The 144,179-nt window shown below is 42.7% G+C and overlaps 1 protein-coding gene across 1 annotated transcript; it reads left to right on the top strand.

Annotated features, from left to right (window-relative positions):
- Positions 1-29,931: 29,931 nt before the first annotated feature.
- On the top strand, positions 29,932-111,908 carry LOC147705950 (BPI fold-containing family B member 4-like). Its single transcript, XM_086929006.1, has 16 exons — positions 29,932-30,067; positions 30,212-30,466; positions 30,518-30,833; positions 32,761-32,865; positions 43,946-44,089; positions 58,201-58,264; positions 63,851-63,911; positions 71,923-72,014; positions 75,573-75,758; positions 77,069-77,122; positions 78,462-78,632; positions 79,119-79,189; positions 99,563-99,605; positions 100,061-100,124; positions 101,421-101,497; positions 111,777-111,908. Exons 1-16 carry the CDS (start codon positions 29,932-29,934, stop codon positions 111,804-111,806), a joined length of 1,869 nt encoding a protein of 622 aa, XP_086785132.1. The 3' UTR covers positions 111,807-111,908.
- The last annotated feature ends 32,271 nt before the right edge of the window (positions 111,909-144,179 follow it).

Genomic DNA, 144,179 nt, shown 5'->3' with positions numbered 1-144,179 from the left:
CTTTCAATTTAGAGTGGGTACCTTGCCGCTAGGAGCTTTTACGAAGAGTTGGTCTGCTGAGGCTACCAACATCTGTCATTTATGACAGTCCCAGACTGTGAATGTTCTACATGTCTTTTTTATTTGCCCTGCTTATGCCTGTCCGCATAAATTTTGGCTGGCTTCCATCTGTATGTAAATATGTCATTGTAACCACTTAGACACTCTTCATATACTGAGGTTTGACTGCTTGTTAATATATATACTGTGGCACACTTTTTGAAAATAAATGTATCCAAAAGTAACATTTTAATTTTGAAAAGTTCTAAAAGTAGAAAATCTTATAATTTTAATTGGCAAATCGGTCCTGAAAGACTGGAGGTAGTAGATTTATACCTCTATTTAGGGAAACTTTTGACAAGCAAAGCAGCTTGAAAAATAATCCCCACATTTCACACTGCTCTAGTAAAGCTACTTTGCATGCCAACGGCTTGCGCATTTTTTACAGCGCTATGGGTAGGAGACATTTAGTTCATTTATTGACGGTTTTTAAAGCAAAAATCCCCTCAACCCTGCTTTATGCGATAGAATCAATCCCTGTTAAGGACTGGAGTGTTTTGGACAAGGTTGAAGGCCAGATACTACGAAAAATATGTAATTTTACCACCTTAGTTCCAACGGCAGCAATCAGTTTGGAATTTGGTTTGATAAGCTCCTATAATCAAGGCTTATCCAGGGTTCTACGTTGGTGTTATCAGCTAAAACATAGTGACCCTGATTCACTAAGAGGTGTCTTAAGCCATGAACTCTTTGACGTTAAGGCAGGTAATTACTCCTTTTACCGTGATTTCTCTTTGGCGTTAAAAGTCTTTAGTATACAAGAAGAATCAGTACTTACCCTTCCATCATTAGGATTTAAGTCTCTCCTAAAAGCTCTGAGTGGCAGAATTAGTTTCGATAGAGACATTCAATCCTGTAACTCTAAAGAAAGATTAAAACTAATAATTAGGACAAACTCTACGAGAACTGCACAAAAATATTTATTTTGGAACTTATAACACAGCATTCGTCGCTTACTTATTTTAGGTCGTATGAATCTTCTGCCCTTAAATGACCTTACAGCAAACTGGTCTCAAAATCCGAATAATGGGAACATTTGTAATTTGTGTATGCTGAGCAATCAGACTCTGGACCATGTTTTGTTTGTATGTCCAGCATTGGCATTGAGCCATTATCGTTGTCTCCGTCCGATGTTTTTACAAAACTCCGTTAAAAACGTAGCATAACCTTGTAATGATGTTTCTATAAGATTGTGTAAAAAATGTAGCACCAACCTGAGATTATCAACTTTGAACAGAAAACGAAGCAGTGGGATTAAAACGTTTTAATTTCTCTTGCTTTTTTAGTACACTTTTCAAACGGGTGGTTATCCCCTTAGCCAGCCTTTTAGCTAGCTCTCCATCTGTAGAAGTCTTTAGTTTTATTAATTTGTATTTTGCACATTGATAGGCAGCTATTAACTGCTACTTTCTCATAATTAGGGTTAGGTTGCTTTATGCTTCCCACTATGTTCTGTTGTTCATTCTAAAAACGTATATGCAGTGGAATTCAGGAGGTTTTTCTCTTGTGAGCTGGTTGCTACTGAATTGCCTTTTGCACAGGTCTGATTATGCCCATGTTTTATTCTGTCTCTAATTTTAAATTGATTCTCTAGTTGAAATGGAACTTTTGTTTTTTATTAAATGAACTGTCAGCATACATAATGTCCAATTTATCATCCTAGGAGTTATAATGTGGAAAATCTCAAGCACTGTATGATCAGGTTTTTTGATAATATTGTTTGTTTCTTCTTATCGAAATTTAGCTAATCGAAGACAAGCTCCTGATAAATTTCATGATGGTTTGTGATTATGCTTGTTATGTGTTTCTGTTTTATTTGTAATTCTACGAATGCATTTTATGTGGACCTCCTATGAGTTCCAAATCTTTAATAAATATATTGAATTGAATTGCTTGTTAATATATGTCATTCCACCATCTACATTCTAAGGTGCAATGTGAATTCTGCATAGGAAACGTTTTTACTCTGATTAAATAAGGATTATTATATCCCTCTAAATAATAAATCTGTACTTTTAATCGCTATTTTATTGAGAATTTTACATTATTTATTGGGGTAGCTATATGTGTCATTTTGTACCGTTTGAACCGTTTGAAAAGTATTTTTAACATTCTAACTAATGTTTTATTTTATTTATGATTAAGATATGTCCATGGTCCATAATTTTGACCTTCAAAAATCTGTTTGTTGCTCCTCCTGTTGCCTCATTAGATTCGATGGAGCTGCCTTTTAATACCCAGCCACTTTGGTTAGGAATGTTTTACTTCTTAATCTAGAGTTTGTGAAAGGTCACTTGTGTTTATAATTCGACTCAGTGATTATTGTGGTATATTTTGCATTGTTTTGCCTTGTCTGTCTTGCTAGTAATACTTTCATGAGAAACATTTTTGCTTCAGTAGTCAATGAGCGACGGGGAAACCGCGTGGCCAAAAATCTAGCTTCTGGTTGTTAACCCTGTAGCAAGGTCAAGCTATATCAAGTTATTCGACCCAGAATGGAGAATAAGACATGAGTTCAGGTACTTCATAAAAATGTACATTGAATTTTGTTTCAGGTGTATTTTATGGTATTAGGGCCTTATTTATGAAGGACTTGCGCCGCCGGTGCGTTACTTTTAACATGGGAAAAAGTGACGCACCGGCGGCGCAAGTCCTTCATAAATAAGGCCCTAAGTATGTTTCATTATGGCATGTTTTTTCAGTTCTGTTCTGTCATGTGACCTGAGTTTTATGAAGCATAGGCTCACTTATGAGAAACATTTGCTATGTCTCTAGGGGAGGCACCGTTCCACCTGATCAAAAAAACAATGTCTGCTCTGTGGAATTTTTCTAAGGAACATAGCTGGCCGCGTCCCTTCAAAGAACAGTCTTAGTGCACTGCTACCCCCTTACGGACGATTTGGGTAAAGCATCTCTTTTTTCATGTGTTAATTGTTCCCCAATACAATTCAGTACTGTTTCTCTATTAATATTGTTTTTGCAATAACTTTTGATTCTTCGATTCGGTTCTTACCATTGTCAAAAAGTTCGCTTAGTAGAATCTGGTCCTTTACCTAAATCTTCTCAGGACGTTTAAGGCCTTTGTGTTTAAATGTTTTGTTTATTTTCCTATTAAAAGCAACAAGTATGCATTTTTTTCTTGGACTTCACTTTTCACTCTAGCCATGCCTGAACAGAGGAGATAAAGCCCCTGGAAACGTGATCAGAAGAGCCACGTTCTAACGTGGGAGAACTGTCAAAAAAGGTGTTTGTGAGTGTAAGTGTGTATATTAATCACAGAAAGCCGCCAACGACGTACCCTCTAACCAGTATTTTCCTACTTTTTCAGCTAAATGAAAACGTGTGTTTTGACTACTTTTAGACAATGATCTCTCGCTTATCAATATCATTAGCACTTTGTTTTGAATCCATGGTTTCAATGTGTATCATGTTGTATTTTAGGGTTTAGCTACTTAATATGTTGGCATTGTTAATTGTCTAACCAGTTTGTTCACTCATGTGTGTGGGAGCTGGATTTCTCAGCCCATATTTTGTTAGAATGTCATTGAAATACATCTTTAATGCCTTCCAGATGACCTTTACACCTCTAGAAATTCTCCCCTATCTGAGAAAATGCATGTTCTTCAGGTATAAGATGCTCATCTAACCAGAAAACAAGCAGCTTTCAAATGTCCATCTTCCCTCTGCAGTTCTCAGAGTTTGACTTTGCATTGATTTATAGGAAACCCTTAACGTGTCCTAGTAACTGTGTGTTTGCATTATTTTGGAATCACTTTGTTTTTGTTGATAGTAAGACTCATTAAGAGAGGTAATCTTTTAGTGGTAGTGTGTGCCTCAATTATTTCCTATCCAATAGTAAGACGACTTATTGTACACATTTTGTGTGCCCATTAGCAGGGTGATGTCATGAACCAACCTAATGGAGTGGCAAAAAGATTAGTAGAAGAAAAATTAGAAAATCTCTAGAGTTGTATGTGGTCTCTATCTGGGGCTGAGCTGAATAGCTCTGTACATGTTTGCAGTTCTGAAGCAATGTTTAAGATCAAGGGGCCTCATTTATGAGCCCTTGCGTCACGTTTACGCCGCCGGTGCGTCACTTTGTGTGAGGCACCAGTGGCGTAAAAAATGCGCCTTGTTGAGCCATATTTACAAAGTGACGCATCTAGGTAGATGCATCACTTTGTAACCCCCTGCGCCACATTATACCTGCGCCAGGTATAATGTATGCAAGGGGGCGTATTGACGCAAGAAAGGTCGTAGAAGTGACTCAGTGAAATCTATGAGATTTCACTGCGTCACTTCTAGGACGCCATTGCGTTAAAATCTTGCGCCTGTCTCACAGCAGGCGTAAGACTGACGCAGGCCCTTTCACGTGGGGCTTGCCCCATGTCATAGGACGCATTGCTGAAGTTGCGTCACTTTTGTGACACACTCCAGCAATGCGTCACTTTTGATCTTACAGATAAGTCAGAAATACTGACGTATCTGTAAGTCCTTGCGCAATGATGCGTCATATTGTAAATATGACGCATCATTGAGAGCGCAAAGAGGGTGCAATGAAAAGTGACGCATTGCTGTTTTCTCGCAGCAATGCGTCACTTTTCATAAATGAGGCCCAAGGTTTAGAACATCTCAATTGGCCACTTATTAGCTGCTGTGCACACAAATCTTGTTTCTGTGTCTAACAAATAAACTCATTGTGACAGTGTACTGATCTCTATGTGAAGTCTTTATTTCAAAAAGTTCTTCCATGGTTCATCATAGCCACCTTTATATGCTGTGGTAAGATTCACTTTGACTTACACCCTGGATGATGGCCCGAGTGCCATCATGCCATGTCGTCATGTCAGTCAAGCTCTGACACAGTGCCACCTACCGTATCACATTTAGAGATACCCGTCTGCGTGGGGGAGATTTCCAAACCTTCACAGAAACCACTGCTATGGCAATTGCTTAGAAAGTTGAAGAGTATGCAGAATGAGTATCATGTTTGTTGTTGTGGCTCAGTAAAGTTTTTTTGTTCAAGAATAAACTTTCAAAGCAGGAGATTTCTTCTTGAAAAACAAAATAATCGATGGCCTGGCAAGATGAGAGTTTTTTCCCTGCAACTGGAAGGGGTGAGGGGATTCCCTTTATGGGGTCAGTATACTGTGTATCAAGATCTCGGTAATACAAATCTAATGACAGTCGACACACCCTGAATAGGACTTGTCAAGTCACTAACACCTGACGACTGTGTAGTGGATGAACTGCCACGTCAGCGGTTTCAAGTGGTGGAGCCAGAAGAGGCTCCTCTGTTGCAAGCACTGCATCTCTTCCGACACTAGGAGCCTCATTAATGAGGATTTGACATAGGTCAGCTCAGCAAGTCACTTTGCTACGTTGTCCTAGGTCAAAGTGAAAGAGGAGCAATGCATTGTATTTATCTAATACTTTCCTGTCCTTTGCCGTAGTGCTGGTGTAGTTTTGGCAGCCTAGCGCCATCCCAGGCACCCTTGCACCATGCTGCAAGGGTGCCTGCATTGTCGGTAGGAATCTTTTCATACAGGAAGGGGTAACTTCATGCACAAAAACAATCCTAAGAGGAATTTTCCTCTTTCTATGTGTGCTGCGCAATGCAGCGCACATGGAAAGAGTCACAATTGAGGAGAAATAAAGTTATTTCTCCGTGATACGCCTATCTTTGGGAGGTGTAAGTTTTTAGCACTTCTCCAGGTTTACATGATCATGCAAATCTACTGAATCATCAAATTCCATGGGTGTTGCTTGAGAAGACCCACTACAACACCCATGGAATGCCTTCCATGTGCAGAGTAAGGCACCTCAGCGATTTCTTCTACCTTGCCATAGTCAATGTCTATGAGGCCATTCAAAGCCATGCTGAGTGGCTTTGCATGACCTCATAGATATGATTTTGGGTTTGCTCTGCCGGAGCATCACAAAAAGTGAGGCTCCAGCAGTGCAAGGGGCTCATAAACATGCCCCATAATGGATCAAGGAGTGATGAGTTTGATTTAAGGGGAGAGGTGGCAATCCGGGAAATTCAGCCATACTGCCAAACTATAAATGATGCACCCAGTGTGGTCAACCCTGCATTGTATTACAAATTCTCCTTTTACGATGTTTCTATGGTAGGGTGTACTAGTTTACCCTATGTTCTACAATCACAGTTTTGTTCTTCAAATATCTGCATATGCATCGACTATATGTACTGTATCTGCACTGAACCACAATCTCCAATACCCTATCCAAGTACCGGTAGCAAATAAGTAGTAACTTTAGAGAGGCAGGAAAAGAGACACATTTTCTTTGTCAGTACCAGCATATTGTGATACCGTGATATATGTTCTCTTTTTCTATCTGCTATGGCAAAATATATGTCTTCTCCTTCATGATAACACAATTATCAGTTCAATTCTAGGCCATCTTAGCTAGCTGCTTTATTTTCCCCAGAGGACATCCTGATTTTCGTACGCCACACCTCAGCTGACATGAACATTTGCATTACGGATTTGTTTGTATCCCTTGTTCTAATGTCAGCAGTCTTGGTAAAATAATGAGATTTGATGTATAGTTCTGTCACATAAGGATATGTTCAAATCAGAGGTGACATGTCGTTAAATATAATATAAATTATATTTTACAACATAATATCTGTGCATTGTAACATTTACATTCTTGTAACAAAGTAAGGCCTTACAACTGACTATGTGCTGGGGAAAATACTCTATTTCTGTATCCTACCCATTAGTGCATAACTGCCTGCCACTTCCCTAAAAAATGAGGGTGAAGTCAGGAATTTAAGATGGTGATCTCACTAAGGGACATGAAGAATAAATGTGTTTTTTGAACGGTCATATACATTTGAAAAGTGGGTGGCCCCTTTAAAGTATGTGGTGGAATTTAGTTTTCGAGGCAAGTAAACAGAAGTAAAAAGAGGGTGATGGTTGTCAAATGCAGGTGACTTGGCATGTATTTTAGGGTAATGTGTTAAATGGGTTAATAAGGAGTAGGATGCCTTGATTTTGACAATAAGAACAGTGGTACTTTTCAGCAGGGTTGCTCTCTGCTTGTTTGGTTTGTGATAGAACCTTTCTGACAAATTTACTGTGAGGACCTGAAAGCTCTAACTTCTCTCAAGTGAGCAGGTGTTGATTGTGGATCTGAATGTCCAGAGGGATCAGGCACAGTAAGACTTAGGCTCTGAAGTTGTTGGAAAATACCAATATCCTGTGATAAGATATTGAATCAATGAAGTAAATATCCTATTATCTGAATTTTGGCTTTAGAAATTAGGTCTTGAAATACTAATTTCACAATTCCTGATGGCACCATAATCCACATTCTTCGCTTTTTTACCACTTTTAAAGAATAAGGGGCAGCCACTTACCCTGGGACATGGTGTTATAAACCATTTTAGGACACTATTGTAATTTTCCCGACTCCTGCCCTTATATAGGTATAACTCACCATATCCTTATATAGGCATAGAAATCATAACCATACTTTGTGGAGAAGTGTGGCTCAACGGTTAGAGGCGGCAGACCCGGAGGCAGAGGTCGGCCCGGGACCAGGGTTCAATTCCCGATGCGGCCGGGCGCAGGACCAATGTCAGCAGGCCCGATAAATCTCACCTCGGTGCCACTCTAACCATGGGGTCCCACACTGCAACTCTGGGCAATAGCTTGCTTAATCTCCACTCCGGCCCCATCACCGCCGGGGATGCCTGGCTGCACCTTGGCGATGCCCAGTAAAGGGACCATCTCACAGGGAAAGCCAGGACAGGTTCCCCAGTGGTACAGTGCTGGGACGCCTCTGGGTAACCACGTGCTCTATAAATCCAACATTCATTCATTTAGGCTTAGCTCATGCAGTCCAAATACGGCAGGGCTACTTCCACTAGTTCCGAAAATCTATAAATGATTTCTTGGAAAACTCGGCTTCAGCAGCTAAGGGACTTTCCCTTGCCCGAGAACTGACTTGTCCAAGAACTCATGGAGTTTTCAAAGAACTGAGGGGCATATTATCAAGGGGGTTTATCTCCACTTTTTTGGCTTTAAAAGCCAAGAAAGCGGATATAAACTTATCTCCCTATTACCTAGCTGTCGCTAACACCAGTTAGCGACAGCTAGTAGGAGATAGCGACCATCTTAGGCCCCACTTTGCATGTCAGTGATATTTATCACTAATGACATGCAAAGTGGGCGTGCCAAGATGTTAGCGACTGGAAACAGTCGCTAACATCGCTATCTCCTATTACCAACTTTTGGAGATATTCGCGCTAAGCGCGAATATCTCCAAAAGCTAACACCTGCCCTGAGCAGTTCTTAGCCATGTTATCCAATGGGAGGTGGATAACATGGCTAAGAGCATTAGCTCGGTAATGCATGAATATCGCTGACTTTTCAGCGATATTCATGCATTGCGGACGATTTTTATCGCATTTGCGATAAACCTTGGTAATACCAAGGTTTATCTGCGATAAAAATCGCCGCAGCTCAGCGGTAAATTTTTGTCTCTAACCAAGCAATAGCGATAATTATCGTTATTGCTTGGTAATATGCCCCTGAGAGTCTTTAATGACGTTATTATGTCCACCTTTACGTCAAACTCGGCAACTTCAAGGTATAAATATGCCCACACTTGCCCAAGCAAACACACGGTGGTTTGGAGCAGTTCGACTATCTACTTGCCCGACGCGCCCTGCTACCGCAAGTGCCAAAGGAAGCCGACCCTCCAGCAGATGCACTGAGAGTGACCTTGTCTTTTCTCCTGACGAGAAATCCAGCTCCAGGGTTTCCAAGCTACCCTTGTGGGTTGTTGGGAAATCGAGTCCCGAGACTGACCTTCTTCATTCTAAACTAAGGTACAGAGCTGGTTAGACCCTAAGAGAAACCTTGGACAGATTCTTGGCAAAAGAATACTACATTTATGCTACACCTCACTTACTTCTTCCCTCGTACTAAGCTTAGGTTAGGTACACCGGGGTAGGCGTATTTTAGATGCACCAGTTGAGTACTTTTAGCCTCTGTTATTTATGTATGTATTTATCTAGGGTTTAGGAACCATACAATGCTCTTACAGTATTATTTTATTCTACTATTTATAATGTATGCATTATATTTTACAACCATTTTCATGATTGTAGCAGTTCATTTCGTATGCTTGAGAAAGAAGACTGTTCAATAAATCCTTTTATTGAAAAGAGCTGTCTATCTATTTCTCTGCACCTCTGGTGAAACAAAGCATGCACAATTGACTGAGTGAAATATCTATCTATTGTTTCCACGCCTCTGAAGATTAGTTTTATCTTCGGGAAATAAAGTTGTCATGTTTATGCAGTTCTCAGAAACAAATCCCTTCTTGTGAATTCGAGAAAGTTTCTAGTGACCTCTGAGCTAGCTGGCACACACAATTAAGTCTAGCATATTCGATAGAGACCTAGTAGACATCAGTCCTACGTCACATCTATAGGATATACTATTACAATGCGCAGAGCCTATTGGGAATATAGGAACTACACTACAATGGGAAGGACAAATATTTAAGACACACATGGCCCCTATGGGGTAAGTGTAGCCCTTGACTTTCACGGCAATAGGTACAAAAACCTTCAATAGAAAGATTTAGACTCAGATTTACAAATGTATTTATTAATTCATGAAGAAATTATCTTATCTTAAACAAGAACTTAATTTTAGTTCGGAAAAATACTGTTTTATTATGTTTTGGCACTCCAAAGAGGACCGCATAAGTACATCCAAAAATGACTGTGCACAACCTATACAAAGCCACTAGCATTAAAATGGTACAAATTTGTAAAATATCAGGGTGGCACATGGGCTTGGTACCATGATCTCCAGTAAGTACTGAATGCAAATGTATGTATGTATGTATAAACCATTTTATAGCGCGCTCCGTTACTTGAGAGTATCCTGGCGCGGGTACAGGAGAGGCAGACAGCAAAACAAAAAGAAAGCATCTTAGCTTACACTCTTGAACAAATGTGTTTTCAGGTGTTTTTTTAATTCAGCCACTGAAGGCATAGAGCGCAGATGGAGAGGGAGGGCGTTCCAGGCCCGAGCCCCGATCACGGAGATCGATTGGCCACCGAGTCTTGCTCGTTTGAAACGGGGAAGGTACAATTTGAACAGAGTGGAAGATCTGAGGGTGCGTGCAGGGACATAGCTGGTAAATCTCTTTCTCAGATACAGGGGGCCTTGATCGTGAGTAGCACGAAACGCAAGCACCAGGGATTTAAACAAAATGCGTTGTGCAACAGGAAGCCAGTGGAGCGTGCGTATCTCTGCACGGACGCTCTTCCATCTAGGGATGTTAAATAATAGACGGACAGCCGCATTCTGGATAATTTGCAGGCGTTTCACCAGATAGGCCGGAATGCCACTGAACAGTGCATTCGCGTAGTCCAGCCTTGCCAGTATAAGTGCCCGAGCAACCGTCTCCTTAGCATCCCTAGGGAGCAAGGGGAAAAATTTGCGGAGCATTCTCAGAGTGGCAAAGCAGGTGCCTGTAAGTTTTTTAATATGGTCCTCGAATCTGAGATCCTCTGTGAACCAGATGCCAAGGTTTTTGGCAGGTCTCCCCATCTCTTTCGGGCTGGGAATGTTTGGAGGCCATAGTGTGTTTTTGAACGAGGGGGGGAAGGAACCATAGAAAAGCACTTCAGATTTTTCCTCGTTGCATTTCAACTGGGCCTGCGTTAGCCAGCAAAATACAGAGGACAAACACAGATGAACTGCCGACGTATCCAAATTATCGTCTGGCCAGGTGAACAGCAGTTGGGTATCATCTGCATACCCTATGATCTTAGCCCCAAACTGTTCTGCCAAATAAACCAGGGGGGTAATATAGACATTGAACAGTAAGGGGCTAACAGTGGACCCCTGCGGGACCCCTGTAAGCAATGGTTTAGGCTCAGAGGCGTGAGGAGGCATCCAGACCTGCTGGGTCCTGTCAGATAAAAAAGAGGACAGCCAGTCTAAAACAACCCCCCCAATGCCAATGGCCGACAGCCGGCGGAGGAGGAGCTCATAAGGGACGGTATCGAACGCGGCAGAGAGGTCCAATAAAATTAGGACCGCTCTGCCGCCTCCGTCTAGGCAGTCCCGAATCGCCTCGGTCATCTCCACCAGCGCCGTCTCAGTGCTGTATGCTGCCCTGAAGCCTGATTGAGCAGGGTGGAGGGCATTGGAGGCTTCAAGAAAGCTCTCAAGTTGTTGAAGAACTACCTTCTCACAAATTTTCGTAAGTGCCGGTAAAAGGGAAATGGGCCGGTAGTTTCCGGGAACCGACGCATCCAGTCCTGGTTTTTTCAGAAGCGGCAGCAGTTTGGCCTGTTTCCAAACTGAAGGCACCTCGCAAGTGCAAATGCAAAAGATTTCAATTCAGTAATACAGTGCAAAATTTAAACAGTACAAATAACCATGGGGCACATGCATCAAGGTATTTTGCGAACGCAAAAAGTGCGATTCGCACAAATCAGCTGTTTGTGATTGCAAAATGGCCATTTGGAATGCATAAACGTTTCTGGTATACGCAAGTTAAGTACTCGTAATTTCTTGAGATTACCTAAATTGCAAATGTAAATAGGGAATCACAATTTGCGATTCCCTAATGAATATGCAAGAAGTCTTTCCTAAATACAAACTGTGCATTTAGGAATCGCTAACTAGCATCAACTTCAAGTTGATGATAATGTGTGCATACTTTGAAAAATGCACAATAGTGCATTTATCAAAGCGCCATGTGTCACACACATGCCCCTAGGGCATGTTGTGTCTTACATGTGGACCTTTTTTTGTTGGGGGAGCCTCAGGGGAGCCTTAGGCCCCTGGACACAATTTCCTTTGATTTACCTAATTTGTGATTACCAATTAAGTAATTGAAATTTAGGCAATGCAAGACTATTCCCATCTATGGGCCTTGAGGGCTATAGGAAAGGATAGAGTCACAATAACAAATAGAAATTCCCTAATTGTGTTTAGCGGTCTTAAGGAATTGTAATTAGAGAATCGCTATTTGCTGCCAGTTTTGTTGCAATGTATTTTGTGCTTATCAAATAGCTATTTCTTAAAAATCGCTATTTGGTAATTGCAAAATGAAATTTGACGCATGTGCTCAAATGTATCCTAATACAGTATCAGAATAAATAACACAAAATAGGCAAATAAAATACTGTATAAATGAAAGAAAGATTCGGTTAGCATTATGAGGCAATGCTAATATAGTACTTCTATTACAGGATACATAATCATTAAAGTGCCCCAAAACTGTGCAAATTATTACAAAGTTGAAACAAGGTACAAAAAAAGCAATAGTGCACCCAACACTATTCATACCAATCAAGCATCAAGATTTATTCATTAACATATGAGTTACAGTTTCAAAAAATATTTTCAAAGAGCCTATGCTACACTCATCAAATTAACGCAAAACCAAAAACCTTTTAACACAAAATTGACAATATAAAAACTCATTTAAAAGATAGTTTAGAAGAGTTTAAAATTAAAAAAAGTTTGTACAATCAGTTTTAGTTCAAAGTGCAAATACGCATTGGTGAGCTTCTGCTGCTGAGGTTATATTATACTTTATGAACAATGGTTTTAACAACTGATGACGCAGTGAATGACGGAAGGAACATACAAATGTCACATGATTTAGATCTTGAAGTTAACTCATACAAAGATCACAGAGCCTCTCATCCCTGATTATACCTTCCTAAGATCCAGTAACAATTTGTAGTGGAAGCAAATATAATCTTAATATTAAAACTATTCTACGCACACCATGGGAAGGTTCCATAAAGCATACGGTTTGCGGTTGCGTTTTTTTTACAAATACTGCTCTTTACAACGATTTCATTTTGTGGTTGCTGAGCACAAAGTGGGCTATCCCTTTTCTGACTTACTTCATAGATTGATTTTTTTAATCAGGTTTTTTAAGAGAAGCTTGAGGAGAGGTGTCAACGCATTCTGACCAATTTCAAACATATCCAAGGCTTTTGAATAATTTGAAACAAGGGCATTTCTTTCCTTCAAGATGTAAAATATTTCATGTTTTAATGACACATATATGGAACCCGGGTCACTATTCAATAAGTTGTTCTCCCACTTCAGCACAGCTTCCATAGCAAACAAAGTTGTAGAAAGAAGTCCAAATTCAAGCCTTAGGCAATTAGGGACAGCCAGATGGTCCAAATTGCATTTGTGATAAATATGCCCTTCAATGTTCGAAAAAAGGACCAGTGCCTCTCTTCCGTTACGTCACACACATAACTAAGTGAGGGTAGAATTTTAATCTTATTTACTGTGAGAACATAGATAAAGTGACTTTGCCCATATATGAATAGCTGAGGCCTGGAACATTGCCTTACTTCCACACCAACTATTTTGATCTTTGTGTAGACATTTACTAGAAAAACCCCTACCAAGGTATGGATAAAACTTCATCACTACCAACTTATCATTCCTCAAAAACCACTAAAGACTTTTTCTAACTCTACGCCGAGACCTAAAAAACATAACTTTGCTCTTAGAAATGTTTAGTTTTAGGAAATGTTCATCATAATAAATTCCTAATGCAGTAAGACGCCTCTGTAATCCTATTGGGTTTAATCCAGAATGCCAATGTCATCAGCATAAAGTAGAGAACTTACATTCATTGATGCCAATTTAGGCTAATCCCCCTTTGTCTGTCCAACTCTACAAGGTAACTCATGAGTGTAAATAGAGAAAAGAAGGGGCACAAGTAAGCACTCTAGCTTCAAGCCATCATGTGTCTCCACTTTACTGGACAAACCCTGATTCCCTCCATCAGGACCTAAGTCCAAGAGAGCAGGGGAATAATTAACCAAGGGAGATGAGTCAGAATCGCTAGTGCAGACAATTTCCTCCACACCATCCCACTGTCAACCCTTTTGAACACTGTAGAGAAATTGATACAGGCACAGTATATAGGAATGCCTTACCCCAGAGTACTTTTCAATCAATTTTATAGAGCCTTGATATTAGCTAGGGGTCAGCAGTTCTTATGAAAGCAGCCTGCTCAGTGTGGATAACGTTATTACCAAAAGCCCATTCCTGGATATGAAGCAGAATACTTTTGGCAAACAATTTCCCAATCGCATCCCATAGGACGATCTACCTATAACCAGTGGGAGAGGTTTTAGGACCTTTTGGGTATAAGGGTACAATAGCACTTTCCTTCCAGGATGACAATATAAGCCCAGTCGATAAAAGTATTCAAACATAGGACACAAGATATGAGCCCATGTAAAGACTACTTGTTTGATAAGAGATATTGGAAGCTCATCATGGCCCATTACTCCTGAGGACTTTGCACTCTCAATAATACCCTCTATCTCCTTACAGGAGGGCGGGTCATATACAAGTAGTCAGCCTCAACATCAAGCTCCAACTGGATATTGCAGCTGGAATTAGAGGCATATCATTGCGAAACATATTGAGTCCACTCTTCATTAGAAATGGGAAAAGCCTTACTCTCAACTCTGGAATCACAGTACTGAGCTAATAAAGTCCAATATCTACGTGACTCACAAGAGTAGGCATCTTCTCTCAAATTAATCCATTTCATATCCTCCTCCTACCTACATTCAGACGCCTTCAGTCTAGTTCTTATGCACTCCAACTGGTTCATTTCCCTTTGCCTCGATAATGACGGCAACTTAAACTGTTACCTTACCAAGGAATTATTATCACGGTTTGCCTTTTTTACTACCTAAGAAAAATTCATGGGAGGGTTAGCCCCAATACTTTCAACTTTACTCGTAAAGGTCTAAAAGGGGACAGCTGCTTTTCAAACCAGGGGATAGGATTATATGAGGAAGTCTCAAACAAACCTAAACTCAATGTTTTCATACCAGAGGCTAAATCTCTATATATAAAAACGAAAGTATGTCTGTTTGTCCTTTATGCATTCCTTCACCATTCATCCAATCGCCATGAAACTTTGGGAAGTTGTTGAGCACACTCCTGCGAAGGTTTCTGGCCAAAAAAAAACAAATGAAAAATAAATAAATAAATAAAACAAATTGTTCAAAGTTGTTGGATACACTCCTGCGAAGGTTTCTGGCAAAAAAAAAAAAACAACGGTTAAATATCTGCCCCCCGGGCTCCCTAGGCCCTGATGAGCTTCCAATATTGAACATTTACAGTTTACGGTGTGACTCGCTTTTGCAATGACCATCAACAAGGACAATCGCTGCAAGTATGTCGACTACATTTGGAAAATCCGTGCTTCTCACATGGACAACTGTATGTGGCCAGCTCACGCGTCGGAAAACCTTCTGATTTATTCGTGTACGCACCAGACGGAAAAAAAAATACTGTGTATCCACAAGCACTCGAATAAATAAACAGAATTAAAACAACACTTTAAAATGTTTTCCTTATTAAAAAATGAATAGGTTTCAATAAAAATGACACAATGTAAATTGAATGTTATCATAACAAGTTTCCTTAAATTTCCTTTCTTCTGAGATCGCAGCAACGCACGACGAGTAGGCTAGTTCATTATATTATTACAAGAACAAAAAGTGTGCCCATTCGTTTTAGTATAAACTCCAGTACCTTTCCTGAAATTCCATGGGTTGAGCACATTGAACTCAAAATCAATGACTGCAAAAAGAATACCATCTCCTAGGTCCATCCTCATTACCTCAAATTGAGTACAGGCTCCAAACATTTGTTAATATATCACCATGTAATTAATTAATTATGTTTGCTCTTGAAAGGAGCAAAAATGAAAGAAGCCTGGGAATCCTCTGGAAATCTGCCATTTAAAGCATTGAGTTAATTTAATATCAAGCTGTCTAAAAAACATAGACCCCGCCTATCTTGTCTAACCTTTCCAGCCAAAATAGCCCCTGGGATACACCATACCTCTTCCAGCTCTGATTTTTCAAAGGTCACACAGGCAGAGTTCCGAATTTTAGCAATAACATCCCTCACAATGAAGATTAAAAAGCAATGTTCTGAAACATATTGTTTACGAAAGAGAGCATAGAAACAACTAGATCATCATAAAAATCTGCCATGGGGGATGTAGACATTTCACAACAGAAAAGTTGAATACAACTGTCCTCCACATTGGGACAGAGCTCATTTCAAGCAAAGACATAGTTATGAAGAATGAACAAATACCTTAGATTCCAATTTATGTCGCTTCTCAATAAAGTAGCGATGCCTCACCCGGGTCGTCTTTTACTGAAGGTTCTGCCAAGACTAAATAAACAAAATTCTCATACTCAAAATAGGCGCATATCCAAGTTTCCTGCAAGAAAACAATCAAAGGAAAGAGACACGCTATAGCATGTAATTTAGAGTTTGACTGTCCCAGGCCTGTAGTATTCCAAGAAGGGATGCCTCTGGAACATAGGACGTTTTTTACTACTTTTTGTAATATGCCTGATACCCAACCTATGGGTGTTAACTCTTCTCTCATCCCAGACTCCGCAGCACACAGGTCCTTATATCCCTCAATATTTATCACTCTTTTTCAGGTGTCCCTGCCAAGGGAGACTCTGATATCCTTTAAACTTACAGCCCACCTTCTGCTGTCTAACTCCTGAGTGACTTCCTGAGAGTTCAAACTTAGGCTATTCAACTTAGGATCAACAATATTCTTTAATGGAAAAACATTGATACTTCTTTTGCAAAAATGATTCACATTGACTAAGATCAACATTTCAACTATCCTAGAACTAAATCTAACTCTAGAGCTTGGGAGGGGAGCAAGGGAATCCTAATACACACGATCAATATCTCTACTTGTTACCAGGCTCAGTGACTCCATTTCCAATAAAAGCTGCAAGATAAAGCTTCTATTCAATGAGCCGAGTTTACTATCAAATAGGGAGACAAAATTCAAAGTATTCAAGCAATTACCAGAATCAAAAATCCACTCTTAATTAATATTACGATTTGATCCAGACCCCAAATAAGGCAGCGTCCCAATGGTAGAAAAGGGGATGCCTCACCATTAGGGTTCGAGTTGACTTGGAAGCGGCACTTGAAAACAGGTCCTCACAATGGTAATTGCCCCTCAGGGACCCTCCCACCCTCTTGTGCCCTTCTTCCTCAGTGTTTTAACATTCACAATCCCATACCCAATTTACTTTTTCCCATGATCCACTTTTGTGCCACTCTGATTTTTAAGAACAATTACCCCTATATGGAGAACTAATCCCTTCTCCTGCTATTGGCAATTTGATATTTATACTTCTGATATCAAGGTAAGGGGATGCATGCTGGTTATTTCAGGAAAATCAGGCTCCAGTCCTAAATGTGTGGAGACATTCTTCGATACTTCAACTATGAGAGGCTGATTGAAGGACGCAGACTCTTCCAAAACATTTGGAAACCAAAGTTTTTGGGACTTGCATTTCACAATATGCCGAGTTCTTCTCTTTTTGCCCTTCAAGCGTTTTCCTATAGTACCTCCTGAGGGAGCCCCCTTCACAGGAGAAACACTATTTGAAGGAACCCTCAGAGAGTCAACACTGGCACGATCATCTTGGGGTAAGGCAAAAATCAGATAATTGAGTAGAGGATTCTCAAAATCACATACATTGGTACTTTGGACATCTTAACACATCACTCTGACAAATGTTTAAAAGAGGGAGTTCTGAGAAGTTGGCCTGATATATAATGTTCACTATTCTAGTGAGCACTTTGTATCAGTCCAAACAACCCTTATGGTGATTGGTTGTAAGTCAACCTTATAGACCAGCTATCCTAGTAGCGTGGATACGAGCAGTCTTCGGGCTAAACTCTAGAGGGCGTGTTAAGCCAGCTGTTATACCATCACATATACCCCTTGAACACCAAGTGAAAGGACACCACACAAGTGTTATGAAAATAAACAGTGTATTTATTTAGATCACAACAGCCCTGTACTCTTTATGAGGACAGGGTACTAAGCACACAACAAAACTCTTACGAAAATACTTTAAGTTCCACAATTTACACAAATGCCCGAGGGGCACGAAAAACCATATACTATGGAAGTGGAATGCGAAATGACTAGCAGGTACGTACTGTACTAATAGGCTTTGGAATCGCTAGGACTACGTTACTGAACCTTCAGATTACTAGTAGGAGGCCCAGGGGACTCGGGTGCAGGACAAAGTCTATGGGAGCTAGTAAAAGCAAAGTTAGTGTTCTCGGGCGAACCCGATAAAGTAGGTCGAAAATGACAGTGGATCTGGACCCTTGGATAGTGAGGCTATGCCGGGGCACCGAAATGCCGAAGTTACCTAGCCCAGGGGCTGCAGCTGCATAGGTCTGAAAAGACGTCGGGAATCCTCGTTGATGAACCAGGAGCCTGAAGAAAGAAGTTGCTGGCAGGCGACCAGTGAAAATTGTTCGAGTGATCCAAGCTTGGATCGAAGATAGATGACACCTGAAAGCAGAGGGGACCAAGTTCTTAATCACTAGCCAGTGATTGTGTGGGCGCCAGGATGGCACCGGGCGTAGTCACCTCAACCAGGTGAGTGGGCGACGCTGGGCTCTGCAGTCTCACGGACCAGGAGGCGTTGTCGGCGACCAGGATGGAGGTGCGAGCTGTCCCATGATGGCTGGTGCTGTCGACGTCGCTGGACCCAGGATTGGGGCAACAAGTCTTGGCAAATTCAAGCCCACACGTCGGACCTAAAATGGCATCTGGAGTGGACCAGGAGGGTCCGGGGTGCTCCTCTTTTGGAAGAAAGCAAGGGCCAGTCTGGACCAACCAGATCAGCAGTGTTGTCGTCGTTGATCGTCGTCGGGAAGGCCAAAAGCCAGCGGGCCAGCGGGCTAGTAGCCAGACAACGCGGTAAGCAGCCAAAAAGCAGAAGGGCCCCACGCAGATCGTGGAGATGCTGGGGTGCTGGACTTCGGTGCTGGAGCTGCTCAGGGTCGGGGCTTCTCGGACCCCAAAGCACTCACCAGAGAATCCCTCGGCGGTCGTGCTGGATAGAAGTCGTGCAGTTCTGATGATGGCCGGTCCCTCGAGGTCTTGTTGCACCTACGGTTCTCAGCTTAGCTGTAGAGGTAGGTAGAGGTCAGAGGTGCCATGGAAGCCGGGTCTCGTCGTGCTGGGCGGTCAGATTCCTGAGGAAGGACGTGCAGCAAACCGCAGAGTTCTTAGATGGTGCCTGCGGATGCAGGGTGACTACTCCTTAGCCACAAGGGTGAAATCTTGAGAAGAGTCGAGAGTTCCTTTCGTAGAAAGTAGTTTCTTTTTTCAAAGATGATCTAATTTGGAAGGGTCCCCGCTCCTGCCTTTATCCTAAAGAAAGGGGTGGGTACGCGACTAGGTCCTGCCCTAGGGGTGGGACCAGGAAGGGGGGTGGTTACACCCCTCTCCCATGCCGGACTTTCTCCAGGCCAGGGGCTGGTGTGCCCCTGGAACTGGTTCTAGCCGCCAGATGCGTAGTGAGCACCGGGGTGCCACTTGCAGTCACCTTCCTGTAAAGCCCTGCCTACCCAGGATACACAAAACCCTGTCTGGGATGGTGGTAGCACCGCCCCTGACAGGAAACCCTTTGTCGAAGCTCTCCTCGCTGGAAGGACTCCCAGCAGCAGGAGGTCAGACTCGTGTCTGTGGTGGCAGCATCCATTTTGTGGAGCTGAGGCTTGAGTTAACTTTAACCGGGGTTCACAGTTACATACATGTTGTTTCCCTCTAGAAGGGTGGAATGCTAACCCCGTCGCCAGAATTGGCGAGGGATTAGTATTCCAATTCGTATGACACCTTACTCAACATGTTTTGATAAAGCAATAACAGAGATAGCATTTAACCGCGTGGATTATAATGCACTTAAGAGTATATGGTATGCGTTATCATGGAACAGCTATTAGGACTTGGGTCCGCAAGCGGCGAACGGGCTCAGCTCATGCCAGAGCACCACTTCACACGATTCCATGTCAAGGCCTGCCATAGGAGTGACTGATAGGAATCTGTGTGTCCATTTTTAGGGTTAGATATAGGTATACTATACCCATAGCAAAGGGTGATTACACCACCTTGCCCCAGCTGTCGTGCAGCCAGTTGTGTCAGTTTTAGATGGCCATCCAGGGGTGGCATAATACATGCTTCAGCCCCCGGTAGGCCCTGGGTACACCTATGCCCTGAGTTACAGGGTCTGATAAGGTGGCCCAGTACCAATTGGATAATGCACCTAAGGTACACATGTCAATTTAGTGAGAGAACAGCTAGGCTGTGGGTCTGATTGGCAGGCCCACAGCCAGAGAAAGTCGTAAACCAGTGAAACAAAAGCAAAAGATCTGGGTGATCATAGGATTGCAGACCCTACTCTCCTACAGGAGTGGCCTCACGTTTACCATTACATTGCTGAGGCCATAGCTTCACCAGGCTCATCCACCTGAATTCCATTTTCTATTATCCCACTTTTCTCCACAATGTTAGTTTGACAGACCTGAGACTTTAACTTTACACCTATTTCTTCCGCTCATGATTGAAGGCAAAAGGAGGCAAGGTGCTGCAGTCCGCTAAAATTGGGGATAGCACATCCAACAAATGTTCAGAGTTAGCAACTCATCTACCCAGTAAAGCCACAATTGAAGATAAAACCCCCTCTCAATACACAATAAAATATCTGAAGAAACCTTACCCCCTTCTGCCCCCTCCTCTTACAAACTTATTGACTGCACAGGTACATGGGCACCAGTGGACGCAAATAAATTGCAATTCTTAATATTCATAGTGTCCAATAACGAGGCCATCAAAGATGCATAGGTGGGCTCAGTCCATATCCAAACCCATGCCCAAAGCAATAGGTATACTCAAGTTGGCCTCCCTTATCCGGTTCTTCTTTGTGAGACCAGATTTTTTTGGCAAGGAATAGTCCTCCAGCATACCAAGGTCCCCTTCACACAGTACCATACAGGAACCCCCATGAGAATCTAAAAGAATTTTCCTTGTGTAGCTGATTTTAGGGTGCTGGGACCACGTCATGACCAACATCTTGACCTTAAGAGGGAGCCATGGGGCATTTGGGGCTCAACCATAGTGTCTGCAGTATTCAACATTGGTAAAACACCTGTATCATCTTCTAACCCTGACCCAGAAAAACAATTGGAGGAGATAGAAAGAACAGCCTTACATGACCTGCGAGCTGATCCAATAGTCTAGCATAAAAAAGCACGTCCTGAGGCAAAGCCATGTCCAAGGTCTCAGCAACTGCTTGCCTTAAACACGACAACAGCTCAGAATCCTTATTCCCTTCCCTGCTACCACTGTTTAAGAACAGAGACAAAGCGAAGGATGAGACTACAGGAGAGACAAATGAGACTGTGTCTTCTTATGCTAAATGTTTTTTTTAGAAGTTAAGGAGAACTGGGGGAGGTGACAACTGAACCAGAGCTCAGACATCTAGAAGGCATCTTATTGAGGCAAACTGTGATATGGATCAACTGCAGAGGGCCTGCCCAAACACGGCCCTAGAAACTAGGAAGGAGGAGAGAGTACTAAGCTCACAGATTGCATCCTAACTTAGCAGGATCATCTCTGTGAGATCGGGCTCAACACAAGGGGTTATACTAACGACCATCCTACTGCATCCCCTAATGTTGAATCTTTAGCACCACAAAACCAAGTCACCAAAGAACACAAAAAAAAGCACCAGAAAAAAACAGACAGCCAAACGTTCCTGTGCCAAACCACTTATTAGGGTGTTTTGAGGCAGTATAGTATAGAATAGCTGCTGTACTGCTAAACTGCTGTGTAGCTGTGAAATTGCTGTGATACTCCTGTGCTTCTATGGACTATAGGGGAGCTCAATCACCCAATCTCAGGTTATTAAGAGATGAGAGAAAAAAACGTATAGGAACTTGCGTTGGGGGGCGCTGGATAGTGGAATAGTTTAATTTACTATTCCAACTCCAGTCCCCGTGCATAGTAGGGAAGGTTTTGGATAGTAAATGAACTATTCCCTATTCTACAGCGCCCCCCAGCGCAAGTCGTTGTAACAACTTGCGTTGTAATACCTACGTGGTAAAGGTACTGCGTTGTAAAAGTTGCGTGGTAAAGGATGTTCCCCTTCAAATAGTGTGATGGTGCAGTGCAAGTGACAAAGTGAATATAAGGTATGCTAGTGCTATACAGAATGCAAATATATACATGTGACTGATAAAGATAAATGGATATATCAACCAACACTCTATATAACAGTGCTGAAATCCTAAATGAAAATAAAATACAGCCCACTGTAATAGTTGTCAAAGTTTCAACCCAAAATACAGTTTATATAAACAAGGGTCATCGTCTGGACGGAAGTATATATAGGAGAAACTAGAGAATTTTGGCAAGAAATCTGACAATTTAGAGATGTGCTTGGTGGTCTTAAAGAAACATCATCATGGCTTGCTTCTGAATTGGCAAGCAGCTAGGGTAAGAAATCAACACTGTCAGGAGAGCACTTTGATTAGATTTGTTTGTCTCAATAGTGGTGATCTGGTACGGCATGATGCTTCCACTATGGTTGATTCCAATGGGATATGTAATCCACATAGTTAATTAGCACTAGCAGTAATTATTACCATAAAAAACAGATTTTTACCTGTGATCTCCAAAAGCAAATTCAGTAACAAAAATAATGTATCTATAGACATAAAATTATCAAATATATATTCTTGGAAAAGAAAAAGTGGTTGACCAGAAGTAAAGCATAATGGTAGGGAACTCGTTGTAGAGGTCAATTTTGGTTAAATTGCTTTGCAACCTATCTATTATCCAGCTTTATGTAGGATGATCCTACGCTTTGAGTGTGTACCCGCCTATGGGAGTGCATGCCACAAGGCTATGCTCTCTGGGATAAATGTGTTGACCCTACTAAATGCATCTATTCCAAATATTGAAAGTGCATAGAGATTGGAGAAAATTGTTAAAATCTCAAAATGTTCTCTACATGGGTTAAATAATAATGATAACCAACGTGCCCCCACTTCCCTCGGGTACGCGCAAGCATTGGTCGACACTTAAAAACAAGGCTCTCCACTTAGTGAGCAAAAAAACAGGTATCAGACACCAACTGTTCGATGAATTTAAAATGGTGCGTCAAATCCACTGGATAGGTCACTCACACAAATCTATGGCTGGCGATTGTGTGGTTCTGAGCTTCAGGTCACCCTTCCTGGTCCAATATATTTTTGAGATGTCTGGACACTAGCCCCTTGTAGCCGAGGATATCAGAATACTTCCCCTAGGGTACTTTTACAATCCACGGAACATGCCTAGAAATAAAGAAGTGATGGCTTATAATGGTCGCTTTAATCCGGTTAACTACCAGGTACAAACTATCAATCGGTTTGAGCCACTATCAACCCTAGAAGATAATGACTGACTGAGAGGGAGGGATAACATACCACGGTTTGTAGGCAGTAAGGCTAAAAAAGCGGCTGATGGGAACCAGGCAAAATACCTTGGTAACTTGCTGGAAACTGAGAATGAACTCCCATGCGTTACGCCGTGAGGTGGCAAAAGGAGCGTCCGCATGGGTAACGATCTGCGGGACACTCCCACTAATTTTATTGCCCAACCCTCTGTAGGAACACCCAGTACAGGCCAGCCCCCATCAGTTAATGGGAATGCTGAGGAGGGTCAGACAAGCTATAGGATCAAAGGTCCCAGCCCCTTGAAGGCATGCCAGACCCTATCCTCCTGAAATGTAGCAGGATTAGAATCATAATAATGATACTAGTGCTCCTTATAATTTGTCGGAGAGTTCTGTGCTCAATAAGATCTTTCAGCTGCTTAGATGCCCATGTGCAAAACACGTGCACGTAACGTTGAGGAATCAGCTGCAAATCCGTATTATGTTTTCTAGATCAAACGGTTAAGAAAGTGCACTGTTTTTACATATAATAAGTCCTGTGATGTCTACGGACTGTGGCCCAAATGCATCAAGCATTTTTGGAGTCGCAATCGGTGCGATTCCTTAAAATCGTCCGTTTGCGATTCCAAAAATGCTTTTTGAGATGCATCATGCTTTTTTAGAAATCGCAACTTTTTTGCGATTTCTAAAATTGCGATAGCATTTCAGAAATCGCAATTTTGCGATTTCTAAAATGCTATGCATCATTTGATTTCAAATTGCGAAATTTGAAATTGCAAGTGCAAATTACCACGAAGTTGAACCTCGTGGTAATTTGCGAAATCGTTTAAAAAAGCACAAACATGCATTTTTTAAACTGTAAAGTTACAGACACACATGTCCTTAGGACATGTGTGTATGTAACTTATACTCAAAAGTACATTTCATGGGTGAAGGGGGGGGTCATTTGGACCCCCCTCTCCACCCTTGAAATGCATTGCTGTATTGCGATTTCAAATTGCGAATTCGCAATTCCCATTCATTCCTATGGGCAGTTTAGCCCATAAGAATGAATGGGAATTGCGAATTCACACTTTGCTAATCGCATAATATTTGAGAATCGGTAAAAATTGCGATTTTTACCGATTCTCAAATATTTTGCGAAAATGTACATGCATCCCATTTTGCATTTCCTAATTTGCGATTCCCTAAAAATCGCAAATTAGGAAGTGCAAAATGAAACAATGATGCATGTGGGCCTGTGTGTGTCTTAGAACCAGCAGATAGCTGTGGTACCCACGTGTATCAATAATGCATGCATTAATAAAATCTTCTCATGTATATATATAATTATGTGCCCAAGATCAAATTTCTCTGAGAGCGCACTCATGTTGGTTATGTTGCATCCTGTTAAGTGTGGATGATGCACCTGGTTATCCTGGAGGTGCGATTCAGACTTTTCTGAATCATATCCTGGAGGTGCGGCACATACACCACTGAAGCCACAAGGTTTAGCCTCCTCCTACCAAACAATATACGAATCTACCACAGTAGATGTATTTTACCATGACGGATCACCACAACTGGGAAGATTCATTTTAATTTTGCTGATCTTTTGAAAGTGTATGAGTTACACACCGGTAATATTGTTAGGTCACAAATACATTATTTTTGGTTAAAACCGTTTTAAAACACTTGTATCTTATTTTCAGCACTAGGAAACTTTTCCTTCTTCCTTTATAATGTTATTATAGACACTACTTCTTCACGGTGGAATAGATTCTTGGCTCACAAAGTCACAAGGTGATCTTTGTCTGGAAACGGAAACCACATTATTTAATCTTTTAAACAAGTAGCAAAAATACTTATGTTACAATACGATTCAATGTTCTTTGTTTTATCTTGCCTTGAAACAGCCATAGGCCTGCATCCCTCTACAGGGTGAGACATGTGTTAGCTTTAACTATTATAGCAAGGTTTTCTGGCGCAACAAAAAAAACACAGAACCAGGATCACTCTCTTGCTTCATTTAAATTGTATTTCATTCGTATATTCCATACTAGAATTGTCTTAACAACTTTTTGAACTACCTAATAAGAAATTATTGGCAGACACACTCGTCACCTTTCACATTTAATTCAAATGAGAGGTGTGGTTGGCCCTACTCTCACATGTGTGATCCTAGATCCTCCACACCAAAAAAGCAAGTGCACAAAACAGGCATTTTATTGTAGGGCCTTGAGTGTCAGTAGGAAGCACGATTCTAGAGAAAATCATGCCGGCAAAGTGGAGATATCAGTAACTAGCTAGGAAATGACACTACTAGATTTATAGTCACAAATCAAATCACTCATATCCATGCCTGCTTTCATCTAAAAGGGTCTGCATATGACACACTTTCTTTACTTTTATTACACCAACATTCTGAAAAAGAGTTCTTCTCATTATTCTCTGCAACTCCAAAAATACTAATTGTCAACGCCTTTAAAGCTTTACCTTGTTCATGCGCCAGAGCTAACTTTAGTCTAGAGCACTTGAGCACGATAGAGTTAACATCGACCACAATGTAGACTATTTTTCACACTAGTGTAATTTATGTTATGAGCTTGGAAACTACATTGGGACCTATTGTCGTAAAAAGTAAGCTTGGTCAACACATTCCCAAGTTAATACTTCCTGCTATGTTAATACCCCTAAACTGACATGCTTTTTCTTTTTTTGTTTGTTTTTCTAGGATGTACGCAAACTTTGTCTGGGAATTCTAAAGCTTGAAATTGTGAGAAAGCTTTCAATCAAAAATCTCAATTCTAATTGTTAGTAAATTACTGGAATTGGTATCAAGTGCTTTATTTTTTGGCTACTCAAATTAGTAATGTTGTAATGAGCATTGATTTTGCAAGGCTGATTGATCATTAAAATTGCTTAAGCCAAGTGTACCCATCCAGGGATTACATTCCCGTGAACCAGTATTAAGTCAGAGAACAGCACACCATTGGGGGTGTTGAGTAACAGCTCTATATCTCAGTTGAGTAAGAGCTCTATATCTCAATCTGCAGACTTAGCTGACACCCTATACACAGTGCACTATCATTTCGCCAAATATCTCATCCCAGCTTTTTATTGTGAGCTTTCAAAAACCACAAATTAATTTCTAAACCCGGACCTTGATCCCATCTTTTTATCTGCAGTATAGTTTCCTCTTTCATGACCCTGGTCTTTGTTATAAAAGGGCTCCAGCTTCAGATCTTCTTTAGAGAAGAGTGGTAGAAGCACGAGGGCAGTTTCTGACCTGACCTCTTCACATCAACAACGAAAGGAGGTAAGAATCCTAAATACCTTGATTATACTTTTGCCACAGCGAAGGCTAAGAGAGAAAGAGAGAGAGAGAGATAGAGAGAGAAACAAAAAGTTTCCAAAGATTGAGTATATAAGCTGTGACAAGAAAGAAAATACTTAAAACTCAGGCCAAGATGTGCTAAGCCATAATATTCTCACACTCAGTGCTTAATTTGAGCCGGTGCTTAGCACTGGCACCTAATTCTCAGCACGGGTGCTTAGAGCAACAGTTAAAGACACACTTATTTTGAAGTCACAGGATTGCACATGATTTTACCCAGATGTTTAGCCACACTGAGACTCAAAGCAGGTTCTCCAGCTCCAAAATCGGCAGCTCTACCCGTTAGGCCAAGTCCTTTCCAGGTTAATTAGTGCCGGGTCTCTAGCCAGGAGGCAGTTTGCAGCAGCACATTTCTCCTGTTAGCGCTGCCTCCCGAGGAGAGCCCCGGCACTTTTATTTTGCAAATTAACCACTGCTCACAATGCTAAATAGCACAGATTGGGGGAAAGCAGTGCAAACAGCAATGGCAATAAATGTACGTAACATAAAATATTTTGTGGCAAAAGATAATGTTGAATGCAAGGTGACGTAAGGACAACGCGAAGGCTCCAATATTATTTACAAAACCACACAAGGGGCGAGTTGTGCCACTACATGGCTTTGTAAAGAAATATAATGCAATGCAGCAGCTTTCACAGTGTTAGGTTACATTTCACGCTGGAATGTGTTCCATCTGTGGACTATGGGCATTCCCTTGCATTCACACATGGATTTGGTTCACTCCCAGATTAGCTAAAGGTAGTAAACCTGGTAATGTGTCAAACTGCAATGCTTTCCCAAGTGAGGCACAACAAGGAGACATATCTATTTATCCTTGTTATTTCCTTTTTCCACATGTGCTGCATTTTACAGCAGACATAGAAAGATGACCATGCCTCCTAAGATTGTTTCTCTGCAAGAAAGTTTCCCCTTCTGCGCAAAAACAAGTCTGCCTGTAATGTAGGCCCTTTGCATTGTGGTGCAACAGTGACTGTGTTGGCACTAGGGAGCACATAGTGCACTAGTGCAAGGAAAGCGCAGAAATGCTCCATATTTTGCTTGTTGACCTGTGTTGCATGAAAAATTAGTAAATATGCTTCCAGATCTCAAAAGCAACAAGGGCTTAAAGGAATGGGACTATGGAATTCACATCTTGAAATCTATACCAAGCCCGAACAACCAATTCACAGTTGATTGGACACGTTTTGTTAGGAATGCTAGCACCAATTGATAATATTCACAAGCAATGGGCTAAAGGAAAATCACACGACTTGCCATGAATATTCTTGTAATTTCTGCAAATTATATGTAATATACAATTAAAACTTGAGCAGTTGTCTGTGCTTAAGGATTTGCAATCTAGGGTATTCTCCAAGTACAAAGTTCACTGAAGACATTTTTTACTTGCTTCTGTCCCACAACCAGTATTACATCTTGTTCAGCTTCATTCTATCATGACACTTTTTTTGTGAGCATTACTGCTAACATTATCATCAAGTAACAAATAACAAATATAATGCAGTGCTATTTGTAGCCGTTCAAACAACACAACACTGTAGATTTCATCGCAATGCTTCATTGAGAGGTTTGTGATAAATCTTAGAAAGAATGTCCAACATAGATGGAAAACGACTGTCTTCCATTGCAGTGGGCATTCGGACTCACATTCATTTACCTGAATGTGATTGTTGTCTATCCCCACAGCTCTTTTAACATTCCAAGATTTTCAGGCCATCATTCTAACTCTTCTGCATCGTTATTTAGTTCATGCTGTCTCTCACTGTTTCTCTCTGCTTCTCTCTCACTCTCTCTCTCTCTCTCTCTCTCTCTCTCTCTCTCTCTATATATATATATATATATATATATATATATATATATATATATATATATATATATATATATATATATATATATATATATACATATTTATATATTTATATAGTTTCAAGTTTCAAGTTTTATTTTATTTGTTTTGGTACTCTACTGAGGACCACAAATTTTATACGATAAATTTCAGTTACATATACTTTTAGAATTTCTTATTAATACAAAGCTAAAAAAGGTTTTAAAAATGTATAAAAGTTATAACAAACTAGTTCATTAGGAGGAAATTTGCATACTGTGATCAAGTCCTTTACGGTGGTGATACAGCAGTTAATGTATATAGGATACAGGTGTTTTGTCCTGGCTGCCACTACTTTTGGGTTAGGGCATATAAATAAAAGATGTTCTACATCCTGCTCCCCTCCGTGGCAGAGGTTACATAATGGAGATCCATTTGGGTGACATCTTGATGTTGTGGTGAGCACTGGTTAAATGCCGAGCCGTAACAGGATGATTGTTCTCCTAGCTCCGTGCGAGAGATTAAAGTGTATGTATTGTTGCACTTGCTTAGGTGCGATTGTTTCCGTGAAACTTTTATACAGAGTCAATTTGGCACAGTGTGAGAAATCCAGATCATAACTGAGTCTGGGGGTGAAACATTTTAAAAAGAGTTTCAGTTGTGACGGAGTCCACGTGAGCAACAGGTTAACATTGGTCTCAGCTAGTTTAAATGCAGTGGACATGTTGCTGAAGAATACTTGTTTTCATGCGTCACAGTCAAAGGTCTCAGTTTTAAGTAGTGAACGGAGAGTTCCAGCCTTTGCGTGCAGCAGGTTATATGCCCACCTGATGACGTTTGCGATAGCTCTTGAGTAGGAGCTCGTTATAGAGAATTCGAGGCGAAGAGCTTGCACCGGGGTGGATTGTGATACCTTCAGCATTTTCCTCAGTATCTTCCCTTCTTTTTGGTCCAGAAATGACCACTGTTTTATTGGAATATATTCCAAAGCAAATGATAAAACTGGAGCTATCTTTGTACTATATACTTTATATTATATATGTTTATTTATTTTTATACATACATACACACACACACATTTTTTATTCTTTTTTTCGCCTCCTTCTTCGTTATCGTTTTTCTAATCCTGTGGCCATAATACATGTTCCTGTTCATAGCTTCCCCTTGTATGGTAGGCCTTGACCTTATGGACACATTGATTATTCTCTCCTCTCACACTTCTTTTCCTGTTTTGTCTTTTTACAGGTGTATACATTCAAGATGTTCAAGATTTGGCGTGTGGTGCTGCTCTGTACTTTGCTGGCTATGCCTCAGGGTGCAACTGGTGTCAAACTTAAGTCTGCTGCAGGTGCCCCAGGTGTAGTCCTCCGGGTGGGCCAGAAAGTATTGAACGGTGGTAAGATGCACCTCTACTCAAGTCAATTGTCAGTGAACTAGCTTGTTCATGTGAAAGAATGAGTGCAAACTGTTCAAAATGTATAATTTTAAAAACAAATATTAACTGGTATTAATGAATATTCAACCATGTCATATCTTTCAGCTGTTTCCGGTTCAATGAAAGGGGGTTCCCCTATGAGACCGCCTTCAGGGAGATCTCCAAGCAGTGCAGGAGCAATGGTTGGTGGTGCTCAAGGTGGTCGAGGTGGAGGAGGTGGAGGAGGTGGAGGGTTACTTGGAGGAGTTCTTGGTGGTGGTGGAGGTGGAGGGTTACTTGGAGGAGTTCTTGGTGGCGGTGGTGGTGGTGGTGGTGGTGGTGGTGGTGGTGGAGGTTTACTTGGAGGCGTCCTTGGTGGTGGTGGTGGTGGAGGAGGTGGAGGAGGTGGCTTGCTTGGGGGTGTTCTTGGAGGTGGAGGAGGTGGTGGTGGTCTGCTTGGTGGAGTCTTAGGTGGTGGTGGTGGCGGAGGGGGACTCCTAGGTGGTCTCCTTGGTGGTGGAGGTGGTGGATTGCTTGGTGGTGTTCTTGGTGGTGGTGGTGGTGGCAGCGGAGCTCGTGGTGGTGGTGGAGGAGGCGGAGCACCACCTGGCTATGATGAACCACACATTGACGGAGGCATTCTTGGAAGTGGTGGTCTTCTTGGAAATCTTTTTGGTGGAAATGGAGGTGGATTGCTTGGAATTCTCGGCAATGGGGGAATACTGAACACCGTCCAAGGACTCCTTGGGTAAGTCAAGCATTCTAGTATTGTATAATAAATTGGCATTTAAACAAAAACACATTTCACACTTTGCCCATATAAAGCCTAAGCTTTTTCATATATCTTCAGGTCTGCCAAAACAAAATATATTCTTCTTTTAATTATGTAATTTGAAGCTGTCCACCTTCTAGCCGTAAATAAAACTTCAAGCTAAAGGAAGTCTATTAGTTCATATTTTGTCATTAGTCTCATTTATGTGACTTGCAAATCAAAGCTAGCATTTAATGATTATTTCACAACTTAATTAAATGTTTTTTCAGAATTTACCTACACATGCACACACTGATGACGTTCAGTAAATGAAGTTTGGTACTGTAAGTTATTTCATCACCCTATGTAAGATGGTGCCTTGAATAACCCAGTCAAGTTGCCAGACACTTTTATAGCATGTGCATTAATCCATTCATCTGGAATATTCACTTGAAGAAAACAACTTAATGTGGTGTTTTCACATATCACTCTACATTTCTCTGTTTACATCTGTCCCCCATATTACGCTTAACTCCAATGTGGCCACATCTCAAAATCTACCCTCTAACTAAGTAGTTCTTGTAGCATTACCAGTGAGTGTATACATGAGGGGGCCTATTTATCAAAGGTTTTACGTCGCCCTTGCCTCAAACATGGGGGCTCAGGGCGTTGCAGAATCTTGAATGAGCTTTACCAAGCCACTCAATCCTACCTTGTGTGGCCCTGCGTGGCTTGGTAAATCTGGAGTAACTCAAGTCAAAGCAAGTGCTGCCTTGCGTTATTCTGCCTTGGAAGGCGTTTCATAGGTGGAACTTGGGTGTTCCCACGCATCAACCCATGGTTTCTGGTGCATTTCCAGATTTAACATGAGTGGTAGACCTGGGTATACATCAAAATGCTAATCTTTCCCAGCGGAGGTGTAACAGGGAAAATATCTTTGTTTCTCCTCATTTTCAACTCTTTCTACAAGTGCTGCATTTTCTGTAGCACAAGTAAAAAGAGGAAAAGTCTTAAAGGATTTTTTTAATGCATGAAGGTGTCCCTTCCTGTACAAAATCAATACTTCCTGTGAAGCAGGCACCCTTGCACTATAGTCAGTCCTAAGGTTTTTAACTAAAGTAATAGTCTGTTGATATTTTAGAACATATCAACGTTTTGATCACATTTTAGTAAATCATATTGATTTTTCAGTACTTGGGGCCATATGTATCAAGCACTAATGCATTCACAAACACCGAAATTCACAGAATTTCGGCGTTTGCGAACGCATTTTTGCTAAATGGTATGTATCAAAGAAATCTGCGTGCAAAATAGGGAATAGCAACATTTGCGATTCCTTATTTTGCAATTGTATTTAAGGAATCCCAAATGCAAGAAGCATAAAAAAATGCAAATTGGCCTTAAGGAAACACAAATTACCACCAACTTCAAGTTAGTGGTTATTTGCGATTTCCTTGAAAAATGCACTTTTTTGCATTTTTCAAAGTGCAATGTGAAGCACATACATGCCCTTAGGGCATGTATGTGCGCCACATGTGCACACATGCTTATTTCAGGGGTCCTGCACCCTTGAAATTGCATTCTCAATTTGCGATTCGCTAATTGCTAATCGCAATTTGAGAATGTCTTCCCATTCATTACTATGGGCCTCTAGGCCTATAGGAATGAATGGGGAGGTATTCCTTAATTGCGAATCGCAATTTGCGATTCGCAATTAAGGAATATGTAGGATTCGCAAAATGTATTGCAAATCCTACATACATTGATTCTCAAATAGCGATTCGCAAAAAATCGCTATTTGAGAATCGCAAAATGACTTCTTGATACATATGGCCCTATTTCTTTTAATTTCTGTGCATCAATATGTCTGTTTTATTTTTTCCAAGAAAGTGTAGCTAATAACGCTTCTGCCCATATTCTATAGGTTAAGAATTGTCGATCTAACGCTCCCAATAGTGTCACTCAAGCTCCTGCCTGGCATTGGAGTGTACCTGAATGTATATACCAGAGTAGCCATCAATGGCAAGAGGTAAGAATATTGAAAAAGGGCACCTATTTATCTTGCTATTCAATTTAATTTCCAGTCTGTTTCAATGAAATGAGAAGTGGGAAACCTTAAAGTGTTTTTTGCAAAGATATATGTGCCAACAGCTCAAAGGGATATCACTATAAAAAGGAGCAACTTATGGGTGTATGATACACAGGTTAAAAAGCTGCTATAAGTCAAAAAACACAAATTGTCTAACACATTCTTGAGAGTGGTTGTGTATATGTGTGTGTGGGCATGTGTTTGCCTGTGTGTGCCATTAGCCATCCTAAATTTCATCCTAAATTGCCACTGTGGACATCCCCAGAGGTATGGCAGGGAAGAGGGCAGGACTATTTCAAGTCAATGTGGCACACAGTGTCCATAAACAGGTATGCGGTCCCGAATGTAATTTTAATACATAACTTTTGAAGAAATTCTTAGATCTAGGGTATTGTGGTCAGGGATTTTTCCTAAAAGGGATGAAGGAAATATCCCTGATTACAACACCCTAGACCTGAGAACCTCTTCTAAACAGACCTTTTTCCAAAATTACTTTAAGGACCAGATAAATGTTTGTACTTACTAGTTAAAAGGAAAGTATATCTCAGTCCTTCTGTCCTCTGATTCCCACTTTATTGTGTATGAACGTGGCACCCACCTATTTACTTGTAGCCTTTCTGTTATTAACAAACATCTGCAAGTAAGTTTCCAACACTGTTCTGCACACAAGTTACAATGGGAACGTTCAGGCGAAATAGCTGTACAAGGTAAGAGAAGGAACAATCATCACCCCAGTTTTCACAAGAGTACAGTTGTAAAAGCAGCTATTAGGGGAGTTTTCGTGTCAATGAGAGAAGACATGACAGCTAAAGTTTACCCTGAACTGAAATGTTTTACACATATTCACGGAATAGGTACTTTTAAAGTTGTGTAAAGAAATGAGCCTGGGTAAAATTAAAATCCGCTGGCTTAATTCATGGAATTCTGGGGAATTTCTCCTACAATTGTTACGCAAAATTCCTGAATTTACGCAATTACACCAGTCCCGCAATTACTTCATCATTCGCAATAAAAGTATAGCATGCGAGCAAAGCAAATTACCAGAATGTGAATGGCTTTAGTTCACGGCAGTACTGCTTTTTGCCCTATTTTCTAGCACAAAATGCATCTTCGCATCATAAATTGACGCAAGGGCGCATTTCACTATAAAAAATATAGGGGCATATTTACATGTTCTGGCGCATCTATGCAAATCAGCAGGGATACGCCAGAACAGATGCGTCATGCAATCCCCTCCTTCCTCAACCACAGATGCACCACATTTACAATGCGGCGCACCATGGTGCAAGGAAGGGAAGATGCGTGACGCATCTTGTGGCGTATGGGCGGCGCATTGCTGGAGTCGCGTCGCAAGCGCGACGTAACTCCTGCAATGCACAGGGCCACCCATACTCAACGTGGTGCATCACTCTTTACGCCTGCTTCAAGCAGGCGTAAGGATTTGACGCAGCAGCGTCGTAAAACTGACTCAGTGAAATCTTGTAGATTTCACTGCGTCAGTTTTACTGGGCTTTCCTGCGAGAGGACGCCCACTCTGCGACAGAACGCCCACATGAAACCTGATGCAGGTTTCATGTGGTGCATGGCTTTACAACGTGACGCATCTGCCTAGATGGGTCACGCTGTAAATAAGTCGCAACGTGGCGCATTGTTTACGCCGCCGCTGTGTCACAAAAGTGACGCAACAGTGGCGTAAAAGTGTCGCAAGGGGCTTGTAAATCTGCCCCATAGTGCTAATTAACTTTGTTGCATTTAGCTCTTAAATTCACTTAATTTCCGCCAAGATGTCATTTACCGCAACCCTACTACTTTTTTAAATTGAAATCCATACACCTAAAACAGACATACATTAAGCTGCGTTGGGAGGAGAATATTATCATACACACCCAACAACTGTTGTGAAGTCGTAGTAACTTAAGAGATTCATAAGCAACGCCTATTTTCAACAATAAAGCCCAAACTGCATAGGTGAGAAATGTAGGATAACTGGGGGTGGAGGGTTCTTAATGTGTGACTTCAACATACAACATCAGTTGGTACCAGACGAAAGGCTTGTCTGAGGTAGTGCGTAAAATGACATCTCAGAAGTGAAGTACGTAACAAGCCACAGGGGAAGTGAGAAAATGTTACTCTGTAAACGTCCCGCAAAAGGGTGCAGGCATGGCAGGAGGAACATGTAGACTTTGCTCTCCAACAGAAGCCGGACAATAAAAAAATGGTTGCCGAACTAGTATTATGGGGACAATTCTGGAGTATTTTGTTCATTCAGAAGCAGGCTAATGTATCTGTCCTTCGCAACGGTGTGTTACACACAACCCAAACCTCGACGAATGACATTAATCCAATATCATAACATACACTGCCAAGTGATGAATACATTTAGCCAAAACAGAGAATAATGATCAAGGACATGGAATTATGCAGCAGAGGAGGACTAAAGTATACGGCAGGGTTGCCACATTTTGCGGCAAAAAAAAATAAATTTCTTCTGAGTAATGTAGACATTTTTGAACTTGATGACTCTATCTTGGAAAATATCCTACCTTATTAGTACCAATTCAACACCCAAACGTAGCAAGAGCAACCAGATTTATGATTTCTCGTAAATCTGGAAATGTGTCAAGTTGAATGGATATTGCGTGGGTACACCCACAGCAACACCCATGAAATGCCCCTTTCACGCAAAGTGCTGCTTGTAAAGGGGCCTTATTTACAAGAACAGGAAAAGCCATGCACAGTGGCTTTTCCTGTCCTTGTAAATATGGGGCACACAAATGCGCTGCTGGTGCATCACAAATAGTAACCCACTGGTGGCACTCGGGGCTTCTAAAAAAGCCCCAAAATCTTTTTTGCTAAATTCTGCAGTTTACACAACAGATGATGAATTATGTGGGAACGCATCAAATACATAATCATGTAAAAAAAATCAGTAGTAATAAAATCACATTATTTCAGCGGCTCTCATCATGATGTATAATTACAAATAATAATTAAAATAACAAAAAATACATCCTTAGACACTGAATTACTGTAATCAGGAGGATGGATCAGTGTGTTGAATGCCTGCCTGTTCGGGAGATCATGAGTTTCAGTACTGCCAAAGCAGTCTCTGATCCATACTAAGTGGCTTAATAGATCACAATGAATGATGCTACAGGGCTTTGAAGAGTCAGAATACCCCATTTTAAAACTATTTTAAAAAAAAGTTGCTGATATTGTTAGTCTCAATTAGATACATAAGTGTCTAATTCAGTGAGACGCAGGGAAACTACAATGCAGGTTTGCATAAGGCATTTTATAAGTAAATGATGCTATCTATGTACATACACTTAAAAAATAGGTCAAGGAAGAGGTAAAAGGGGGAGAAATGGTTTTCTGACTCCATACAGCAATTCAAAAACACACGAAGACACCAGCAGAGTGTGATACCCACTTCATAGCCCGAACATATGAAGGATTGGAGATGTTCCACAAATATGTCCATTATTTTATTTATGGTCCCTAGAATTTTTCAAAACCGTAAATGTTTTTTTGGGTGCTCCAGAAATCTTAAAATGTAAAGATTATTCTACCCACACATGTCTCTGGACAAAATTGCAGACAGGCTCAGTAATAAATGAGTGACTGGATTTGTCATAGGATAGCATTACCCTTGCACCTTGCAAGGTGACACAAGGGCAATGCAAAATGTACCAAGCCACGCAAGGCTACCTTGTGTGACCCTGCATGACTTGGTAAATCTGGAGGAATACAAGGCAGCGCAACTCACTGCCTTGCATCTCAATTCACACAAAAGGCATTATATGGGTGGAGTGTGGGTTTTCCCATGCATCCACACATGGATTTTGGCTCATTCCCAAATTTATCAGACTGGTACACCCAGGAATGCATCAAAATTATACACCTTCCTGATAAAGGTACAACAAGGAGAAATATCTTTATTTCTCCTCATTGTTTTCTCATCTAAGTTTTCTGCAATGTGGCCTGCAAAGCAGGCACACTTGAATCATGGTGTAAGGGTGCCTGATTGCCACCACGCAGCCAAAAGTGTGGCAGCTTAAGGATTGAGGAGGAATGTGCCACATATCGATGAATATGGTACATTCTTGCCCTCTTGTTTGACGCATCAAGTTGTCTTGATGCATTGCATTGCATCAAATTTTGATAAATCCGGGACCAAATATATAGCTTGCATTATTAAAAGAAAACCAAACATTCATAGATTTTTTTTATATTTTCATGACCCAAATAGTACCCGCTTAGTCTCATATTTCATAGGAAGACAAAAATATTGAAGTTAAAACTTAATTGATATGCTCCAGGACAATTCAAGAATAATATTCACTAGGACAATTCAAAGTAATATTTGTAGCAACAATGTACCCACTCTCTAAAGCTGTCACGTGTCATTTTCAGTACAAAAAATCCCCACAACTGAGTCATCATCATTGTTCTTTATTCGGTCCCATGATCAGCAATCCATAAAAGCACATTATAAATACCAAGATTAAATAGTGGGATACAAAATGTACACTCTCAGGAACAGGCCTGAGCAGGGTGCATCTAAAATACATGTTTAGCAAAAACAATAAAAAGCAGAAGCAATAATGCTTTACAATCATTACAATCAATGACCCATTCCACACAATGATGGCTCAACAAAGACATATGGCCCAGGGTCATTGTGGGAAGCAACCTGTCTAATCACAGTTTGCTCTAAGTTTCATGGCCGATTTAAAAAAACTTAAAACATGAAAAACAGTGTTGCCCGTCAGCATCTGTAATATTCTGAATGCAGGCCGCACTTGATCAAAGTTGGCCAGTTTCAAGATGGGGATTAGATAGGATTTCCTCAGAGTGTCATAAAATGGGCAAAACATGGTTAAATGAAGCATTTCCTGCAGATATGAACCATTGCAGCCGCAGGGAGGATGGACTTGCCCTCTGCTTACACCTCTAGGGTATGAGAGAAGTAAATGAAACATGCTTAGCCTGAACCTGGTCAAAAGGAATCTATTGTGAGGGTTCACTAGATCAAGTATGTATTGGTCTGCCTACTTGTTGGTGCTTAATATAACAAAGCGGCGGACACTTGGCTTCATTAGCTCCCTCTCTTGCCTTAAAGCAAGCTGGTGCATGCCAAAAGTCTTCTTCAAGGTGGATGGCTCTTTTTTACCAAATTCCTCATGGTTAGTGAAGAGGACTCCTCTGCCCAAGCCTGCTAGCTGATTTTTGATATATTTCAACCAAGGTATCCTTAGTGCTTGATACAAGGATAAACAGTCTAAAAGGATTGCCTTGTTTAACGAGTGCCCCTCCTTGCCCCATATTTTAAACCAGAGTGACAGCGGGCTAAAAGCTATCTGGTCTGTAATGTGTGGCATTCCCAACTCTTCATGAACAAAAAAAGAGGGAATACCCTGGGGTATGGACAACAGTCTTCTCCTGAATTTGTTTTCAAAGATTTGAATGTCCTTTACATCTACATATCCCCACATTTCACTGCCATAAAGTATTTTTGACAAGCACCTAGGGCCCCTACTGGTCTTTTACCTAACCTCACTGCAAAGTTAAAGATAGCAGCAACTTCGCTTTTGAGGTAATTTCTCTAACGGGTGAGTTGTGGAGCCCAGTTAAGTTTGTCGTCCAGAAGTACCCCCAAATAGGAAAAGACTGTAGTTTTAGGAATGGAGTCCTACCTTAAAGACAGTGGGCCCGATTCACAGAACTAACTTAAGACAAAATCCTAAACTTACTACTTTTGGTATTCACAGAAAGCATTTAGTAGTAGTAAAGTTAGGATTTTGTCTTAAGTTTGACTTAAGACAAACTTAAGACAGACTTAAGCAAACTTAAGACAGACTTAGGACAGACTTAAGACAGACTTAAGTTAGGATTTTGTCTTAAGTTTGTCTTAAGTCTGTCTTAAGTCTGTCTTAAGCCTGTCTTAAGTTTGTCTTAAGTCTCTCTTAAGTCTGTCTTTAGTTTGTCTTAAGTTTGCCTTAAATCAAACTTAAGACAAAATCATAACTTTACTACTACTAAATGCCTTTCTGTGAATACCAAAAGTAGTAAGTTTAGGATTTTGTCTTAAGTTAGTTATGTCAATCCGCCCCACATGGTCTTGAGGGGCGGGAATCTAGTTGCATGATGTATGATTTGGAATGATTGATTTTGAAGTTCAGATCTCCCATGAACTGGGCCAACAATGCTAAAAAGTTTTCTAAGCCCCTCTCTGTCCTTGCTATCTGGACGGCATCATCTGAGTAAAGCAGAACTGGGAGGCCACACCAACCAATCCGAGGGTAGTCAGCCATGGTCTCCAATAGTGTTTTCTCCAAATTGTTAAAATAGAGATTAAAAAGAAAAGGGCCAATATGCAGCCTTGACGGACCCAGCTCCTTACAGGGAATGAGCGTGATGCCTTCAATCTCTGCGGGTATCGCAATACCGCCTTGATATCCCGGTGAAGACCATAGAAAAAGGATACCAGCTCCCTGTCTACCCCTAAGGTTAACAGGATCTCCCATAACTTGGTCCTATTTATGCAATCGAAAGCAGATGACAGATCCATAAAAGCCAGGAAAATAGTGCCGCTGCGGGCAACTGTATATTTGCCGGAGATTAAGAAAAGATTCAGGAATTGTTGGCTCAAGGAACGGCCAGGGCGGAACTCATATTGGATGGCTGACATAATGTTATTGTCAGTACCTCAGGTCGCTAACCTATCCAACAAGATCCTGCCAACCACTTTTACCACTGAATCTATCAATGAGATTGGTCTGTAAAACACTGTGCTGTCCCGGTCTCCCTTTTTGAAGACTGGCACAATGATGGAGGTGGTCCAGGAGGTCGGAGTACCGACCCTAGCAATAGCATTAACTACAGAGGTGCGGACTAGAGCCCAGAGTGCCATGTCGAACAGGTGATGGCCAGGTGGAATACTGTCTGGACCCGGAGCCATGCTGCGAGTCAGACCGGTCATACCGTGCTTTACTTCCTCTTCCAGGATGACTAGTTTGCCATGAGTACCCCCAGAGTTGGGTACGGGGGAACAAGGCCAGATCTCCTTTGAACATAGCCTCAAAGTGACTGACCCACTAGTTTTCGGTGATGTGTGCTTCTAAAACATTGGCGGCCTCCTCACCCAAGATGGGACTGCTTATAATACACTGAAACAAATGGGTCGACATCTCACTCCATTTCCGGGCGCACTGCAATGATATATGCATACCAATAATGCGGCACGTTAATCCAGATTTCTTCAATATTCATTCAGTTTTACCTAATGTGTCACAAAAATCATAGTTAATCCATTAGTCACAAGAGAGGCCTTTTACGTTTGTCATTGAAACCTCAAAAGCTGCAGAAGTGCCAATCCAGGCCTTATTCAGTAGCTAGGAGTGTATGTAAATCATCCTCATTGGTTCATTCTGATCACCCAATGCATTTCAAGCCTTTTCTTGGCCCTTCATCAGGGGTACTCTACAATTTAAAAAAACAATAATGTAAACCAAGCATATACATTGATAATCCATGTTTGTTCATGTTAAAAAAACATTGCAACCCCTTGCCTTGTCAATTCATCTCAATACTAACGTTTTCCCACTAACCATAGTGAAAATACTACCACTAAATTAATGCCCAAGGTCAATCTCTACCAACCTCTCTCATCTCTCTTACAATCGATTTCACCTTATGTATCCACATGTAACTGTTCCCAAAACTGTGTGTACAAACCATTTCTTACTCTGGTTATTAACTGACAGCCACTGTTTATAATACTTCAGAACTTGACACTAGACTTATGGGTTATAGCTTCCATGAAGTTGTTCCAAGTTTCTTCCTTCAAGGCCCCGCTGCTCTTGCTAAGTGCCAGTTTGTACTATTTCCTATGGATCCTAACAGGCGCAGCATTCCTCGGGGAGGCGTGAAGGACTGATTTCAACCTTCGAGCTGCTAATGAGCAGTCCGAGTTAAACCATCTGAGCCCCCCTCTCTTGATACTGAGTAAAGGGACAGTCAGTAGGTCTGCAACAGAGCCAGACAATAGGCTAAAAGCACAGATAATGGCCTCGTCTGACAAATCAGGAATGCCTTCCGACGTGTCTCCGTTAGGGATCTGTACAATGATTCTGGGATGATCTGGCCCCATCTGAGTCGACTGCCACCGTCTGTTGCCTGTAAGCATTACCTCCTTCTGCCTCTGTTTTTAGATCAAAGGAGGGCCAGGAACCTTTGATACATAGGGGGTTGTGGTCTCTGTAGCAACTGGCTATTATTGTTAACTCTGAGATCAGATAATAGAGAGGGGTAGGAGTTAAGATAAAATCAATAAACAAAGGTTCCCGTCCCTGACCGTTGAAAGTTGGAATGAGGTATCATCTACTAGGAGTCAGTTTCCCTATAGTTAGTTGCAGGTCCAGGTCGCAGACCAAAGCGTTTAATTTCTCCCCCTGCCTACAGTGTTCAAAATGCAAGCTGTCTGCTAGAGGACAAGAGGGCTCCTCACTGGCTCCTGGCCCCCTCTTCCTTAAGGCTCCACATATATGAGTGTTGAAATCCCCTACCAGGACTATATTACCTGATATTCGTGACAAAACCATATTGTTCATTACGAAGGCACTTAAACGGGTGATGTTACACACCTTTGGAAGGAGAGAAGTAGCATTATAGAAATTCAAAAGTGTTAGGCTAAAAGACCCTGACAAAAAGGATAATGCCTGGAGACACAGGTTATCCGTATTTAGTACCACAAAGTCACAGCGTAGACCAAGAGAAATATAAACTGCAAGGCCCCCTTTAGCACATCCCGCCCTTGACGGGAATGCGGGAATACTAAAAAGCTTAAAACCCTCCAAGAAATGGGTGTTGTCAATGGACCATGTCTCTTAGAGACAGATGATATTATGTCTTTTATTAAAAGTTAACCACCTTATATCCAAAAACTTGCTAGCCAGACCGGCTATGTTCCAAGAGATGATATTAAAGGAGATGTGGTCCGTGGTAGGAGGGTGACAATTCACTCTATCCGGCTGGACCTTTGGGGTCATTTGGATGAGCACATTGGAATTCCTGGAGCCCTGGTCACCCAGTCAATCGCATCGATCCAATTGGCTCAGGGGCTCAAATGAGTTGTGTAGAGCGAGCATGGGTGGTTGTAGAAGCCGCTCCAGTAAGGTTGGGGTCACAGGTCTTCTCAGAAGTGACTTCATAGGTGACGAGGATAAAAATAGCCCAAGGGAAGTGCTCTTATGGAGGAGCGGGGGCCTGTTCTCTCGCCACACTTAGCAGCATGTAGGATCCTTTCTGTCAGATGTGGGCTGTTGAAGTTTATGATTATGCAGTCCCCGTCACAGTTCTTTTTCATGACCCCTATCCAAGCCACCCTCCTGACCATGAGGATGTCCCTTTCCACTCTAAAACCCAGGGAGGTGCGGATGTTAAGCCAATGAAGGACCATATTCTTAAGTTGAAAGAAGTCCTCTGAGGTGGCTGGCTTTAGGACTGGCAGGTTGACCAACACCACTACGTACTTCGTAGGTGGATTGACGATGGACCTTGGGGCCCTCTGACCTGGTTGATGGCAGAGAAAGTTAGAACATCCTCTTCTGCACCCATCACTAGTGAAACTAGTTCTCTCCAATAGTTGGCCTCTGGTCTGAAGGGTGGTGGATGGCAGGACCTGTCCTGTGGCCCACTAATGGAGAATGGCAAATGACTGGTGCTTGCTGGGGGGCCGGGAAGGGCAGTGGCCCTCACTGGATGGGGGGTTGAACACTAAAGGGCCTATATTAGTATGGCGGGGGCGATCTCCCCGCCATGCACGCATGAATGACACCTGCCATATTATTAGGGCTGGGTGGTTCGCGGCAGATGGGAAGACTGTCCGCCGCATCTCCACCCATCAATGGGTCGACCAGGTGGAAAAGGGATCTAACATGGTGGCAGTGTCTACAAGACACCACCATCCATATTAGAATGCTGGCGGAGATGTGCTTTTCCTTGGCGGTGTTGCCATCATTGAAAGGCATGTGGTCTCTGCCAACGGGGGCCCGTAGCAAGCCCCCCAGTTAGTTGGGGGGTGCACATGGGGGGTACTTATGGTACCCCTGCATTGGCATGGAAAAAGTGGCAGGCACCGCGCGGTGCCAGTCACCTTGTGCATGCCAATGCACAACTTGCATTCCCAGCATTGTGGTGGGCGCTGCTGTGAGCAGCGCCCACTAAAATGCTGAGAAACAGGGTATGCCACCGCCACAGTGGCATCCTGATTGCAAGTGCGGGACCGCCCCACCCAGTAGCTCAAAGTTGTACCTCTTCCAAATGTACAATAATAAGGGGCAGATTTGAAGGTTGGCACTATTACAACAGGGTAACTTGCCCCCCCCCCACACCTACAGTTTGCTGACCTCATTTAAAAGGGAACAGACCTTAAGTATTTCGTAGAAAGCGCCTCTGTTCACTCTGTTGACAGAATACTTCCTCTGACAGACTGAAAGAGTAGCAGACCTCAGAGAAAGTACATTACACCACCCAACCTATTAATGTAGATGGTTTAATGTCTTTTTGTCTATCCGTCAGAAAAAAATTCAGAAAACTCCCAGTGTTTGTTGATCATTATTATTTCTCTGTTTGGGTGTTAGTTTCTGAAAAATAAAAAAATAGAAAAACATTGGTGAACTGGATTAAAAATGACCTCCAAATATTTTGTATACTGAAAGGAACCACTGTGTCAATGGTTCCTTTCAATGTTCAGAGATGACTGCTGGAACAGCTGCACTCATCTTTAAATTTGTCAGATGGTAATCCATCAGGAAGACGGAGGTAGTGTTGTCCGCCACCCTGACAGATGGAGTTCTATCTAACATTCTCATAATCACACCCTATGTTTTCAAATAAGATGTCAAGAATGTAGGTTTCAATTCTAATTGTATTTTCCTTTCTTGATCAGTCCAGCAGCAACAGACAATCTGTCACTGGAACAGATAACTTTAATAAAGCTTATGTTTTTCTTCAGCCTTTTAGGATTTCTTGACATTGATGTTGAGGTGAATATAACTGCAAAGACTAGACTGACCCAGGAATCTTCTGGGGTCCCCAGACTTATCATTGAAGACTGTGAAATGCTTCTTGGAGGTATCCATATTGGACTCCTTAATGGGTAAGTGATACTTGTGCTTAACTAGTACCGAAGGTAATACATTGGATACAGCTTTTCTGTCCTTCCTTAAACTTTGTTGTCTTCTCTCCTCCTTCCTTCTGTGTTGCAAACCTATCAGTTTTTTTTCAAATACATTTTTTTTTAAATTTCATGGTTCATTGCCAATAAATGAATAAAAAAATGTGGCAACAGATAAAAAACAAAGCAAAAAAATTATGTTTTTTTACTGTTTTCAGCTTTCATACTTCTTCACTTTCAACAGTGGTCTGTATGAAGCATCATCATCAACCAGTAGGGAAAAACAATCAATGTACTGTAAAAAGAAAAATATACACAGTAGATCATAACAAATATGTCATACTGTGCATTCCTCTCACTAAAGTTTGTTAATACTGGTTCGCTGACAAGTTACTACCTTAATGAAAACTGTATATTAAAACTGTTTCTGATATTTTTATATCTGGTACAAAAATTTCCAACAATTATGAAGCAGTCTTAAGTTTTCAATATACTTTTCTAAACATTATCCCTGTTAGGCCAAATGGTGTTTAAAATGTTCTTGGTCCATGTACAAAATACATAACAAACAGTGCTATGTAGAAATTGTTGTAGCAGAAACAAAAGGGGGCATTTTTTTGTGGTTAAGATACTTCTCAGATGCAACTTAAGGCTACTGGTATTATAGTACCTCCATTGTGTTGATCTGTAGTAATAGAATGTCATTCTCAAATGTTTTGTAAATTTCTTTCCTCGAGTTAAAAATAGCCTTTCATTTATAACAGCTTACTGTAGAAAATACCCCTAATCAGACAAATAATGTCTCAGAAATACATAATCCATAGATATGCCAACACACTACCTCATTTTCTTATCCTGTATTCTCCTTAGAACTTTGGTTCTAGAAATAGCAGATACGAGTTTGACAACTTTTAGGTAGTCTCGATTTGAATGTTATTTCTATGTCATTGCACTATTTCAATCCTGTTTGAGATCTTAAATCTATTATATAGTGTCCAGAATTCATATTAACTCCTTAATGAAATATGCTTGTTATTGTTGTGAAAGTTCTTTTTGAAATGGAAATTTGTCCAGTTATAAAGTTTGTAATTTCAGTTTCTAATATACTACGATCGACTGTGGAACAGTATAGCCATACTATGACATATTTTCTATACCTTTGTATTAACAGTGTGAACCTAAGGGGCTCATTACGATGGCAGATGCATTTCCGTCTGTCCGCCATCTTTTCGGAATGGAGACCGACTGCCCATGAGGCAGCCTCCCCACAATCCAAATTATGATGCAACCACCACCATGGCGATCGCATCACCTATATTTTGCATTGTGGCAGAGATGCATTCAGCAGCCCCCGCCACAATGCAAAATGAAAGGCAATTGTATATCCCTGCACTACATGGAGGGCATGCACATGGTGCAGGGATATGTAAGGGGGCACCATAGGTGCCCCCAAGTGGGTGCCCCCCAGTGCCCCTGACCCAGTCACAGGGATCAAGGGGTGCCCACTACAGGTCCCCAAATCCATTTCCGCCTTTAGTTTTGCTGCAGTTTGGCCCCCGCAAAACGGATGGATGAAAGGGAAATCCTAATCCCTACAGCGGTGCCTGCAAGGCAACGTCGCAATGTTGGGCTATGTTACAGTTCCGACAGGCGATTGGAAAAGAATCACCTTTCAGAACCATGGCGGACGGTCTTTATGTCCGCCACGCATACCCAACTATTGATATGGCGGGGAAAAACAGCAGTACGATGGCGGAAGACCCGCCACCGACAGGCTGTTGGTGGCAGACCTTCAACCATCGTAATGAGCCCCTAAGTTCTTATCTGCAGTTTGGACAGGTCATATCTTGATGGGTGTTTTTTTATTACATTTTCAAAGATAACAGTTCTACAATCTGATGCTTCAAGTAGAGGAATTGTTATGAGTTGATTTCAGTGCAAGACGTGAATTCACAATCTTCACAGTTATGGATACATCTATAAGTTAAAAAAATAATTAATTAATAATAATAAGCGCCCTGAGACCTTTTTGGTGAATTGTTGCGCTATATAAAAGCTTTTGACATTTGACATTTGACATCCATCATCTCCCTCTAATAGTCCTAGCCTTACCATTAAAAATTCTAGAGCATCCTTCCAAAGATTTTGATAAAGCACTACTGATCCAGTACAGTCATCTGTAAGCTTTCTTATTCCAGTAGCAGAATGTATAATACTTCTGTCACTTCTTAATTCTTCAAGTAAACTTCATAGCTGTGAAGACATTCTTTTATCTACTTTTTCTTTATTAGAATTTGTAAAATGAGGCAAATGAAACAGTCCATTTAACTCTACATTTGCATAATAGTTCACTCAGATTTATTATCAAAGTGATAGCCTTCTATTTCCACATTGTGCTGTAGTTTTCTTTTCTTAGGCCATTTTTTCTTTTTGCTCATCTTTCTGTTCAGCTCTGATAGACTGCTTTGATATTTTTCACTTTGGACAAATTAGTTTTTCAAGCACAGCATATGAGTCCAAATTAGGAGCACTTTGACCTCTTAACCAATTATACTCTCTTACACAGTTCACATCAGCACCTACTTTCTTCTCATCAAAGTCAATCAGAAATAAACCAGAAAATGTTCTAATTCACAGCATTATGACATTCCTTCTTTGAATGCACAACTACCAATATTAACAAGAACTGTACCTACACTTAAACCTTTAGATTTGTGGATAGGTACTGTATATGCTAAAGACACTGGGAACTGCTTTCGCTGGGCATACATGTCTTTCACAAGGAGGAAATGTGCAATGCTTCTACCAATCTGCTTACCTTCACCAGCATCATCAAATTATGTCACTAAGTATTCCACGTAATTTTTGTTTGTATAATTAATAAATAATATAACTTAACCCACTATGCCATTCAGTAGCCCTTCTTCAAAACTTAAATTATGACGTAAGATCCATGACAATTTTTACAGACATGGAACTAACTTTTTCTAGTCCTGCAGTTTTGACACAGACTTTTCTAAATTATTACATTTTGTAACTCATCATTTACTCTAATGTTGATGATCTCTTCTTTTTCCAGTTACAATAATTGTTCATTAAATTTAGTACACTCCTCAAAAGTTGGCATCAAACAAATAGAGTTCTCTTCCTTGATAAAATTAAACATTACTTCGGCAGCTGAAACATTACTTATATCTCCATAATGCATATCTGATGCTTGGCGCATATTTTTGATATAACTCTTTGTTATGAAAGTTTTCCCAAATGTTTACATTTCCAATACTTCCTAGTGAATTCCTTGTTTCATTATGTAGTAGTTTCTTGAATGCAGGTTGTCCTTTTACTGGAGTTAGTGGTAGCAGGTCTCCAAAGACTATTAAGGGCCTGATTACGATGTCGGGTGGACTTCAGTTTGCCCAACATCGTCCTATTCTTCGAACCAAAATCCAAACGGCGGTCCTGAGTGGCTCATTACAATGCGACCAAACACTGTTCGGTCGCAAGCTCCCTTTTTGCAATGGGAGCTTGTGGTACGGCCACAACACAAGCTCCCATTGAGAAAAGGGAGGTGCAGTTCCTCACTGCACCCAGTGGCAGGCACTGCAAGGTGCCTGCCACGGGGTCCCGGGATCAACAGTGGGGCACCATAGGTGCACTTTCCGCCCCCAGCCAGAGGCTGCAAGCACAAAGGGGCCCTGCTGGGCCACTCAAGCATGCTTTCCGACATGGTTTCCATGTTGAACAAGCCGGCAATAAAACCATGCCTGAAACCGTGCATCGCAATCTCAAGGGTGGCAAGGACCCCCATTGAAATTGATGGGCAGCTTTCAACGGAACAACAGACTCCTAGAGCCCATCGGAAGTCAGCGGAATGACCCGCCGGTTTACTCTTCTGACCGCCTAGATCATAATTAGGTGGTGGGAAAGTAAACAGCAGCCCGATTATGATGTGGCCCTTAAGGCTCCAACAGTCGGTTGGAGCCAATTTTGGGCCACATCGTAATTGGACCCCAATTATTTTCCACCAAAAAGCAAGTTGTAGTCAGTTTTTATTATTTGCTGCATTCTTAAATGCATGAAAGCTATCATTAGGTTAGACACCATTCTGACATCATTAATGATTAGTAGCTTTAATTTCTTTAACACTCTTGCCGCTTCATGACAAATATCATCAGATAATTTCCTGTATTTTAATTTGTTGTCATGTTCAACAGGCAGCATTAATAATCAAATTGATGAAGGGTAACTCCTTTACTATTATGTGCAGCTAAGCCTGTTGGTGCAGTAACTACACAGTACAAATTGGAATCTGTTGTCCTCTGTGATTTACTTTTCGGCAAGTCAAGAAACATTTTCCAGTTCCACCTTGACCACTTGAAACTGGTTAATATGTAGAAAATGTTCACTTGTTTTTCTCATGCAGAAACCTATGTTTTACTTCACTTTTTACGTCTTCAAAATGTTCTTTCTGATCTGTATTCAGTTGCTGTATTAGTTGTTCTAGAGCTGCAGTTTTCTTGCGGTATTGCATTATCCATCTCATTCATGGCTATTGCACCTTCATTTTGAAGGATTGGTTTCCCATGAGGATCTTGACTTCCAGGTGCTGAACTTTGACTGCTCTGAGAACTCTCTCTTGTCATCCTAGCAGCAATTGTTTCTTCTTTTTCAATCTCAACTCTCAACCTTTTAAGATACACTGGAAACACAGAGCACTCATTGCTGCCTTTAACAGCATTAAATGAGTCTTCATAATAGTCAAGTTCTCCAAGGAGCTTGCTTTCAGTTCGCCATGTCATGAACAACTGTAACAAGGCTAAATAGAAAAACTGTCTTTTGTCTTGAGTTTGGCAACTTAGTTTTTGATGGTTGATTAACTGCTTTGATGCGGCGCACTGTGCGGGTGAATTCTACGCATGGGCAAATCAGACGCCCCCCAGGCGTCTGACGCACAAATTTCCATTATGTCTAACCAAACATCCGTTACATCCAACCACATAAAATTTTCCGTTTTCTATGTTTTCAATGACATTATTTCTGAATATATATTGTTAAAGGATTTCATAGAGACACATCCTTTCCAGATGAGGACTTCTTCTTCTTGGATAGTAAATAGACAGCATTTCACTCTTCAGAATATATGTACTGTATGATTCAAATTTTGCAAGATATTGGATTCCAGGGAAAGACTTCAGTACTCTGTTATGAATTTTAGCAAACCCTAAACTCACCCATAGAACTCCTCTAAATTAAAAAAATAAACTAGTAGAGCTTAACCGGTCTATGCATTCATAACAGCCTATCTCTCTGTGAGAAAGCATTTTCAAACTAAAACTCTACAATATCGTTGTAAGACACTTTTTCGCTGAAACTCCTCCCAAAGCTCCTTCATCTCAGTTTTCTCTGAATTTATTCTATAGGACTTAATGTACCGAGCAACAGCAATTGAGTTGTAATCAACAAGCTGTACATCAACTTTTTTATTTCAAGGCTTCAGAATCACAGGGTTGTAGTCCTCAATGTACTTAGGGGTCTCTGTTCTTCTTAGGTTGTAGGTATTTTTTGGCGATTTTCTTGTAGTATTTTCTGACATTATTTTCTGGATCTACGGTTTTAGAATCGTAGATCTTGATGTCTTAATATTTCATCACCACTCTATTTGGGATGGAGCAAGTTACATACTGCTCAATAAAATACAACCCAGACTCATCACTGTCTGCTCCAAACTTCTGGGCACCTTTTACTAACAACAGCATGTGAATATGGGGAGCATCTCTAGCTTGGTACTCTTTACTACAAAAAAAAATCTGTCAGTTCACCAAGAGGAGGTGTTATTTTGTTCAAGATGAAAGCCACCATTGCTTGCAATCTGTGATTAAAATATTGGCAAACATTTGCAGGGTCAAGTGAGCACAATTCTCCTGGCGTCTTCAGATGAATGTCTTTTATATTTGAATTGGTCTCCTGCAAGAATTCCTGGGGGTATCCCATGCATACTCAGCACAACTGAGCATCGGAAGCCAAGTAGGTGCTCCAAGGTTCCTCAACATGCACTTGAGTTCCCCATGACGCTGATACCATTATTCTGTAGTCTAACATTTACATGCCATTAGGATTATTTAATTGGATTCCAATAGATCATCTTTTTCTTGAACTTTCTTCAGAAATTCTCTTGCTGATATTTTCAGCAAAATAACTCCTGTTTATAAAATGTGATTCACAACATATGTGAGGCCAGACAAGTCACTCTCAAATAGTAGGTGAAATATATACGGAATACATTGACGGAATCCAGTCTCTTTTGAGAAAGGACCAGTAGATCCACATTCAGCAGCAGGTATTTGCAGACGCTGGTCATCATTGATCAATGACATAATATCAATTACATAAATATCCCCAATACATAAATATCTGTTCAAGAATATCGATATCCAAAATATTGACATTCTATCTTTAAAATGTGAAATCCAAGATGCTTTCCCGCATAATAAAAATGGTTGACTCTAAAATGTGAAATCAAAAAATATCCCCAAAAATAATATAGATGTTAAAAATATCGATGTACAAAATATCAATTATTTTATATATAAAAAATAATGTTAAATAAATAAAATAGTAACATTAACTTAAAAACATATTTAGATGTAATGTACATTTTAACAAATAAAGTAAATACATTTAATTAAAAAAATGTATACGTACACATATAACATGTAATATATAAATGTATATTCACTGTAAAGCAATTAATAAACTAAAAACTTTATTTCTTTTAAAATCTTATAAATATATAAAAATATATATATATATATAAACACCTATAACAATAAATCTAATAAAAAACATGTTATATAGATTAAATACTCCATTGAGTAGTGAAAGTGTTGAATAGCTTAGAGGTAAAAATGACTATTCCTACTCCAGTGAGTGCAACAGTAGGGAAAGTGTTGGATAGCGGAGAGCTAAAAATTTCTATTCCCACCCCAACTACTGCAACAGAAGGGAAAGTGTTGGATAGCAGAGGGGTAAAAATTACGATTCCCACTCCAGTGAGTGCAACAGTAGGAAAAGTGTTGGATTGGGGAGGGGTACACATTACTATTCCCACTCCAGTGACTGCAACAGTAGAGAAAGTGTTGGATAGTTGAAGGGAAAAAATTACTATTCCCACTCCAGTGAGTGCAACAGTATGGAAAGTGTTGGATAGCGGAGGGGTAAAAATTACTATTCCCTCTCAAGTGAGTACAATAGTAGGGAAAGTGTTGGATAGTGAAGGGTACAAATGTACTATTCCCACTCCAGTCAGTGCAACAGTAGGGAAAGTGGTGGATAGCAAAGGAAAAAAAAATTACTATTCCCACTCCAGTGCATTTAACAATATAGAAAGTTTTGGATAGGGGAGGGATACAAATTGCTTTTCCCACTCCAGTGAGTGCAACAGTAGGGAAAGTGTTGGATAGGGTAGGGGTAAAAGTTACTATTCCCACTGCAGTGAGTGCAACAATTCAGAAAGTTTTAGATAGGGGATGGGTAAAAACTACCATTTCCACGCCAGTGAGTGCAACAGTAGGGAAAGTATTGGATAATGGAGGGGTAAAAATTACTATTCCCACTCCAGTGATTGCAACAGTCGGGAAAGTGTTGGATAACAGAGAGGCAAAAATTACTATTCCCACTCCAGTGAGTGCAACAGTAGGGAACGTGTTAGATAGGGAAGGGGTACAAATTAGTATTGCCACTCTAGTGAGTGCAACAGTAGGGAAAGTGTTGGATAGCAGATGGGTGAAATTACTATTCCCACTCCAGTGAGTGCAACAGTAGGAAAAGTTTTGTATAGCAGAGGGTTAAAATTTATATTCTCAACAAAGTCCGTTCAAAATAAAAAGGAAACAAAATATCAACTACAATACAAAAATTGTTATTAACACAAAAATAGTAAAATAAAATAAATACCACGACAGGGACACTATCCTGAAACAAGCCCGAGCTAAAGAACCATTCCTGTTTATTAATTCATGCATCTTAATTTTCCCAGACTACACTAAATTGGTGCAGCAGCGGCGGCAGTCGTTCCTGGCCGCTAAGTCCCGCCTCCGTGAACTTAAGCTCCCTTATGCTATGCTCTTGCTCTGTCTGGCTTGGATGCGCGTAGTATACCGGTCCCGCACCCATGGACTGAAGGGGAGAGGGGGCAGACGCTTCAAGTCCAGACACCGCTCACAATCTGCGGGTCCTGCAGCTTGGGAGGGCTCTGTGTCTCGGTACACATCTCAGCAGACTGACACCAGGATGACCATATCGCTTTCAGACATTGAATACCTTATATAGGCCTATGGTGCATGTGTAGGTTCCAGTCTCTCTGTGGGGCTCCACGGTGGGAGGGGGTGCCTCTTCACCAGGGGCTTTGATTTGGGTTTTGTTGGTGGGTGAGGGGTGGGACCTCCTGTTTGGGTCAGCCTGCTCTGCCTGCCGTGACAGGTACTTCATTGTCTTGGAGGTACAGGGTGGGGGGAGGTGTTGTGGAGTTGTTTTTTTGGGCGGGGTTTGTGGGGTTGCTGCACTGTCTACATGTGTTCTGGCTCTTTTATGTCTTCTGGAAGATTCTTGCTGCTGTCCTGGTATTGTGTGGGATCTGCACAGAGAAGGAATGGCCGTTAGTTCACGGGAGGCCCCTTGTCCTATTAGGGTTCTTAGCTGGAATGTTAGGTGGGCACTAGACAAGATCAAACGGGGGCTATTTTGAAGTCAGCCAAGCGTACCCACGCATTTGTGTTATTGTTGCAAAAGAACCAGCTCATGGGGACTAAGGCAGTATGCTTACAGCGCTTTGGATTTATACAGGTCTTTCAATCCGGGTTTGTGAGGGGCTCCAGAGGGGTTGCTATCTTAATACATTGGAGGGTTGCATACACACATTTTAAAACCTGGGGGGATTTGTAGGGAGGTACCTGTTCATACAAGGCACGGTAGGGGGTGAGACCCTTGTATTAGGAAGAGTCTATGCACCTGCCTTTTTCCTGGGGGTTGGCAGTAAAGACTCTTACCCTGTGGACTGATTACACATTGTTTCCCCTCTTTGGAGCATCTGCGGGAGGCCTGTGAGGGTGATGTTGGCCAGTTAGAGGAGGAGGACTGTACAGAAGCTAAGGCTTCCCCTCGTGGGCGGCTATTGCGGTGCGCCTGCGACTTATCCAATTTAATTTAAATACCTTCACCGGGTTTACTTCACCAGGGTTATGCTTTGGAGGTCGGGCTTGGTGGCTTCCCTGGAGTGTCTCCGAGGCAGGCAAGAAGAGGGGACCCTGATACATACCATATGGCATTGCACAGTGCTGGCTCGCTTCTGGAGGGGGGTGCTAGCTTATCTCTCAGAGGTTCTGGGATGAGAGCTTCCACACTCACTGAAACTAGTTCTCCTCCATGTGATGGAAGGGCTTGGCGACAAGAGCTATAAGCAACATCTCCTGCTCCTCAGCTTCATGTTAACAAAGACAGATATACCTAGAGCTTGGAAGGCGGTGGTTGCCCCATAGGCCTCGTCCTGGAAAAATGGCCTAGACTTTAGTATGGGCCTCGAGCTCCCCATCTTTGAGGCTAGAGAGTGCCCTAGGAAGCACTATAAGATCTGGAGGCGCGGGACGATTATCGAGGTTTGGAACTGGAACCGCTGAGGGAGGACCGGGGTTGTGACCCAGAGTAGCCGGTTGACCTCTTGTGTTCCTTGCATTTACCCATGTGTGGCTCACGATTCATCAATTGATAATGGTATTGTGGCTGTTGAGCTTTTGTGTCGACTGATAACAGCCTGGGTCAGTTATATGTTGTTTCGGACTATGGAGATGGTGCACTGGGGGGTGGGAAGGGAGGTGAGTGGTTGGTTGATTAAAGGAATTGATTTTATTTGTATTGCCTTTCATATTTTCCTATTTTTTATTATGTAAAATGGTCAAAGTCATTGTTATTTGTGTCTTTCATGCGGCAGGTGTCTCTGGGATTCAGAGGTCTGAATCATATGTGCTATTTTGACAAATAAAATCAGTTTAAAAAAAAATAATTAAAACATATGAAAATTCTTTTACTCACAAACATTACCCTATAAAACCAAAGTCCACACACAAAATAAAAGTAAACAATTACCATAAAAATGTACCAGTTACTGAATGAATAATAATGAGCAAATAATTATTAATTAATAAAACTTAAAATACTTTCCACCCTCTAACCCAACAACCATAACACACATACAAATAATTACACAATTTCCATAAATAATTTTACATTATTATATCATTATCAATTAACAACTTAATATTTTATTAAAAATAATTTAGTTCCCACCCTTTACCATTATAAACCCCACAACTAACATCTCAAATTAATTACACAATTTCAATAATTAATTTTTAATTATTTATTTACGATTAAATAACAATTAGCTATTTTTAAATACATTATTTCACACCCTATTCCCCTATAAACCCACAACCCGCTCCTACAAAATATAAACAATTAACATAATTTCCAATTAATTAACAATAATTCTTAACCACTTAATAATTAATTATTCATAAATGAATTCCCACAATTAACATTATAAAATCCAAATAAATAAATACTGATAAATAAAAAAATCTTAATTTGTTTTTATAATTAAATTAATTCCCTCTCTACTCCCCTATAAACCCACAATCTGGCTCCTAAAAAAATAACATCATAATATAATCATCAATTAAATAATTATAAAAAATATATAAATAATTAATACAAATTAACTACCACAAATACCACTATAAAATCTAAATTAAATGAATACTAATAAATAAAAAATATTAATTAATTTATTCTAATTAAATTGCTTCGAAACCCTATTCCCCTATAAACCCATAACCTGCTACAGAACTAAAAAATACAACATTTAATTAACATAAAATTATTCACTAATAAAAATATAACACATATATTAAAAAACAATAGCAATACTTATGAAAAATATTAGATAACATACTTTTAAAATACATTCTAAAATACATAACACTAATATAAAAATGGATATTTTAAACAACACTATTTTTGCAAATTACATTACTGAATTCGATATTTTAAGAAACAATAGTCTTACCTTAAACTCGATATTCTGGACCACGATATTCTTGCTCTTGATGTTCTTGTATCAAGATATTTGCAACTTAATATTTTTGTATATCGATATTAAAAACTCGATATTCGGCCTGTGCACTGGTTATCATACCTGCCACTTACTCCAGCAGGAAAAAAGTGGGAAACACCAAACCTCTAAACATTTCTCCTTCATGCTTAATGCAGCTTGTTTTTCCTCCTTCATTTGAAACAGATAAATGGCATTACCATTAACCTCTTTAGTTGCAAAGGGAGGATACTATAATGTACATACATTTCTTCTGTTCTGGACTGATCGACCTTTTCAATCTGACCTGCTGATGAAAATGTCTCATCCTCCATATATGTGATTTCTTGCAGGCTATCTACATTTCTATAGTAACCATTATTTTGTACCAGATATAAAGTTGCTTTCTTAACTTTAGTAACATCTACTAAATCTTGCCATATCTTTGGGGCTGATTACGATGGCGGGCAGACTTGTAGCAGGGATTGGGACCGCCTGCCTGGGAGGCGGTGGTCCCGCACCCCTAATTATGATGCGACCGACGGTCGCATCCAGAAATTTTCCATTGCGGCGGGTGCTGCTTGCTGCAGCACCCGCTACACTGCTAATTGCCCTTGTTGTGCATTTCCCTGTACAATGTGGTTGGCACCACACGGTGCCTGCCAACTTATGCATGGAAATGTCATTGAAAAACCATAGCTACCCCCATTGCACAACTAGCTCCCCCCTAAAACAAGCGGGCCCCGCAATGGGCCCCCACAAATAATCCCCACCAGCCTTTCCATGGCGGTTACACCACCATGGAAAGGCTGGCTCTAGTCCACATTGTAATTTGGCAGACGGTGCCTGCTAGGCACCGCCTCCATTTTACACATTGTAGACTGTCCGCCAAGCAATAGGGCCGATTGCCTCTGGTGGAAGAGTAGCAAGCTATCTTTTTGCCCGACACAGTCGCAGGCTGATTTCCCCGCCATCCTGATTTGGCCTGGGGAAATCGCCGTCTGATGGCAGAGGGCCTACCACCGCATGGCTGGCAGTGGCGGGCCTTCTGCCATCATAATCGGACCCTTTGGGGCACATTAGGATGTCGGGCGGACAATCCTCGTGGAAAACGGGACCGCCCGCGACCTGAATACCTCCTTAACACCCTGCCCCTCCAATGCACTCTTAGCTGACTGTGTTTAGCAACCTAGTGGAATCAGTAGGTCACTAATACAAAGCACATTCTAGAAGGTACAATGAGATGCAGCAGGTGAGGTTGACTCCATAAATTCCAAAACATATTTATGTATGTATTACATTGCTTTTTAAAAAATAACAACCAATAACAGGACTTCTTGCTAATGCATCTACTGTACTATCTAATTTTATTCACTTTCATTCTGACAGCATCCAATGAAATGTATATATTTTAAAAAAATATAAAATCTCCATTTTAACTGCTTTTCATTTGGAAAACTACCTCTTTCACCTCTAGCCTTCTCCTAAGTGCTGTTGCTCCTTCACTTGAAAATGCTTAGAGTGTGGATTGTTGGGCACAGCTATGTCTAGTGACTAAAAGAGCATGCAAAAAGGAAGGTATTGACAAGGACTTGGGTTTGAAAAATGTTGAGATTACTTGGTTTGGCCAGAGAGGGTTAAAGTTTCATCATTTGCTGGCTTTGGTTAAAACCATTGTGGATTGCCAAGCTCCTCATCTCATAATTATGCACTGTGGTGGCAATGACCTGATCCATTCACATTAACTGGGGTAGGGCTGGAAATCCTAATGAAAGACACCTTTGCAAGACTGATGGCACTTTCTCCTGACACTGTCTTGGTTTACTCTAAAATATACTGTACCGTAGATAGACAGTCTAAGGGAAAAAGTTTCAAGACCTGCGTGGATAAATTCCTCACCACAATTATATCTCAAACAGACAATTTGCAGGTCTACTGAGCCTAAGACAGCTTGATTGGATCTCCTAAAATCCACTTGATGCGAAGCGTAAAGAATCTTTAGGGTGATGGTTGCAGTGCAAAAAATGATGTGAAAAGTGATTTAAAATGGACTGCCAAGAGATAAAAATAGTTTATTGTTTATATGTTAACTCTTGGTGTCAAGGTTAAAAACCAGTGCAAGTGCAGTCTAAGAAATGTTGACTGCACTGGTCCCAACAACAGGTCTACATCTTTCAGCCATGGTGATCAATATCTGATTGTGGCCTTCCTCAGGACCTAGATAGTAATTGCTACTGCAACAAATATGTGATAAACTTAACAGTGATGTGGTTAGAAAAGATACAACCTACAAAAACATGTAGTCTCATTTGTGAAGATCTCACAGGACTGTAGATGTATGGGTGAACACCTCACCTCACCTGGCAACAGCTTAGGACATGAGGCACCGCTCTCTTCGTTGGCACCCCGGACCTCACACAGGCTGCCACCGGTGGTAGCTTGTGTGAGGTCTGGGGTACCAACGGAACGCCCACCGCAACACCCACTGCTCTTAAAGCCAAGTTAAGTTAATGCTGCCTTGAGAAGAAGGCGCTGACCCTACCACCACAGGAACATCAGAAAAAGTGACATTCTGTGGTGCTAGGGGCTTAAGAATATGCCCCTTAGTGTACAGCATGATGCATTTAAATAATTATTCTTACCTGAACTGTTGGGTAGATATCCACTGTCTACTGTAGAAAATAAAAATACGAAGTGCTAATTGTTTTATATGGTAATGGCCAGGAATTGGAAAGAAGTCATGCTCGTAGTTTGGGTTAGATAGATAAACAATAATCTGCATTAGGAAAACAATAATTCGTCCAGTAGGGATTGGGGTGAGGAGAATGGGTACCAGTAATGCTGATAACACAAGATGGCTCACCTGCAGACATCGTTCAATTTTATGCCATTAGTAAATGTATTATTGTCCTTTTTGACAGCTAACCTGTTACATTTCCATGGTTTACAGCCTACTTTCTCCTATCCTGGATGGATTGGTGAACAATCTTCTACGTAATGTTTTGCCAGGCGTGGTGAGTCAGAAAACATTTGCTCTTGAAAGAATGTTATTGGAAAAGAAGTTTTTTTCACAATTCATCAATCTTTACCTTTGTTTTGAATTTTAAGAAAGCTGATTGTCAATATACATATTCTAGGCTGCTTACAACCTATTCCTTATATCCTGAAATATATTATACAGATTTATATTTCAGTTCTATTTCAGCATTATAAAACATAATAATAACTTGATAAGCAAGCAATTTCATAAGTTCAATATTGGTGTACAGTATTATGTATTATTTCCCCTAAAATACAACACCAATCCCAAATTCAAATAAAGAATGAGTAAATGGAGATGTTCCTGTAAACACTTTAGTTATATCAACTCGAACAACACTTCCTTTAATGCTAAGAAATGTATCCTTCATTACTCCACTGCCAGCTCTCAAAGTAAAAAGCCAAGTATATCTCTTGAAAATAATGGAGAGCGGTACATTGAAGAATCTCTTGAGGGAATATTTCTGTTTCTTTTTTAAAAAGTCCCAATACTCTCCTAAAATTTTAAAAAGTTTTCTACGTTCCAAATAAACAATTTTCAATATCCAATGGCATGTAAGTTTAAGATCGAATTAGAAATACTGGGTGCAAATCTTTAAAACAGTCTGTCTCCTGCAACCACAGGTTTCCCTCCTCCTATGTCTGCAGATTTCTAACTTCTGGGTATTCACAAAGCTTTGGAAATATGTTGGAAACAAAGCTTTTGGAAACATGTGCATGTAAAAGAGGAAGGCTCCTCCCCCCCGGTTCGGCTGAGAAAATATTTGATAAAACAGAGGCACTTTATTATCTAATGCTATATTTTTAATAATGATTGTCAAAGAGCATATTTCCTTTCAATATGTAACAGTTCTTAATAACCCTAAAGGTAAATAATTTAAATCAGGATTCATATTATATTATATCATTATTATATTCTGTTTCCAACAACATCACAGAAAATGTTTATCACAAAAGTGCAGCCATCACCATGAGCTACCGCAGGAATGAGTGCTCAAATCATAAAACATTAAAAGGAATTTAAAAGATATGGAACAAAAGCTGAACAGATTTAATCATGTTACAAAAACTCAGAGTGAAACCAATGTATCTTCACCCAGCTATTCTGATTTTTTGCTTCTGGCTGAAGGAGATCCAGGTTTGGTAAAGTTCAAATTTGCTACCTGGACAGACGTATATGTTCTGTTTCTACAAAATAAGCTAGTAGAGCACCATACTTTGACGTATGGTTAATGGTAAGGAGTTTCTGAGCTGTCCACTTAGAATGAAAAGTCAATTAAATTTCATGGGGATGAACGTAGGCTTTGACTATGAAACTATTAGGGGAAATGACTGTTTTGGTGTTGCTGAAGAAGATCTGTGAGATGAAATGCCCAAGCACTGTCCGTCCATCCTATTTAACTCAGTGTACGACTACATACGGAAGGCGCCCTCCAGCCACCCTGGATGTAGTTACTTCCAAAGCAGAACCCCATGAAGTCCCCATGCCTGATTATGTTGTTAATGCTGCCTCCCCTCCAGAAAATGATTAAATGACATAGCTCTGGAAGAAGTAGTGTCCAATTTCGAGTTGATATGCCAGATTTAACATCTGACAGTGTGTGCTGGATGCTGCTCCCCTTCTATATGAAATGAGCTAAATATGCAGCAGCAAAAGACGCCATCAATATCAGTAAGGGCTTTTTCACTGAAGTGGTGGCCTACACCATTTAGGAGCTAATTTGGAGGAACATGTAAGACAAAAATGTTAATATGACCATGACGTGAAATGGTTTCATTGTGGCCAACCCGTGGGTATTTGGAATGCAAATCCAAAGTAGAAGCACATTCTCACTATGCACATTTCATGTTCCCTGTGGATTTCCCTTGAACTTCTTATTTTGTAAAAGACTGTCATCATTTGCATTGTGGTCTTTCATAGTCTTGTGTATCAAATTCTTGGCACCAATATCTAAATTGCTGAAATATCATATTGGGTCCTCAGTCCACCATCACGTATGATGGCATCAACAATTCCGGTCATGGGCACATTAGTGGAAGTATACTCCCACTATATTACAGGTGTTAATATGCTTGACAAAAATATTGCATTCACTTACAGGGGTCTCCAACCTTTTCTGTACTGAGAGCTACTTACGTTCAATGAAACCCATTTAGAGCTACTAATATTATAATTTTATATAATTTAACTTTGTAATATGTGTAATAATTCAACCAAGCAGAAGCTTTCCAATTTATCAAGCTGGGCTGCACACAGGTGAGCCACTCAGAGGTAGATGGAGAGCTACAGTAGTTCATGAGCTACTGGTTGAAGACCCTTGCACTACATTAATCGACCTACTATATCGCAAAGTGAGTCTAGGGAAGTAGTGATGAAGAAATAACAGTAATCATATCCTTACCTTGATTATCTAATAGTAAGCGATGTTATAAAGATGATATCATTGCCTGCCCATATTTTCAAGCTTGATATAGTGTCATACAAGCATGGTGCAGGCAGAAAGAGTCCACCAGTTGGATGACTGCCCTGCACCGTCCTTAGTATTAGGCTTTGGAATGTAGATCTGCGGGAGTAAGTAGACACAGAATATACTATTTTTTTAGAGAAGTCACTATACTACTGTCTCTAAATAATGGCTTTCGTTTGTTTCTCTGAGAAGAGTCACATGGGGAAGCATTTTTATACTATGGAACTAATCATGGGGCTGTTTACCCCCACCCACCCCTCTAAGGAATCTTTAAAGGGTATAATTGAAGCCCTCCAGTTGACTATTTATGCCCATACCAAAGAGCTGTGAAAGTTATTTACTCTATGAATGTGCTGCAGTACCTAAAAGTCCCTCAGGTGGTCGTCCGGTATTTATCATAAATTAATGAGCAATGGAACTTCGAAGTAATTAGTGATTCTTTCTTTTATGAAATCCATGCACTTTCAATACACCCTGATAAAAGAACTGCGGGGCATATTACCAAGGGTGGCGATAGGCAATTATTGCTGGTTTAGTGGCCGTTTGCGGCCGCTAAGCGTCGATAATTCTATCACTCTATTAGCAAGCTGTTGCTAACTGATTTTAGCGACAGCTTTTAGGCGATAGCGAGCGGTTTGGGGCCCGCTTTGCATGTCATTGATATTTATCGCTAATGACATGCAAAGTGGGCGTACCCAACCTGTTAGCGACTGAAAGCAGCCGCTAACGTCGCTATCGCCTATTAGCAAGGCAGGCGTAGCGATGGAAATATTCCCGCTATCGCCAAAAACCAACGCCTGCTCAGACCAGTTCTTAGCCATGTTATCCAAAGGGAGGTGGATAACATGGCTAAGAGCATTTCGTCACTAATGCGTGAATATCGCTGTATTCTCAGCAATATTCACGCATTTCGCGGCTGTCACTGGATATTTTAGCACAATGGAAAAAAACGTTGCTATTAGCATGTCTTCTCCGCTAACATATCCAGCGATAGGTAGCGATATAAAGATCGTCGCCAAGCCTATTTAGCGATAATTATCGCGACTTGTTGGTAATATGCCTCTCCGTTCAATACCTCCGCGATGTGTGGGAAAAAAGTGCTGATATTTCTACCAATACTACGAGCCTGCCAGAAGCCAAACATTTCCGTACGACCATCTCCCATGAGAGTGCACTCTGAGCGCCATCCTGAGAGTAAATACCCATGTTTGATGCACGCTGGTAACAACCACTTTGAGTATCTCCACCAAATCCAGCATATTCTTCCCTGACAACCAGAGCTGCTCTCCAGCATATCGGCACAAAGATTCACTTGGCTCTATTCCATGTAAGCATATACATAGATAAACTGCAGTTTCATTCTTGGATAGACCACTCAAGTATGAAAAACCTCATGGTGGGCAACACAATTCAAATAAAGATAAAAGTGTGGGGTGTTTAACCCCTTGCATGCTTGTGACGGAACCGTTCCGTCACAAGCCTCGGGTGAGCTGTGCTTGTGACGGAACGGTTCTGTCACGGCCTGCTGGCCGCGCATGCGTGGCGCAAATTCCGCGCCTGCACTGACGATTTAATGGGCGGGCGGGTTCGTGACGGAACCGTTCCGTCACAAGCACAGCTCACCCGCGAGCCGGGAGCGGTTCCGTCACAAGCACGGAACCGCCGCGCAGCCGCCCCACCCCCTTAGCGCTGTGGCGGAATAGCCGCCGCAGCGAAGGGGTTAAGCAGTAGTAAGCGAATTGTGGTCTGCTTACTAAGGCACGTATGTCCTAAGACACCTTACTAGCATCTACACTTAGGTTCTGATACCAAGTGGTCCTGATGGTATTCAAGTATTTACAGCATTCGGTAAATGCAGCTACATTGGAGCAATGTAGTTACTGGGACAGCAAATGCTTGCCATTCTGAGTTTTTCTTGGAATTTACCATATGTTTTTCACATGGTAAAGTTCAGGAGGTTTGACCTCCCGAAAGTCAACTGGGAAACATTGCAGAGTTGCAGGTTTAACCACAGGACTTGGAATTCCGATCCCTAAATACACATGGGTTTGTGCAGGGAGAAAAATGGAACAGTCATCTTGGTATCGGGTCTAATAGGTAGATTGCTCACTCTCTTCACAGCCACAGGGACAATCTGCTGCTGCTGTGTGATTAAGGCATACTCACAATTACTACTCCTCACAAAAATGGTTGTAAAGCAGCCAGTTACATTTATGTACAACACGGGAGTAAACTTACAATCTCAACATAAACTGACATTTTTGGAGTTCTCTAAAAGTTATAATCAGTGCCTTCACTCTTATAGAAGTCCCTTTATAATTTCATCCTTGAGGGTAACATTATATTTTGCATATTTTAAAGGTCACCTCCATTGCAAGTGTACTCACACATTGAGACAGGTCCACATGAATAGCAACTGTTACCACGCATGCAACAACTATGCATGGCTTAACAACGCAGTCCATGCCACAACGGTGTTGTTACCTTGGGTTCCATTAAACCGAAAGTCATTACAATCACTTGCATTGGGGAAGCAGTGAGCTTTGTAATAGTTTAAATTACTATTCCAACTCCAGTTGTTGTCTCAGTAGGGAAAGTGTTGGACTTAAAATCCAACACCAGTCCAACACCGCATTCCCTAAAGCAAGTCGTTGTAATGACTTGCATTGTAATGGAACTAGGGCTTATGTCACAGTCGTGGTACTGACTGTGTTGTAAAGGCACTGTGATATAATGCCTGCGCTGTAATAAATGTTTCCCAGTTCATGCTCTTCAAGAGAGACCATCCTTCAGAGAGTCAATGAGATTACCATCTTGACATCCCTGTCTAATCCTTCCTAAATATCTTTGTTGACTTCGATGGCATAAACCTGCGGGAATTTCTTGTTATTCTTTGGAGAATCAGCAACCACAGAGATTCTGTATGCAAAATCGACATTCTGGCGCAGAGCAGCATGGGAGCTCATGACCTGGTCCAATCCCTTCCTGAGTCTTGTCCTGCCTCAGATTGAGGAGGGGCCCCAAAATGCAAAAAGAATCTGATGAAAATAAAACTAATAGTCACTGTTCTTCCTTGTGTTATTTTTGTTGCAGCTTTGCCCTGTTCTTACCGTCGTGTTGGACCTGGTGAATGGATTGCTGCTCACTGTGAATTGTGAGTCTTTGGTATATCAATCTTTATGTCCACAAATTCTGTTGTCATCGTAAAGTTATGACTTCTGATGTGCTTTCAATTGTCAAGCTCGTCTACCAGTAGTAACGTGGCTTGATATGTATGTTTCTAGGAGCCTCATTGAGTAAACAAAAAATGTTTGGAAGTTAGTCACACGCAGTTCACCAGCACTGTTTTGAGGTTGCTTGTATGTTTGTAGCCATATATTGCAGATGATTTAGTTGTTTCAGTACACTCTATGCATTCATAGATCATCACAGATTTCAAGAGAGGTAGGCATATCAAACTTTTATGGCTGAAACTGTACAGTTATTAACTGCGAATCCAGTCATTAGTGACAATTATTGGCTTGCTCTTGATTTAAAACAAGGTTAAATGGAATTAGGCAGCAGGGGAGGACCAAATAATACGGTATGGTTGACTAAATTATGTGGATCGAAAAGGTAAATTATGTAGCGCAATGTTGCACATTTTGTGAAACTATTAGTTCATTATTTTGTCATTTCTACACTTATTAACACTGTTTGGGCATAGGTTTCACCTCATTGGTACCACTTTAACAGAAATATAGCACTAAGTAACAGAAAAGTGATCAGTCAACACATGGGGAGAGGTTGTGCGTTACAGTCAGAGCTACCAACTTTCGCTAAAGCAGCGATAAGGGGCTTGATAATATGCCCGTGTTAAATCCAATAGAAGCCCAGGTTCTCACCTGAACCTGGGCTTCTATGGGAATTCACAAGGGCATATTATCAAGCCCCTTATCTCCGCTTTAGCAGCAGTTTCTTGCCGCTAAAGCGGCGATAATGTTATCGCCGTTCTTGATAATATGGCCCTTAATCTCCCCGTGCCTCCCAAAAAATGTATGTGATTCTGGGCAAATCACTAAATCTTCCTGTGCCTACCCCAACAAAATGAATGTGTCCTTGTGCAACGAAATTGATATTCATGTAAAGCGCTCCAATACCTTAGGGTTGAGTTTGCACTATATAAATCTGCAAATAAAAAAAACGCAAAATGTGTTGCTTCATTTTAAGTAACTCTTGACCTGTTAGAGATAGAAACAATTTGGTTGCTAAAACATGCAGATTAGGCTGCCGATGGATAATATGGTAAATGCGATGAATCCATAACTAAGTGGAAACATTTGCAGCCATAAAATCGGATAATCCCAGTGGCCCTGTCTAGGACCCGGACTCCCAAGCAAGGGCTTGCAATTTAACGAGGGGAGGTGATGTCACCTTCACGCTGTATATACAAAAACACAAAGGAAAAACGACTATTGTTCATTGACTGAGGCAATAATCAATCACATAATTACTGCATGAATGTGTAGAGAACCTACTCTGTCTCCACGCCCATCTTCCTAATGAAAGTTGTTCCCCTCTCTCTGCTCTCCAACGTAAGACGCAGAGCGTGATTGATTTCGTGTCCTTGATTTGTATCCACTGATTCAGGGAGGGAGCATGGTGAGAAAGTGAAAGAGGACAGGAGGAACACGCGACAGCTTAAAGGGGGGAACGTTGTAAGTGGAAATGGAGTTGTGATGGTGGAGCATGAGTAGAGAAAGGGGAGGATTATGCATAGGAGGGCTCACGATGAGCACAAAAGAGAATGCTGATCGTGGGATGGAGAGAGTTAGTCATTTTGGAATTAGGCCAATAAAGATGCTTCTTGACTGTGTTCTGATCAGTGTGTTGTTTGCAGCAATCCCAGTATATTTTCATTTACTGATGATTGAGGAGTGCTCAGGCAATACTTTCTGTACTGTGGACCCTGTATGTGTACATACAGGTCGCATAGATCAAAATGAAAGGGTATGTTGTTGTAAAATAATGGGGCATATTATCAAGGGGGTTTATCTCTGCTTTTGTGGCTTTAAAAGACAAGAAAGTGGAGATAAAATTATCTCCCTATTACCTAGCTGTCGCTCACACCAGTTAGCGACAGCTAGTAGGAGAAAGCGACCAACTTGGGCCCCGCTTTGCATGACAGTGATATTTATCACTAATGACATGCAAACTGGGTGTGCCAAGATGTTAGCGACTGGAAACAGTCGCTAACATCACTATCTCCTATAACCACCTTTTGGAGATATTCGCGCTAAGCGCGAATATCTCCAAAAGCTAACACCTGCCCCAGAGCAGTTCTTAGCCATGTTATCCAATGGTAGGTGGATAACATGGCTAAGAGCATTAGCATGGTAATGCATGAATATCGCTGACTTTTCAGCGATATTCATGCAATTCAGCCAATTTTTATCGCTTAGGAGATAAACCTTGATAATAGCAAGGTTCCTAAGCGATAATTATCGCTAGTTGTTGGTAATATGCCCCAATATTCTTCGGAAAGCCATTGCATCCCTCCACAAATCTGCAATGCAAGTTCACTGGAAAGTCACAGGACCTAAAGTGTACTAGAGTATGTGTTACAATTGATATTCACGGCCAAGCGTTCTAACCTCGCATGTGTAAATGTGTGCCTGCAACAGAAACCAAGTTAAGTATGGTTAACATATTAAACCTTTACTTTAGTTTGGTTTTACTATATCGGCACCTGCTGACCTCCTGCTGAAGATTACCTGTCACTTAAACACTTTTAGTATGTGTTTCGGGGGCACTTTCAGGCCCTTTTAGGAGTTGACTGATAATTACTGAAATATGTGTTAGTTCGTGTTACAGCACATATCAGGATTATGCACTTTTATCGCACCTTGGATCATATTTTCAAGGCTATACCGCCACAAGAGTGTCAATTTTAGCGACGTTCTGGTGGTGATATGCCCTTCTCCATATTTACGAAGCAGCGTTAAGCCACTTTTAGTGGCTTAATTCAGCCTTGTAAATATGGCCCCTTTACAAGCATCACATAGCGTGAAAGGAGCGTTAAATAGGTGTTGCTGTGGACGTTCAACCGCAAAAGCCATTGGGGCTTATTTGTGAGCCCCTGCGTCACTTTTGCGCCACCCGTGCGTCACTTTTTATGACGCATCAGTGGAGTAAAAAATGCACCATTTTACTCAATATTTACAAAGTGATGCATCTAGGTAGATGCGTCACTTCGTAAACCCCTGCACTACATTATACCTGCTTCAGGTATAATCTATGCAGGGTGGGCGTAACCTCGCAAGAAAGGGTCGTAGGACGCCAATGCTTCAAAACCCTATGCCTGACTCATGGCAGGCATAAAGGTGACGCAGGCCCTTTCACTTGAGGCTTTCCCCATGTGAAAGGAACATTGCTGGGGTTGCGTCAGGCTTCTGACACAACTCCAGCAATGCGCCACTTTTTGAGCTGGCAGATACGTCCGTTTTACTGACATTTCTGTCCTTCCTTGCGACAAGATGCGTCATATTATAAATATGACGCATCATTGGTGTCGCAAGGAGGGCGCACTGAGAAGTGGCGCATCGCTGCTTTCATGCAGCGTTGCTCCACTTCTCATAAATGAGGCCCATTGCTTTTAGACGCTGCCCCAGATTCTAAAGGATGTGTAAATCTGAGGCAGCAACAAAAACTAACACCATGCAGCAGGCATTAGAATGGTGAAACGAGGAGAAATACTTTTTTCCCCTCGTTTTAGCTTTTTCTATGGCTGCTGCATTTTACAGCAAACATAGAAAGAGCCAAACACCATTAATGATTGTTTATGTGCAGGAATGTGCCCCTTCAGTCACATAAACAATCAATAAATAATGAAGATTTGCTACTTGTTGAACCCAGCCCCTTTTGCAGGTTCACCCCGAAACTTTTTGCTTTTGCCTAGCCTGTTTCTGTAACCTGCTGTTGGTGATTTTAGGTCTCTGAGCACTTTTTCACTGGGGTCCAGTGTAAAGTGCATGCGCTCTGTGTGTGTGTGGTGAGAGAGACCTGCCCTCTATTAATAATGCATGGGGAATATGTGTGACCATGGTAGTTCCTGATGCGTGGGGAGTGCAGGGTCGAGTTTGGTATGTGCGAACTCGTGAGATTGAATGCTGCGCAATGATGTATGCGGCATGATTGTGTCTAGTGTGGAAGTGCCACTTCTAGAAGTTGGCATGTTAGTGTAATTTGTGTCTGGCATGTGATTGGCTGTAGCTGGCTGGTGAGCCTGGCTCCAGGAGTCAGGATGGGTCTCCCCCGGTGGTGAATGGAGAGATTAGCATGCTGATGTGAGGGAGGGATACACCTGGGACCTGAATAGGGCTGGTCCTTCCCTCCACAATGCTGGCACCACCCCTGTGGTGCGTCTGATGTCCGTAGCCTGGCCAGTGAAAGGGAGTTCCCCATAACCAGTTGTAGCTGGTTCTCACATTGCCTACACCCTGCTAGACAAAGGATTTTGCTGTATAAATGAGGGGCTGTGACCCCATGTCAGTGTTCTTGTTTTTCCTAACTTGAAACAACCAGGGGTGTGCTACTGCTGGGGCCCAGTAGAAGGCTTTCCTCCTTGGGCCCTGCCCAGCCCCTGGATACCCTGAATGCTGGAGGACTTTTTGTGGTTGGGAGCTGTTTTGCTCCATCATTATTCCTCCAGGACTGCTGGGACCTTTTCTGATTGCTGCTAATTTTAAGAGGACCTTTAGCAGCTTCTCTGCGCCTTATTTCAGGCAGACCTCGCTCTTTATTTAATTTCCCTAGAGAAGGGAGAGGCGGGATGCTGAGCATCACGATGCTGCAACCCTTATGGAGGGAAGACTCCTCCTTCTTGTGGGCTTATCGCGGGTGCCACTCTGCTTCCCTAATTATTTATACTTCGGGTGCCCACCCGGATTATGGCCACTTAGTTGTTTAGTAAGCAGGTGCCCACCCTGCGATGTGTTATGGCCTTACGAGGGACCCTACCCCTCCATTATGCCCGAGTTTAGTGCCCGCAGTCAAAGATTGCAGCCACGTGCACGGCCCGCCAGGTTGGGGGCGGGGCCTCTGGACGGAAGCGGAAGTGCGGGCATATGCGCGTGGAGCAGTGTCAGGAGGAGACGGGAGCCCACCCCGCCTCCTCGCATTGCCGTAGCAAGTCCCGGGGCCCAGGAGGGGGCCCGGGTGAGGAGGTAGGGCCGGTCCGTGGGGCTCTCGCGATGAAGAGAGAGCCCCAGTTTGTGAGGGCACCAGAGGAGAAGTGCCGCGCCGAAGGATGAGAACCGCCGCCACCCACGCAGGAAAGAGGAGCCCTGGAGCCTCCAGGCTCCACGGCGAAGTCCCGGTCCCAGGGGAGGGACCGGGCGAAGAGCGGAGAAGGTATGAGACAGTGAGTAGAAGCTGGCTGGGAGGGAGAGATGTTGAGGCCCCCTGCCGGTGCCTGTACCCAGAGCAGCCAGCTTCCACAGAGGGCTGCTCCAACATTTAGACCAAGTGCTTCCTCGGGCCCAGGGGGGCCCATACTATGTTGTTTAGGGGGGATTGGTGTTGGGCACGTTGTCGGTGCCCGCCCCCCCCCATGCGCCCATGACAGTGCAGGGCCATTTCTTTCAGAGCGGCCGATGGAAGCGTGCCTCTCCAACGTTGGGGCACATTTTTGTTTTAGAGCCCCATTCGGGGTCCCCATGGCCAGTGGTGCCGATGCCTGGTTGATATGGGGCATATTTCATTTGTGGTGCATTTAGGGCGGCCCTGGATAGCAGTGGGCCACCCCCAACGTTGTATAGAGCCTGTCGAGGCTCCCACGACCAGGGGCATTGTTGTGTCTAGAGCCCCGTGTGGCTCCAATGCTTCAGGGGGCATGTTGTGTAAAGAGCCGGTGTGGCTCTAGCCTGGCCTTATTTTCTCAAAGCACCAGCGCACTTCCTATTCTGCGCCTAGCTAGTTCAGGGGCCAAGGTCCCCAAGGCAATGTTTATTTACAGAGACCCGTGTGGCACCAACCTGCGCATATTTGTTTTCAGAGCCAGATGGCTCAGTTTGGCTCTGTTTTATTTCCAAAGGGCTAGTGAAGGCCCATAGCGCAGTTTTGTTTCCCAAGGGCTAATGAGAGCCCGTGCTCCAGCTTCTTATTTCCCAGCTGGCCAGCAAGTAGTGGGCAGCTGCACCGTTTAGGCACCAATGGGGAGCGTGTCCCTGAGAGGGACAGAAGTGGCACAGAGGCGTCTGGCCTTTCACAGCTGCGCAGCACTTAGTGCCGGTTGCAGCGTTTAGGCCCTATTGTTGTTCTCAGCTGCCCAGCAAGTAGTGGGCAGCTGCAACGTTTAGGTTTGCGCCGGTGGTGCACCCCTGACTGGCGCTGCATTGGCAGTGCGCCCTGACATTCTGGACATAGGGCATTTGAGCCCCTTCTTGGGATGGCCAGTTGGCCAGGGGGCTGGTATGTGGATAGGGCGCAAGGCCCTAATATGATTTTTGCGCAAGGTGATTACCTAATATGTTTGTGATGATAATTGCCTCAATCTGATTTATGCACTAATCTGATTTAAATGGGATATGTGCTTTAACACCTTGGCTGCTAGGCGTTTTCCCCCTCCTGTGCTGGAAAGTGTGACTTTGCTTCATTCATGACGAGCTCAGCTCGTCATCAGCACAGCTCAACTGTGCATCATCGAAAGGGTTAAATGTGGTGCTAGGAAATGTAATGCATTTAGTATGTTTTACGCACCCTGTGTTGATACCTCTAGAGATGGTTTTATTTATGGAGGTTGGTGTTAGTGAGATTTTACTTCACTGTGAGTTACGCCCCTAAATGTGAATTACTCTTAGGGGGTAGGGTCTAATGTGTTTAGACTAGTGAGGAGATTGCCTATTGTATTTTTACTGGTTAGCCTTAAATGTGATTTATGGGTAATGTGCAATGCCATTATGCCTGTGATACCTCTAGATGTGTTTTCATGCTTAGGAGGTTGATTTGCCTAGTATAAGTTTATACTAGAGAGGTTTATGTGTCCATGCGTGATCTATGCCTATGGTTATTAGTATTGCATAGGGTGTACCTACCAGTTACCAGTGGTCACTGGTTGTGGTCTATAATTGGTATTTGGTGTTACAGTTATTCTAAGTGCTAGTTCTACTAAGTGCTGATTATGAAAGTGGCCCACGTGGCCCTGTCCTGGTGTAAATAATCCCTTGTGAATATTGCCCATGCCAGTTGGCACAATGTATATTGTGTGATTACTATGTGATGTGTTTTTACAATACAAAAGTAATTTTTTATAACCTTGTGTGGAGTTCTTTTGTGGTGTGCCTAGGATGTTGTTGCTGTTGTGTGTGTGCAAAAATGCTTTACACATTGCCTCCGGGCTATGCCTGTCTGCTCGTGCCAAGCTAATAAGGGGGTGAGCAGAGGTTATCTTGGCGTGTGATTCCCTTGCCCTGACTAGAATGGTGGTTTCTGCCTGGCTTTGGCGTAAGCCTTAGCCAACCAGAAATCCCAGTTCTAACACTACTTCTATGTGTGCTGCAGAATGCAGCACACATAGAAGCAACAAATCATCATTAGTGATTGTTTATGTGCGGTAAGGGATACCTTCCTGCACATAAACAATCATTCCCTTCAACGCAGGCACCCTTGTACTATGGTGCAAGCAAGGGTGCCTGCTTTGGCGGTAGGCAGCGAAATTCAGTGCCAGCTTTATGGAAAACACAGGGGTGCACCGTATTCTTGTGAATACGGCGCATCCCTGAGTTTTGAAATTGACAGAGCACTGCCAATTTTGATGCAGCTCCGCACACTGATATTTTCTCGTAAATATGCTCCCTAGTATAGACTAGGAGCGAAAAAAGCCCTTCCCCCTTAAATTTAGGCGTCCTAAACCTGCAAGAATTTAAAGGAAGAAAAATGGCTGATAAGTTACCGAGACATACAGATTTTTGGTGTGGTAAGCACCTAATTTCACACGTAAAGCCTCATTTAGAGGATACATCTCAAAATAGGAGCTATTCATTGATTGTACCTGATAAATGAAGTACCCTGCTTTGTCTTTGTCAGCTGTGATAAATATTGCACCAAACACGCGCCACTCGAGAAGAAGGCCATAGGAAAAAAAAACATGCTGCTTTTTGATGCTTCTTCCTCCTGTTTCCATCCAGCACTGGTGCCACTTGGTCTACTTTCGAGTATCCAGTTCACTGTGTCAAGTCTGCCAATAGTCACTGGCCAGTTCATTGAGCTTGATCTAAATGTAAGTGCCGAATAATATCTGTAATTTGCTTTATTGATCTTTCCTGATTATCTGCTTTCAAAAGCGCTCTTTGCACTCATCAAAAGCTTTAACCCCTTTAGTGCTAAGGCAACTTCATTTGTCTCCTTTAATTTCCATTGAAATGAATGGGAAGTGCATGACTGGTTACCCTTGTCATTAGCATCCAAGAGGTTAAAGATGAGCCAGGTAAGAATCAACGACAAAAAGCAGATTCAAGACTCGGGCCCTCATTATTAGCTGCCTGGTCAATTGAGATATGTGCTGTAATTGCTGTTGTCACACATTTCCCAATTATGAGTTTTGTGATAAATATCGTGGGTCAACCCAGCTGGAACGTATTGTAGGGAAAAGGCCCTGTATTTACTAGAACAAGTGTAGGTTACTGTGCAAACACTAACATCCCCAAACCTTGTAATTGTATTTTTCACACTAGATACATTTTGACTTAGCTTAGTCAGATTTTATCAGGTGCCATAAATATCACACCAATTACCAGGCCACTTGCAATGAGGGCCCCGGAAGCATACAATGAGGACTGGCCGACATCAGATTAAGCTGTATTATTCACACTGCAGTGCTCGACAGGTCTGAGTCATTTACCCCATTTCTTTAATATCTTTCTACTGCGAATATAGCTTTTTTTAAAAATTGTCCCCTTGGAGATTTCACCAGGAAAAAAAACTGGTGAAATCTGAAAACAGAAAAGTAATTATAGAGAGTGAAAACCTGCAGTAATCAGGACTCAAACTGTGACAACTGCAATACTGCAGGTTATGCCTCAGACTGAATTAATTATCTCAGACTAGCACAGTAATCCTGACCTGGGAAAATAGCATACCCTGCAGTATTAGCAGGGCCGCACTGGCCGTAGTGGGCAACTGGCATTTCCCCAGTGGGCCGGAAGTGTCGAGCCGTTTTTGATTGGTGGGGGACTGTTTTTTGTTCCTGTGGGCCGGATTTGCAGCTGTGCCACTAAATCGGCCCATTGTAACAAAAGAGCACGCAGCAAAAGTGTCCCACAGTAATGCCCCCAGCCGCACCCCCCCCACCACCACCAACCTGTCCCGTCAAACCGAATTGCCAGGGTTTGTTGGTGATCCCAGTCCAGCCCTGTGCATTAGGATTTCTCCATAGTGTTATTCTCCTGCTATTATATCGAGACTCTTTTACATAGACCTGAGGGTAGGGTAGATGTACTAGGAATTTGTGCCAATGCCAAGTTTTTTAAGGGGTATTACTTTTCAGCGCAAAAGATAGTATGTGATGGTAAGGTGTCCTTTTTTAGTGCAAATTGTGAATTGTGCTTTATGAGTGCCCCTGTTTGCATTAGTGTTTGTAGGTATGTATTGTTATTATGTTTTTCCTGAAGACCTGAGGCTTTACAAAAGGTTAAAGTTGTCTCTAGGCCAGACCTTAACATAATCCCCACCAGGAGTGGATGGTTTTTGGTTCGCAGACAGATTTGTAGTGGATGTAGTCCTCTCACCCGTGGCCTAGTGAGTTACATCTGTGCCTGACACCAGTTTCTCTGTTTGGTAGTGGGCACAATAGACCAAATATATCTATAGTATTCACAGTTCACGATTTCCATATATGGTCCCTCTACAGATAGTTTTCTCTACTGTCCATCTCCTCAAAAATGTTTGTGGCCATACCTCCCTATTACGGGCTAGGTAGATAAGTGTATTTGTAGGACACTCAAAGTATGAGCTTAATTATCTGCAGAAACTACAGACCACTTTTGCTATCTGGTATCTGGTTACAAGTCCTTTATTTACTTATTTTCTTTCTTTCTTTCATTCTTTCTTTCTTTCTTTCTTTCTTTCTTTCTTTCTTTCTTTCTTTTCTCCTTTTGCCCACTTAGGCAGTTAAATGTAGTGTGATTAAATATCTAGTTAAGAAGATTATATTTGTTACCAATACTATTTCTTTGTTCGGTAAATCTCCCCTATGACTGTCAGTTGGTGGATCATTCCAATGGTTAGAACTAGGGAAATAATTGCAAACTCTCTGGCTTCTGGTAAGCAGAAGCGCATTTTAATCTATACATTCTATATAACCTGTATGTCACATTGGGCTCTGATTATGTTCCTCTCCATGTGTCCTAAATCATCATCATGATACGTTGTATGATGAAAGAATAATCCATATCATGATGTTGATTTAGAAGGTGTTGAAAGGTACTTTACAGTGCACATGTTTTTCCAACACACAACCTTTCATCTGATTTTTCTTGTTCCAAAAGCATATGTGTTCAATACATCTTTTGATACTAGCCCGCACTGCACATTCATTTTCCAGCTGAATATTGAGATAGGTGTCATCTGTGAACATCTAGAACTGAAATACTTCACTTTTACATACCTGGGAAAGTAGGTGTTGAAAAGTATTGGTGAGACTGAAAAGACCTCTGAAGGAATCCTCCATGTCGCCTACTTTGTTTTTCAATTTCTGTGACAGTGGTCCTTAAGGAAAAAGTATCTAGGACAGTTCTTGAATTTTACATCCAATCTTTCAGCCATTTCATCAGAATGCTATGGTGTAAATTTTCTTTCAAACCTTAGTTAAAGACCAATCTATGGGCCAGATGTAGGTGGCCAAATACCGAGCGGTAAAGCAGAAATTCGCAGAATTTCTGAGTTTCCAACCAGTATTTGGCTGAGAGCAATGTAGGTGAGTTTAAACCTACTTGCAAAATAAGTCCCTATTTTGCTCTTGCATTCAAGAAATCGGAAATTGAGATTCCTTACATGCAATGTAAGTAGCACAAAAAAAAGTGCACTCGAGCCATAATGAATCGCTAATTACCACCAACTTCAACTTGGTGGTAATTAGCGATTTCCTTTAAAAAAATACTTTTTTGCTCTTCTAAAAGTACCATGTGGCACACATCCATGCCCTTTGGGCATGTATGTATGTGCACCACATGTGCACACATGCACATTTCAGGGGTGCAACAGGGTGTCCTTTTGACACCCTTGAAATAGCTCCCGCTATTTGCGACTCTTTAATACTGAATCGTAAATAGTGAATATCTTCCCATTCATTCCTATGGGCCTCCTAGCCCATTTGAATGAATGGGTAGGTATTCCTTATTAACAAATCTCAATTAGTGATTTTTTATTAAGGAATATTGAGGAATCGCTAATATTTTAGCGATTCCTACCTACATTCAATTTTGCGAGTCCTTAATATCGAATCGGTAAAATTCGCTATTAAGGACTCGCAAATTTGAATTTACCTACATCTGGCCCTGTGCTACTTATAGCAGAAGTTGTATTCTGAATAAGATATATTTTACATATATTTAAAATAAATTGATTGGGGTCTAAATTATTTAAAGTTGTTTGTAAGTGTATAATCTAATGTTGAAATAAGATGTACCAAAGGATTATATGTTGCTCAATAAATGTATGCAATCTATTTTCCATTACCAATTTGTGCGCAATTCCAGAGTCACTTTGGGCCATATTCACTTTAAATGATAAGCAAAGAAAGTAATACAGTAAAAATGCACGCATTTCTTCTTATTTCTAGACGATTGTGAGCGGTGTGGGAGGAGGCCTTATTGACTATCCCTTGGGTCACAGAAAGCGAATTGTAATGCCACCAATGAAAGATGCGTCCACTTCACAGCTTGGCCTGTCTGCCAATTTCCTTGGCTGTGTATTGGCTGCCCTTCAAAAAGAGGGCCTTCTTGAAGTTGATCTTAAAGATGGAGACGTAAGTAACCAATAGAAAGCCTAACAAGATCTGGTTAAGAATTGTTTTACAAAGTAGTGCAAGATCATATGTGCAATGATTCCTACATGCTGGCAAGTCTGGCCAAATATATACACAAATGAAGTGACATATTGGTCAAAAATCCCCCAAATCTTTACTACTATTACAAAGAGAGAACTGTGTCCTTTGAGCCAGGTAAACTCGAAAAGTACACCACCAATCCAAACACCCAAGACATCTTTGAAAACCTCAGGACAAGCAGAAGGACATAGGCTATATAAAAATAAAAAATATACGTTCTTTAAAAAAAATTGGAATAAAAAAATGTAGTCCCTTGCAAGTAGCGCCGGCCGTGACGTGCGTGATGACATTGGGAGCGCGGGGAGGAGCGGCGTTCAGGAGCAAGAGGAAGAGTGGTGGACATGAGCGCAGGGAGGAGCTGCGGACAGGCGGGGAGGAAAGGCGAGCGGCGGACAAGCGGTGAGTAGCGGTGAGAAGCAGAGGAGCAGTGGAGCGGTAAACTCAGCAGCGCAGGGAGGAGCGGTGGCTGAGGTAAGTGAAGCAGCCGTAGGTGCGCACCGATGGCCGGAGGGACGGGCAGGGGCCATAAGTGCTCGCAAGCCTTTTACTCAAAGTCGGGACATCGGGAGAAGCAGCGAACAAGAGCCGCGGGTGCGCACCGAGGGACAAGCGGAGGGACGGGCGGAGGGACGGGCGGGGGCCATAACTGCTCAGAAGCCTTTTCCTCAAAGTCGGGGGAAACAGCGGACACGAGCGTGGGCAGAAGCGGCCAGGAACAACAAAACCGGAGCAAGGAAACACTGTAAGTACGCTCTGCTGCTCCCGGCCGCTCTGCTGCGCCTCTCCTGCTGCGATGCTGCCCCCAGCCACCTTCTGCCCCGGGCAACGCAGGGGCGGGCTGCTAGTCATTGATAAAGTGAGATAGAGAGACAAACTGGTTCCATAGCGGTTGATACATTTCAGTGCTTTACACAGGCATGGCAGAAGTCGAATTCATATTTTAACATCTTGCAAAGTTGTTAATATTAATAAGTATTTGAAAACAGTATAGTAAAAAAAAATCTTCTACATCCTCCAATGTAAAGACAGCAGAGTGTGTCACCATATTTCCATCCCCCTCTATTTCTGTGCCTCTAATACCGATGGGTCTCTGGCTTTTTGCACTCATTTTTGAGTATGTAAATGATATATTATATGGTGGCCATGGACAAGGGTTAATAGATTAACAAGGGAAATGGGATGGCTGATGTAATTGGATAGTTCCTAAGATGGGTTTTGTCGTCATATAGGTCGCAGAACTGCCACCTTTGACAACAGCTATCCTTGGAGGTCTAGTTCCAAAGGTAAGTGCACCCTCAAAAGGACCCATTTGAAACAGAGATGGGAGAATTATATATTATTTTTGCATTATACTTCCTTTTTGTGCCAGTGTTGATTTAATACCATTCTTCTTGCCTGCTACTTAATCCATAGGTATGCATGTGTGTTTCTATATTGAAGAAGTGAATCATAATCCAAGGGAAGGGTAAAATAATTTCATGAGCAAGTTTATTTAATCCTTTGGGCACAGTTTTTTTCTCATATTTTTATAAAGCATGAATTTGACTCGAAAGGATTAGGTATCAGATTGCTTTACATGAGCACCAGTTACGTTAGGCAAGGACACATTCATGTCTGTTAGGCACAGGGAGATTAATTGATTTGCCCAGAATCACAGGATGTTGAGCAGCATTGCAGAGACTCGAACCTGGTTCCATAGATTTAAGATCGACGGCCCTAGCCTTTCAGGCTATACCGGTCATTAAAGGCCTTCTCCAGCGTTAAATATCTGGGCCAAAAACGGGGTCCTTAAATAAGGGAACAGGACTTTAATGCCGGTATAGCCCAGCTACGGAGGGTTATCGGCTCTTAGAACATTCCGCCGCTAAAAGGCAAAATGTTCTAACAAATACAACAAAGTCCTCGGGGAGCCAGGGGGCATTGAAATCCCCTAGGGCTCAGTGATGCCTTTGTTCACAGCAACAGCTGTGAACGACAGCATTGGAATTTTGGGGCTCCTGGGTTCTACCCCAGCACGCTATTGCTTTCAATGGAGCTCCTAACATTTCAATGTTCTAATAAAAGAACCATTGTCTTCCATGCTGATCTGCATACTGACCCCACTTGTCAATGATTTTTTTTTGTCTGAGCACCTGATCCAGGGTCTTTTATTGACTGATGTTTTACCACACTACCCTGAAACTCTCACCTAATGCAGCAAGGACCTTCACGAACATACTAGCCCAGGGTCTACTGTAGTAAAGAAGGGTATAGTAACTATGTTAACAAATGTAATGATGGAGAAAGAGATTGTAACTCTAGTCTCTAATGGTTATAGTTGGTGTGAGCTTACATTAGTAAGGGCTTCAGAGTCTTACGTATCTGGTGAGGATAGGGGGTTATTGAATAAAGAAGGATGCAGTAGCAAGAGTTGTAGGAGAAAGAGAACTATTATGATAACACTGTCCACTAAAGGACATTTGTAATACAGTTGTAAATTAGAAGATTAGCGAGGAAATTGTAGATGCATTTAGGAAAGGATTCCTGTGTTTCCTGTTCCATAACTGCTTTTGGTCCTACAATGCATGAGGTCTTCTCGTGTCAATGGTGCTCTTGTCTGTATGTCTCTGCCCTGGGCTGCAGGTCGCTGAAATGTTTCCTGAGTCAAGGCCACTGATACTGAAGATGACAGTTCCCAAGGTTCCAAAGGTGACTTTGAAGAAGAATAAAGGGGCAGTATTAATAAATGCCAAAGCAGAGATTTTTGCATCTATGCCAGACTCCTCGCTCCGCTCCATCTGTTCCCTGAATGTGGTGAGTATAATGTATTTAATCTTTGTTAGTCCTCACCAACCTATCGTTTCTCTATCTTCTATGCCTCCATTTTCCTCTAAGCAGAGGTTTGCAATTCATTGCTCAATTTTTCGTTGTATAATGTTTCTTAATTTTCAGGCAACACTCCTACCCTCCATATGTGGCTTTAATGTTCCAAGTATTAGCTTTAATGTTTGTACACAGTGTAGTACATTCCCATTCAGTTTGATATTAGCTCATTTTATCTGTCCTGTCTGTTCACTATATCACAACATGTTGCCTTCTACACTAGTTTGTTTGCTTTTATTTGTCCCCACTTTGAACATATATAATGCTTTTTGTTAGAATCCTGAAGTTTGGAATGTTTTGGTTATTTTCTGAAGAGTAAACTCGTGGGCTTTTAATTTTACTATATAGTATGATGCTATGCAGTGACATTATTTTTTTAAACTGAACACTGACTTTCTTCATCATTTCTCCTTACAGATTGCCAATTTGATTGCTACATTTTCAGTTTTAGGTGGAGATAAATTGAAGATCGCCTTAAATCTAGACAGGTATCACATTTATTACATTTCTTCCTAATTCTTGTCGAAACTGGTTGAATTCAATCCTCATGATCTAGTTAGCAGTAATAGTTTTGTTCCGTAAATCACTTCTTTACAGGAAACGTTTGTATGTAGGATGTTCTAGACCTGTTTGAATTCCATGCAGTGATATTATGTAGTAAGTCTTGCAATAGATCTAGGGCCTCATTTATGAGGCTGTGCGTCACTTTTACGACGCCGGTGCGTTACTTTTTGTGGCGCACCAGTGGAGTAAAAAATGCGTCTTGTTGCGCCATATTTACAAAGTGACGCATCTAGGTAGATGCGTCACTTTGTAAACCCCTGCGCCACATTATACCTGCGCCAGGTATAATGTATGCAAGGGGGGCGTATTGACGCAAGGAAGGGTCGTAGAATGAACGCAGTGAAATCTATGAGATTTCACTGCGTCACTTTTAGGACGCTGTTGCGTCAAAATCTTGTGCCTGACTCACAGCGGGCTTAAGGCTGGCGCAGGCCCTTTCACATGGGGCTTGCCCCATATGAAAGGACGTATTGCTGGAGTTGCGTCACTTTTGTGACACACTCCAGCAATGCGTCACTTTTGCGCTTACAGATACGTCAGAAATACTGATGTATCTGTAACTCCTTGCAACATGATGCGTCATACATTAAATATGACGCAACAGGAATGTCGCAAGGAGTGCCCACTGAGAAGTGACACGTCGCTGCTTTCACTCAGCAATGCGTCATTTGTCATAAATGAGGCCCCAAGTTTCTAGTCTGAGAAGTCAGGCCAGTAGTCAGAAATATATTCTTTAACAGCAAGCTTAGGCAGTGGTAAATGGTTGGATAGACTATATCGGATCAAGATATTAACCCATAAACTTTGCATTCACTATTTCTTCAAGGTAAGCATTGCATGCACTATTACTAACTCCACATACGCATTCCTAAATGTAACTTGCGACTTGGTGGTAAGGTTAGTATACAATAAGAAATAAGATGAGAACACCACAGTAAATAGTAAACACAGTGTGTTGACAAACCCTGTTGTCAGGTACCTATTGTTAGATGTGTATCTTATTTCCATTAACACAGATATTGGCCATTTGTATCAGGAATATGGAAAATCACTGTGGTAAAGTTGTTTTGAAGTTGATGACAGAGGATGTACCCATAGCCTTTATGCTCAAAGAGAAAGACCTTTTTTGGGGAAGGCAAATGCCAACATACAGTGCAAAGTATTTAGAGGGATAATGTTCTTCTCATTCAATCAAAGGAGAAATATCAAGTTTTGCTTGGATAAAAAAATGGGATTGAAACCTGGAACGAATTTCTCTGACTCTGTTTAAAAATTATTATACCCAATAGGAACTACAATTTGAATAAAAGTGATTCAAACTGAATGCAAGAAGTATAACTTAACTCATCACGAGCATTAAGAGAAATACGCAGGTTTAGGAAGAGACCCTCATTAGTGAATTAGATAGATGATAAAGTGTCCCACGTTCTGCAAATTGGTGAAGTTTTGAACTTGGAATGACACGCTATACATGGGTTTCAAAGGTATGGAAGATTCCATAGATTTGTGCTGTTGCTGGCAATGTTTTTGAAATAACAGGGAAATCAATTGTATGAACTGGCCACTGGCACTGCCTGATGGTCCTATAGGCCAGTCCGACCCTGGCGATATAGCTAGAGTTAACAATAAATTATAATAGTTCCTGTGAACTAAGTGCATTTTGAAAATAAATATTTATGAAATAAGGTAGTTGGAATATATTTGACCTCATGATTTCATGTCAGGAAAATAGGAAATAGAAATAGGAAGTGAAGGCAGGGACGGATGATTCTAGAGGTGACACTTAGCAAGGTGACAGGGCAAGGCAAATACCAGGCTACTCAAATATACCTGTAGTCACAGAACCACATAGGATAGGAGATGTCTGTAAGCAGGGACAAGGAGAGAGAGAGGAAAGGGGCAAGTGGAAGAGTTGATTAAAGTAAGGGATATAATGGTATATGACAAGAGTTCTCTTAGAAGCTTAGAAAAAGTCCATTTGGATGGACACTTGCAGATGGCTGTTAACAACCTCCATACAGCAAAGTCATGGTTTGGGCCTTTTTATATAGGGAGTGTTGCACTCAGTGTTCTTGGACCGATACAGACAACAACTCTGAGACTCCAAAGGACCTGGCCGCAACAACAGAAGTCTTTCCCCGTACCTGGTCAGAATACCGATCAAGCCAGAGGTCACACTGTACACTGCCATATGCTGTAACAGCCAGTTGATCAAATTTGATATTAAACACACAATTAGATGTATAGAATAATCGGAATATAGGACAGCAAAAGCTCAAGAGGAGGAAAGCAGAAATAAGAAAGGACAAGCAATAGAGACTGAAGAGAGATACTCCACTAGCACTAGCTCAGGTAACAATAGAGGCAGCAAAAATACAGGGAGAACACCAAGACAAGGAATTATGAAGAGGTTTCAGAAATCAAGGACAGGAATAATTGAATCAATAACAGACTGTAACTAACAGAGACTGGGACAAGTAATGCCCTCTTGGTATAGGGAAACTCGAATTTGGAATTAGGAAAGGAACGCAAGAATGTCCCCAACATGCCCTTTTGGTACATGGGAATTCAAACTTGAATTCAGACAAAGAATTAAAGAATGTACCCAATAGGCACTGGAACAAGTACTCCCCTGCTGGTACATTGAATAAACACAGGATTTCAGACCGAGGTCAGAATAGTAGATAAGCACAAGAAAACCAAGCATGCCAATGCCAACATGTGAAATAGTAAAGATAGTGGCTTGCAAGAGTTGACAACCTAGGAAGAATTCATAAGGTCCTACTAAAACAAATAATGCCCTGTTGCAAATGGTTCTCACTGCTCTTGTAGTCTTAGATTTTTCATTATTTGCCTCAATCTATTAGCAATTTACTATACCGTACAAAAACACGAAAGCCCTCCAGGTTGCGGAGAACACCTTCACTAGATTCTTATTGGCAGTCCCAAAAAGAGTTTCCACCTTTGCCTGTCACGCAGAATTAGGATTGCCACATATTGAGGACCTGGCCAAAATTGAACCCGTACTTCTCTGGCACCGAATATGGGTGTCAACAAAAAACAGACATTGTTGCGGACTGTATGACTCTAGATCGTGCTGAAAAAATAGACTGGTTAAAATATGTAAAAAATCTTCTCACTGACTTAGGAATGGCTGATTACTATCACAACCCTGAAACGATCGCTGAAATCCCAAAAAAAGAGCTTAAGGCAAAGGCGCTGAGCCACTTTGAAGAGTTACGCATTACTATGGAGATTAAAAAAACATCTGTACAACACTCTCTGGCGGTTATGACTACTTTGGAAACGGAACCTTACTTAACTTATGTTGACTCGCAGTTTGAACGATTTTTATTTGCGAGATTCAGGCTGAACATCTTCCACAGGGTTGTAGCTTTTCCAAATAGAAATAGCTGGGAAGAAAACCTAATGGCCTGCCCATGCGATGAACTATCCGAACAGTCAACAATTCACACCGTACTGTTCTGCAAATACTACTCCGCACACCGCAAGCTTTGGCTAACCCCCCTGTTGAGAACTCTAGGCCTTAGAATGTGTCGTCCTGCCATGTTGTGGCTGCAATTTTTAAGTTCTGAATATGTATGCAAAGTTGTAAGCACCTTCTTAAAATGTATTTTTAAACATAGGCTAAATCTCCAAAATAATAATTGTTAATGATTTCTATCAAGTAACAGTGACATAAACTTGAAATGAATTGAATACGCATTAGTAATGTTAAAACGCATGTAAATGAAATGTATAAATGCTTTTATGGTTTTTCATGTAAAATTGATACCGAATAAAGATTTTACTACTACTACTACTATACCTGCAGTTCATGGTGCAGAGGGCCTGGCATCCTCACACTAGTTGGTGCTGTCAAGGACTGCTCCAGATTTTAGGGTTACCCTCGGTTCAGTTTCACAAGCGCCAGCATTTCCTTTTCCATTTATAGAATTGTGTGTGTACGTGGAATGCAGGCAGTTACTAAGCTGGACGTTATGTTTGGGTTATGAAGAGGAGAAAGAGGACAGATAATTTATGGAACTGAGGAGTGTTAATGGGCAAGATAAATGGTGGGACATTTAATGGATTTTCAAAAATCTTAGCTGAGAATGTTCCCTTCTTCTGCCTATGTGGAACTGTGCTTTTATTTCTGCTAATGTAAAATGACTAATTTAAATCCCTCTTTTTTCCCCGCCTATATTTTCCCTACGCCGAGTACACCTCATACAACTCTCTTCCACCTCTCACAATCCTTAACTACACTTTACAGCATTTGTTATGCCACATTCTGCTTTCCATTTTATCACACTACCTCCATGCACAGTAGTTTCCCACCTCTTTGACTGCTGGCAATATCCACTTTCTTTATCCTGATAAATTTCCCCAGGCAATATCATCTCATTTGTCTTTGAAAACAGTTAATTTTTCAAAAACACATCTATTACTATAAGGATCCAATGAGAATCTTGGTTTGAATGAAGCACTTACACGTCTAAATTTGATGAAATTAATTCATAAAGAGAGGTTCATGGGGGTCCACCTTTCTGTTTTCACAACAGATGCTTGCCTGGTCTACCAAGTTTCTGCTTTCTGGCTGAGAGAAGTGGCTCAGTTAAACTTAAACATTTTACTAGTCAAGGACCTCTATTTGATATGACTAAAACAGAACTGCAAGCACCATAATGCAAAGGCCAATCTGCAACTGAATGAGACAAGGCTGTGACCTTAGTTGCCCTTCATCCGGTCTGAGACATCTACAGGGTAATCAAAACCTCAATATTTATGTGCAGAAAGCAAGGGTCTCTAAGTTGTGAACCATTATAATGTCTTATAGAGCACTTCCACCTGGCCTTCAGTACACATTTGTGCATCACAGTGGAGATTTCCACACACAATTCTTACTGTGGACTTGTACTCTGCTATTCCAGGCACATTGGTTCTAGGGCATTCATAGTTGAAGGACTGGGTTCTTTAAGACCCAGCGGTGCCAGGGCACAACACCTGAAACCTTCGTGGGTAACCTGCTCCGGCGTACGAATGACAGAGACACGGGACACTTCCTTCGGCGTCAAAGATTCAAGGTTTATTTACTGCAGGGAACACAGAAGTCACGACAAGTACAACACGTGCAACTTGGGGAGACTGCTTCAAATTGGTTCTGTGGATCGCTCCTTTTATACTGTTTTTACCCATAGGACAACATGATACACAAAAGTTTACAACCCGGTTCCCACAATCATCCCCCAGAGGGGTCGTTTTGGTCACTTTGAAACACACAAGGTCCGGGACATAAGTGCGGAAACATTTGGCGGTTCTCAACTGTAAAAACCCATCTTCCCAACATTAGTGCATTCCGATCGGCAGTAAAACAGATCGAAATAGGAACAAAGACAGGTGCAGAGGAAGACGGAGACAGTGGGGAGATCGGAAAGGGTGTAAAAGGGGAGGTATCGGGAAACACGAGATACAGGCATCAAAGGGACGTGCCTAATGAGATGCACGGCTGAGACAATAAACCCGTGCGGCAAGATGAGCCTCGGGCGGCGCCATCTGCTTTACAGTAGCATCCCCCTCGTCATAAAGACACTTACAAAGAACATGTGTCTTCCGCAAATATCTTGGGAGTCCCAGGGTCGCGAAGCGGACATCGTCCGTTCGATGGCTACTTGAGGGCAAGAGACAAAATGGATGCCGTATCTAAGATGGAACCCGTGGGTACAGATGAAAAACCCACATAACAAACGAACGGTTTAAGTTAGCACAGCGAAACTGCGCACACTTACTAAACTCGTCATTTGCGGTTCATAGATACCAGACTCGACCATATTCGTGCGAGTCAAAAACACCACTTACAATCGTCACGGAACCTCAGACACTCCTTTTGCCCTCATGTAGGCAAGCACTAGTCGGAATCATATTCGATATTCATCAGACCATCGAGATGTTGCTGTAGCATAGCTCTGTCCAACCGAGTCCCCTTGGTAACAGGTGGCTGTCTCATACACGTTGTAGCACAGAGGCCACATAAGGCAGGACCGCACTGCACACAAAGGCAACACGTGAACAGGAACACCACAACAACTCCGATGATCATCAGAATCTTCCAACCCCAAGTCGACATCAGGCCCCAAAACCATCCAAGTAGCGTCCAATCCCCTACATCCACGTGTATGGATTCGGAGATCTTATGTAACTTCGAGATGGCTTGATAGACAGTCGGAGCGTTATCAGGAATGAAAATGCAGCAGCTCGAATGGATCACCTTACATACCCCACCTCGATCTGCTAAGATGACATCTAAAACCATACGGTTTTGTAACGTCATAAGCCTATCCGCCTGAAGTTCAGTGGTGATATTACCAAGGGCACTGGCAGTAATATTAGCTGTTGATTCTACCACTCGAGTCAACTGTCTCAGGTTCCTACTGTTAACCATAGGTCCCCAAAACGGGAGGAAACCCTTGAAAAAGTCTCCTGCCTCTTGACCGGCAGTATCCTCTTCACTAATTACGCCTCTCACAACTCTAGTCTTATGATAATCGGCATCTACAGTGAACGTCGGAGGCAACAGATTTGCAATAAAGCAGGAGCCCATGAAGTCAGCGGGCAACCATGCGTATGCACGATCATGACAGATAAAGTATGTACCCTTGGCAGCCAGGAACACAGGGGACGAGACCATCGGCAGAATGTAATTTTCAGTGCAAGCACTCGCTCCAAGTCGGGCTTGCGATCTTCGGCCACGACCTATGAGACAAAAATTACCAATGTGGGGTACGACCCATATTGGAGGTGAGCTTTTAAGCTGCTTTTCACTAGTGAACACACTATATTCGCCTCTACTTAGGACCCTATAGGCTTGTACCTCTTCTTCGGGAATAAGCGAGGGATCATAGATATCGCTATCTAGGTCCTCTATTGCTATCGACAAAGGTTTTTGATACGAGGTAGGACCAGAGTAGGGAGAACGTGGTTCTCGAATGGGGTGGAAACCCAGTGCGCTTCGAAACATTGTTTGAAATGCTCGAGCGGACCCTTGGGAACTATACGGTAACACCAGATATGGAATTCCCTTACCCGTAGTATGTGGCATCAACCCACACACCCAACAATTAGTAGTGTTAACCACTAACTGATGCTGATGGAGGAGCTGAATAAAGGAATTATTGCGGAATTCTGCACGTCTAGCCTGCTCGTGTTCAGGTAAGATATGGAAAGAATGAGGAGAAGCAGTGGAGGTAGGTTTAGGGTCAGGGGTAGGAGTAGGTGTAGCAGAAGGTAAGAAGTAAAACATCGTGTAATACACCCCACCCGCCAATAATGCAGAAACAGTCAAAAACAATACGAATATTTGGAATATAAAACATTTGGTACGACTGAGTTGCTGCAGCTTGAATCTATGCGCCTGAGCTTCTTCCAAGTTCATCAGCTTCGAGAATGCCATTCCCTATGACCGTCCGCAACGTTTCTTGACGCACTTCGTTCTGTGTAGCAATAGTCAATCCCTAGGAGTTCCCAGGAACCGACGGTCTTTAACCTAGCGTCAAGACCTACTAACCAGAAGGAAGTACGCGCGCGGCCCTACGGCCTTTATTTCACAAGTGTATATGCAAAAACAATGTCTCTCAGCTGTGGAAGCAAAAAGTGTAAGGAACGAAGCTCAATGAATATGTACAAAATAATTACAGTGATACGAATGTTCAAACTGATCGTGGAAAACGGGATAATGCAATTATCAAAAGACAGAACAGGATTTTTTATTAGGCTTTGGTGCTGGATCGCAAAAAGTATCGGGTTTTCCCAGGACGTGTCTGTTCGTCAAACAAAGGATCCGTTGAAGGGACAACGTCCTGTTGATCAGTTGAAGGTTTTGGTCTTGAGTCCTTTGCTGACAAATGTTCAACAGTGTCTTTCTGCTGCACTGAGGATTCTCCGACAGGTTGTGCGTCGCTAAAAGGTACAAACGCCGGCAATCCTTCGGTTTCAGTTGATGCAATGCCTTTCCTCACCCACGAGTCTGCTGGCAACGGGATGGGGACTTTCTTTGTGTGGGTGGCATGCACCCAATTCTTCCGCCCCTCAAGACGAACTGCAGTTCTCGTGGCAAGGAGGACCTGGTAGGGTCCGGTGAACCTCGGGTCCAAGTTGTTCTTGCGCGAAAAGTTCCGCGTTACCACCCAATCTCCGGGCTGGAGCTGGTGGCCTGGACCCTCCGTCCGCGTCGGCAATGCTTCGTGAACCTGTTGGTGAATTAACCTCAGTTTAGCAGTCAAGTCATGAAGGTAATCGATCAACATTGGGTACTCAAGATCATGAAAAATACCTGGCCTAGGAACCCCCCAAACATTCGCAGGACGACCGAACACTATTTCATAGGGACTAAGCCCTACTCGGGAGTGTACAGTCGCCCTAGTTGACAGTAATGCTAAGGGTAAAGCGTCAGGCCACGACAGACCAGTCGTAGCCTAAATCTTTGCTAACTTTAGTTTAAGGGTGCCGTTATACCCTTCAACCAAACCAGCTGACTGGGGATGATTGGCGCTATGGAATTTCTGATTAATTCCAAGGCCCTTACACACACTCTTCATCACACTCCCCACAAACTCACTTCCGTTATCTGACCACACGATTCTAGGCATTCCATACCGAGGAAAATATTCCTTCAGTAGGATTTTCGCAGTAGACAAAGCAGTATTGTCTTTGAGAGGATAAGCCTCGATCCATCGGGAGAATGCGCAAACCACGACTAAAACGTATTTCAGGTTATTGCATCGCTCCATATGGATGAAGTCCAATTGGATCACCTCAAAGGGACATGAAGGGGGAGCAAAACTGCCAGGAGGAGTTGGGGTTCCTTTGCCAGGATTGTACATCATACACACCATACAGTTCTTCACCAGACGTTCAGCACATTTCGTAATACCATCATTCTTCCATACAGGAGACAGCAACTTGCAAATACCTTTCGCGCTAATATGTGCTAACCCATGCGCCATTGTCACAACAGCCAGCACATACGCATCCGGTAACATCCATCTTTTCTGATCCGACAAATCAATCCAACAACCATTCGCATCCAACTTTCCCGTACTTTCTTTCCACTTCGTCTTTTCAGTCTCGGTAGCCTCATTCTGAATTGCTTTCACACTCTTGATAGTGTCCTCACACATACTCGATTCTATAGGCCACCTAACCGAACTCGTCACATACATTCGAGTGCTAAGGTTCCGGGCAGTCTCCTTAGCAGTCTCATCCGCAAACGCATTACCACGACCAACATCATCCGTCACCTTACGATGCGCACTACATTTGACAATCGCCACTTGCTTAGGCAACGTAAGTGCATCCAAAAGATCATTCACAAGCTGGCCATGCTGAATCTTCGTACCATGCGATGTTAAGAAACCTCTCTCTCTCCACAATCGTCCAAAACTATGGGCGACGCCAAATGCATATTGGCTGTCGGTAAACACATTCACGCGTTTCCCTTTCGCTAACACACACGCTCTAGTGAGAGCGATCAGCTCTGCAGCTTGGGCAGAATTCTGATTTAATCTTGCAGTCTCAACAACAGTATTCAACGTTACAACAGCATAAGCAGTAGTCACATCACCATTCGGCAATTTAAAACATGAACCATCCACATACAATGTACCATCTGGATCTTCCAATGGGGTGTTTTTAAGGTCCACTCGACCTTTTGTTTCTTCTTCAGTCCTCAAGTAACAATCATGTTCTGCTACTACATCTGACTCTGTGCTAATTGGTAACAAAGTTGCCGGGTTCAGAACATTACAACGTTTTATTTGAATGTGGCTTGCCAACAGCGTCAACTCGTAACCAGACAATCTCGCACTCGTCAAATGCTGAGTTTTCGTACGATTCAGAAGAGTATCGACTGCATGCGGAACCATCACCGTAAGCATATTATCCATGACCAATCCTGCTGATTGTCGGATGGAGACCGCAGCTGCCGCTGTTGCTCTCAAGCAACTCGGCAATGCTCTAGCTACCGGGTCCAAGGTCGAGGAAAAATATGCACATGGACGTTGCTTACCACCAAAAGGTTGCGTTAGGACACTCAACGCACAACCTTCTCTCTCGTGAACATACAATGTAAACGGCTTACTATAGTCAGGAGTACCTAACACAGGAGCCGAACATAATGAATCACGTAATTCAGAAAAACTTTTCTGACATTCTTCCGTCCATGGTAAAGGAGTCGAAACATCCTTGCACGTAAGAGCCACTAATGGTTTCGCTAGCAATGAAAAATTTGGAATCCATTGCCTGCAGTACGACGTGATACCTAGAAAGGCACGCACATCTCTTTGGGTTGTTGGCACAGCCATTCGCGCAATCGCTGCAATTCTCTCTGGGGTCAACCTCCTTCCCTCCTTTGACAATAAGTGACCTAGATAGGTTACTTCTTGACAACAATATTGGAGTTTAGAAGGTGACACCTTGTGATTTAACTCACAGAGATGTTGCAGCAACGACACCGTAGCAATTTTGCAAATGTCCTGAGTATCAGCAGCCACCAATAGGTCATCGACGTATTGGATCAAGGCCGCACCAGCCGGCAACCTAAATGCATCCAGTTGACCCTTCAAGGCTTGACTGTAAATCGACGGACTTTCACAGTAGCCCTGAGGAGCGCGTTTAAACCGGAAGCTGCGTCCACCAAGAGAGAAACCGAAAAGGTCTCTACTCTCTTCTGCAATCGGGATGCTGAAGAACGCATTCTTCAAGTCAATCACCGAAAACCACGATGCAGAAGCTGGAATCAGAGTCAGTAGCGCCGTGATGTCAGGCACAAGAGGGAATTGAGGAACCACAATTTTATTCACCTCCCGTAAATCGATAACAAAACGATAAACAGGCGGTTTTGAAGGATCAGTACGTTTTAGAATGGGCAGTACAGGGCTGTTGCACACGTTTCCCCGAGTCTCTTCAATAACATCTTTCTCGATCAAATCATAGATGATCGCTAACAGTGCTCGTTCACCATCAAGGGAGATACGATATTGCGGAATACGTGGCAGTCGCACATTAGATTTCAACTGAACAACATATGGTGAGATATCAAGTAGGCCCACATCGTTGGGACCTGTCGCCCACAAAGACGCAGGAAGAGAACTCAATTCCGGTGGGAGCTTATCGAGAGACAAGTACATGGGAGAGACAACCCTCTCTCCCAACGTAAGCTTTACACCCGCAGGAGAACAATACAAAGTCGCATACAATCGTTTAAGCAAATCCAGGCCCAAAAGATTTTCACCACAACCCGTGGTTAAAATTAACGGAGCTTCTAGCTCACGAGGCCCAATTTTAAGGGGCAAAGGGCGCGAAACTGGATTGCTAACGGGGGCGCCAGAGAATCCAACGGAAACATTGGTTAAGCCAGACAAAGGTGCGCCAGGGAGTTTCGAATGCTTAATGGAACTTTTCGCTGCACCAGTGTCCAACAGAAAAGGCTCAACGACGCCCGATGTAGCAACTGCGACGTAAGGCCCTCTCTGATCAACCGGAACTGATACCACTCCCTCTCCTTGTCTATGGCTGTCCTAGTAATTACTGTCGTCAGTTCCCTGATCGACGTAATAATTGTCTACATTGTACTGCACAGATCGCCCTTGCGACGATCCACGTTGATCAAAACAATTATCGGAATTTGATGAATTATCTGAGCGATCATTCTGAGCACCACGACCTCTACCACGTGGTGCCTGCTGCGAACCACCACGACCATCTCTAGATGAGTTACCACTATTACGTTCATTTAAAACAGGACAATTGAATTTAATGTGACCCTCTTGTCTACAATAAGCACATTGATTGTACCCCAACGAGGATCTTTGGGAAGGGGAGTCATTACGAGATTGCGATCGGTTCGATTGCGGCTGCGATCTATTTTGTTGCGAATTATTCTGATTCGAACGTGGAGGATACGCTTGCTGAAGCAGCACTTTAGTTTTCAGCTCTTTCGTCTTTTTATCAGCACGGTCGCTCTCTTCTTTCTCTCTATTTTCATAATATTGTGCCGTAGCCAATATCTGAGCTGAAGTAGAAACGGCCCATGCACTTTCTGAATTCTTTAATTTATTGCTCAGATCGGGCAGTAAGTTTGAAACAAATTTATCTACAAACAACCTCTGACCACCCTCAGTGCTCATATCCTGACCACTATGGTCGATGAATGCCTCCTCGAACCTCGTAAAGAAGTCGGAGACACTCTCGTCCTTCTTCTGCTTACAAGCTGACAATTTGTCCCAATTTACCCTCATAGCTGGCATAAGAGTTTTCATCAATGTTATAATTCTTTGAGGAAGATCAACAATCAGCTGGTCGGGTTTAGCGGCAGCCGTTTGTCCGGCATCTGCCGCTACAATGGCAGCCCAAGCACCACCTAATTCATTCGGATGGTTTTCATGACGAATCTTAGCCCATACCGGTTGCGGTACGACATTGCCGAACAACATATCGATATCGGCAAGATTCATTACCGTAGCATCTACGAGCTGCGATAATTCTTTGTAATACCCTGTAGGATTCTTGCGTGGGTCAGGCAAAGATTGCTTCACCTGTAATACTTCCGAGCGTTTCCATGGGAGATGTATCCATACTCTCTGGAAATGCGCCAATACCGGGGGTTGAGCATTTGGATCAGCTGGTATCCAAACCGGTGGAACTTCTCGCATAGGGAATTGACCAGACTCATCTGGCTGTCTTTCAATATCCTCAACAAACAAGGCTTGAGGTATAGGAGCGGGACGAAAGGATAGCAACCGTTCAACAGCACGTCGAACATTGGTATCCACTATCAATCCAGCCGAAAACTGAAGCTGCAAATCAGACAAAGCGGTCAGCACCTCGTCAGGTGCGTCGGCCGATATCTGATCACGAAGGACCTTACACATTTCTTCGAACACAAATCTCTGGGTTGGTATATTGAACTGACAAAACGTGTCGAGTACAATACGAGGTGGATTTCTAAGGGGGTGCGTCATCCAACCCATCGCCATATTATATAGCGAAGCGCGTTCCCTATTACCAGGAAGCTGACTACGTCTCTGAGGACCATCTGAACCAGCGGACCCAAGAACAGGTCCGAGCGAATGAAAGAAACTAGCCGCAAGAGGAGAATTACGACTACGAGTAGAGGGAGAAGTATAAGACACAGGACTAACAAGTGAAGGAGTAGAGACAGAAACAACAGCAGGGGTTAACAAAGCAGGAGCAGTAGCGGGAGCAGGAGTATGTGGAAGCGGAGGAGCAGTAGGAATAGAAACAGACGAAGGAGCAGGAACAGTCGGAAGAGCGGGTGCAGGTTGAGGAACAGGCAAAGGGAGAATAGGTGCAGGAACAGGTACAGGGGGAATCGCAGGGGCTGTGGTACCCTGTACGTACGGAGGTGGCGACTTCATTAGATAAGACATTAAAGGATCCTCAACTGACTCTTCCTTCTTTTCCGACTCCGTAGGCAAAGTAGGATAGCATTTATCTATAGTCATACGCTGTAGTCTGTCAAACACTTCCTTTTCCCTAACCTCCTTATCATGCTGAAACTGCTCTGCCTTCTTTACAATGGTACCAGCACTATCTCTCTGATTTCGCTTAGTCTGTCTGATTTCTTTCTGTCGGGCTTCTTTACGCCACAACCGAAAGGCATCAAACATGGCCGGCCTTGACTTTTTCGTGAACAATTTAACCTCTAGATTATCTAAGATCGGGGCCTCGAAGCTACCATGTGGTGGCCAGCGAAGGTCACCATCCTTCTTTGTATATTTGATCCAGTAATCATTAAAAGTAATCGGGCCTAGCCCATGTTTGCTGTACAGTTCATAAGTGGGAGTTCCAACCGGAGGTATCGGACACAAGTCCTCCAGTCGGGAATCCGTACCACAAGGTCTGAAACAACTGAACAAAGTACTGCGACCAGGCATCTTGCACACTAGCCGAGTTTCACAAACTTCAAGGGTTACGGGATTTACCAAGTCCCAGCAAAGAACAAAACCCTCGGTTTTTGGCGGCTGCAGTCGTCAAATAACACAACAAAGTAGGCTAGCAAAGTGTCACCGACAAAAACACTCACACAGCGTCAACAACAAAAACACTCGCAAAGGTGCATACGACAAAAGCACCAGTAAAGTGTCAACTACTAAGGACTCTGGGAGCGACCCACAAATACTTAACTCAAAGATCGATGGCGTCTCCAGGAAGGCCCGTCAATCGTCTCGCTATACCAAGGTCTACGCCAGACGCCAAAACAGGTCTACAGTCAGGGCAGCAGTCCGTCGCAGCCGTCAGGAGGCGGGAATCTTCGCGGGAAAAGTCTTCGGGCCACTTGTTTCGACAACAGGATCGATGAAGCGGAGTGCACCTTCCCTCGGAGATTTCACACGAAGTTCCTCACGATCGTCGGGCTTGGACCGGTACCACTGATGCAGCCCTACGTTGGGCGCCAACTGAAGGACTGGGTTCTTTAAGACCCAGCGGTGCCAGGGCACAACACCTGAAACCTTCGTGGGTAACCTGCTCCGGCGTACGAATGACAGAGACACGGGACACTTCCTTCGGCGTCAAAGATTCAAGGTTTATTTACTGCAGGGAACACAGAAGTCACGACAAGTACAACACGTGCAACTTGGGGAGACTGCTTCAAATTGGTTCTGTGGATCGCTCCTTTTATACTGTTTTTACCCATAGGACAACATGATACACAAAAGTTTACAACCCGGTTCCCACAATCATCCCCCAGAGGGGTCGTTTTGGTCACTTTGAAACACACAAGGTCCGGGACATAAGTGCGGAAACATTTGGCGGTTCTCAACTGTAAAAACCCATCTTCCCAACATTAGTGCATTCCGATCGGCAGTAAAACAGATCGAAATAGGAACAAAGACAGGTGCAGAGGAAGACGGAGACAGTGGGGAGATCGGAAAGGGTGTAAAAGGGGAGGTATCGGGAAACACGAGATACAGGCATCAAAGGGACGTGCCTAATGAGATGCACGGCTGAGACAATAAACCCGTGCGGCAAGATGAGCCTCGGGCGGCGCCATCTGCTTTACAGTAGCATCCCCCTCGTCATAAAGACACTTACAAAGAACATGTGTCTTCCGCAAATATCTTGGGAGTCCCAGGGTCGCGAAGCGGACATCGTCCGTTCGCTGGCTACTTGAGGGCAAGAGACAAAATGGATGCCGAATCTAAGATGGAACCCGTGGGTACAGATGAAAAACCCACATAACAAACGAACGGTTTAAGTTAGCACAGCGAAACTGCGCACACTTACTAAACTCGTCATTTGCGGTTCATAGATACCAGACTCGACCATATTCGTGCGAGTCAAAAACACCACTTACAATCGTCACGGAACCTCATAGTGCTCTTGCAAGGCTCATTTGTCATACCTCAAATCATGCTCTACTACAGCAGTGCACATTCCCTTGTTAAGGTCCCACTAAGATTTTCTGATCTTGCATGCAGTACATATAATCATTTCTGTTAAGACTCTATTGGGTTAAAAGGAATTACAGAGCTGTGGAGGTTAAAATGTCTTCTGCAGAGATTTGCTCTAGCTGCATCCTTTGCTATTTTTGTCTCACTAATTGGCTACCACTTAAGTTCAATAAAATCAGTGCATGGAATGTAGTAATACTAACACCTGCTATTATCTGTCTTAATCTAATTCACTTTCCAGCTATTGCAATATTGCTATAATCAGATTCTGTCTAAGCATCCAAAATAATATTTGTGTGAACAGTTAATTGCTGCTTTCGTTTCTAAGAGACAAACAAATTATTTATTTTCGACCTCACATTCTTGGCAGGTAATCGGGGGTATTTTCTACCCCAGCCAGGTAGTATCATCTCATTTACATCACCGACCCATTAACGGTGGAGCCTTCAACCTCCTCTGTTACTTGTTCAGTTGTGTGGATGTGCTATACCTTTGTGGCTTATTTAGAGGCGACCTCTGTGAACAGGTATTGAACCACTGCTATATTTTCTATGGGTTTTAGCGGCTTATATAATCTGTTTGTGAACAATTTATCTCTGCTTTTCATTTCTACTCACAAACAAGGCTATCATTACTTACTTTCATTGTTACTTTTGTAGCAGTTGTTCGGGTATCTTTTCTCCTGTGCCATATAGTATCTTTTCTATTTACATCACTGAGCCATTTTACATGAGGGATTTCACACTCCCCAGTGGGTGGGTCAGTAGCCTGGCTGTGCTACTGCTTTTTGGCTTATTTAAAGGAGTCTCTTGCACACAACTAGTATACCCCTACCGGAGTTGAAGAATTGCTATGAATGCCCTGGGTCTAGGTGGCTAGAGAATCATTGGTGGTAACATTTAGATATGTTTTCCTTTCATAACAGACACACAAGGACGCTAATTCTTCTCTATTATCCCACTGTCTCCGCAGTGGGTCAGTGTTGGACTTGGGCCTTTTGGCAGGTTCACCCCTAAACTTTTTGCTTTTAAAGGTGACCTGGTATTAGTTGTTTTAGGCTTCTGCGCACTTTAACGCTGTGGCCCAGTGTAAAGTGCATGTGCAGTCTGAGTGCGTGTGGTGAGACTGGCCTGCCCTCCCATAGGAATGCATGGGGATATGTGTGTCAATGGTAGTTCCTGATGTGTGGGGAGTGCAGGGGAAAGTTTGGTATGTGCGAACTCATGAGATTAAATGCTGCGCAACGGTGTGCGCAGATTTAATCTGTCTACTATAGAAGTGCCACTTCTAGAAGTTGGCATGTCTGTGTGCAGTTAATGTGGATTGCTTGTCTGGCTTGTGAGTGACAGGAGCTGACTGGTGTGCCTGGCTCCAGGAGTCAGGATGGGTCTGCCCAGTGATGAATGGGGAGATCTGCATGTTGATGGCAGGGAGAAGCTGCACCTGGGACCTGAATAGGGCTGTGCCTTCCCTCCACAATACTGGCTCTGCCCCCTGTGGTGAGTCTGATGTCCCAGCCTGTCATGTGAATAGGGAGAGGGGCTGAGCAAGACAAAGTGCTACAGAACCACCAGTTGCATCTGGTTCTCCCTCTGCCCTACAGCTTAGATAAAAGAAAATGTGTATAAAAAGGATCTGGGACCCAAGGTAAAATGTTCTCTGTATCCTGACTCGAGGGGAACCTGCTGATGCTGCTGGGTGCCAGGAGGAACCGCCACTAGGGACTGCCTCCCTGCTGGAGGGCCCTGTGAGCTGGCCCCTGGGCCCAGCCATTGCCCCCCCTCCTAAAGACTATTCACTGGACTTTGCCTGTAGCGCCTGTAAGCACTTTATTTCCACTTTCCTAAGGAGCGCTTTGTGGGGTTGCTGCAGCAGCACAAGGCTGCAATCCTCTTCGGTGGGGGGACCCCTGGCGTGGAGTTCCCCCCGCGATTGTGCTCATTTGCGGCACGGGTGCCCACCCTGCATTGCCTACCGCGTATTTGCTGATTTTAAATAGCCCTAGAGGGTGCCCACCCCGCCAGGTACCTTGTGCCACTGTTTATAGCCCTAGTGGGTGCCCACCCCGCCAGGGACTTTGGATTAAAACTGGTGCCTACCCTGTGCTGCAGCCAAGAGTTGCCTGGAACAGTGAGGGCCGCCGCACTGCACGCGGCGACCCAGAAGTGAAAGCAGTCAAACCGGAAGCCAACGGGAGCCCACTGCACGCTCCGGTACCAGGAAGCAGGAAGTGGACGGGAGCCCACCCTGCACTCCTGCAGACAGAACGAGTTTCGCCCGGCTCTGCTGCCGGACCCGGTGAAAGTGACCCTGAGCCTCGCTGGATCCCTAGCGAAGTCCCGGTCCCAAGAAGAGGGATCGTGTGAAGCGCCTTGCAGCAGCGCGGGCCTCCCCGTAGGACGGAGAACCCCTTGAGTGCCGCTGACCAGCAGGGTGGTGAAAGGGGGGGCCCAAGGTGCATTGTCGGCGCCTGCCACTGGGAGACCAAGGAGAGGATCAGAGCTGCCTCGGATGCCCCGGTGAGTGGAGCGCCACATGGGTGGTGGTTTGGCTGGCTCAGTGGGTTCCGAGTCCCAGAGCGGGATGCGAACGTTGAGGGCCTTTGTTTCTTAGAGTCCCCCGAGCGGGGCTCGCCAGTCCAGCCATGACCATTCTTCCTTTGGGCCCACACCAGGCGCGCAGTTGCGGGCCGCTGCAAAACAGGGCAAATTTCTTTATTCATAGAGCCTGGCGTGGCTCTATTGGGGGCATATTTCATTTTCGAGGGCCCATGGCTCCAGCGTTGGGGCACAGTTGTTTATTTGTAGAGCCTTGCGTGGCTCTATTGGGGGCACAGTGTTCATAGAAGTCCCACAGTACTTGGGGGCAAGGTCAGTTATTTCCCTAGTTGGGGCAGTTATCTCAGGAGCCAGCGTGCTCCCAGGCACATGTTGTTTTCAGAGCCTAGAGGGCTCCAACATTTGGTGCAATTTGTTTCAAGGGCACTGAGAGCCCTTACAGTATTTTTCCCTACCTCACAGCTGCCCAGCAAGTAGTGGGCAGCTGCACCGTTTAGGTTCTTCTTCATTTTAGGGGACATGTTTTTAATCTAGGAGTGAGACGCAGTCCTTTGCCCCATCTCTGCCTACCATGCTACCCAGCAAGTAGTGGGCAGCTGCTACATTTAGGCCCCTCGTGCGCACTCTTCTTTTGCTGTCTGCGCAGCCTGCCCTGACACTATTAGACTACGGGCATTTGAGCCCCATGGAAGGCCAGTTGGCCTGGGGTCAGTATCCAATGTGATTCTTGCCCAAGGTGATGGCCTACTGTGTTCATGCTGATAATTGCCTACTGTGATTTATGCATAATGTGCAATGCCTTTATGCCTGTGATAACTCTAACTGTGTTTTCATGCTTAGGAGGTTGTTTTCCTACTATAGTTTATGCTAGCGAGTTTATGTTTACCTGCGTGACCTATGCCTATGGTGATTAGTATTGCTTAGTGTGTTCCTACCTTTTACCAGTGGTTACTGGTTGTGTTCAACAATTGTTATTTTGTGCTTCAGTTATTACATGTGTTACATCTACTATTTCTACTAAGTGCTGATTTTGACAGTGGACCACGTGGCCCTATCATGTGTAAATAATTCCCTGTAAATACTGCCCAGTGCCAGTTGACACAGTGTACCTGTGTGATTATGATCTAATGTGATTATGATAATACAAAGGCTATTTATATATATAACCTTGGGTGGAGTTCCTTTTGTGGTGTGCCTAGTGTGTTGCTGCTGTATGTGTGTGTTGCGCAAACGCTTTACACATTGCCTCCGGCATAAGCCAAGCTACCAAGGGAGTGAGCAGGGTTTATCTTTGGCATGTATCTCCCTTGCTCGGACTAGACTGGTGGTTTCTGCCTGGCTTTGGCGCAAGCCTTAGCCAACCAGAAATCCCAATTCTAACATTGGTCAGGATCTTTTTTTCCCTGCTGAGAAGTATTTTTTCTACTAGCATCAGTCACCCATTTTGGGTGAGAACTTTCATAAACAGCAGGTGCAGAGACTTTCTGAGGAGACGGTAGGAGACTATGAGTACTGTTACAGACATAAGAAACTGGGCCAGAGTTAGAAATGTCATTTCCAGCTTACACCTGTAGAGCCATTTCCTCCTCAGAATTGGCGATCTCTTCATTGAGAGCCAAAACTGCTGACGACAGGAAACATAAAATACTGGACTTACCCCGTGTGTGCTTGGACACATCTGCATCTTTCAACAATGATAGCCAAGTAGGGGTATCTATCTTACATTTCCCCATTGGATCAAGTCGTTACTAATCGATGTTAGAGAGGTGACCCCATCCCTAGCTCACCCGAGCAGGAATGGGCACAAACAGGACTGCTCTTGGCCCCGTCTTCGCCCAGCTGGTCGTGAGAAGAATGGAATAGCACCAGCAACGGGGGTCAATTAGATCTCTCCGCCTCCTGGTTTGTAGGAGTCCGGAAGTTGGAGTTCTTGGATGTGGACTGATGCACCCTATGTAGTTAATAATGGAAGTTAGGCATCATATTCCTCTGATAATAATTTCATATCCACTAAATTTGCAGTCTATTTTATACGATTTATGGAGTATAATGACTGTTATTTGTATCTATACAAAGTAAAATGCTGTTATCATAATGGGAATATGTTACGTAAGGTGGTTTAAATTGTGCAAAATACACAATTGCAAATGGTATTGCAAATTCTATAAGGTGTTCATTGGCAATTCATTTAACTTAAGAAAGTAATTTCTTTTCAGATGTTTGCTCTTTCACTTTGTCTTCTTCACATTGTTTTTCACTTTTTCTTAAGCTCTAAAGTATCTATGGCATCTTCAGCCGTGGGACCAATTGAAGTGAGTACATAATTTGTTTAGATTATAAAAGATAATCTTAAATTATCGTTTTTTTCCACTTAACAAGATCAATATGCGTATTACCACAGGTATTGAATATTTCTCTGTAAATTACCTGAAGACTGGAATGTTTTTAGGCACGTGCAGTCTGCCTATCAATTTGTATGGATCTGGATAGGAGCAAAGTCAGAGTACTTAAAGAATATGATTGGGTTTAGTGATAAGCTACTGCCACAGACGTGAAAAGCTTTTGAAACCAGTCTATTTTGCTGTATAATTATGTCTTCAGAAGACTGATATGATGCCTAGTACAGTTTTAATATAACAGCATGTTCTCCCTGATACCAGTGTGTGAGAATGGTGGTGTCCAGAGGCAGGCTATTAAATCTGTGACTTGTTCTGACACTTAAAGGGGATTTATTAATTACTGTTTAATTTTCTTTCCTGCGATACAGGTTTCTCTATTGGATGGACTGGTTGGAACCTTATTCAGGACTGCTTTCTTGCCAACATTGAACAGTAAGGATGCTAATATATATTTGGTTTCAAATTTCTTCTCAGTATTTTAACATTCTGAAAAGTACATTTAATTAGGATTGCTTCACAACCTATGAACATTCCCAGAATAAAATCTTCAATATCTCTAATTAAAACCTGCCACAATTTTTTTTCCTGTCTGAAGCAAACGCATATTGCATCTTGTAGCCAAATTGAGCAATCGTGTTTAACCCGTTTAGAGCGTCGAACTTTCAGCGCCCAGTGCTGAACGTTCGAATAACGGGTGGGGCCTCGTCGGCCAACGGACGTGCGCAGCACTATCAAGGTAGTGCACGCGACGACCGTTGGCCGACGGCAGCGCTTAAGGGGTTAAAAGAAACTATACTTTCTGATTTAGGGGAAGCCATTTAATGGTTGCAATGACCGATTCACTAAATCACCGTGCTTACAACCGCTAAATGGCTTTTTTAAGTGTTCTAAACCCGTTTTGTAATTTGGTAAGTGCTTACCAAATCTCATAACGGGTTTAGAAATGTCTAGCAACTCACAATTTGGAAGGGGTCTGTTTAATGCATCTGTTCCAAATTGCGACTCTCAGTGCTATGTATCAATGATTTTCGACTTCAATTCCAATTGCAAATCTTTGATAAGTTATAGACGCCTCAAAGCAGATGCTAACACATTCGCAGAAGAGGAGTCCCCTAAAACCTCTTCTCCCTCGTGAATGTAAAAAAAAACAAGTTTGTTTGGAGATGGGCAGTATTCCACTGGATCAGTACCAACTCTTAAACAAACTTAGAAAAAAATAATATTTTCTTAAATGCAGACCTTTTAGGGAAACTTGCTGTATTAAAAAAATGCTTACTTAATGCGCTCACAGACATTGGTGTGTTGCTGATCCCAATATCCAATCAGAGTTAGCTGTAAATTGTGACCTACCTCATCGATATTGATAAGGTAGGTCAAATTGTAACTCACTTCGAATGGTTATTTTGAGAACCAGTCTATTAGTACATGGGTCAGATCATAAAATCTCATTGGAGTCACATAAATTTGGTGCACAATATGTGACCTGACCACTTTTTGTGAATCCAGTTTTTGTACATCTGGTTCATGGGTCTGAATCCAACGATAGGTTGAGTTTTCAATGAAGTATCACATTGATTAAAGGAAGATCAGGGGTAATTTCAATGTCTAAAAAGAAATGTAATGTTGGTGTTGGAGCAAGTTTGTTTACAGAACTGCTAACTAAAAAATATCTCTTTCTACTGCTGTGTAACACTGTCCTGAAATAAGTTTTTTGTTTGTTTGCTTTAGCGGTGCTAGGAAACGGCATTTCCCTCCCCAGGCTGATGAACATTGATTTCAACAATGCTGATATCAACATCCTTGATGTAAGATTCTCATATGCTTCCGAGACTTCCATGTTTTCGAGCTATTGCTAGTTGTTTTTTAATATATACTACACCCTGTGTAAATTAGATAGCGATGCAAGCCGTTTCTTGCAATTGGATAGCGATGCATACCTTTTAGATTTCCTTTGCCACTCTGCAGTTGCTATTTTATATATTTTGCCACATGATTTTTTTCTTGAAGTGTGCGGCCATGCATCACTACTTTCACATTTTGTCAACATAGGAGTTGGTGAAATACAGGGCCATATCATCAAGGGACGGCGATAAATAACGCAAACCACGCTTAGCGCTTTTTTATTTGTCGCCGTCTATCTCTGAAATGTATCGCCCTAATAGCGCGTTATTGACAACGTGTTTCTCCAGGGCGATAAAAATCCCAGCGATAGCGGGGAAATCGCCGTTTTACAGGGAACATCGCTGCTTTTCCAGCGGCGTTCCCTGCAAAACGGTGATAACCTTGCTTATACAACCTTGTGGTCATATCAGCATAATCCACCCCCAATGTTAGGGATAGGTAAGTCTGCATTTTAGCAGACGTTAGTTTTTGGCGAAAACAGTGGTTTTCTCCAAAAACTAACGTCTGCTTAAATGCTGAGGCAGCCTTGGAATTATCGCGATGTGCACATCAGCAATATTTGCAAGGTTGTACTGCCCAGTGACGCCCCCTTTGCATCTCATTAGAGATGCAAAGGGAGGCGTCGGGTAATAGGGTGCTAACATGCGCTAATGCATGTTAGCACCCACTTGTAAATAGGGCGAAAAGATTATCTCCACTTTTTTGGCTTTTAAGGCCAAAAAAGTGGAGATATTGCCCTTGTTAATATGCCCCACAATCTGCAGGTTTAGTTGGTGAAAAGTGGAAAGTTTAACCTGAAAGGTTTCTCAATTATCCCTGAACCAGCATGACTCATCTGTCATTACAATTTCCTGTTCTATCACATCCTGCCTAGGGACATTCTGATGTAAGAAGACCAGTCGAGGCTGGATTGGGCAGCTAGACAGTGCAAGGAGCGAGGCAGAAGTGCAAGAGTGGAAAATGGCTGACATGCAGGTTGCCAGTGGGCCAGGACAGACCTAGAAATACTACATTGTCATGCGGGCCATGGTCGGGAAACCTTTGTCAGCTGGTTGACGTGTCCGATTCTAATTTTTTGCTTGAAATGAGCCGTTCTCAGAGCCAGCCAAGAATTGGACAAATGCTTTGGAATGCCACTAGTGCCCCATTTCCTGAGCAACCCTTCTCTTTGTTTTAACTACGGTTACTGTGTAACACCAGGGTGTTAAAACAAGGTCAGGCAGAATAGCAAGCTGTGAAGCTCTGTAACGTAGCCCACCCTTACTCCTAAAAGTGTGTATGCCCACAACAATACATACCTTCTGCTTGATGCGGGTATCCTATTTTCCTTAACTTTGGTTGGACCTTACAGTAACCATATGCTCCAGAAGTCTACATTTCTCACTCACTTAACTAGGAATGAAAGGAGTCAAAAATATATGAACTCCTATTTTTTAATTTCTGTTAGTTTTTTACAGTTTTAGGGGCTTAGTTACAAGCCCAGTGCGCTGCTGGAACACCATTTTTTTTTACATCATAACATCGTAGATAGGGTGTAAAACAACACAGCAAAAGTCACTGTGCTGCCACACACTGTTTCGGGGAGGCATCCCACAGGCGTTGCGGTGGTTGTTCCCATCCAATTCCAATGGTTTCTGACACATTCCCAGATTTATAAAACAGCATAAATATGGGAATGCATCAAAACTGTTTGCCCCCCAGGGTAGGCGAAACAGTTGCTTTTGTGCAGGAAGCAGTGCCGGCTCCTCCGCTAAGGTAGGGGAGCGTCGCCCCTCTGGTCTTTGAACAGTGCAAAAAAATATAAAGATAACAACAAGACGTTATTATCATTTTACTTTTCTGTGCTGAACTTAAAACCAGGGTGGGGCGGGACTGGCCTGAGCAAGGGGAGGAGTGGTTTGCACTCTCAAAGTGGACATGATGGCTTGGCCAACCCTCTTGAGCCGGCTAAACTGTCTTGCGCACTAAGCATGCTCTTCACCTGTCTGTGTTGCACAGCCAGGTGGGAAACATGAATAGTTTCTCAGGCACTACCTGAGCAGCCAAACAGGCCACTCAGACCTATTGTGACGCTGCTGATGCAGCGTTGTTATTGGCTGGGAGAGCCTCGGAGCGTGGGTGCAGCCAGTGGTGACAGCGTCGAGTGAGGACAGAGGAGAGGAAGTGGAGGCAGAGTTTGAAGGTAAGTTTATTTTATTTATTTTTTCATTCCCACCCGCCGCACCACCCTCTTCCAAGGCAGGCAATACCGGCAGGAAGGTCTCCCTTCATGCACAAAAACAACTCAATTTTCACGCAAGATTTCTGTATTGGTGCAAGACTTACTGAATGGCGTCAGTACAAAGGAAAGGACAGGGATTTGTCGTATTGCCACAAATATTACACATCCCTGCACTTTCCTTATGGCGTGGTGGTACAAGATGGCTTGCAGCACTTTGTATTATCATTTTCTTGTAAATGAGACCCTGAGTTTTTAAAGCATTACTAATCCATACAAACATAGAAGAAAGCACAGCTTTCTAAACAATTTTTGAAAAGAAAGGTCACCTAACCTGTTAAAACAAATGAGATTAACGGTCCATTTTGGCTTTAGGTGATAAGAAGACTCTATTGACTTTTGATCCTTTACGAATACATTTTGAAAAATAGAAAGACACAGAAAGAGGTACATTTATAGAACTATATAAACTTCTTCATGTCAGTTAAAGTCACTGCTAGCAAGATATCTAGGGACATATTTACAAGAATCTGGCAGTGCACAATCTTAAGCAAAAACTGGTAATGCAGGGCTCCAACAGTTTCAAAATGCAGAGATGAGCAGAATTCACAAGGATGTGGCGCAGCCCTGCATTACCCCTGGCTCTGGTGCCTAAAAAACTGCCTTGTGCCAGCGCAGGCACCCTAAGACAATTTTGTTAGGGTGCCTGCGCTGCAGTGTCATTTGTTTATGTGCAGGAAGGGACACCTTCCTACACATATACAATCTTTACAGGCAATTTGTTCTATCTATGTGTGCTGCAAAATACAAAGAGACATAAAACATTTCCCCTGGTATCACCTGCAGAAGACCAGGAATTCCCTGGCTGTATTTTTGGTGCTGCCCATACCTTGTAAATATGGGGCAGTGTCAAAAAGCAATCGATGCAGAGGCGGAAAGTCCACTGCAACATCTGTTGCATGCCCCTTTCACACTAAGGTCCCGATTCCACTTCTCGCTTGGAAGGGCACTGAACGTGTTTTTCGCCTGACTCGTACAGCGGTACAAGCGAGCAATTATGATGCGAGCAACGTGAAATTAACCGACCGAATCGTTTCCGGGTCCGAACCGCTCCATACGTCTGGTCCATAAGCAAACCGCTCCATGCAATGGATGCGATTTACGACCGAGCCAGTACGTTGCACGCGTCGGACAGCCGGTTCGAGACGAAGTTTCTGACTCATAAAACGTCCAGGACATTGCCTTTGGGGGTCCGCGTCGGACCCCCTGTCACCCGCAGCCTTATGACTCGGACACAGGGGAGACCCAAGGGTCTCCCCAGCACAGGCATGTACAGTGCGGATGGCACCAACGTGTACCCACTGTAGGGGCATCTTTGTGCGAGATGTACCCATTCAGTCAATGGGATCCCATGTACGCATCATACGACTGGCTTCCATTGACTTCTATGGGAGTACAACCGAACCGAGTCCGGCAGCATGCGGCTGCATCATACTTGCACAGTCTGACTGCAGGAGTCCAGCTCGGTTGGAAAACACTCTGGATCCGGCTCCGTCAGAGGGCTTACCGACCCAGATCAGAAAGCCCTCTGACATTTACATGGTGGCGTTAAGCCACTTTTCCCCTTACAAGTAAGGTCAAGAAGTTAACACCACCATAACGTTGGAAAAAGTGATGTTCTAGTCATGTTAACTCCTCATAATATGCCCCCTAGAATCATATTATTCAGACTGTTGTCCTAGTGGGTTACAAACATGTACATTGTATTTTTGTCATGCCAATCTGATCTGAAAGCAGGGCACAAACAATGCCCCCCTAAGTCCTAAAATCAGTTCTCCTGGTGCCAAACAAGATGCATTCTCAATTTGGAAACACTGTCTCTAAGTGTTAACTAATGTAATCAAGAGTTGCTAAACCTATTTATCCCATTTTAGGACATCTCTTTGTTCATGTCCAAACCTGAAGGTTGGCATTGCTAGGGCTGAAGATTGCCTCTCACAGTTGTTTTGATTATTTGATGTTATGAAAGTGCTTGATAAATCCCTTTCAGGAACTTTCAGGTCCTAATGGGCAGTCCCCTTTGCCAATACACCCTCCTACAGAAGGGTTTTGCCCACTAAAATTGATTATTTCCAACAGGAGCAGATTCCTCAGAAATCAATGTCTGATCGTTATTATTTTGTCTTTCAGTATCAAACCCCAATAATTTGTGTGCTTTTATGACACAAAATACAAAGGCCTTCAAATGGAGGGAATAATTGGAGATTGTGCCTGCTTTGGGCCACCATGCCTGAGAAGTTGGTGCCAAACAAGGAAATATAGCATCTGAGACCGATCCTATAAATGTGCACTTCAAAGGGGACGGTCCTACAGTAGATTAAATTCTGGCAGTCATCGGTCATCAGCAGTGCTGGTGAATGATCCACTGGCCATATAGTAGTAGTTTCCCATTTGTAAATGAGGCGGAGAACCTCAAATTTGACCCTTTTTGTGATTTCCTTTACTTCTTCCTTCGAAGTTCGGATGACATATTACTCAGTGTGTTACTGCATAACACATGTTTTGTCAAAGCAACCCTATATTGTTCAGCCACTTAACTCTCTTTTGTCTTCTGGAGGTTAATCAATCAATCATAATTCTTTATTGGATCTCGTATAAAATAGATCATAAAAGTCACTGCATAACACAATATAAATTCCTAAAAAGTAAAAACCAGAGCAACCAAATACGTATAAAAAATATAAAACTCACAGGCACAATATAACAGCTTGCTTCATGAGGTTAAAAAAGACTGTAAAACTACATCATCAAAACATCATTGTATGACATAATTGCAGTCCAAAAAGGAGCCTACTTCCTGGCATACGATAGGACAGTCAAATTGCTGCAGAAATGTCAAAGCAAAGGCAATAGAAACTGTTTAGGGAGTGGGAGATAACATTTTCCAAAAAAGGCAAGATGTAGCAGGGTCTAGCAGGATGTCTCAACACCCAGGCATATACAGATTTCAGGGGGGTAAACTGTCCTTGGGGACAACACAACAGCCACCTAATAGACCCCATCCTAGGATGGGTCAACAACATCTGCTCCTATACACCCAAAACCATGTATAAATAAGGAATCCATTCCCTGCGTAGTCTGTAAAAAGCTGTATTCTGAACAGTAGGTTTCATTAGTTCCCTACCCTCCCTCTGTGTCCTTCTATGGGACCGGAAACATTCCCTAATCCACCCTTTTTCCTTGTTTCAGATAACTGCTGGTTTCTCGAAAATATGTGAACTGCCTGCCTAGAGCACAGGTTGTCCTTATACTGTAATTAAGCCAGGGGATTCTGGACCCATATGAGAGGGAGTGACAATCTGAGATAATTGCATGATTTAAACTATCCTCCTCCTTCTGCCAAATCGAACAACACAACAGTAAATTGGTGAGCTCAATCCGATCTTCAACATACATCCTGCCCAGTTACTGATGGGCAGAAAAATGCATTGTGGTAAATGGGACTGCCAATGCATGCCGGCACACTCTCTTTTCCTCAGTTTGAATAACGCCAACATCCCTTTAACCCTATATCCATGAGTCATAGGTCAGAGTTGGGAGGCAATTTCTCCTATAGATCTCTAGTATGGGGCTATTGGCTTTTTCTTTATCGATGAGACTAGAGGGAAGATTGAGCCAAAGGCATGTAAAAAACAGTTTCTCCTGTTCCCAACACAAGGAATAGAGATGCAAGCACTATCAAACATCCTCCCAAGGTAAAGGAATTTGCTTGCTTTCTCAATTACTCTTCCCCGATACTCTTACAGCATGTTTTAGTGTTTTTGGACCACAAACCATAAAAGGTTTTTTCAGAAATTGGTTTTCATTTTTTGCAACAAAATAGAAATTAATATCTTTAAACCATTGGCCGTCCTAGCAAGTCACACAACATATAGAAGTGCTGGTACAGGTTTTTTATTAACCAACAGAATACACCCTGATATTCACTAATAAAGTTTCAAGGCCTTTTAAATATAACAAAAAAAAAATAGGTGCCAACACTCGCCCTTCGTGAACTACTCAATACACTCAGAAGGAAGATGCGCACTTTCCACCATCCCCATACCGAACTGATGCAGATAAATACCAATACTGATTTCACAGAAAGGCCACAAAGTCCACCTCAAGTCCCAGGAAAATTAAAATATCGCAGAGCTTGGACCTACTTACGCAGTCAAAGACACTAGTTAAATACATGAATGCCAACTGAAAAGAGCTACTCTTGGTGAAATTTTATTTGGACACAATGAGGTGAAGGCTTAAACATTGCTCTACAGTGCCAACACCCTTTAACTAAGCCATACTGGACTGTAAAGAGAATATTCTTCTCCGCAGACCAAAGAAGCAAATGGTCCAGTATGGTTCTCCTAATTATCTTGGTAATAGAGCCAAGTAATTAAATTAGGCGGTAGAACTTGTGGTCATGTGCATTCCCCTTGTTGGAAACGGGCACAATTGTAGACCTGCGCCACGAGGATGGGATACCAACCTTAACAGCAGCGTTTATTCCATTAGTGAGTAGAGGAGACCAAAACCCTGGGTTCTCTTTAAAATGTCCATAGGAATCCCATCAGTCCGGTGTGCCTTTTTAGAAGGACTTTTGAGAATGGCCTCCAGGACTGAATCTGATGAAAATTGAATGTTCAAAGGTAACACAGAATCGGTCAATCCGCTCTCTTTATTAGGGATATTAGAACAATACATTCTACTAAAGTGGTCTATCCAATTATAGGGGTCAATATTAGTACTCACTTCATCAGGTAACAAACCTGGAGCACGGCCAACATATGCTGCCTTTCAGAAAGTCTAGGGGCCTAACAAGCAGATAATAAGGTTTCTCACTTTTCATCCTTCAAGTCAGCCTTTCTCTTCTATAATGCTAAGGTGTGAGTCTTCCTACAGACACCAAATTCTTCCCGTTCCCTAGGCGAGCGCTTCAATTCCCCCCTTAGTCTAATATTTGTGATTATGCAAGGCTTATTGAACCAAGATCTATTATGTCTTATTCTACTGCCTATGAGTCTTGTGTGCATATCTCACATACAAGAAGTTAGTTCTGTAAAACTTCTCAATGCTACGTTGGGTCCAGGTTCCTATGATGTACAGGAATTAATAAACCCCTCACACCCTTTGGCAATTTAACACATTATGGACTTCATATTTACAGAATTCCAAAAATAATCTGTGCCCTGCATCTTTTGTAGCTATTGATTGCTTAATTTTAACATTACACTTGGGCTATGTGTGGGGACTTTTATAGAGAGTGGTAAAGGGTTATGTTCACTATATATAGTGGGTAAAACATTCCCTTCTGAGGAAAGAGAGTGCATACTTCTAGAGATAAAGAAGTAGTCAATGGCTGAGCCTAGCCCCCTCTCCATACAAGTCAGGATAGTAGATGTCGCAAAATTAGTGGCAGCTCTCTCTAGGTCGTAGGATGTCCAGTCAGTATATAGCAGATACCTTCTAGTGTTCATATTATCCTCCCAATGAAATTCAGAAATATCTAGGGAGAAAGTCAAAGAATCCAAGGCAGACACAGTGACCAATTTTGCATTTAAATCACCAGCTAATATTAAATTAAATGGTACACAAAAATATCTGCTAGTTTTTCAAAGAAAGAAGATAGCTCATGAAAGTTGTGATTGTCCGTAGCATAACAATTGTTATAGAATTCAACCATAACAAATGGTGGAACCTCACCTCAAGTCAAAAGCTTGCATATTTTCTCTCTGCGTTTGTATCTTCATTATTTTGCAGCCAATTTCAACTTTAAACCAGGTTGCCAGACCCACCCCTTTGCCCGACTGAGTGTGATGCGGAAGCTCGAAGATTAAAATATTTATACCTGTCAATAACTACTTCATCCAGCGCCCAAGATACCTGTAGGTGTACAATATTATACCTGTTAATGAGAGCACATCAGTCCTCAATCAGCAACTTAAAAGCTAGGCCAGCAATATTCCAGCATACCAGTCTCAACTTTACATTGAAATGATTAGGATATTTAATCACCTGATCCATACCGCAAGACGCAGAGAAGGGGGAAATTGCAATCAAAGGTCTGGTTTTCCCCTTCTGTTGAACATAGTACAGACGTACACTGGTGAGGCTCAGTATTCAAATTTTGGTGACTGTTAAGCATGCCTAGACTACCCAACTTTTCCATTGGGGGAGGGAGCAATAATACAACAAGGATACATGCTGTCCGTTATCACATAGACTAAAGATCCCATGCGATTAGTACAATTCCCCCCACCACTGTGTCAGTCAGTATCTTCTAATCCAGATAATACAATAATTCAAAGATAAAGGCTTGTCCACATAATGTGATTATTGGATGGAAGTATGTTTAGCAGCATGCAAAGGAATGGTAGGGGCCAAATGCTTGTAAAAGAAGCCCAATTTTAAGATCTTTATTGAGCTGGACCTTACTGAAAGTGACCTAGCTTGCGCAAAGATGTCTCCAACAGCCATAGGCCAGCAGAAATGTACAATTATACAATCTACTCATGCAGGTTCAAATTACTTCTTACATTTATGTTGAACCAATGATTCACCTTGTGTTTCAGTTCAAAGGTAGATTATGTTGTTTCAGGTCTCAAACTAGGTGCATTTGCCAATATGAGCATGTATGGACATGAGGCTGGTGAGACGTTCATCACAGGGAGGGGTACTGAGCAGGTCTGATCCCTAGTGGGAGCTGAATGTATACATTATTGGGGTAGAATCATGATATGACTCCCCGCCCTGTGTGCTAGAAATTGAAGATGGACCAGAAGGCTCAGAAAATCTCTGCTCATTTTGACCTGCATGAGCTTTCACTAGACCGCAGTGCTGTGTGAGTTTGAGTTTGATTTGAAGTTGCTACACTATGTAGCTGCCTTCTTGATTCTACCCTGCATCCCTTGCCCTTTTTAGTCAGGCATTTCTCAATTGCAGAGAGACGATCATACAAGGTGCTCAGCTTTGTATCAAGCAATTTATTAAGCTTACCACTTATGCTATCCCAAATACATTTCTGGAGGTGATTCGCTAGACTCACCTCTGACCACCCACAAATGAGCTTTGCCTACAACCAAGTTACTTCCATATTGACTTATATTTATTACGTCCTCTCATAGTCCATCACTCAATATGTTGTACTCTTCTAAATGCACGTATATTAGCCAAATATATGATCACACCGACTTTCCTTCCCATATGATATTTTACACGTTTCTTCACCTGACAAAACTGGTGTCATATCATGCAAACTGGTCTAGCAGTGCAGTATCTTCATAAGAGAGAAGTCAGAGGAAACAGCTTAATGCACTGAGCCTCCGGTTTCATATTATTACTTAGAAGTTCAGCAATTGTGCAGAATTCCCACCTGAATATTCCTATTATGAAGCTTGTTAAAGGCCTCTTTAGAAGCTTTAAAATTTACATCACGTCTGAGGTAGTGAACATTTTGTCCCAGGGGCAGGAAAGGTCCAAGCACATTACACATGGCACCACTTGGCTCCCTGACACTCGGCGGAGCTAGGATGGGGGCAGAGCCAATAAACAACTCAACTAGTTCTGTGCTAGTGACACCTACACACACCTACAAAAGCAAACCTGTAGTCCTTACCAGGGTGACTGCGATCGTAGAATTGCAGTTATCCTCCCGGGTACCTTTATATACCTGGCAAAGTGTTTGCATATTCTGCCAGAGAGGTACACTAGAGGGCTAAGGTGTGCAGGTATACACGACAAACCATGTGCATACATGGGCATTATCCAAGGGCTCTGTGTGTTAACTGAAACTAGCTGCTGTACAGTGATAAATGAAAAAAGGTGTTTTGTTTCCTTTGCTGAATTATTATATATTTATTCTCCACCACCTTTATCTTCTGATGCTCCCAAATGAGTTTAATAACTGTATTGTTTCTTGTTCACAGGATCTGGTTGTGCTGCAAACCCCATCCTAAACCTACAGCAAGATACCCTCTGGATGCACCGTCAGTGCAACAGCAGTTTCATGCAAAGGTCTCTGCGGAGACACACACAACGAGACTTGCGCCCTCTGCAACCTTTAATTTTGCAGATTGCCCTTGGACTGAAGAAAAGGCTCAATTACCACTTCAACATTATGGAATACAAAAGGTTACTTATTCACTTGCGCTGCCAATGCATGGATGGCACAGGGCACTCCACTGGTAGAAGGGCAGTGGCATTCTGCATCCTTTTCTCAAATAAACCAGTGCACTTAACCCATGTTCGTGTGTTTCGTCCCTATGTTTGTAAAAGTAACAGCTAATAAGTTAAGTAGTTTGTATTTTGTCCTTTAGTGAACCAAACTAAATGCAAATGCACGTTGTTTCATGAGATAAACAACTTCAACATTTTAACATATAAAGGAAATCACTCAATATTAGAATTGGAAATCTAAAGTCTTAGGTCTGGGATCCAAGTATTTAAGGAAATCTAGAGAAGATTTCGCCTGGTAAGAACAACTGACACCAGCTGAATTCCCTGAAGGGGATTTGTGTATTATGAATTTAACCCAAGCAACATTGAATAGCTATGATACACCGTGTTTTTTTAAGGCAGTATTCCACACTGAATCCTAATTCTATAGGTTTGACTTTGATGTAGCAGAAGCATGTGGGTAATAATTTACATTTTCAGCACTTACTAACCACACCAAACTCTATACCAACTACAATAACATATTCATAATGTCAGGCTCATAAGACATTATTCCACAAGTAACTAACAAAGGTCCTCCGATGGATCTTTGGTAGAGCTAAAAGGCCCTGTGTATTTTGGAACCACGGTTATGCTATTTCCCCATGAGGACCTTAGAATTAAGAAAATACACTAACAACATAATTCATAACATTAGGCAAATATTTATCTATCTCATGAATAAGGACAAACACCCTTTTTCATTATTTCTTGGTTATTAGAATAATGAATGGTCCATCATGAAGTCTGAATAGAATGTCATTTTGGCACACAAATGTTACAGATTATCGCAACATTGCAAAACACATTCAAACCACAATATCAGATGAATCGAGAATAGAGGGGAGAGAACAAAATAAGAAAACAGCAGCAGTGAAAATTCAAAGAAAACAGCAGCAGTGAAAATTCTTCACCGATGAAAGGAAAATGTAATGTTCCGTGAACATTAGACTGAAAACTCTTCCCAGGGCCGTTAGGAATGGCAAAAGCAGAACCAGCAGCCGATGATGTGCAAAGTCTCAGGTAAATTCAGCAGGTTTGGGAGCCAGAATATCAGGAGTCAGCACGGCATGCAGCTCACACCACAAACGCAGGACGAGTCCCCAGAAGTCTTGAGAACAAGCAGAAGTATACCTTCCCACATAGGTCTTTCTACACTGCAGCTTCCTTTTCTTGGTTAACATTGTATCACATTTCCCTCTCCAAATACATTTTCATTGTCGAAACATGATGGTGTGGCATACTTTCGACTATGACCTAACCATTATAATAAATCCACATTTGTAAAGCGCACAATCACCCGCAAGGGTCCCTAGGTGCTGGGGGCTGTCGGGATGATTAAGCAAGCTATTGCCCAGAGTCACATGGTGCTGGGCTAATCTGCCGCCGGTGACGGGTTTTGAACCCTGATCCCCAGATTCCGGAGTCAGTCGCCCTAGCGCGGCGCCACACCATTCTCCTCTAAACACTCTTTGTCTAAAACATTATACAGTTTCTGTTGGACCTGGCCCTTCTGGCAGGTTCACCCCTGAACTTTTTGCTTTTTAAGGTGAATTGATGGTAGTGATTTTTGGTTTCTGCACACTTTACCACTGTGTCCCACGGTAAGGTGCGTGCGTGTTGTGAGGCTGGCCTGCCCTCCCATAGGAATGCATGGGGAATGTGTGTGACCATGTTAGTTCCTGATGTGTGGGGAGTACAGGCTCGAGTTTGGTATGTGCGGACTCGTGAGATTGAATGCTGCACAATGATGTGTGCGGCGTGAATGTGTCTAGTGTGGAAGTGCCACTTCTAGACATGGGTGTGCGTGTGCAGTGAGTGTGCTGGCACGTGATTGGCTGAAGCTGGCTGGTGAGCCTGGCTCCAGGAGTCTGGATGGGTCTGCCCTGGTGGTGAGTGGAGGGATTAGCATGCTGATGTGAGGGAGGGGTGCACCTTGGAGCTGAATAGGGCTGGGCTTTCCCCACACAATGCTGGCTCCGCACTCTGTGGTGTGTCTAATGACCCTAGCCTAACCAGTGAATAGGAAGGGTGGCTGAGCGCATCAAGAGTGCTCCAAAACCAGCTACGACTGGTTTCTCCCCCACCCTGCACACAGAGAAAGGATTTTACTGTATAAAAAGGGGCTGTGTCCCCTTACAAAATATTCTTCCTGATTCAAGCTGAGGGGGGGCTGCTGCTGCTGCTGGGCGCCAGGAGGACCGCCACTGGAGATTGCCTCCCTGCCTAGGAGGACCCTGTGAGGTGGATCCTGGGCCCAGCCTTGCCCCACCCCCTGAAGGACTTTGTGCTGGACTTTAGGGGCACTAGCGCCAGAGAAGCGCTTTACTTTTACTTTTATGGAGCCTACAGCGCCTGGGAGCGCTGGACTAGCCCCTAGCGCTCAGAGCGCTTCATTTCCACTTTTGCGGCTTGCCCACGCCGCATGTTGCCGGGTTCTTGCTGTTAATTTGACCCCTGAGGGGTGCCCACCCCGCCAGGGACATTGCCGGCATTTAGTGTTACTTGATTGAGGGAGCCCACCCCTCGTCTTGGCCCATGAGATCACAGCAGCACCGGGGCAGAGGAGAAGCCGAGGGAGCAGCCGCTGATGTCACCCGGGAGCCGCGCTGCCATTGGCTGAGGCTGCGGGAGGCTCACCGGGCGACCTGAGCGGTGATTGGCTGCTCACAGCGCGAGAAGAAGCAGGAAGCGGCGGGAGCCTACCCCGCACTCCTGCATTGCCTGAGTGAATGCCGCCGCCCCCCCTCTCCGGGGTTCCCAAGAGCGAGGGAGAGCCCCGGAGAGTGAGAGGAGACCGCTACGTCAGAGAGCCCCAAGGAACGGGAGCACTCCAGCCCCAGCCGCCGCGAGACCCAGTGAGTGACTGTGGAAGGAGAGGGGGGCGTCGGGGCACATTGCCGGTGCCCGCCCCTCTCATCCAGTGCGAGGGCCTGAGCGTTGAGAGCCCGGGAGGCCCGTGGGGCCTTACCTTGATTTCGAGTCCCCCGGGGAGGGACTCCAACAGGTGGCATAATTTGTTCTGGAGTCCCCCAGAGGGGGGCTCCCTCCAGGTGGCCCATTTGTTGATGAGCCCTCAGAGGCATTGCTTTGTGTTTGAGCCCTGAGAGGCTCCGAGCGGCACATTTGTTTAGCGAGCCCTGAGAGGCTCTTGGTTGCCCATTTGTTCTTGAGTTCCTCGAGAGGGACTCCAACACCTAAGGGGGCATTGTTCGTGCGTGGTAGAGCGGCCCGGGAAGGCAACGGGCCTCTCCCACTTGCCCCACAGTTTGTTCTCGAGCCACGAGGCTCACAGGGACATGAGTGTTTTGGCCCGAGCCTGTGAGGCTCCATCGTGTTGGCCATATCATTTCCACAGCTGCCCAGCACAAAGTGGGCAGCTGCTCCGTTTAGGCCCCCTGACATTTTGGAACACAGGGCGTTTCAGCCCCAGGGAGGCCAGTTGACCTGGGGACAGTTCTGGGGTTTATGCCTTATGTGATATCGGCGCAATTGTTTTTTGCTGCACCTCTGAATGGGTTTTTATGCGTCATGTGCTTTTCCCTACATTGCTGAATGTATGTTTATGCATCATGTGTTTTCTTTTCCCTACACCTCTGAATGTTGTGATGCATCTTGTGTAATGTTCTCATGCCTATACCCCTAAATGTATAGTGATACTTAGGTGGTTCTTCTTTCTAGTACAGGTATTGCTAGTGAGGTCCTCCAGTGCGAGGGCCTGAGCAATGAGAGCCCGGGAGGCCTGTGGGGCCTTACCTTGATTTCGAGTCCCCCGGGGAGGGACTCCAACGGGTGGCATAATTTGTTCTGGAGTCCCCCAGAGGGGGGCTCCACCCAGGCGGCCCATTTGTTGATGAGCCTAGAGAGACTCTGAGGCATTGCTTTGTGTTTGAGCCCTGAGAGGCTCCGAGTGGCACATTTGTTTAGCAAGCCCTGAGAGGCTCTTGGTTGCCCATTTGTTCTCGAGTTCCTCGAGAGGGACTCCAACACCTAAGGGGGCATTGTTCTTGCGTGTTAGAGCGGCCCCGGAAGGCAACGGGCCGCTCCCACTTGCCCCACAGTTTGTTCTCAAGGCACGAGGCTCACAGGGACATGAGTGTTTTGGCCCGAGCCTGTGAGGCTCCATCGTGTTGGCCATATCATTTCCACAGCTGCCCAGCACTTAGTGGGCAGCTGCTCCATTTAGGCCCCCTGACATTTTGGAACACAGGGCGTTTCAGCCCCAGGGAGGCCAGTTGGCCTGGGGACAGTTCTGGGGTTTATGCCTTATGTGATTTCGGCACAATTGTTCTTTGCTGCACCTCTGAATGGGTTTCTATGCGTCATGTGCTTTTCCCTACACCGCTGAATGCATGTTTATGCATCATGTGTTTTCTTTTCCCTACACCTCGGAATGTTGTGATGCATCTTGTGTAATGTTCTCATGCCTATACCCCTAAATGTATAGTGATACTTAGGTGGTTGTTCTTTCTAGTACAGGTGTTGCTAGTGAGGTCCTGGTTCCCTGCATAATATTCTCCTAAGGTGTTTAGGGTTGCATAGGTGGTACTTACCTTTCACCAGTGGTTACTGGTTGTGTGTCCTACATGTTCTATTTTTGTGCTACAGTGATTATATTCTATGTTCCAAGTGCTAATTCTAACAAGTATCCTAGTTCTAAAAGTGCCTATTCCTGACAGTGGTCCATGTGGCCCTGTCCTGTACATAAATCCCCTGTAAATTCTGCCCGTGCCTGTTGGCACATTGTAAAGTGTGTGTTTTTATCTAATGTGTTTACTATAATACAAAGGCTATTTTTATGTATAACCTTGTGTGGAGTTTCCTTTGTGGTGGGCCTTGGGTGTTGTTGCTGGGTGCGTGCGCAAACACTTAACCTACATTGCCTCCGGGATAAGCCTTCCTGCTCGCGCCACGTTGCCTAGAGGGTGAGCAGGGGTTATCTTTGGCGTGTAACTCCCTTGCCCTGACTAGAGGTGGTGGTTTCTGCCTGGCTTTGGCCAAGCTTCAGCCAACTGGATATTCCATTTCTAACAGTTTCCAAAGAAGGAAGTGGAAGTAACCTAGCTACAAATGTTTTTTATAAATGAAACAGTAAATTCTTAACATCCAACTACTCTCGCTCAGTCAAGAAAGAAGATAATAATTTCAGACAAATTTAGGTTAATATCTACACTCTAGGAAGCAACTGGTAACAGGTGAAGGCCTAAGCTAAGGAAAACATTTGTCTTACAACTATAACAAGGACAGGAGTACATGAACGCATCTCCAAATATTCTAAGGCCTACATTTATTTTTGCAAAGAAATAAATATTTCTAAAAATCCTACACTATACTTTCACAAAGAATTATATTTTTCTTTGTTGTTTTAATTTTCTGCAGCTTAGGAGACAGAATAACACATATTAGAAAAATGCATATATACTATATTTATTTCATTTAATCCTCATTGTTTTTCACTTCATTTCACTAAGCAGGACAATCATCGTGCTTTTGCACATTTCTCATGTTGTACACTATTTGGGTTAACGTTAGTAATTTTATCACCCGAACGTTAATAATTTAGTCTCTGTGACAGATAGATTTCATTGAGCAGATTATGTTACGGAAAATGATGCTCCAGCAACTTCTAGTAAAGAAATTCCATGCTCTGAACAGGGCTAAATGTATGTACGGGCTGCCCTGCTGGGTAGCCCCTGCTCCTGTTTTCCATTAGTAGAAGACCTTTCATCTACTACAAATGAAAAGGTTATTCAAAGATCTGATTGCATCTTCGCAACATGTGGTGTACATCCATTTTTATATCGGACAAAGGCCTACCTTTTAGTAGCTGAAAATTCAAAGACTTTCTAAATCATCTCAATAGAAAGCATAAAAACCCCTACTCTTTGGCCCCAGGCCAATGGCCTGGTAGAAAGGTGCATGAGTAATCTAAAGAAAGCTGTTCAGCATGCTGCATTGGAGACATTCGACTTCAAAGTTGTTTGAAACACTACTCTTTGACTCCACACTCAATGACAGGGGAAAGCCACATGGCTCTCATGTTTGAAACAGCATGACGTCCAAGCTGCTCCAATGTACCAAAGGCAGATCCAAGAATCAGGCAGGCATTCATACTACAGACTTTGGTGGTCGCACACAGAAAATTTTAATATATGCTAAAAGACAATGTCATGTGAAGGATATCCCTTTACAAGAGTAGATTAAGTGCTTGTCCAACATCCCAGGAAAAAGAACGTTTGATCCTCCTTTTGAGGCTGAATCATTTACCATCACTAAGACCAAATGACACATAGTGACTGTCCAGTGCCCTGGGATGTCCCATATGATAAATTCCTCTAATTTTGTACATGTGGCCCATCACTCACCAAACATCGATTTAAATGTAGAGACTGTATCCCAACAGACTGTTGCTGACTCTTTGTCTGCTGATAAGTCCACCTCACCTGTGCAGATCACTTACACATCGCCAGCCAGTTCCCAGTTTCCAGGCGCCATGATGATTAATTGAAGAATGATAATTGCTTGTATATCTGTGATCATCTGTGTGTCTATTCATGTGTTTATTTATCTATTTTGAAAAATGTGTAACTTTTTATTTAACAAAGCAGGAGATATTGTGTCTTGTAAATAAAAGAACACTGAACCTCTTGGTTCCCACTGTACACTGTAGGCCTGTGATGTAAGAGTTGGAGACATGAGTTGAAGGCAGGCTAAGAATGTTGAGTTCTGACTTACACCCAGTGAAATATAGATGTGTAAAACTACTCTTCTTGGTGACATGGTTATTGGTGAGTACCTGGGTGGTAGGATACTACACTACAAGGCTTTGGCTGCATCAGCGAAAATCCTCTTTCCCTGTTGTACTTTGGTTCTGCCAGAGTAACTATACAGTCCTTCCGCTTCTTTCCCCTACTACCACACAGAGACCACAGGATACATTACAACCTGTTTAGCTCTCTGATAATATATAACCATACTACTCTACTCAGAATGAAACCCACACCCAATCCATTATGAATGGACAACCATCCAGACAAGAAGAAGGACACTATAACCTACAACCAGTTGCATTCTAACATGGAAAATTTTGCAGTGCCGAAGTCACTAAAATTGTTGCCAAGCCTACTCTCAAGGAGATGTTTCACATCTACACCACTGAACACTGAACACTTGGTAGACAAGAGAGTTTTCAGACTCTAGTTTTTTGATTAGGTACATTACAGTTATCATATTTTCCCATACAAATCTAATAATACGTTAGAGTGTACTTTTTTCACATCACTATCATTATGTCATTGAAGAGCCTCACATTTCTTGCCTTTGCCATCATCACTAATCAAAAAGTCTGTAAGCGGTCAGTACATGGATAATATAGTATTCACTGCCTCTAGGACTGAGACCCACTGGCTAAATTACACAATTGGGATGCCCATAATAGACTGCAAATTCAATTGCATTCTTCATTAACTATGAATATGGTAAAGATGCTTTCAGCATACCATCTAGCAAGTGGCAGGGAGGCACTTCAGCTCGGGTATTGATTTTTGACAGTTCATCACACATCACAATCACTGCAAATACAAACACTATACCTCCAATCTTTGTTGGACTTGGTATAAACTATTTGCAGAAGCATTCCAAGTGATACTGTGCTCCATGTTTTCCAAATGTCTGATGTCATGTTTACACAACTATCCCAGATGCGGGTTGCCAGCACTCTTTTCACATATACCTGTCACTACACCTTGCTGTCGTATTACAAAAATAATGTATAGAGCTATACCTACCAATAGCCCCCAATTATTGTCTTCAGTCAGTTGGCAGTGAAGAAAAGTCAATTGTTTATTAGACAAACAATGCTCTATGGAGGAGCCTCTCTGACGTCACCCAGCCAGTGCGCAGAGAAGACTGATGATTCACACTCAATACATTGCAAAAAACACAGTTGATGGACAGAATGCAGAACAATGTCTTACATTCCCCCCTGTACAAAGATCTGGGCCTAAATCCATCGTTTCTTTGCACTCCACACCACCCTAGGTCAGACAATGGCTATATGCAAATGAGCCTTGACCCTGTGCCTCATGGGAACAGACCAGCCCGAACTACCAAGCCATGTCTTTCCTAGACTGGAATCAAGCATCCAAGGACCGGTTTCTGGCTATCAGCCTTCTTCAGCCTGGATAGCTTGACTCCAGTGATGTGGAGAGCATGGGACTCACGTCTGAGCATACCCAGCCCACTCAGGGTGAAAATTGCAAAAAACACAGTTGATGGACAGAATGCAGAACAATGTCTTACATTCACCCCAGTACAAAGATCTGGGCCTAAATCCATCGTTTTTTTGCACTCCACACCACCCTAGGTCAGACAATGGCTATATGCAAATCAGCCTTGACCCTATGCCTCATGGGAACAGTCCAGCCCGAACTACCAAGCCATGTCTTTCCTAGACCGGAATCAAGCATCCATGGACCGGTTTCTGGCTATCAGCCTTCTTCAGCCTGGATAGCTTGACTCCAGTGATGTGGAGAGCCTGGGACTCACGTCTGAGCATACCCAGCCCACTCGGGTGAAAATTGCAAAAAACACAGTTGATGGACAGAATGCAGAACAATGTCTTACATTTGTAGTGTAGTTCCTATTTTCCCAATAGGCCCTGCGCATTGGAATAACATAAACAGTAGTATGGACGTAGAAGTGCGGATCTTCCAGATCTCCACTGACTATGCTAAACTTAATTGGGTTTTTTACCAACTAGCTCAGAGGTCACTGGAAACTTTCTTGACTGAATAGGAAGTGATCAGCTTCCCTAGTACAGACAAGAAGGGATTCAGTTTTCCAACAACCGCATAAACTTGACAACTTTGCTCCTTAGAATAAGAGACAATCTCTAGAGTCGTGTGAAACAATAGACAGTTATTTTACCCAGTCAGTTTTTTGCAGATTACTTTCACCAATATGCAGAGAATAGAGAGACGGGCGTGTTCAATAAAAAGGTATTATTTATTGAACAGTCTTTCTTCTCATGCAAGAGAAATGAATTGCCACAATTGCAAGACTTGTTATCATAAAAAGTGCGTACAGTAAAATGAGGATTGCGAAATAATACTGTAAAAGCATTGATATGGTTTCTTAGACATACAATGGTTTAAAATGAATAAAACATATATACATTCATATATACATTTGGCTAACGTACTCAACTGGTGCTTCTAACTACGCCTACCCCAGTGTACCTTACCTAAGCCTAATACTTGGGAGGGAGTAAGTAAGTAGCAGTTTTAGCTAAGTTGGTTTTGCCAAGGTTTGCTTCAAGAATTCTCTCTAAGGGTTTAGTCAACACCATACCTTTGGAATAGAATGTTGGAGGTCTAGTATCTCCTTCCAGGATTCGATATCCCAGTCACTCGCAAGAGTAGGCTGGAAACGCCAGAGCTGGATTTCTCGGCAGGAGAAAAGACAGCCTCTCTCTCAGCGCATCGAGGAAGAGGAGGGGCAGCTTCCGTGGGCAGCTTGCATATGCTGAGCTCTGAAGGGGACAGCTGTTCTGCTCCTATGTTCACCACACCATCGCTATCATCAATGTCGTTGAGACAGCAGTAGCGGCTGTAGTAACATCAGCGTTTGATTAAGGCAACGTTGGTAATATTTATACCTTAAAGGTGGCTGGTTTGACGTAAGTTTTTGGACATAAGACGTCAATAAAGATGTCACTAGGAAGTGATCGTCTCTTAGTGCTCATTAGAGTTCTATTACTAATCAAAACATAGCAAGCGGGGTTTTCCCAGGTTGCTGAGTTTTATCTTGTTAAAGAACGCAGAGTGTAATCTAGGAATCTTAGATAGTGGCTTCTGCTGTGTCATTTGCTCTAATGAGCTGCAGAGGAAGCTGCAGAGGAAGAGATTCTGAAATGTGGCTCTGAACGTGTTAGGCCAGAGACGAGTTTCTGAAATATCATTCTTGATCGGTTATGCATTTATAGGGGAATAAATGGATTATAGCCGTATAGGGGCATAAGGACACAGTATTGATCAGGGTCCTAGATTAGAACACAACACATTCACCCCAGTACGAAGATCTGTGCCTAAATCCATCGTTTTTTGCACTCCACACCACCCTAGGTCAGACAATGGCTATATGCAAATCCGCCTTGACCCTGTGCCTCATGCAAACAGTCCAGCCCGAACTACCAAGCCATGTCTTTCTTAGACCGGAATCAAGCATCCAAGGACCGGTTTCTGGCTATCAGCCTTCTTCAGCCTGGATAGCTTGACTCCAGTGATGTGGAGAGCCTGGGACTCACGTCTGAGCATACCCAGCCCTCTTGGGTGAAAATTGCAAAAAACACAGTTGATGGACAGAATTCAGAACAATGTCTTACATTCACCCCAGTACAAAGATCTGGGCCTAAATCCATCGTTTTTTGCACTCCACACCACCCTAGGTCAGACAATGGCTATATGCAAATCAGCCTTGACCCTGTGCCTCATGGGAACAGTCCAGCCCGAACTACCAAGCCATGTCTTTCCTAGACCGGAATCAAGCCTCCAAGGACCGGTTTCTGGGTATCAGCCTTCTTCAGCCTGGATAGCTTGACTCCAGTGATGTGGTGAGCCTGGGACTCATGTCTGAGAATACCCAGCCCACTCGGGGAAAAAATTGCAAAAAACACAGTTGATGGAGAGAATGCAGAACAATGTCTTACATTCACCCCAGTACAAAGATCTGGGCCTAAATCCATCGTTTTTTTGCACTCCACACCACCCTAGGTCAGACAATGGCTATATGCAAATCAGCCTTGACCCTGTGCCTCATGGGAACCGTCCGGCCCGAACTACCAAGCCATGTCATTCCTAGACCGGAATCAAGCATCCAAGGACGGGTTTCTGGCTATCAGCCTTATTCAGCCTGGATAGCTTGACTCCAGTGATGTGGAGAGCCTGGGACTCACGTCTGAGCATACCCAGCCCACTCTGGGTGAAAATTGCAAAAAACACAGTTGATGGACAGAATGCAGAACAATGTTTTACATTCACCCCAGTACAAAGATCTGGACCGAAATCCATCGTCTTTTTTGCACTCCACGCCACCCTAGGTCAGACAATGGCTATATGCAAATCAGCCTTGGCCCTGTGCCTCATGGGAACAGTCCAGCCCGAACTACCAAGCCATGTCTTTCCTAGACCGGAATCAAGCATCCAAGGACCGGTTTCTGGGTATCAGCCTTCTTCAGCCTGGATAGCTTGACTCCAGTGATGTGGTGAGCCTGGGACTCATGTCTGAGAATACCCAGCCCACTCGGGGAAAAAATTGCAAAATACACAGTTGATGGACAGAATGCAGAACAATGTCTTACATTCACCCCAGTACAAAGATCTGGGCCTAAATCCATCGTTTTTTTGCACTCCACACCACCCTAGGTCAGACAATGGCTATATGCAAATCAGCCTTGACCCTATGCCTCATGGGAACAGTCCAGCCCGAACTACCAAGCCATGTCTTTCCTAGACCGGAATCAAGCATCCATGGACCGGTTTCTGGCTATCAGCCTTCTTCAGCCTGGATAGCTTGACTCCAGTGATGTGGAGAGCCTGGGACTCACGTTTGAGCATACCCAGCCCACTCGGGTGAAAATTGCAAAAAACACAGTTGATGGACAGAATGCAGAACAATGTCTTACATTTGTAGTGTAGTTCCTATTTTCCCAATAGGCCCTGCGCATTGGAATAACATAAACAGTAGTATGGACGTAGAAGTGCGGATCTTCCAGGTCTCCACTGACTATGCTAAACTTAATTGGGTTTTTTACCAACTAGCTCAGAGGTCACTGGAAACTTTCTTGACTGAATAGGAAGTGATCAGCTTCCCTAGTACAGACAAGAAGGGATTCAGTTTTCCAACAACCGCATAAACATGACAACTTTGCTCCTTAGAATAAGAGACAATCTCTAGAGTCGTGTGAAACAATAGACAGTTATTTTACCCAGTCAGTTTTTTGCAGATTACTTTCACCAATATGCAGAGAATAGAGAGACGGGCGTGTTCAATAAAAAGGTATTATTTATTGAACAGTCTTTCTTCTCATGCAAGAGAAATGAATTGCCACAATAGCAAGACTTGTTATCATAAAAAGTGCGTACAGTAAAATGAGGATTGCGAAATAATACTGTAAAAGCATTGATATGGTTTCTTAGACATACAATGGTTTAAAATGAATAAAACATATATACATTCATATATACATTTGGCTAACGTACTCAACTGGTGCTTCTAACTACGCCTACCCCAGTGTACCTTACCTAAGCCTAATACTTGGGAGGGAGTAAGTAAGTAGCAGTTTTAGCTAAGTTGGTTTTGCCAAGGTTTGCTTCAAGAATTCTCTCTAAGGGTTTAGTCAACACCATACCTTTGGAATAGAATGTTGGAGGTCTAGTATCTCCTTCCAGGATTCGATATCCCAGTCACTCGCAAGAGTAGGCTGGAAACGCCAGAGCTGGATTTCTCGGCAGGAGAAAAGACAGCCTCTCTCTCAGCGCGTTGAGGAAGAGGAGGGACAGCTTCCGTGGGCAGCTTGCATATGCTGGGCTCTGAAGGGGACAGCTGTTCTGCTCCTATGTTCACCACACCATCGCTATCATCGATGTCGTTGAGACAGCAGTAGCGGCTGTAGTAACATCAGCGTTTGCTTAAGGCAACGTTGGTAATATTTATACCTTAAAGGTGGCTGGTTTGACGTAAGTTTTTGGACATAAGACGTCAATAAAGATGTCACTAGGAAGTGATCGTCTCTTAGTGCTCATTAGAGTTCTATTACTAATCAAAACATAGCAAGCGGGGTTTTCCCAGGTTGCTGAGTTTTATCTTGTTAAAGAACGCAGAGTGTAATCTAGGAATCTTAGATAGTGGATTCTGCTGTGTCATTTGCTCTAATGAGCTGCAGAGGAAGCTGAAGAGGAAGAGATTCTGAAATGTGGCTCTGGACGTGTTAGGCCAGAGACGAGTTTCTGAAATATCATTCTTGATCGGTTATGCATTTATAGGGGAATAAATGGATTATAGCCGTATAGGGGCATAAGGACACAGTATTGATCAGGGTCCTAGATTAGAACACAACACATTCACCCCAGTACGAAGATCTGTGCCTAAATCCATCATTTTTTGCACTCCACACCACCCTAGGTCAGACAATGGCTATATGCAAATCCGCCTTGACCCTGTGCCTCATGCAAACAGTTCAGCCCGAACTACCAAGCCATGTCTTTCCTAGACCGGAATCAAGCCTCCAAGGACCGGTTTCTGGGTATCAGCCTTCTTCAGCCTGGATAGCTTGACTCCAGTGATGTGGAGAGCCTGGGACTCACGTCTGAGCATACCCAGCCCTCTTGGGTGAAAATTGCAAAAAACACAGTTGATGGACAGAATTCAGAACAATGTCTTACATTCACCCCAGTACAAAGATCTGGGCCTAAATCCATCGTTTTTTGCACTCCACACCACCCTAGGTCAGACAATGGCTATATGCAAATCAGCCTTGACCCTGTGCCTCATGGGAACAGTCCAGCCCGAACTACCAAGCCATGTCTTTCCTAGACCGGAATCAAGCCTCCAAGGACCGGTTTCTGGGTATCAGCCTTCTTCAGCCTGGATAGCTTGACTCCAGTGATGTGGTGAGCCTGGGACTCATGTCTGAGAATACCCAGCCCACTCGGGGAAAAAATTGCAAAAAACACAGTTGATGGAGAGAATGCAGAACAATGTCTTACATTCACCCCAGTACAAAGATCTGGGCCTAAATCCATCGTTTTTTTGCACTCCACACCACCCTAGGTCAGACAATGGCTATATGCAAATCAGCCTTGACCCTGTGCCTCATGGGAACCGTCCGGCCCGAACTACCAAGCCATGTCATTCCTAGACCGGAATCAAGCAACCAAGGACGGGTTTCTGGCTATCAGCCTTATTCAGCCTGGATAGCTTGACTCCAGTGATGTGGAGAGCCTGGGACTCACGTCTGAGCATACCCAGCCCACTCTGGGTGAAAATTGCAAAAAACACAGTTGATGGACAGAATGCAGAACAATGTTTTACATTCACCCCAGTACAAAGATCTGGACCGAAATCCATCGTCTTTTTTGCACTCCACGCCACCCTAGGTCAGACAATGGCTATATGCAAATCAGCCTTGGCCCTGTGCCTCATGGGAACAGTCCAGCCCGAACTACCAAGCCATGTCTTTCCTAGACCGGAATCAAGCATCCAAGGACCGGTTTCTGGGTATCAGCCTTCTTCAGCCTGGATAGCTTGACTCCAGTGATGTGGTGAGCCTGGGACTCATGTCTGAGAATACCCAGCCCACTCGGGGAAAAAATTGCAAAATACACAGTTGATGGACAGAATGCAGAACAATGTCTTACATTCACCCCAGTACAAAGATCTGGGCCTAAATCCATCGTTTTTTTGCACTCCACACCACCCTAGGTCAGACAATGGCTATATGCAAATCAGCCTTGACCCTATGCCTCATGGGAACAGTCCAGCCCGAACTACCAAGCCATGTCTTTCCTAGACCGGAATCAAGCATCCATGGACCGGTTTCTGGCTATCAGCCTTCTTCAGCCTGGATAGCTTGACTCCAGTGATGTGGAGAGCCTGGGACTCACGTTTGAGCATACCCAGCCCACTCGGGTGAAAATTGCAAAAAACACAGTTGATGGACAGAATGCAGAACAATGTCTTACATTTGTAGTGTAGTTCCTATTTTCCCAATAGGCCCTGCGCATTGGAATAACATAAACAGTAGTATGGACGTAGAAGTGCGGATCTTCCAGGTCTCCACTGACTATGCTAAACTTAATTGGGTTTTTTACCAACTAGCTCAGAGGTCACTGGAAACTTTCTTGACTGAATAGGAAGTGATCAGCTTCCCTAGTACAGACAAGAAGGGATTCAGTTTTCCAACAACCGCATAAACATGACAACTTTGCTCCTTAGAATAAGAGACAATCTCTAGAGTCGTGTGAAACAATAGACAGTTATTTTACCCAGTCAGTTTTTTGCAGATTACTTTCACCAATATGCAGAGAATAGAGAGACGGGCGTGTTCAATAAAAAGGTATTATTTATTGAACAGTCTTTCTTCTCATGCAAGAGAAATGAATTGCCACAATTGCAAGACTTGTTATCATAAAAAGTGTGTACAGTAAAATGAGGATTGCGAAATAATACTGTAAAAGCATTGATATGGTTTCTTAGACATACAATGGTTTAAAATGAATAAAACATATATACATTCATATATACATTTGGCTAACGTACTCAACTGGTGCTTCTAACTACGCCTACCCCAGTGTACCTTACCTAAGCCTAATACTTGGGAGGGAGTAAGTAAGTAGGAGTTTTAGCTAAGTTGGTTTTGCCAAGGTTTGCTTCAAGAATTCTCTCTAAGGGTTTAGTCAACACCATACCTTTGGAATAGAATGTTGGAGGTCTAGTATCTCCTTCCAGGATTCGATATCCCAGTCACTCGCAAGAGTAGGCTGGAAACGCCAGAGCTGGATTTCTCGGCAGGAGAAAAGACAGCCTCTCTCTCAGCGCGTCGAGGAAGAGGAGGGGCAGCTTCCGTGGGCAGCTTGCATATGCTGGGCTCTGAAGGGGACAGCTGTTCTGCTCCTATGTTCACCACACCATCGCTATCATCGATGTCGTTGAGACAGCAGTAGCGGCTGTAGTAACATCAGCGTTTGCTTAAGGCAACGTGGTAATATTTATACCTTAAAGGTGGCTGGTTTGACGTAGGTTTTTGGACATAAGACGTCAATAAAGATGTCACTAGGAAGTGATCGTCTCTTAGTGCTCATTAGAGTTCTATTACTAATCAAAACATAGCAAGCGGGGTTTTCCCAGGTTGCTGAGTTTTATCTTGTTAAAGAACGCAGAGTGTAATCTAGGAATCTTAGATAGTGGATTCTGCTGTGTCATTTGCTCTAATGAGCTGCAGAGGAAGCTGAAGAGGAAGAGATTCTGAAATGTGGCTCTGAACGTGTTAGGCCAGAGACGAGTTTCTGAAATATCATTCTTGATCGGTTATGCATTTATAGGGGAATAAATGGATTATAGCCGTATAGGGGCATAAGGACACAGTATTGCTCAGGGTCCTAGATTAGAACACGACACATTCACCCCAGTACGAAGATCTGTGCCTAAATCCATCGTTTTTTGCACTCCACACCACCCTAGGTCAGACAATGGCTATATGCAAATCCGCCTTGACCCTGTGCCTCATGCAAACAGTCCAGCCCGAACTACCAAGCCATGTCTTTCCTAGACCGGAATCAAGCCTCCAAGGACCGGTTTTTGGGTATCAGCCTTCTTCAGCCTGGATAGCTTGACTCCAGTGATGTGGAGAGCCTGGGACTCACGTCTGAGCATACCCAGCCCTCTTGGGTGAAAATTGCAAAAAACACAGTTGATGGACAGAATTCAGAACAATGTCTTACATTCACCCCAGTACAAAGATCTGGGCCTAAATCCATCGTTTTTTGCACTCCACACCACCCTAGGTCAGACAATGGCTATATGCAAATCAGCCTTGACCCTGTGCCTCATGGGAACAGTCCAGCCCGAACTACCAAGCCATGTCTTTCCTAGACCGGAATCAAGCCTCCAAGGACCGGTTTCTGGGTATCAGCCTTCTTCAGCCTGGATAGCTTGACTCCAGTGATGTGGTGAGCCTGGGACTCATGTCTGAGAATACCCAGCCCACTCGGGGAAAAAATTGCAAAAAACACAGTTGATGGAGAGAATGCAGAACAATGTCTTACATTCACCCCAGTACAAAGATCTGGGCCTAAATCCATCGTTTTTTTGCACTCCACACCACCCTAGGTCAGACAATGGCTATATGCAAATCAGCCTTGACCCTGTGCCTCATGGGAACCGTCCAGCCCGAACTACCAAGCCATGTCTTTCCTAGACCGGAATCAAGCATCCAAGGACCGGTTTCTGGGTATCAGCCTTCTTCAGCCTGGATAGCTTGACTCCAGTGATGTGGTGAGCCTGGGACTCATGTCTGAGAATGCCCAGCCCACTCGGGGAAAAAATTGCAAAATACACAGTTGATGGACAGAATGCAGAACAATGTCTTACATTCACCCCAGTACAAAGATCTGGGCCTAAATACATCGTTTTTTGCACTCCACACCACCCTAGGTCAGACAATGGCTATATGCAAATCAGCCTTGACCCTGTGCCTCATGGGAACAGTCCAGCCCGAACTACCAAGCCATGTCTTTCCTAGACCGGAATCAAGCCTCCAAGGACCGGTTTCTGGGTATCAGCCTTCTTCAGCCTGGATAGCTTGACTCCAGTGATGTGGTGAGCCTGGGACTCATGTCTGAGAATACCCAGCCCACTCGGGGAAAAAATTGCAAAAAACACAGTTGATGGAGAGAATGCAGAACAATGTCTTACATTCACCCCAGTACAAAGATCTGGGCCTAAATCCATCGTTTTTTTGCACTCCACACCACCCTAGGTCAGACAATGGCTATATGCAAATCAGCCTTGACCCTGTGCCTCATGGGAACCGTCCAGCCCGAACTACCAAGCCATGTCTTTCCTAGACCGGAATCAAGCCTCCAAGGACCGGTTTCTGGGTATCAGCCTTCTTCAGCCTGGATAGCTTGACTCCAGTGATGTGGTGAGCCTGGGACTCATGTCTGAGAATACCCAGCCCACTCGGGGAAAAAATTGCAAAAAACACAGTTGATGGAGAGAATGCAGAACAATGTCTTACATTCACCCCAGTACAAAGATCTGGGCCTAAATCCATCGTTTTTTTGCACTCCACACCACCCTAGGTCAGACAATGGCTATATGCAAATCAGCCTTGACCCTGTGCCTCATGGGAACCGTCCAGCCCGAACTACCAAGCCATGTCTTTCCTAGACCGGAATCAAGCATCCAAGGACCGGTTTCTGGGTATCAGCCTTCTTCAGCCTGGATAGCTTGACTCCAGTGATGTGGTGAGCCTGGGACTCATGTCTGAGAATGCCCAGCCCACTCGGGGAAAAAATTGCAAAATACACAGTTGATGGACAGAATGCAGAACAATGTCTTACATTCACCCCAGTACAAAGATCTGGGCCTAAATACATCGTTTTTTTTGCACTCCACACCACCCTAGGTCAGACAATGGCTATATGCAAATCAGCCTTGACCCTGTGCCTCATGGGAACAGTCCAGCCCGAACTACCAAGCCATGTCTTTCCTAGACCGGAATCAAGCATCCAAGGACCGGTTTCTGGCTGTCAGCCTTCTTCAGCCTGGATAGCTTGACTCCAGTGATGTGGAGAGCCTGGGACTCACGTCTGAGCATACCCAGCCCACTCGGGGTGAAAATTGCAAAAAACACAGTTGATGGACAGAATGCAGAACAATGTTTTACATTCACCCCAGTACAAAGATCTGGACCAAAATTCATAGTTTTTTTTGCACTCCACACCACCCTAGGTCAGACAATGGCTATATGCAAATCAGCCTTAACCCTGTGCCTCATGGAAACAGTCCAGCCCGAACTACCAAGCCATATCTTTCCTAGACCGGAATCAAGCATCCAAGGAACGGTTTCTGGCTATCAGCCTTCTTCAGCCTGAATAGCTTGACTCCAGTGATGTGGAGAGCCTGGGACTCACGTCTGAGCATACCCAGCCCACTCGGGGTGAAAATTGCAAAAAACACAGTTGATGGACAGAATGCAGAACAATGTCTTACATTCACCCCAGTACAAAGATCTGGGTCTAAATCCATCGTTTTTTTGCACTCCACACCACCCTAGGTCAGACAATGGCTGTATGCAAATAAGCCATGACCCTGTGCCTCATGGGAACTGTCCAGTCCGAACTACCAAGCCATGTCTTTCCTAGACCGGAATCAAGCATCCAAGTAAGAGAGGGTCCGGATTTTCATAGGCCGGGACAGTGAAGATTCTTAGTCCTCTCGGGACTCTTTTTACTTCAATGTATCCTTGTAGGGAAGTGCCTTCCCACCATTTTCATAACTCCCTCTCGTATAATTTCTCCAGCTTTTGAAATTGGGTCATAAGTGTACTTGCGACTTCCACGATCTTTTTCGTTGGTGGTAAAGAAACGTCTGGATTCTTGTTTTTGAAAATTCCACCCGCCGCATCTCTGCGCTCTGCCATGTTGAACATCTTGTGATTTCAAAGTGGGTCAGATGTGGTGTCCCGGTCCCGGAATGCCACCCCTCCTTAGTCTGTTGAAATATTATCGCCGCCCCTCGCCTAACCGCTCACTGGTACAGGTACTCAACGAAGGATGATACATGCAGACTCACCATGTGTTTGTTGCGATGAGCTGCTCGTCCTCATTCCCTGCTTGTAGTCATTCCTGCAAATCGATTGCTTCAGTTGTTTGTTTTCCGTTACGGAGAAATTTTTCAATGGCGGCGGTGCACTCGCTCAATTTATCAAAGCTCCAGAGTCCACCAATACAGCGAGTCACTCTGATGGCGGGTGCTGCCACGCGTAGGTGTACCGCGTGTAAAATGATAGCTCCAAAACTTTCTACCCAAATCCTTAGGTCAAAGAAAGACGGCAGCACTCACGGGTTCTTTTGGCGATTTTCAACAAGCTTTTAATTCAAGATAGACAAACGCGTTTCGGGAAGCGTCCCTTCCTCAGTGTCATGGGTAAACGCGATGCGAGCGCCATTTTTAAAACAATCCAAAACAGTGTCATGACTATCAACAAAGGACAACACTCTTGCGCAACTATAGGCGCCATCTTGGAGTGTGTGTTAGTTACAATATTTACATTGTTTGTATTGAATTGAATACCATACATTTCCGTAACAAAAATGCGCGTTATACTTTTAAGCACACATTTTTCAAAGCCATCCCTGCAGACTAATTACCAGCATCCCCTATGGGGAATTTTTACGTCTGAAGAGAAATAGCACACTTGATGATGACTTTGAAATATCTGTACAGGGCAGTATGGAAAGGTTCTTACAGAGGGGCTACAATTCACAGCTGTTACATGATGTTCTGAATCGTGTGAGAAAAATACCGAAACAAGATCTATTTAAACAGAAATCTGATCCAACTCTTGACGATGGTAAATTTAGATTAATAACGCCATATTCTGTGGATGCGCACAGACTAAGATCAATTATGATCAAACACTGGCACATTCTCAAAACCGATTCCATCGTCGGACCAGACATTCCTCCCACACCACTCATTACCTTTAGAAAGGCCAGGTCGTTAAGGGACCATCTGGTACAAAGCCATTTAAACCCCTTGATTAAACAACCTGGAACACTAAAAGATGCAAAAGGGTTCTTCCCTTGTGTAAGATGTAAGGCCTGCGTGTCTAGTAAACGGGTCCTTTCATATGACATCAGAGGACATAATGGGGGGAGGAAGATTAATAAGTTTATGTCTTGCCACACCAGCCACGCAGTATATTGCCTCAGCTGCCCATGTAATCTTAAATACATAGGCAGTACCATTAACCCGGTTAAATTAAGAATTCTCGAACATATGCAAGCAATTGTAAACAAAGACTTTACCTATCCTGTCGCTCGCCATTTTGCCATCAAACACAACAGTGATAGAAGTCTTCTAAAATATTTCTGTATAGATCATGTCCCCGAAAACATCAGAGGGGGCAATAAATTGCAGAGATTGAGGAGACTAGAATCGAGATATATAGTAGATCTCGAAACAAGGACACCGGGGGGTTAAATACGGGGGAAGAGATGGCCTCACATCTGGGATAGCAGCTATAAAACATATAATGCACTGTATGAATAAGACCATCTCTGTATGATTAATTGAACTTCTGACTTTATTTTGATTACCCTTCTGTTCTAAGGTGTTTGACAGCTCTCCCATGAAATTGTAATAACCTGAATGTTTTTGAATAATTCTCATAGAATTCTAATTGGCATGATGAAAGATGTGTATCATTGGTCCGTTTTTCCATCATAGTCTCACTGATATACATGTAGAGGGGATATGCAGCCATAGGCTGCAATTGCCGATCCACGGCAAAACTCGCAATGACCGTAAGCACTGCATGTGCAACATTGAAATGTGTCCTTACTAGCCTTAGTGTCATATATTAATCCTTATTTGACACTGGATCCTCACATATCAGGAGCATGACGGAGAGATGCACCGAATGCACATATTTTCAAGTCTGCCAAAAAAACAGTCATTGCATGACTATTTCTTCATTGGTGAAGTCTCCCCAATGCGGAGACACCAATGCCGATACCCGGCAATATGTTTTGAAAAATGTGTGCTTAAAAGTATAACGCGCATTTTTGTTGCGGAAATGTATGGTATTCAATTCAATACAAACAATATAAATATTGTAACTAACACACACTCCAAGATGGCGCCTATAGTTGCGCAAGAGTGTTGTCCTTTGTTGATAGTCATGACACTGTTTTGGATTGTTTTAAAAATGGCGCTCGCATCGCGTTTACCCATGACACTGAGGAAGGGACGCTTCCCGAAACGCGTTTGTCTATCTTTAATTAAAAGCTTGTTGAAAATCGCCAAAAGAACCCGTGAGTGCTGCCGTCTTTCTTTGACCTAAGGATTTGGGTAGAAAGTTTTGGAGCTATCATTTTACACGCGGTACACCAACACGTGGCAGCACCCGCCATCAGCGTGACTCGCTGTATTGGTGGACTCTGGATATTTGATATATGTATATATATTCACTGAAAAAACCATAGGTTATAGACCATATATAGTTAGGAATTAGCATTTACAAAACCTTGAAAATTCACTGAAAAAACCATAGGTTATAGACCATATATAGTTAGGAATTCGCATTTACAAAACCTTATTTTACTCGCACAAAACCATTGAAATTCACATATATAGTTAGTTGCACTAACTATATATCGCGCACCCGCAATCCACTGCTGATGATGTCACATATTACATCATTCATGACATGGTCAGTGACATCACTGATGACATCACTGATGACAACATCCAGTGACTGTATGTTTCTGTACAGCTAAAATATGTCTTACATATTGAAGAATGAGTGGATGTATAAGTGTCTGGATGAAGGATTTAGTAGGTGCATGACTGACTGTATGAGAGAGTGATTAAATGTGTCTCACTGAGAGCATGGGTTAGTGACTAAACTGTCTTAATTTGTGCATCATTATATCTGTTGTTCTGTAAACTGCTGCATGTGTTGATCAGTAGCTATATGATTAACTATATGGGTTATTGATTGGTTGCCCAAGTATTTGTATGGGAGAGTGAGTGTGTGTGTGGGTGGCTGGGTGGTGTGTGACTCTGTGCATAGATGTGTGAACAGTTGATTCACTAGATGTATGGGTTCAAAACTGCATGTGGAAACAGCTGTATGGGTGGTTGACTGTGTACATGAGTGTATTGGTGAGTGAATGGATATCTCAGTGCTACATGTCAAAGTAAGTACATATGTAAAACACAGTACATGTAAGAGTTGACATATATAAATTACTGTGTATAAGAGCCAGTGAATGTGTGAGTGGCTGCATGGATCACTGAAAACTTGTATCAATGATTGTATAAGAGAGTAAATATGTGTTAGAATATGTTTGAATAAGTAAGTTGTGTATAACTGTATAGTTGAGGAAATGGAGGTGTGATTGATTCTTTGCATGACTGACTAGGTGTATGAGTAACTCCATGGATGAGTGACAATCTGTGAGTGTCTGTTTACACTGAGTGTATCTAAGGTTATATTAGAGTCTGAAGAGGTTCATCGTATTATCACATGAATGATGTCATCAGTGATCTTGTCAGTGATGTCATTTGAGTTGTCATCAGTGATGTCATCAGTGATGTCACTGACCATGTCATGAATGATGTAATATGTGACATCATCAGCAGTGGATTGCGGGTGCGGGATATATAGTTAGTGCAACTAACTATATATGCGAATTTCAATGGTTTTGTGCGAGTAAAATAAGGTTTTGTAAATGCTAATCCCTAACTATATATGGTCTATAACCTATGATTTTTTCAGTGAATTTCAATGGTTTTTTAATAGCAAATATCAAAAGCTGTAAAATGTATTCTTATTCTAACGCAAAAATATATTTTATAATTTTGTAATATAATTTGTTTATTTATATATTTTTTAATTATTTTTTTTGTTTCGCTACCGCTGACTTCCTTATTTTCTCAATAAAATATACTACTCTCTATCTAAATTAAAATGATTTTTTTCTTACCTTAGCAAATGCTTTTTGAATTTCAAAACAGTCTCAGAAACACACCAATTTTTCTTCACCAGAGCAAAAGGTATGCACTCCAGAAGCTGCAACCAACAAAGGCACTGAAATGCTGAAATTCATCACACATATCTCTCATGTGACCCAATCAAAATTCTTCCCTCACTTTTTTCAAATCAACACCCTTCCCCCCTCTGCCCTTTCTGGACTTTTTCCATAGCAACTACCTCCTGCCAGACCTCTCATGTTTACAAGTTCACATAACAATGTTTCAAATGAACTCTGAACTCTCAGTACACCTGCTAATCCACGGCAATGTTTCTTAAAATCATGTTTTCTTAACCATTCAAATTACATGTTTCAAAGAACACATCCATGCACCCTAACTTTCTGTTTTCAGCAATGGAAATCCACCAATCACTGCTACTGAATCATTAGCACTGAAACTCCACAGTTTTTCTTCTTTACAAACTCCTACTGTTTCAACTGCCATTTCATTCCCACACTTCATCTGACTGCAGCAGAACCTCCTCTCACCATGTTTTCTGTCTGGATTCTTGGACATAGCTACATCCACTGGGCTCACAGGTATGCTGAAAACAGAAATTTACACAACCTCAATTTACAAAATGTGGAAATCAAATGGATTGGCCAAAGAGGATTGAGATGTCACCAATTGATACCATTGGTGAAAACCTTTTTACATTTGCCAAATCCTGAACTCATAATAGTGCACTGTGGAGGAAATTATTTGGGCACTTTGACTGGGGTAGGTCTGGAAATGCTCTTAAAGGACACCTTTGAGCAATTAATGGCAATTTTCCCTCAAACTGCCTTGGTATATTCCAATATATGCCAAAGACAGAAATGGAGGTGGTCCAATCAAATTTGTCCACAAATTGAGAAAGCGAGGAAGCATGTAAATAAGTCTGTTTCAGCTTATATGAGAGACCATGGAATGGGCGCCATCTACAACAATAACTTACGTTATTACATGCAAGATATCTACAGAGGAGATGGTGTGCACTTCTCAGATGAGGGAAACAGAGTTTTCATACAAAATTTAAGACTGTGTATTGGTACCTACTTATAAGTACCTAGAACTTACACAGAACCCAAAAGCTCTTTTCAGAGCTACCTTAACTGTAATGACTTTTTTAAAATGTCAAATGTACCTTTTTTCACTAATTTTCACTTATGTTCGCGTCCCGGTTCGCTACCCGGGTCGCGTACCGGTAGCTAACCGCGCAAAAAAATCTAATTTATTTTTTCTTACGACATATATGAGCCTCCTCAGCTACCCTTAGAAAACATAGGGGGTCAAGATACTTCTCCGTGCCCCCTTACACCCATTTCCCACATTGTTATTCCTCCATCTTGTGATAAAATTTGTCCAAAACACAAAATGGCGAACTCCCGTTACGCTACCGGTAAGCTTCCTGGTTCGCGTACCGGGATGCGCCTCTACTACGAAAAATCGCACACTTTTATTTTTTTATTTTTTGCCCCACGGGGCACTTTAATATCCCCCTCATCAATCCTAGGGGGTCAGGAGGAGTCTACCTTGCCCCCTTTCCTTCTTTTCCCCCTTCGTTTTTCACCACATCTTGTCTCTCGATCCTACCGAGACACAAGATGGAGGCTGGCCCGGACTGTTTAGAATGTTGACAGACAACAGAGAGCCAATCAGCTTCGCTTCGTGAAATTCCGTTACGCGTCAGGTACGCGAACCGGAGCTCTGTTACAAATATATCTGTTTTTTAAAACGTTAATTTCTCAAAATCCACTGGAGCACATATATTGAGACATAGCAAAGGCACGTCGGGCAAACCATATCTACAATTCTGCCAAGTTTCCTGTAAATCCATTCAGCCGTTCGAGCTAAAAGTGATTCCAACCGCCCTATGGAAAAATGAATGGGAAAAATGCGTTTTGGGACCCCCCTTTTTTCTCGGGCCCCCCCTTGACGAAACCCCCCCAAATTTTCAGGGGCTGCTCAGAGACAAAATGTGCCGTTTTCCTGAACATTTCAGCCAATTCCGTCCACAAACGCCAAAGTTATTCGACATAGAATTTTCAGAAATCCCATAGGAAAAAAATCCTAACTATATATACCTACTGGCGACCGCCAGAAGGTAATACATATATATATATATATATATTTATATATATATATGTATATATATATATATATATTCACTGAAAAAAACCATAAGTTTCACACCAGTTATAGTTAGGAATTAGCATTTAAAAAACCTATTAAATTCACTGAAAAAACTATAGGTTTCACACCAGTTATAGTTAGCTGGAAATTTTACTGACATAAAACCATTGAAATTCCACGTTATAGTTAGTTGGACTCACTATAACTTGCGCGTGTAATGCACTGCTGATGACGTCACATATTACATCACTCATGACATGGTCAGTGACATCACTCATGACATCACTGATGACACCATCCAGAAGAATAAAAAAACAGTTCTTTTCAGAACTACCTTCCATTTATACAAAATTGCTAAAATTTTACACCCTGTCTTTCTTTTTTTCTCTTTGGTGCGCTTCCCTGAGCGCTGCCCGGTTCGCGTACCGGGCGCTAATCCCGCGAAAATTAATTATTATTTTTTTTTTTTGCTTTATATTGGCCTTTTTAGCCACCCACTTCAAATCTAGGGGGTCAGGGGGTGTCTACCCTGCCCCCTTTTATTAAATTCCCCTTTCGTTATTGCCACCTCTTGTCTCTCGATCTTACCGAGAGACAAGATGGCGGCCGCTCCGGACTGTTTCGAATGTTTACAGACACCCAAGAACCAATCAGCCTTCTGCGCGCAAGTCGCGTGGCGCACCCAGAGTGCTCCCCGCAGCGCGTACCGGGGCGCTGCCATAGATATATATATTTTTTTGAACTTAAATTACTCAAAATCCACTGAAGCACATATCTTGAGACATAGCAAAGGCACATCGGGCTACCAGTCCCTACAATTTTGCCAAGTTTGGTGAAAATCCATTCAGCCGTTCGGGCTAAAAGTGAGGTCGACCGCCCTATGGAAATTAACATGGGGAAAACACGTTTTGGGACCCCTTTTTATCTCGCCCCCCGCTTGACGCATCCCCCCCAAACTTTCAGGGAAGGACCGGAGCTCGACGAGGCCATTTTGAGGAAATTTTCAGGCAGATTCATAAATTGGCGCCAAAGTTATTCCAAATAGAATTTTGAGAATTAACATTAAAAAAATCCTAACTATAACTACCTACTGGCGACCGCCAGTAGGTAATATATATATATATATATATATATATATATATATATATTGCCGTTTTCCGCGTTTCACTGGCAGCCTCTCGCCTGATCGCAGCGCTGCACAGAAACCTCGGACACAGACCAGTTAGGTGCAACTCTTTTTTAATGATACAGAGACTGCCGCATGACGTTTCGGCTCCTTGGAGCCTTGCTCACATGACATGATATATATATTCACTGAAAAACCATAGGTTTCAGGCCTTATATAGTTAGGAATTAGCATTTAAAAACCCTTTAAAATTCACTCAAAAAACTATAAGTTTTAGGGGTGTTAGAGTTAGCTGGACATGTCACTCATACAAAACCATTGAAATTGCTCCTATACAGTTAGTTGTACTAACTATATTTCGCGCACCCGCAATCCACTGCTGGTGATGTCACATATTATGTAAGTATGATCCATTGTTTGCATAAGTGAGTAGGATGACTTCATATGTGAATAGGATGTGTGCTGGTGCGTAATGTCGATTTAGGTGTATAAGTATTTTTGATAGTGTTCTATTGTTCATTGATTGCTGCTTCACACTTTGCAGTTGCACTTCATTGCCTGTATCGACAGCTCTAACCATTGCCGAAAGGGTACCGCCATCTTGAGCGAATACCAGGGCATCGCTCTAGTTGTTAGTAGTCCCCTACACCTCTCTACTATCATAAAATGAACACCTGGGTCGACGGCGCAGCGGGCGTGCTGAAGGCGCGCCAAAGGCAAGCCTGTCTGCGCCCGTCCTCGCCACGACCATGACAGGGGCAGGACATGATGGACATGTCCTCCCCATTCGCAAGTATAGCAGCATCGAACTGTTAGCACATCAGCCCAAGGCAAATAGTGTATGTGCATGCTGCTACCCCATGGAACAGCCATTGGGCCCATTCTCCTGCTTACACTGTAAATGGTCCTTCTCCTGGCCATACTCTGACTCTGACTCTGATTTGTCAGTAAATACAGTCTCTCTAAGGTCAAGCTGTTCCAATTTTAAGGGTGGGTTAGTAAATGCCCGTTCCATGTGCTGCCATAGTCAGGATATCCGTGACCTGATTCTAGATTCAGATCTTTATTTTTCTCTTTGTGACAGAAACCTGGCTCAACGACTCCACAAATCTCGATCTTGCCACCGCCATCCCTTCCAACTTTAACATCTTTAGGCAGGATAGACCTAAGGGACGGGGGGAGGAGTGGCCTTCATCATTAAAAAATCCTTTAAATGTCATATCTTCGATCTCGGCTCTCTTAAAGGAGCAGAGGGTATCGGATTTTCGATTATGCTGAATGCTTCCACCTCATTTTCTGGTGGCTTGTTATATCGTTCTCATGGCAATGCCACTTCATTTCTAGACTCTCTCGGGGATAATCTGGGTCAACTTTTGTTACGCTACCCTCACTTCACCCTCGTGGGGGATTTTAACCTTCAGTTAGAATCCATAAATGATGTTCAAGCCACTTGTTACCATCAGACCTTGGCTATTTATGGATTAAAACAATTAGTGAAATTACCTACTCATTCTGCCGGGCATACATTGGACAGTGTTTGTTCCAATTTTTCGGCATTGACCACCTTTACCCCAATTCCACAAATCTGTACAGATCATTGTCTGGTTCCTTTCAAGGTCTGCCGACCTGAACAAGTGAAAACACCTAAGATGGGGCAGCAACCTATCTCCGATACAAACTGGAGGAAGGTGATTGACAACATTAAGTCCGATGCCCCCCTATTGTCACAAGCCCCCAAATTGTCGGGAGATACGTCCCAAGACTCTCGTAACTTTCACTCTTAGATGCACCAAATTATCACAGAAAATGCACCACCTAAAGGGCACCACCATAAGGGCATTAGGAGGAAATCAAATGCCCCTTGGTTCTCACAGGCGTTAGCAAACTGTCACTAGCTCTGTAGACAAAAAGAAAGAAAATGGAGAAAAACCTACGATGACTCAGCAAAAATCCTCTATGCTATGTTCAACAGAGGACTACTGGCCTATTTGGCCAGTATTAAATTAGCAAAGAAACAATATTATATCAAGGCTATTTATAAGGCTCAACAGAAGCAAAGCATGGTCTTTTCCATTGTAAAATATTTTACTCATCCTAAAGTACTTCAGCCAGAAATCCCTCCTTCCGCAACTTTGTGTAATCAAATTGCTGATTTCTTCGAGGAGAAGATTATGCTTATCCAGAGGGATTTTCCCACACCTTTATCTCCCTCCATCTTAGAGCAGCCAGTTCAGAGAATGAACAACCAACATACCCTGAATGTCTTTCAAGCGGCCTCTCTGCATCAGACCAGATAAGTGATTCTGGCTTGCAAATCAGGAGCCCCTACAGATTCATGTCCCCCCTTTATACTCCATCAGTTAATTGATGCTGTCAACCCTAGCATTAATGCGATTGTAAATGCGTCTTTATGCTCAGGGGAGGTCCCCCTGGACTGGAAAAAGGCAGTTGTTAAGCCCCTAATGAAAAAACTTAATAAATCTACCACCGATCTGTCGAATCTCCGCCCAATATCACTTCTTCCTGTATTGGGAAAAATTACTGAACAAATAGTACATCATGAACTGAAAGATTTCGTAGACAGGCATAATATTCTACATTCCCAACAGTCAGGTTTCCGTCCTAGGCATTCAACTGAAACCGCCCTTATTGAGCTCACTGACTCTATCAAGTTTTTGCAAGATGAGGGTAGAAATGCTGTCCTCATCTTGTTAGATCTCACAGCAGCATTCAACACCATCTCTCATGACATCCTGATTAAAAGGTTGAGAGATACAGGTGTGACAGATATGGATTTGGCCTGGATAAAATCCTTCCTGACAAATTGAACCCAAACGGTCTCTTTGGCCCTTACCTATCCAGTGAAAAAAATATCACATCAGGCGTTCCCCAGGGGTCCATTTTAAGTCCATTACTTTTCAACATCTATATGGGCCCCTTAATAGCTGTGATAGAGTCTCATGGGATTCTAGTTACATCATACGCTGACGACACTCAACTTGTTGTCTCAATAGACAAAAACTCCACTGATGCGGAACAGTAGTTCAAGATCTGCCTGACGGAGGTTTTCCAGTGGATGAGTAATAACCACTTAAGATGCATCACCAACAAAACAGAAATCCTTCCGTTAGGTAAAGGTCATCAGTTCTGTCCCAAAGACTTGAGGCCTAATGATTCACCTGCCCCGCCTAGTTTAGTGGATTCTGCAAGAAATCTAGGAGTCCTATTTGATTCAGCCCTCTCTTTTGCCCAGCACGTAAGGAACACAGCAGGATGCTGTTTCGGCATAATCAAGTCACTCAAAAAGTTTTTCGACTTCCTGCCCATTCATTCCAGAAAGTCAGTTGTGGTAGCATTAATACTATCACGGTTAGATTACTACAATGGCCTGATGGCAGGAGTGAAAAAAGCCACTCCAGCGGCAGCAAGACTGGTATTGAAATTACCAAGAAGATCTTCTGCCTCTGCCGCTCTTCAGACCCTACACTGGTTACCTCTTCATAAGAGGATCTTGTACAAACTGTTATTGACCTCTTTCAGAGCTCTTAATAACATAGGCCCAAAGTACCTTAGGAAGCGTTTTGTACGCTATGACCCTTCACGTTGCCTGAGGTCCTCTGGAGGCAACCTAATTAACATTCCCAGATACAAGTACAAAACTAAGGGAGGAAAAACACTTATGGTACTGGCTTCGAGGGCATGGAACACTATGCCCAAGGGCCTCAGTATTCTTGACAAAGAAAGTGCTTTCAGGAAACATTTTAAAACCTGGGTTTATAATTTATCAGACAGTATCGCAATGGCAGCAATCTAGATTTTCATCGTTATGGGACACATCTGCACAGCGCCAAGATGCTCCTTTCGGAGCGACAGGTTGAACTCTACAAATATCCAAATACAATACAAAATACAATACATCCACTCATTCACCAACAGTTCTATATAGTCACTCATACATATACTCACTCATCATATGTAGTAATACATCTATACATCCTGTTACACACCGACAGTCATCCAAAAGTTACTCACACACATACTCACACATGCAAATAAACTATTGAACATCCATGTATTTGCATATACAACTATACACACTACCACCTTACTTCTAAGGAAACTTACACATACTTACTCTCTCAAACCATCACTTATAGAAACACATACTTATTTAAACAGGAACTCTTACAATCTCTCACTCTCACATATACTCACTTATATACATCAATACTCACATATAACCAATCAATTAAAAAAAAAACATCCACTTACACACCAATTTAAACATTTATTCTTCCATCGACCTTTACAAATACATATATAAAACATATTTATTTTTCAGAAAGACACACATTCACTGGATGGTGTCATCAGTGATGTCATGAGTGATGTCACTGACCATGTCATGAGTGAGTAATATGTGACGTCATCAGCAGTGCATTGCAGGCGCGCAAGTTATAGTGAGTCCAACTAACTATAACGTGGGAATTTCAATGGTTTTATGTCAGTAAAATTTCCAGCTAACTATAACTGGCGTGAAACCTATGGTTTTTTTCAGTGAATTTAATAGGTTTTTCAGTGAATATATATATATGTATATATATATATATATATATATATATATATATATATATATATATATATATATATATATATATATATATATATATTCACAGAAAAAACCATAGGTTTTAGGCCATATATAGTTAGGGATTTGCATTTACAAAACCTTATTTTACTCGCATAAAACCATTGAAATTCGCATATATAGTTAGATGCGCTAACTATATATCGCGCACCCGCAATCCACTGCTGATGATGTCACATATTACATCATTCATGACATGGTCAGTGACATCACTGATTACATCACTGATGACATCACTGATGACATCATCCAGTGGCTGTCTGTTTCTGTAAAGTTAAAATATGTCTTACATATTGAAGAATGAGTGGATGTATAAGTGTCTGGATGAAGGATTTAGTAGGTGCATGACTGACTGTATGAGAGAGTGATTAAATGTGTCTCACTGAGTGCATGGGTTAGTGACTAAACTATCTTAATTTGTGCATCATTATATCTGTTGTTCTATGAACTGCTGCATGTGTTGATCAGTAGTTATATGAGTAACTGTATGGGTTATTGATTGGTTGCCCTAGTATTTGTATGGGAGAGTGAGTGTGTGTGTGGGGGTGGCTGGGAGGTGTGTGACTCTGTGCATACATGTGTGAACAGTTTATTCACTAGATCTATGGGTTCAAAACTGCATGTGGAAACAGCTGTATAGGTGGTTGACTGTGTGCATGAGTGTATTGGTGAGTGAATGGATATCTCAGTGCTACATGCCAAAGTAAGTACATATGTAAAACACAGTGCATGTGAAAGTTCACATATATAAATTACTGTGCATAAGAGCCAGTGAATGTGTGAGTGGCTGTATGGATCATTGTGAACTTGTATCAGGGATTGTATAAAAGAGTAAATATGTGTTAGTATATGTTTGAATAAGTAAGGTGTGTATAACTGTATAGTTGAGGATATGGA

The sequence above is a fragment of the Lissotriton vulgaris genome, chromosome 7, assembly GCF_964263255.1.
Source record: "Lissotriton vulgaris chromosome 7, aLisVul1.2, whole genome shotgun sequence".
NCBI lineage: Eukaryota > Metazoa > Chordata > Amphibia > Caudata > Salamandridae > Lissotriton > Lissotriton vulgaris.
The sequence above is the reverse complement of the archived record's forward strand: the minus strand, read 5'-3'. Positions and strand labels throughout refer to the sequence as shown.

Excerpts from the sequence above, each read along its gene's own strand:
- LOC147705950 (XM_086929006.1), top strand. The coding sequence starts at position 29,932 with ATGTTCAAGATTTGGCGTGTGGTGCTGCTCTGTACTTTGCTGGCTATG. Across the intron at positions 30,834-32,760 it reads ACCGTCCAAGGACTCCTTGG|GTTAAGAATTGTCGATCTAA; the intron begins GTAAGTCAAGCA and ends CATATTCTATAG. Across the intron at positions 72,015-75,572 it reads TCATTGAGCTTGATCTAAAT|ACGATTGTGAGCGGTGTGGG; the intron begins GTAAGTGCCGAA and ends TCTTATTTCTAG.